The sequence below is a fragment of the Sciurus vulgaris genome (genome assembly GCF_902686455.1).
Source record: "Sciurus vulgaris genome assembly, chromosome: 16".
NCBI lineage: Eukaryota > Metazoa > Chordata > Mammalia > Rodentia > Sciuridae > Sciurus > Sciurus vulgaris.
The window spans coordinates 26,541,017-26,685,195 of NC_136477.1; the positions used below are offsets into that span (position 1 = coordinate 26,541,017).

Below are 144,179 nucleotides of genomic sequence, written 5' to 3' on the forward strand. Positions count from 1 at the left end.
GTCCAGTTTGAGATAGGACTACATAAGAACAAGAGTACCAGGAGATAAGACATCAGGACAACCTTGGAGCCTTAGTACTATGACGCCCTTGCCAATGGGAGAAGTAAACCAGAGGATAAATGCCCTAGTCTCCTGACACTCAAGTATGTTCCACGTAGTTCCTCAGAGGGTCACAGAGAGGCTGATCCACAGTGGGCCATAACAGTAATCACCTCAAGTACCTACTTTATTGCCTTCTCCTCCTCCTCAGACTTCCTTCCCTTGCTTCTTCACTCTCATTCCTGGAATCACCTCCCAAATAGACTGTGGTAAAGTGCTTGTCTAATGCTTTGGGGGGAACTCAAACCAAAATTCAAAGTAGTATCTCAAATAATTTTGCAATGGTATGGAACTGATTGTAAATATAGACAAGGCACTGTACAACTGGAATGTTGACGATTAATTGCATAGAGAGAGCTCAGAAAGGGGCTGCATCATCAAGAAAAGCTTCAAAGGAAGTAGCAGGGATTGAGAGATTGAAGGGTTGGGAAAAACAGAAAAATGCAAGAAGAGAACTCTTTGGTTTTAGCAGTACTCAGAGCAGGCACAGGGCATGTGAAGGGCAGGGGGCAGAAAACAGCATGATGTGGCTGGGGCAGATTGGCCACTGTGTGGACTGCAGAGGGGCTGGAGCAGGCTTGTCCATTCACAAGGCTGTAGGAACAGTTCAAGTGAGAAGTGAGAAGGAGTCATACCAGGGAAAGCTGGCAGGAGATGAAAGATGGGAGCAAGACCCTATAAAGAAGGAGCAGGTATGGTCTCTTTCCCAGGACCAGACCTATAGGACTGAGGAGCCAGGGCTGGGCTTCAGGAAGGAGGAAGTTAACAGTTCTTTTATGCATTCACATTTATGAAATACATGCTAGGTGATGTGCACTGTCCTAAGCTTGGAGGTATAGTGATAAACAAGACTATGGAACTTTAACCTCAATGAGCACATTTTCTAGAAAGATCTATGTAGACTCACCTTTTTTATTTTCTTTGCAGTGCTGGGGACTGAAATCTAGGCCTCCAGCATGCCAGGCAAGTGCCCCTGCTCTAATCTACACCCCTAGTCTTAGAAAGATCCATCTAGAAGTCTCTTTTAGAACCCAAAAGGCAAATCCTTCCTAGGAAAAAAATTCTGTACTTTTTAGAAATGTGTCCACAGAATTAGTCAAAGCCAGTTCTCCTTGGCCTGTTCACTCAGAGTTTCCCCCAAATGCTCTGCTGGTTCTGACCACACATCCCTTTTGCTGTGGCAGTACCCATTGACATCTACTTGTTGATGTGGATGATTTATTGTCAGTGAGATTCCAGCACACATACAGGAAACAGAAGACTCGGTGCTTATGCAAGAATTTTTAAAAAACTTAAGATGGTACCAGTGCCATGTATGTTGTTTCACTCAAAATGTATATAAGGCCAAGGAAAGCATGACTTCAGATTAGTCTTTCCCTCTATACCCTTCCCCAAGCCAATGTCCATTCTTAAAGAGTCACTTGAAACTGTCAACACATGCCCTGAACTTCCAGGCCTGTGTGTCCTTGCTCATGCTTTTCCTGGAAAGTTCATCACTACCTTCTCCACCATTGAGTTCTTACTCATCCTGTAAGCCTCAACTGACATCCCACCTCTTCCTGGGAGCCTTCCCAGAATGAGTTGCTTCCTGTTCCTGCTGCAAAGGCCTCTGCTTGTACTTGCTTGCAACCCCTTGCTGGTCTCTGACTTGTCTTATGGTTCATGTACAAATTTCATTCTCACACAGAGACTGCATGCTCCTCATGGGAACAGGGTTGGTATTTTTCAGGACCTATCTTGGTATTCTGCAAAGGTGGAGATGCAATGTCATCCTTGCCAAAAGAATGGTTAGCAGGCATTGATGCTGTTAAATCTGATGTGTCTTACTGTTGGGAGAAATTCTAGTTCTTGGCTTGCAGCAGTTAATGTCTCAAGTGTGTAAACTTGCAGAGAGGAGCATTCCGCTCTGACCACCTAGGAATGTAAACAACTCCCCCAAGTTGACCTAGTGTTACCAAGGGAACCTGTATAGGAGCCTGGTGGTCTGATCCCCCATGGCATGTTGTGATTGGGCAAAAAGTTTATAAAATGTAATGTTTTTTCCTGCAATAAACAAGTTTGCAGGCTGCTCGCCACAAGCCTGCTTCTACCCAATTCCTGGGGTCTGGGTCCTGACTCCACGGCTCTTACCTGCGCCTAAACTAGCCTGGCACCCCTACATCTTACCTGGGTGCAGATGCTGAAGCTGGCCAGTTTATGAGGTGGCAGGAATGACACTGGCAGAATCTTGCTGCCTGCCAGCACCAAAAGGAGGCAACGTGCTGTGGTAGCTCTGGGGATGTGGATGTGGGATCATCCTGCACATGTCTGATGTTGGTGTCCTCCCACTGTGTAGACTCAGCGCAGGTGTTCTGCTTGATCTGTCAAATGAGTGTTTGCATTTCCCACGAACCAAAGATGTCTGGGGAAGAGTCCTAAATGTAAATCTCCTACTGTTCTGGTGGCCCGTATTTGTGTATTACTCTTTGTCACTTAAGTCCTTACACTTGAAATCATTTGCATCTACCTTGAAGAGCTAAAAGATTCTCTGAGAGCTCAGGAAGACGGAATATAACTTTAATAGCTTAGAAAAATAATATGTGCAAAGGGTTGAAATTAAAAAACGCCAGAGCCTTTTAAGATAATGGATTTAGACACCTCCTGCGTTTTCAAATGCACACGTTTTTATTCATGCAAAAAAGTGCTTCTTAACGCTAAGTACTTCTCCTAGTTTTTTGGTCTTCTCTCATTCTGAGAATTATCCTGAAATCAGACAAGGACTTAGAATTCTGATCCTTACTTTAAAAAGTCAGGCCACATATTCCATGCTAGGTCATGGGCCAATTCCATGTCTGTGGTTTTGGTTCTTCTCCATAGAATTTGGGTGTTAGATTAGGAGAGAAAAGAAACCAGGCATTTTTCCCTCTTAAAAACCAACAAGCACTTTTATCTAGTGTTTGCCAAAGGGTTTTACAAGTATTATCCCATTTTCTCCCTAATTGTTAGAAGTTTTGAAGGAATTGTTCTTTTTTTACATGAAGAAAAGTAAAGCTCAGAGAAATCAAGTGATTTGTCCAATATCACACAACTTTTCAGTGGTGGAGCTGAAATTAGTCTACAAAGCCCCTTTCTGGCAGAACTGAAGTTCACCTGTGATTCCTATCCCACATGCCTTCTGGCACCAACTTCTACCTCCTGCCTCTGGTTAAACACCCTTCCTGTATCTCTGTGTCAATTGGTTGTTAGCTAGTTTCATGAAGATGAGAACAGTTGAAAAAAGTTTATGGTGTGACACTTCCCAGGCAGATTGAAAATTTTGTTCAGTAATTAAAACAACAACAACAACAATGATAACAAACACCCAGCAGCTTACATGGAAGAGTTTGGATATAGTGAACCAATGGTTCAATGCAGAGTTGTTTTGGTGGCCAAAGGGTCTTCTTGGCACCCAAAAGCAAACTTGTAATTTTCCCAGGTCTGGACACCAGCATTGATGGCACAAGGGCAAAGAAAGGAGGAGATGCTGAATGGGTGCCTGGTGAACAATTTCCCATTGGCATGGGCCTCAATAGGTCCTGCAGGGCAAGACTCCAGGCCCACCAGGTTAGGGGGCCTGCAGGATAAGCCAAATGCAGAAGATGCACACCATGGCTTTTCAGATAGAATTTTCTGTATTTCCTCACCCACTTGTATGAAGCCAAAGAAAAAATAACAACCTGTTTCTTTATTAATGATGCTTTCTACAGAGTTAGATTAAGCACTGATTAAAGGCAGAGGCTTCCAAAGTATAAATGTAAGAACCCTCTCAGCCACTTCTCCGGTTACAGGGTTTCCTACATGATTCTTTAGAATCACTTTGGCTCTCTTCCCGTTTGCCTTCCTCTACACTCTCCACCCAGCTTCGGAGCTGCTTCTCCCAGAACCCAAGTCGACTGCCAGGAGCTGAGCTCTGACTCCAGAGAGAGCTTTGCTCTGTGGAAGGCCTGGAGAGGTATCACGGGGGCTGCTGTCTGGAGGTGCCCTACCCAGGTGGCAGGTAAGTCCTCCAGGCTGAGAGCTGAGCTCCTTTTCTGTTCTCTCAAGTGGGGAACCTGCCACTTTGGAACATGGCAAAGAAAAGGCCTTTTGTGACTGTTTCCTACCCAAATCAGAGGCAGAGACCTGGAACCAGGTTCAAGGCTCAGGTAGTGGGATCCAATCAAGTAGTTGTTCTGAGATGGCCTGGAGCACAGGGGAGGCGATGTCTGGCTGCCTGAATAGGTGCTCGTACCATGGAATTTGTGTCAGCAACTGGGTTTTTCTAGAAAAGGTGTCCTCAAATCTTGTCTCCATCTAAGGCTATGGTGCAAATCTTCCAAATATTTCTGATTCCCTGTGGCTAATTAATCAGAAATAGAGGTACATGATTTCTTTACCGGGGAGTTGAAAACGAATTCTGGGGTGGGCTTTGGATTGAGATCAACTGTGTAAAAAGTCTGTTCATGTTCATTTGCTTTCTGATTTTCTTATGAGATCTAGGATGGAGGAAAGAAGTTACTTCTTGGTAATCCACATTAATGAAGATGGTTTTGATGTCACACAAGCTAAGAACTTATTCAGGCCACCACCCAAAGTGGTGAGGAGGCATTCTCCAGGCACATCTGTCATTAGGCTATCTGCTTTGGGTGGAGGGTGGGGGGTGTCACGATGGGGCCAATGGAGTGCCTATTGGATTGACATGTGAATGGGGAGGTCGTGATGAGGCTGATGTCTTGGGAGGCAAGTCACATTCAGTGAAGGTGCCATAGACGCAGCTCGGACTTGCTGGGGCTGTAGGGCTTTCTCCTCCTGATTCCCTTCTGTCTTACTTGGGGTTGTCTTAGGTTTTGTTGTTGTTGTTGTTATTTGTTTAGTTTTGGTACTGGGGATTGAACCCAAGGGCACTCAGCCACTGAGCTGAATCCCCAGCCCTTTTTTGTGTTCTATTTAAAGACAGGATCTCACTGAGTTGCTTAGAGCCTCACTAAGTAGCTAAGGCTGGCTTTGAACTTGCGATCCTCCTGCCTCAGTCTCCCGAGTAGTTGGGATTACAGGCTTGCACCACCGGGCCTTGCTCATGTTTTGGTTTTAAGACTGAAGAATGAGTTCAGAAGGTAGAATTGCAAGGTGGCTCAGAGGGTGAGGGCTGGCAAACAATTACTCAGGCTTGAGATTCTCTGACACTTGTATGATTATAGGCAACTGTCTCAATATCTCTAAACCCTGATGTTTTCTTTTGTAAAATTGGGATGATGTAATAATGCCCATCTTATGTATTTCTTGGGAAATTATGAGCAATAAAATAATACATTTACAGCATATGACATAATATTTAGCTTATAGCTCTTATTAACCTCAATATGAATCTTTGACACTCCAGATCATATGGCCTGGATCCATGCTGAAATGTTCTGAGTGAGCAGTTATAAATCTTCTGTGACTTTCCTAGTGACTTCCCTTTCTGGTTAGGGTAAAGCATAAGTGTCAGGTTATATGGTGACTAGAGAGAAAACAAGGGGAAGTCACTAGTCCAGGAAGGCAGGTACAAGATTAAAACCCCAGATCTTTAAGAGGAGGCCACAACTTAATTCCAGGAGAACATTTCTTTCAGGAGACCCCAAGGATAATATTTGTCTCATGAAATTGTTTCAAGGATTAAATGAGATAATATATATTAATACACTCAAAATTTTACCTGGAACAGGTTAGATGCTACTGAGTGATAGCTATCATTGTGAAAATGTTATATCAGGTTAAATAAGAAGATCACCATCTAAAATTGTATATATGTGAAATGACTGCAGTGTAAAATACATGCACGAGAAGACTACTGAAAAGAAAAACACCAAAATGTTAAAACTTGCATGTTATTGGGTGACTGTGGCTTGTGGGTGATCATTTCCTTTTCGGTTTTCTAAATTGTATTTAATGGATGGCTCTATTAGCTAGAGCCTTGGCAGGAAACAGATGACACATTCAAAGGGAGCATTTTGAGACTATTTTATTAAAGGGACTGTAAAAAGGTGTGGGCAGATCCCAGTGATAGAAGCAGGTGATGATGCCGTCTCAGGTCTGGTGAGTAGGAGACCAGAACACCCCACATCAGGAGAGGCAAGGGGAGGAAGGAGCTGCAGGACTGGGAGAGAGCCCCGTGGTGGCCGCCTCACAGGCGCCGCAGCCCATGGTCACCGTGGGGTAGAGAGGGGAGGAAGAAATTGCCGACCTCACTCTCCTGCGGGTGCCAGCCACTGGCTGAACCCGACCAGAAGCCAGGATGCAAGGGATCCTGATGATGGACTCCGCGTGGGTGAGCCCAGGAGCACTGAGTGAGGCGGAGAAGGAGGGAGAGCGAGCTGCAGGCAACTGAAGACTCTGGCACAAGGAGGTGATGTGACTCCTGTAAGACTCATCAGTAAGAACCCAAAACCCTGGGGCTGGCCTCAGCGCCTGCACGCTGCTTCCGGTTGTCTCAGACACCCTCCTTTCTCCTCCCAGCCAAATGACTTCTGGCTCTTCATAGCCACGCCCTCCCTTGGGCTCCCATAGTGCCCAGTGCTTAGCCCTGGCCCAGCCACAGGCAGCCGGGGATTTTGTCCTCATCATTTCTTACCTGGTTCCTCACAGGACTGTAAGAGTCTTGAGGACTGGGGTGGTGCTTATATCACTCTGCACCCCCAGCTCCCAGCACAGGACTAGATGAACAATGAAGTCTTCTCTAACGCTCATAGATTCAAGGTAAAGCTGAACGCCTGACTCTTAACTGCAAGGGAATATCTCAGGAATGCAGGGTCTCTTCTTAGGGAACTGAAGCCCTGGTCCTCTTTCCTAGGTGAGCGTCTGTTTTCTGTCTATTCTGGGACAATGGGTCTGTGAGCCTGCTGGGCAAGGGGCTGGTCCTCAGAGGAGCTGGAGCAGAGCCCTCTGACAGGCAGCTCCTGGCCTTTCTTAAAGTCTAGCCCTATTACCTGGTGAAGGTCTGGTAGAGCCTCCTCGGGGTTTCTGAGTCCCCGATTTCCCCATGACAAGTCCTAGTTCGTGTTGTTGACCTCCTGGTTAGGACTGCAAATTGAGGTTATTCTTGTTTCCTTTATGATTCAAGGGGATTTAAAATTTGTGATTATATCTGCTACTTGACTCTCTATTTTGAATCAGAAGATATTTTGAGTCCCTGAAGGATTTTTGCAATCCTTTTACAATTCAATAAAAGTAACACATGCTCCTAATTCAAATAGCTGAAAGGGGGAAAATGCTGGGAAGGATATAATATGAAATATTATAATACGAAAAATTAAATGTTTCCACTTTCATCTCTCTACCCAGGCTCACTTTTAACCACTTCAGTTTTTAATTCTTCTGGTCCTTGTCATTCTAACTCTGAATTCATTTTTAGGGCCATTTCTTGATTTATCATGCTTGAATAGAAGTTATAGAAGTGTCCCAGCGGGGAAGAGGGATTCAGCTTACTGAAAGCCATCCCTCTACCTTCCCCTTGTATAAATGCAGTGTACATTTAAGGACATTCAATCATATTTGGTTCTCGAATCAAAATTCTTTCGGTTTTGCTACTTGTATTTTAAATGCAGTTTTGCATTTTATTACCTATATCACTTTAAGGGGTAGATATGTTTGTGTTGCTTGATCGATTGACCTGCCATAGAATACCTTGACTATCCAAGTGTCTGAGATGAGGAAACTGGTAGCCTTGAGCTACTTTTCACCTTAACTCCAGGTTGGAGGAAAACATTCATAACATTTGCATCCTATACTGTAATTACCATTAATTCAACTTTATCTTTGGAATGATTATTAAAATGAAAAATTAATAGATAACCATTATTATTTAACATTTTTCCTGCTAATTTAGGCTCAAAGGCCTAAAGTTTTATTTTGAACCAGAGTAAAGAGGACTCTGATGTCAACTGCTGCATAAAGGAGAAGGTCCTAGACCTCAAGGTTGAATGGACTCTCTTTTTTAATATTATATTCTGTCAGTTGCTCAGATCTTTTATTTGACTTCCTGTGTAACCCATGGTCTTTAGAAAACTTTTAAATGGAATTTCTAATCACCTTTATTTTTTTATACATTGAAAAACCACGTTCCTCATCATAGTCCTTGTTGCACAGAATTTTCTTTAAACGTTAAGGATTTCTCTCAGAGTTCTCTGACTTATGATTCTAACCAGGACGCCTGTTTTTCATTCTGTTGAAATGCATTCGCCTTGGAATGCTTTATTGTGTAGTTTGGTTAAGTATACTGTGTCTTGGATTTCATGCATCTACCTCTTTTGACTTCTTTTCATTATTTGGAAGCACATATTTATTTATTTATTTATTTTATTATTTTTTAAATTTTTAAATTTTATTCGTTCTAATTAGTTGTACATGACAGTAGAATGTCCTTCAACAGATAAATGGATAAAGAAAATGTGGTATTTTATATATATATATATATGATGGAATATTACTCAACTTTAAAAAAGAATGGAAGCACATATTTAACTTACTATTTTGTAAAGAGTCGTTTAGTGTTTGAAAATTTTGTCTTCGTACTTGATTATTAGTAGAACTTGGGAAATCCTTGCACTTAATTAATTTTTTTTAGCAATAGAATCTCTTTTCTGCCCAGGAAAAAAACTTTCAGAATTAAGTATTTTTTGTATAAATTTCACAATAAAGATTCCATTCATTCCAAATTTTACCAATTATAGTATTGCCATATTGATTTTCTATTAATTTATCACTTTAAAGATTTTGTGGGTGCAGCTGTTATTCCCATGTCCTATTTTTTCTATGTCAAGTAGTAAGCAGTACTTGTTTTTTCATCACATTATTTTGATAAGCAAGACAAGTTTGCTGCATTTTATTTTGTCAAATTTATTTGAGTTGACAGTTTTAAAATCTTTTTTTTCCCCTGAGTCAATTTTTGCAGTTTTCCATGTTACCTTTAAGATATAGTTTTTCAGTTGTTTTATTATCTATAACAAATATTAAGTGTGTGGTTTCAGGGGTTACCAGTTTTATTTTGTGATATTTATGTCAAATCTCTTTTCCTTAAGAACATGGGCAAAATATTCCCCAGGGTCACAATGGTAGGGTCAGACTTCCCAGTTTCTTAATAGTCACATGATTATGGCCGTAGCCCTGCAATGGGGACATTGCTATAACTTAGCATAAGATCTTGTTTCTGCCATCCAGGACCTCTTTCTTTCTTTCTTTCTTTCTTTCTTTCTTTCTTTTCTTTTCTCTTTTAAAAAAAAATATTTTTTTTGTACCAGCGATTGAACTAAGGGGCACTCAATCACTGAGCCACACCCCCAGTCCTATTTTGTATTTTATTTAGAGACAGGGTCTCACTGAGTTGCTTAGTGCCTCGCCATTGCCAAGGCTGGCTTTGAACTCACAATCCTCCTGCCTCAGCCTCCTGAGCCACTGGGATTACAGGCATGTGCCACTGCACCTGACTCTTTTTTTTTTTTTTTAATTTTTTTAGTTTTGATGAACTTTTTATTTATTTATCTACTTATTTATAGTGGTGCTGAGAATCGAACCCAATGCCTCACACCTGCTAGGCAAGTGCTCTACCACTGAGCAGCAACTCCAACCCAAGGATCTTTTTCAACCCATGAATTTTATAGGATTAACTAGCACCCATATGCTGTTGATTGTCAAAAACTTAATTTCATCTTAATTATCTTTCGTGAGGTCTAGAGCCAAATGCAGTGGAGTCTCATTATATGTCCACTTCATTTATACAAATTCAATGATATATTTTTCTGAGAGTGGAGGAAGGAGAGAAAAATTGATTTAAGGAGCATGTACAATTCTATCATGCAGACCATAAATAATGAGCTTGACCCTTAATGGGATAGAGCATAGTGAATCTGTAGTCCCACATCTACTTTCAATTGACATATGACTCAAATGGCATCAGCATTACACTGACCTGCCAAATGCATATTTAAAGAGAAACATTGCCTGTAAGCACCATCAACTACCTTATTTGGGGCTTAACTTAGGAGGTGCTAAAAGAAAAGTCAGCTGTACTGACCTTGCTGAGACAGGCATTGGGATGCTTCTTCAGTATTCCTTCCAGAGAAGTTTTAAGAGCATATTTTTTTTTCTCGTATGCTATTTTCAGAGTGTAACATGTATAAACTGTGATTTTCCCTGTATTCAAGTGCTTCTGGTTCTCTCTGCTTTGCAGGTTTCCCAAGCAACTTCAACTCCATGTGTTTTAAACTGAATTTATCCCCCCAAAGCTTCCTGCTTTCCTAGTGCTATCTCAGTGTGGGGCACCAACCCAGGGACCTTGGTAAGGACCATCTCTCAAATTTCTCCCTGGTCAAGGCTGTTCTTAAGGAACTCTTAAATCCATCCATTCCATGATCAAACCCCCTCTGTGGTTTGATCACCTCCTTCAACCTTGTGTCTCAAGCCCTGTTGATTCCCATCAGTTAGAGGGATTTTTAAAAAATCCTCATAGTGTTACTCCTCTATAGTAATCATCATCATCACAATGAAAAAACAAAACCTCTAGCAATTCCCCATTACATACAGGGGGAAGTCCATGATCTTTGCCAAGGATTACAGGTCTGCACGTGCTCTCTCTCTCTCTCTGCTGGTTATAACTTTATCTGGGTTTCAGTCTTAGAGACAGGTCTTCTTCTGCTCATTGGTTCCTGAATTCAGCTATTCCCAGGTCCTCCAGGAATGATGTTCTGTTTCAGTCTTGTGTATACATACCTAAAATTTCAGCTATACCCACAGTGGTGGTCACTTCTGATCTGCCACACAATCAATGAGTCCCCAACCCCCTCAACCTCAACTTTCTTTTTTTTTAATTATGGCTTTATGGTTATACATAGTAGTTGGGTTCATCCCAACAAACTCATACATACTTGGAAATCTATTTCAGTTTATGATTCCCCTTTTCCCTCCCCCGCCCTTTTCCTTCCTGTCCTCTCCCCAACCTCAACTCTTGTAGATCAGCCTTTGAGACTGAAACCCAGGTTGGACTGCATCATTCCTACCTCCTGAGGGCTCCCTGAGGATTTGCAGTTTGTCTCCATTACAAGGGTGAAGATGGAGGACAGGTGCTACCCAGTGATCTTCCCAGATGAGCGGAATTTCCGCCCCTTCACTCCTGACTCTCTGGCTGCCATAGAGAAGCGGATTGCTGTCCAAAAAGAGAAAAAGAAGTCCAAAGACAAGACAGTGGCTGAACCTGAGCTTCGACCTCAACTTGACCTAAAGGCCTCCAGGAAGGTGCCCAAGCTCTATGGCAGCATTCCCCGTGACCTGATAGCAAAGCCCCTGGAAGACTTGGACCCGTACTACAGAAATCACAAGGTATTTCTGCGGGGAGGCTGGGCTGTTCAGGAGTTGCTTCATTCCCAGAGCCCAGGAAGACAGGTTAAGAGGAAATGGGCACAGATTGGTGTCCTTCAATGGGGCCCTTTTGGGCATTCGGGATGGGACAATGCACCATTTAACAGATTTGTCCTGTTTTTGGCATCCCTAGACATATCTACTGAAGTAGAACCCTGTCATTATGACAGATAATCAAAAATACTCACACATTTCTGGATCCTCTATCATATCTCTTTGTGTGAATAGTCCACACTCCAACAATTATCTTAAGACCTAATCCATGTGGGGACATTCACTGACCTCCAGAGTCACAAAGTTGCTGGTCAAAACATACCTCCGTCTTCAGAATAATTCTGCAAAAACAAAAACTGCAGTTCTTGTTAAAAGTCAAACCAGGACTCACTCAGCCTGTGGTTCCCTTGAATTTTCTGTAAATGAACTCATAATAAATATCGCTGTCATTGTATTTAATTCCCACCACGTTTGGTGTTTTGCAGACATTTATGGTGTTGAACAAGAAGAGAACAATCTACCGCTTCAGTGCCAAGCGTGCCTTGTTCATTTTGGGACCTTTCAATCCAATCAGAAGTTTAGCCATTAGAATCCTGGTCCATTCATATCCTTTTGCTAAGTCCAGGTCACACGAAAGGTGCACAAGTTCCAGGGGGTTTACATGTCGAGTGAGTGGAAGCCAACACTCATCTGTTCAGCTAGTACTGTCTGAGTGGTACTACTGCAGCACTGATGGGCATTGTGCTGGGGGTTGGTTGTCAACAGGTGTGTCCCCTGCCCCCTGCTATGGGATCCTTATCTTCAGAAGGAGAACAAATGGCAGACAGTTTAGAGAGAGAGAGATCAGCAGGATGGGAGTGGCAGTGTGGAGAGGAAGGAGCGTTGAAGCGGACGCCCACCCTGGGCTGGCCAACTGGTAACCTATGCACCTTATTGGTTGGACAAATGCATTGTGTTGGACCTACACAGTGTTTAAACATTCTGGGGACATTTTCTAACATGAAAAGGCCAGATTTCCAGCTTCTCTTGCAAAATGGAATCTCTGGCATGTCTAGGCTACATTCCTTCCTGGAAAAAATTGACATTGTGAGAAATCATCGCCTCTTTTAGAGGGGCATACATGCTCTGTTTCACCCCATCTGGACCCCTCCTATGGAGCAAGCAGCATTAGCTGACTTTGCAAATGTATGATGTTCCAGCCTCTTAAGACAGAGTTTGCAGCCTCGGTTTTAAAGGGTAAAGACAGATAGAAATTATTAAGCATTTCTGATGCGTGCAGAGGATAGGGGGGACATTAGACCATTTTGGGCACAGGGAAGTGAAAAAAAAAAAAACATGAATTACTACACATAATAAAATATTGAGGAGAATGGTAATGAAGTTAAGTTGGTTTCCCTAGAAACAGGACCTGAGATGGGGACTGTCATTTAAGTGATTTAGTAGAGGAGTGCTCTCTAAAGAGGGAGAAAGGGAAGCAAGATGGGGCAAAAGAAAGAGCCAAGCAAGACGGTGGTCTCGTCTAAGTCTGCTTGAGCCTGATCCCAGGAGGAGCTCTGGAGCCTGGATGGCACCAGACTAGCATAGCGTTGTCCAACTTTGAAGCAAGGGGCCAGATTTGTGTAAGTCTGTGTCAGCCAGACCCGCAGATGAGGGTGTGTGGCTCTCGGTTTGGCAGGGGGCAGTTCCGCAGAGGGGACAGGCACGAGTTGTTCTCAGCTGAGTCTTACAGTTAGAGGATGGTGGCTCCTGGGGTGCATCGCCCACAGAGTATCTGCCTTAATGGGAGCTGGTCACGTTGTTCAGCATGTTCATTATCTGCACGGTCATTGTCAACTGTGTGCTCATGGCTGCGGTTCAAGTTAAGGAAAGCAATAGTACCGAGACAGACACTACTGAGTGAGTACTTCCCTTCCTTCACCTGTCCTGAAGTGCAAAACAGATCTATTCAAGTTGAGAGAAAGAACAAGTCCCCAGTAAACCCAATCCCCCAATGGAAAGGCTGGCACAGTCAGACTTATTTGTGTACATTTTTTTCTAACAATTGTCTTTAAAGGCCTTTTTTTTTTTTTTTTTTTTTTTTGCGGTGCTGGGGATTCAACCCAAGGCCTTGTGCTTGCAAGGCAAGCACTCTACCCACTGAGCTATATTCCCTGCCCTAAAGGACTTTTTTTTTTTTTTTAAATAATGAATGAAATTTTAATTGAGATACTAATCGTACATATTTCTGGGGCACAGTGTCATTTTATTACATGTGTATAGTATGTAATGATCAACTCAAAATATTTAAAAACAATACACCTTAGCATCTTCCTCTTATCTAGCTGTCTTTGTACCTGCAAGACAATCTCGCCCTCTCCCTCCCTTTCTCTACCCTGGAATAGTGTTAATTTTTGTCATTCATTGGCTACCAAAGAGGAAGCCAATGGTGCCAAAAATATTACATTTGTAATAAACCGAACGTGCCTGATTTGTGTCTAAATCTTAAGCGGTTTTCTTTGGGCTTACATAGGTTTGATAGGAATGCACTTTGATGATTTATTTTCATCAGGTAAATAAACCATGGTTCACTTAACCATTCTGGTATTTAAAAGTGCAAGTGGCATAGTCAGCCTCTTTTTTCAGGAAGCTATTTTAAAATGATCTATTTTTTTTTTCAGAATAGATTCTTAGAAATTGGTTCCCAAGATCAAAATGTACATTATAACACTGCTAAGTAGACAAAATATTTTCCAAAACATTTGTGCCTATTTACCATCGTCGGTATATTCTATTAACTAATCAGTTTTTCTTCTTGCCAGCTTTCAGTTTTTCTTCTTCAACTTATGTTGTTAAAATATTTATATTTCTTTAATTTCCTCATGTGCAAGACTTGCTGATGTTTTAGTTGTGAATTGTATATTCCCATTTTCGCCTATGTATCCTGTTTTATTTGAGTGACTCCATTGTATAATTAAATTTTTTTTTGTCATTTCAATTGACTTTTCAGAAAGTTGCCTTTTTTATTAAATTTTTAATTTTTTAAATTTGTTCCAAGTAGTTATATATGACAGTAGAATGCATTTAGACACACTGACATAAATGTACAACTTCTCCTTCCTCTGGCTGAACATGGTGCAGTCACACGGGTCTGTAATCATATATCTATATAGAATATAAGTTGTTTATTAATTTAGAAATTTCTAAATTTGATAAATATTTTCTTATATGTTGTGCAAGTTTTTTTCTTTAAACTTCTTTCAGTTTTCTTTTCCTCCTTTCCTCCCCAATCTCTGGTCACCTCCATTTGATTCTGTTCTTTGAGAGGACCTATTTAGTTAGTTTCCACAAACAAGTGAGAACCTGTGATATAAGTATTTCTGGGTTTGGTTTCGTTGGCTTAACATAGTGACTTCCACTTCCATGTCATTGCTTGAAATGACAGAATTTCATTCCTTTTAACAGTCCGGTAATATTCCACTGTGTATATACTCCACACTTACATACTCCACACTTTATCCATTCATCAACTGATGACTGTCTAAGTTGATTCAATATTTTAGCTCTATGAACATGCAGCAATAAACATAGAAGTACAAGTACATCTTTTTGGTATATTGATTTCATCTCCTTTGCATGTATACTCAGTAGTGGAATTGCTGAATCATATGGTAGTTCTATTTTTAGATTTTTGAGGAAGCTCTATATTGTTTTCCATAATGGCTGTACTAATCCATATTCCACCAACAGTATATAAGAGTTACTCTTTCTCCTTATTTTTGCTAACATTTGTTATTTTTTATCTTTTTCATGATAGTCACTCTAACGGGTGACATAACACCTCATTGTGATTTTTTAAATTTTCAAATTTTATTTGTTCTAATTAGTTGTACATGACAGTAGAATGTATTTATACATTTTGATAGATCATACATAAATAGAGGGTAATCTCTCATTTTTTCTGATTATACATATTGCAGGATCACCTCAGACATGTAGTCATACGTGTACATGAGGAAATAATGTCTGTTTCACTCTCCTGTCATTCCTTCCCCCATACCCCTTCATTGTGATTTTGACATGCAGTTCCCTGACGAAGTATCTGTTGAACATCTTTTCACATACTTTTTGGCCATTTACATGTCTTCTCTTGAGAAATATCTACACAGATAATGAGCCTACTCTTAATTGGATTATTATTATTTTTTCTATTGAGTTCTTTGAGTTTCTTACATATTCTGAATTTTAATTCCTTTTCCAATGAATAAGCTGCAAGTATTTTCTCCCATTTTTCAGGTGATCTCTTAACTCTGTTGGTTATTTCCTTTGTCTCATTGTTATTGATTTCTAATTTAATTCATTTGTCAGAGAAAAATGTATATAAGATTTTAGTCTTTCGAGATCAAGAGAAATTTGCCTTATAGTCTGACTTGGGAATGTTTCAGGTGCACTTGAGAAGAAGGCTGCAGTTCTTTGGCATGGTGTTCCATAAGTGGTCAGTTAAGGTGGTTGATAGGGCCATTTAGATCTTTTATACCTTTACTGATTTTTCTACTTAGTGCTTTCATAAGTTACTGAAAAAGAGGCTTGAAATTTCCATCTGTGGTTATGGATTTGTCTCTTCTTCCTCTCTTTTTAAGTTTACTTTGTGCATCTTTCAGCACTATTTTGGACACACATACATTTAAGATTATTAAAACTTTCTGATGTATGCATTCTTTTATTATTATGAAATGAATTCTTTCTAGCAATACTCATTTTAGTGTTTATTATTAATATAGCTACTGCCATTTCTTATATTGTTTTCATGTTATATCTTTTTCCATCTTTTTATTTCAATCTTTTTGTATCTGCATTTATAGTATGTCTCTTGTAAAGAGCATTTATATCATTAGTTTTTGCATTTTTTGCGATCTATCAATCTGATATTAGTCTTTTGATGGCATATTTAGTCCATTTACATTTAATATAGTTATGATTATACTTAAATTTAAGTCCACTTTTAATTGGTTTTGCATTTATCTCATTGTTTTTGCTCCTTTGCTATTCTATTGTTCTTTCATTCCTGTCTCCTTCAGTATTAATTAGTTATGTTTTAGTGTTTTATTTTGTCTACTAAATTTTTAGCTTTTTGTCTTTGCATTATTTTCTCAGTGATTGTTCCAGTGATTAACTTATGCATCCTTAATGTATCACAATGTACTGACAGTTAATATTGAATTGCTTCAGGTAAGCACAGGAACCCTGCCACAGTATAATTCCACATCTGTTTGTTATTTGTCATTTATTTAAATTAATATGTGGGACAACACCAGCAATACAGTTTGTGACTTTTGCTTTAAGTGGGTATATGTCTTTTAAAGTCATTCCTGCGTGTAGATATAAATTATCTTCAGGTGTCATTTCTATTCATCCTGAATAACTTCCTTTAATAAATATGTATTCAATTTTTTTATTAATGCAACACAATTGTACATAATAATTGGATTCATTGTTCCACATTCCTATAGCCACATAGTTGTTCAATCTCATTCCCTAGTCCCTTTTTTTTCTCTTCCCTATACCCTCCCTCTTATCTGATTGCTCTATTCTACTGATTTCCCTATTATTATTATTATTATTATTATTGTTATTATTTTACTTAGTCCATTATAATTAAATATGTGAGTGGGATTCATGGTGGCATCCACACATGGACATAGCATAATGTGGTAGAATTTCATTCCCCAGTACTTCCCTTTGTTCATTTCTCTTCCCTTCCTCTCGATCCCGTTATACTCCCTTGGTCTCCCTTCTTTTTTTGTGAAATCACCTTTTAATTCCTTTCCCTCCCTCCCTGCCTCCCTCACTCTCTCTCCCGCATAGGAGAGAAAACATTTGACTCTTGACATCTGAATCTGACTATTTCACTTAACATGATGTTCTTCAGTTCCATCTACTTATCAGCAAAGGATGCAATTTAATTCTCTTTTAATAGTTTCTGTGGTTCAGTTCCATCAGCAGCCCATTCTCTCAGTTTATATTTATCTGGAAATATCTTTATTTTGTATTTTTTGAGAGGTAATTTCATTGGCTATAGAATTCTTGCTTGATGATTTTTATTCTAGCACGGTAAGCATGTTATATCAGTGTTTTCTGGCCTCTGTTCAGCTCCCTCTTGCTTCCAGGATTTTCTCTCTAAATTTTCATCTTCTCTGACAGCTCTGAAACCCATCCTCTGCCACCTTCTATCTTCAGGACTAGAGTCATTTGTCAATGTTGAGGAGGAGTATGGGGTTTGAAAAATACTTTCAGACCAAAATAGTTAAACATTTTCATAATCTCAGGTATTGCAATTAAATTCCTTTAAAAGGGATGTTTCCATGGGTTGGGGGTTTAGCTTAGTGGTAGAGTGTTTGCCTAGCATGTGTGAAGACCTGGACTCTATTTCCAGTACCACAAAATAAATAAATAGGCAATTAAATACATTAAAGGAATTTTCCTTTCAGTTTCTGTCTTTTTTTCCCCAATACTGGGGATAGAACCCAGGGATATGGTTTATTTTGAGATGAGATCTTACTAAGTTGCTGAGACTGGTCTCAAACTTGGGATTCTCCTGCCTCAGTCTCCTGGGTTGCTGGAATTATAGGCGTGTGCTACTACACCTGGACTTTTGTTCAATTTTGAGGACCTTCAAATAATGGTCCTTATATATTTCATCTATTTAATACTCATTATTTGTGGAAGGGTTTTCCAAACCTCCTCATGCCCCCACCACCTTCAGCAGGAGTCAAGTGTCTCTTAATTGTACATGTTTTTCTTTTCATGCAGTAAAATTTAACAAACTTTTCTTTTATTCTTATGGATTTTGACTTCCAGTTAGATTCTCTCTAGCTTTAAGTCATAAATAATTCTCCCATATATATATATATATATATATTTTTTTTTTTTTTTTTAAGGTTTTTTTTTTTTTTGGTACTGGGGACTGAACTCTGGGACATTCGACCACTGAGCCACATCCCCAGCCCTATTTTGTATTTTATTTAGAGACAGAGTCTCACTGAGTTGCTTAACACCTCCCTTTTGCTGAGGCTGGCTTTGAACTCTCCATCCTCCTGCTTCAGCCTCCCAAGCCACTAGGATTGCAGACATGTGCCACTGCACCCAGCAAGAATCCTCCCAGGTTTTCTTAAGGTGCATTTTAAAAAATGGATGCATCCCAAATTATACAGACTGGAGGGTCTCACTGTGGCATATTCACATGTACATAAAAACACAATTTGATCAATTTCACTCCCCAATACCCTCCACTCCCTCACCTCCCTGCCCCTGAACCCCTCCTTTTACCCTAATAGTCACCCTTCCACTTTCATGGGACCCCTATTTTTTCCCCTCTTGTTTCCACAAATAAGGGAAAACATATAGTGCTTTTTTCTCAGAGTCTGACTTATTTTGCTCAAAATAATGGTTTCCACCCATTTTCCTGCAAATGACATAATTTTGTTCTTCTTGTGACTGAATAAAAGTCCATCATGTGTATATAACACATTTTCTTTATCCATTTATCCATTGATGAACACCTGGACTGGTTCTATAGCTTGGCCATTATGAATTTTGCTGTGATAAATATGGGTATGGATATGTCTTTAAAGTATGCTGAATTTAATTATTTTGGATAAATACCAAGGAGTGAGGTAGTTCTATTTTTGGCTTTCTGAGGAACCTCTATTCTGATTTCCTCAGTGGCTGTACTAATTTACTCTCCCACCAACAGTATATGAGTTCCTTTACCCCTGTATCCTCACCAGCATTCATCATTACTGATATTCTTTTTTTAAAAAAATTTTTTATCTTTACAGATTCACTGTACATGCATGGAGTACAACTTTTCATTTCTATGGTTATTCACCATGTAGGGTCACATCATTCGTGTAATCATACATGTACATAGGGTAATAATATCTGTCTTGCCTACTTTCTTTCCTTCCCCCACCCCTCCCACCCCATTTCCCTCTACACAATCCAAAGTCCCTCTATTCTTCTCTTACCCCCACCCCCATTATATATCATCATTCACTTATCAGAGAAAACATTCAGCCTTTGGTTTTTTTGGGCTTGGCCTATTTCACTTAGCATGATATATTCCAACTCCATCCATTTACCTGCAAATGCCAGAATTTTATTCTTCTTTATGGTTGAGTAGTATTCCGTTGTGTATATATATCACAGTTTCTTTATTCATTCATCTATTGAAGGGCATCTAGGTTGGTTCCACAATCTAGCTATTGTCAATTGAGCAATTATTATTTCTGTAGTATGCTGATTTTAAGTCCTTTGGGTATAAACTGAGGAGTGGGATAGCTGGGTCAAATGGTGAATCCATTCCAAGTTTTCTGAGGAATCTCCATACTGCTTTCCAGAGTAGCCGCACCAATTTGCAACTCCACCAGCAATGTATGAGTGTGCATTTTTCCCCACATCCACGCCAACACTTATTGTTGCTTGTGTAGCCATTGTTATTGGTATTCTTGATGATATTGTAACAGGAGTGGGAAGGAATCTCTGTGTAGTTTTTGCTTTGCATTTCACTGGTGGCTAAATATGCTGAGCTTTTTCCCCATATAATTGTTGGCTATTTGTATTTCTTTTGGGAAGTGTCCGGTCAGTTCATTTGCCCATTTATTGATTGGATTATTTGATTTTTTTTAATGTTGAGTTTTTTGAGTGCTTTATATGCTCTGGATATTAATCCTCTGTTGGGAGAAGAGCTGGCAAAGATTTTCTCCTTTTCTGTCAGTTGTCTTTTGACTCTGCTAATTGTTTTCTTTGCTGTGCAGAAGCTTTTTAATTTGATGTCATTCCCTTTATGGATTCTTCTTTCCTGTGCTACTGGCATCCTAGTCAAGAAATCTTTACCTGTACCTATGTGCTGAAGTGTTTCCCCTATTTTTTCTTCTAATGATTGCAAAGTTTCAGATTTTTTTTTTTTTTTTTTTTGCGGAGGGTGGATACTGTGGATTGAACCCAGGAGAGTTTTACCACTGAACCGTCCTTTTTTATTCACAGTCCTTTTTTATTTTATATATTTATATTTAGTTGTAGATGGACACACTACTTTATTTCATTTATTTATTTTTTAATGTTGTGCTGAGGATTGAACCCATTGTGCTAGGCAAGTGCTCTACCACTAAGCAACAACCCCAGCCCCCACAGCCCTTTTTATTTTTTATTTTGAGACAGGGCCTTGCTAAGTACTTACAGCCTCACTAAGTTGCTGAGGCTGGCCTCAAATTTACTATGTTCCTGCTTCAGCCTCCCCAGTCACCGAGGTTACAGGTGTGTCCCACTACACCTGCTACGTTTCAGGTCTCATACTCAGGTCTTTGATCCACTCTGAGTTGACTTTTGTGCAGGGTGAGAGATAGGCCTCTAGTTTCATTCTTCTACATATGGATATCCAGTTTTCCCAGCAACACTTGCTAAAAGATACAATGCAGTCCCCATCAAAAGACAAGTGACAGTCTTCACAGAACTAGAAAAGCAAAATCTTAAAATTAATATGGAAGAACCAAAGAACCAGAATAGCCAAAGCAATCCTGAGGGGAGAAAAAATGCAATGTTGGAGGCACCACAATATCTGATTTCAAATTACGCTAGAGTCATAGTAACAAAAACAGCATAATGTCAACATAAAAAACAGACAGGTAGACCAATGGAACGGAGAAGAATATGTAGAGATACCCACACCAACAACCATCTTATTCTTGACAAAGTTGCCAAAAGCATGCAGTAGAGAAAAGATAGCCTTTTATAGTGCTTCTATAATTTCCTTTTAAAAAATAAACTTAAACATTTGACCAATTTACAATTTATCCAAGTACAGAATGTGATAAACATATCTGATTCCATATTTCATCTCAGATGCTTATTCATTTAGGAGTCTACCTTTTATCTTCTAATTTGAGATATTTCTTCTCCATTTAGAATTGTTTCTAGGCTTCCTCCTCTGCATTGGTCTGCATTTTCTTTTCTTTTTGCAATTCTGGGGACTGAACCCAGGAATGCTCTTCCACTGAGATACATCTATATAAGCTACATCAGCCTTTTTTATTTTTATTTTTGTATTTTGAGGCAGGACCTCCTTAAATTGCTCAGGCTGTCCTCAACCTTGTGATCCTCCTGTCTCAGGCTCCTAAGTGGCTGGTATTATGGCATGCACCACTATATCTGCCTTGGTGTGCATTTCCATATGTCCAAACTATACTTTTTAACTATCAAGTTTGCTCGTTTATGATTTCTAGTGCTACCCGACATCATCCTCATTGCTCCTCCTTTGAGGATTTTTACTGTTTCTGTTGGTTTATTTTCCTACCTAAATTGTATAGTCAACTTGTTTAGTTTTATTAATGGCATTAAAATTTATAAATTAACCTGGAGGAAACTGATGTTTTTATGATGTTAGAACTCACTGAGAACATGTCTTTTCACTTAGTCCTTTATGTCCTTCAGATTTGCTTGAAAGTTTTCTTCACATAGATGTTCCAAATTTCTTGTTAAATGTATGTTTGTGAATTTTATGTCTTTGTCATAATTGTAAATCTGATCTTTCCCCTATTGTATCTTGTAACTAGTTGCTATCATTATATAAAACTACCAATATGTAAAAAATTATACACATGCATGCAAATTCTTGGGAAATCATTGATAAAATGTTATTTAAAAATGTTTTCCTTAATGCATTATAGTCATACATAATAGTGAGGTTCATTTTGACATAATCACACATGCGTGGAATATAATTCACTCCATTTAAGTCCCCAGTACTTCTTCTTTCCCTCTCCTATTCCCTCCTCTGTTCCCCTTTTTCTACTCTACTAGTCTTATTTATATTTATTTATTGTTTTTAAAATTGGTTCTTTACAAATATACATAAAGGTGGAATTCACTGTGGTATATTAATATGTACATTGCCTAATTTGGTCAATTTTGTTCTGCCTTTTCTCCTTTTTCCTGTCACTCCTCCCACTCCCTCAATCTTATGCTACTGTGTTTATCTTCCTTCTATTTTCATGGGACTCCTCTCCTTTGCCCCCTTGTTTTGCTCTCAGTTTCTGCACATGAGAGAACACATTTGACCCTTGACTTTCTGAATCTGGCTTATTTCACTTAGCATGATGTTCCCCAGTTCTATCCATTCACCAGCAAATGGCATATTTTCATTCTTCTTCATGACTGAGTAAAACTCCATTATGTATCTATACCACATTTTCTTAATCCATTCATCTGTGACAGGCACCTGGACTGGTTCCATAACTTGGCTATTGTGAATTGTGCTGCTATAAACACTGATGTGCTTGTATTACTATAGTATGCTGCTTTTAGTTTTTTTTTTTTTGGATAAATACCAAGGAGTGGAATACCCGGGTCATATGTTGTTTTGATTCCTAGTCTTTTGAAAAGTCTTTCCAAACTGCTTTCCAAAGTGGTTGTACTAATTCATCATCCCCTCAAAATTATACAAGTGTATTTTTTCCCCTAACATTCTCTCCAGCATTTTTTAAAATTATTATTTGTGTTCTTAAGATGGTCATTCTAACTGGAGTGAGATGAAATCTTAATGTAGGTTTGATTTGCATTTCTCTGATTGCTGGAGCTGTTGAAAATTTTTTCATATATTTATTGGCAATTACTTCTTTGGAGAAATGTCTGTTTAATTCTTTTGTCCATTTATTGATTAGGGTTTTTGAGGTTTTGGTGTTAAGTTTTTTGAGTTCTTTATGTATTCTGGATACTAATCCCTTGTCAGAGGAGTAGTTGGCAAAGATTTTCCCCCATTCTGTAGGCTGTCTCTTCATGCTTTTGTTACCTTTGTGGTACTGAAACTTTTTAATTTGACACCATTCTACTTATTGATTCTTGGTTTTATTTCTTGAAGTTTAGGAGTCTTATTAATGAAGTCAGTGCCTGTGCCAACATGTTAGGGTGTAGATCTATGTTTTCTTCTAGCAGTTGCAGTGTTTTTGGTCTAATTTCTAGGAATTTCTAGGTCTTTTACCCACTTTGATTTGACTTTTGTGCAGGGTGAGAGATGGGGATCTAATTTCATTCTTCTACATATAGATAGCCAGTTTTCCTAGCAATATTTGTTAAAAAGGCTATCTCCAAGATATGTTTTTGTCACCTTTATCAAGTATCAGATGACTATATCTATGTGGGTTTGTCTCTGTGTCTTCTATGCTATTCTATTGGTCTTCATGTCTGTTTGATGCCAATACCATGCTGTTTTTTGTTACTATAGCTTTGCAGTATAATTTGAGATCAGATATTGTGATGTCTTCAGTATTGTTTTTTTCTTAGACTTGCTTTGGAAATTCTGTGTCTTTTATTCTTTCAAATGAATTTTAGGATTGCTTTTTCTAGTTTTGTGAAGAATATTATTGGTATTTTTATGGAGATTGCATTGAATCTGTGTAACATTTTTGGTGGTATGGCTATTTTGACAATATTAATTCTGCCCATCCAAGAACTTGGAAGATATTCCCATCTTCTAAGATCTTAAATCTATTTCTTCAGTGTTCATAGTTTTTATCATAGAGGCCTTTCCTCTCCTTGATTACATTTATTCCCAAGGGTTTTTTGTTGTTGTTGTTATTGTGAACAGGGTAGTTCTTCTGATTTTTTCCCCCAGCAGATTCATTTTTGGAGCACAAGAAAGCTACTGATTTAGGTATGTTGATCTTGTATATGCTACTTTGCTGAATTTGTTTCCCCACTCTACAAGTCTTCTGGTGTTTGGGGGAGGGGTCTTCTAGATATAGGATTATGACATCAGAAAACAAAGATAACTTGACTTCTTCTTTTGCTACTTGTATTGGTTTGATATTCTTCTGTTGCTTGACTGCTCTGGCTAGAGTTTCAAGAACTATATTGAATCAGAGTAGTGAAAGTAGATATCCTTGTTTTATTTCTGATTTTAGAGGATATGCTTTCAGTTTTTCTCCATTCAATATGATGTTGGCTTTGGTGTTGTTGTATATAACCTTTATAATGTTGAGGTAAATTCCTTCCAACCCTAGTTTTTCCAGAGTTCTTAACATGAATGGGTGTTGGATTTTGTCAAAGGTTTTTATTGCAACTATTGAGATGATCATATGATTCTTGCCCTTAATTGTATTTATGTGGTGAATTACATTTACTGATTTGCATATGTTGAAGTAAACTTGAATCCCATTAATGAAACCCATTTGATCATGGTATATTATCCTCTTAATGTGTTTTTGAATGCAATTTGTCAATTTTTTATTAAGAATTTTTGAGTCTTTATTCATTAGGGATATTGGTCTGAAGTTTATTTTTCTCTTTCTTTTTATTTTTTATTTAAAAAATTTTTCCCTCTTTCTACCTCTCCCCCCATACTTTATTGAGTTAAAATTGAAGAACAATAAAATGCACATATTTGAAGTATGCAAATTGATCAGTTTTAACATGAATGTAACCAATACAATAAATACAAAAAGCATTTCCATTACTTTTTAAAAATTTTAAATCTTGCAGAATGTGTTTCCTGCATGATTGATTACATTAGAAATCAATCACCTTAAGATACATAGAACCCCATTCCCATATGTCAACTATTTCAAAATCAAATGATGCATTTATAAATATCTCAGAGGTCAAGGAAGAAAGCACAAAAAAATGAATAAAAAGTGCTTTGAACTAAATGATAATAAAAGCTTAAAACATTAGTATCTCTGGGATGAAACAGTACTCAGATGAACATTTATAACTTGAAGTACTTGTATCAGAAAGAAGCTAGAATAACAATCAAATTATTTTCAAATTACATAGTAGGGAGGAAAAATAAAAGTGGGAGCAGAAATATTTGAAATAGAGAAGAAATAATACAGATAAAATTTGATAAAAATCAAATGAGTCTAATCAAGGAAAAAGCAAGAAGACAAAAATTAATATCAATGGAAAGGGAGCTATCAAAACAAACCTACAGATGTTAAAAATATATTAAGGTAATTTTACAATTGTATGCCAATATATGTGATAGATTACATAACGTGGTCTATATTAGAGAAGGATACATGTGCTGCTGAGAAAAAAGTATATTCAGTTATTGATGGATGAAATATTCTATATGTCTGTTAAGTCTAAATTATTCATTGTACTTTTGACTTCTATAGCTTCTTTATTTAGTTTTTGTTTGGAGGATCTATCCAGTAGTGACAGAGGTATGTTAAACTCATTATTTTGAAATTCATTAGTTTGTTGTGGTCTATTTGATTTGTGAAATTGAGAAGGGTATATCTGATGTATGTAGATGCTCCATTGTTTTGGGGCATAAATATTTACAATTATTATGTCTTATTGATGTATAATTCCCTTAAGCCATATGAAATGTCCTTCTTTGTCCCTTCTGATTAACTTTGGCTTAAAACCCACTTTATCTGATATGAGGATAGAAACCCCTGCTTGTTTACTCGATCCATGTGAGTGATATGCTTTTTCCCATCCTTTCACCTTCGGTCTGTGGATGTCTCTGCCTATAAGGTAAGTCTTTTAGAGACAGCATATTGTTGGGTCTTTTTTAAAATTCAATCTGCCAGTCTGTGTCTTTTCAAAAAATTTTAAATTTGTTTCAATTAGTTATATATGATAGTAGAATGCACTTTGATACATCATATATAATGGAGTATAACTTCTCATTCTTCTGGTTATACATGATATAGAATCTCACCAGTCATACAGTTATATATGTATATAGGGTAATAATGTCTGATTCATTCTATTATCCTTACTATCCCCTCTCTCTCCCCTTCCCTTCCTATACCCTCTCCCCTCCCTTCAATTCTCTCTACCTAATCTAAAGTAACTCTATTCTTCCCTAGTCAACCTCCCTCCTTGTGAATTAACATCTGCATATCAGAGAAAACATTCAGACTCTGTTTTTTGGGATTGGCTTATTTCCCTTAGCATGATATTCTCCAGTTCCATTCATTTATCAGAAAATGCCATAATTTCATTCTTCTTTAAGGCTGAGTAATATTCTAATATATATATACATATATATATATATGTGACTATATATATGTCACTTTTTTTAATCCATTCATCTGTTGAAAGGCAGCTAGGTTGGTTCCATAGTTTAGCTATTGTGAATTGAGCTGATAGAAACATTGATGTAACTACATTACTGTAATATGCTGATTTTAAGTCCTTTGAATATAAACTGAGAAGTGGGATAGCTGGGTCAAATGGTAGTTCTATTCCAAGTTTTCTGAGGAATCTTCATACTGCTTTACATAATGGTTGCACCAATTTGCAGCCCCACCAGCAATGTATGAATGTACCTTTTCCCCCACATCCTCACCAATGTTTATTGTTGTTTGCATTCTTCATAATTGCCATTATGACTAGGGTGAGATGAAATCTTAGAGAAAAATCTTAGGATTTTCATAGAACTAGAAAAAGTAATCATGAAACTTATTTAGAAAAATAAAAAACCCAGAATAGCCAAAGCATTTCTTAGCAAGAAAAGTGAAGCAGTAGGCATCACAATTCCAGATTAAACTATACTACAGAGCCATAATAACAAAAACAGCATGGTATTGGCACCAAAATGGACACATAGACCAATGGTACAAAATAGAAGACACAGAGACAAACCCACATAAATACAGGTATCTTGTACTAGACAAAGGACCAAAAACATTCACTGGAGAAAAGATAGCCTATTCAATAAATGGTGCTGAGAAATTTGGAAATCCATATGTAACAAAATGAAATTAAACCCCTATCTCTCACCCTGCATGATGCTCAAAGTGGATCAAAGACTTAGGCACTAGAACAGAGATCCTGCATCTAATATAAGAAAAAGTAGGCCCAAATCTTCATCATGTTGTTTAGGATCTGACTTCCTTAACAAGACTCCTAAAGTTCAAGAAGTAAAATTAAGAATCAATAAATGGGATGGATTCAAACTAAAAAGCTTCTTCTCAGCAAAAGAAACAATAATGTGAAGAGAGAGCCTACAGATTAGGAGGAAATCTTTACCACATGCACCTCAGATAAAGCATTAATCTTCAAGTTATATAAATAACTCAAAAAACTTAGCACACACACAAAAAAAACCCAATCAATAAATGGGCTAAGGAACTAAACAGACACTTCACAGAAGAAGAAATACAATCAATCAACAAATATAAGAAAAACTGTGCAACATCTTTAGCAATTAGAGAAATGCAGTCTGTGTCTATTGATTGATGGGTTTAGTCCACTAATGTTCAAGGTTATTGAGATATGATTTGTATTCCTGGTCATTTGAGTTTATTTCTAGTTTTTAGTTTGAATTAGTTTCTCTTTTGATTGATTATTCCTTTAGTGTAATTCCTTCCTTCACTAGTTTTCACTTTTTCTTTCATTTCATCTTGATGGAATATTTTGTTGATAATTTTCTGTAGTGCAGGCTTTCTAGTTGCAAATTCTTTTACCTTTTGAATATCATGGAAGGTTTTTGCTTTATCTTCAAATCTGAAGCTTAATTTTGCTGGATGTAATTTTGGTATTATTTTCTTTCAGAGCCTGGTGCATTTTATTCTAGGACATCCTAGCTTTGAGGGTCTGGGTTGAGAAATCATCTGAGATCCAAATTGGTTTCCCCCTATATGTAATCTGATATTTTTCTCTGACAGTCTTTAAAATTCTATCCTTATTTTATATAGTAGGCATTTTCATTATAATGTGTCTTGGTGTGGGTCTGTTGTAATTTTGTACATTTGGGGTCCTGTAAGCCTCTTGTATTTGATTTTCCATTTCATTCTATAGGTTTGATATTTTCTATTATTTCATTGAAAAGATTGTGCATTCCTTTGGTTTGTATCTCCATGTCTTCATCTATCCAATAACTCTTAAATTTGGAATTTGGTCTTTTCATGTTATCCCATGATTCTTGAAGTTCTGTTCATGGTTTCTTAACATCTTCTCTCTGTGGTCAACTCTGTTTTCAAGATTATATATTTTGTCTTCATTGCCTGAGGGTCTGTCTTCCAAGTGGTCTAGTCTGTTGGTGATGCTTTCTATTGAATTTTTAATTTGGCTTATTGTTTCCTTCATTTTGAGGATTTCTGCTTGTCTTTTTTTTTTTTTTTTTTCAGAATCTCTGCCTCTTTATTGAAGTGGTCTTTCACTTCATTTATTTTATCTGTGATTTCATTTCTTATATTCCCTTTACTTTGCAGATCAGAGACTCCTCCTCTGACTTTTCTTCCACTGTGGTGTCAATGGATTCTGTTATTGGAGTGTTTTGGTTTGTTTGGGGTGATTTGTTCTATTGCTTTTTCATGTTGTTTGTGTGTCTACTCATCTAACAGTATGGATCTGGGGAAGTAGAGTTGATACCCTGTGGACTTATAGAGTCTCTGAAGGTTTCCAGTACCTCACTGTTTAGGGGAAGACAAATAATAACAACAACCAATGCAAACAATATACAACATTAAACCAAATAGCTCCTATTATCATCTCTACAATGTTAATGATCACAATAAACACAAATGATATGATCAAATATTGCTTAAAATAACATTTGCAAAAGGGTTTATAATTTCAAATGGTGGACAGGAATAGAACAGAAGTGATAATAGGATGTGATGATGATGAGGGAGGAAGAGAGAAGAAGTAAAAAATTGAAAGTGGAGTGAAAGAGAGGACAATAGAGATTGGCTGTTAGCAGAAGAAATGAGAGACTCAAGGGACACAGGAAAAATATATGTAAAAAGTAAAAATTTAAAAAAATTAAAAATAAAAGAATACAAAACAGAACAAAAATATATTAACCAAACATCTGAGTTTACACACACAAAAAAACTAATCCATGAAAAATAACTGACTTCAAAAATGCTAGAAATGAGAAAAAAAAATACAAATATGTATAAATGTTCATGTACCATTAAGGTCAAAATTAAACAGAAAAAGAAAAAGATCTTGATGAAAAGTTAAAGAATTCTTTCTGGTGGGCTGAGGATATAGCTCAGTTGGTAGAGTGTTTGCCTTGCAAGCACACGGCCCTGGGTTCAATCCCCAGCAATGCAAAAAAAAAAAAAAAAAAAAGAATTCTTTCTGTTGGCGTTCAAAGTACTCTCAGCTTCTCTTCTCAGAAGTGTTAGGTGGCATCTTCTGCAGGGTGATGCTCCACCCTCTGGATTGCTGGAGTGAGACAGGTAATCCCGCAGGTGGAGTTCCTGGAGGCGGGGTTTAGGCTGAGGTGGGCTCCAGGTTCTTCACTGAATGCCAGTTTGTTTGGAGAATTTTAAATCAGCACACCTCCAGCGCCCAGTACTTGCTGGTTCATGCTGGAAGACTGTATTCCAGGAATCACCCCTGGGTTCCACTCCTGTGGTAAGGGACCCTATACTTAGTCCCTGACACAACCTTCACACCCACTGTTTCCTGGTCTCAGGTTCAGTCTCCAGACAATTTCTTCTGACCCCACTCTGCCAAGTTCCTGGCCAGATATGTCTCTCCCAGCTGGTCCTGCATCAGGCAGGTTGGAGGAGAAGGGGTAGAACTGAGCGGGTTTCCCCTGTGTAAAAACCTCTCTCCATGTTTGATATTTTTCCTGGTCACTTAAGCACACTCGGTGTTGTGCAGTGTGTGTTTACTGGGTCAGTATTTCAAGCCAGACTCACGTTTGCCAGGATCACCTCCCTCAGCTGTTGCAAAATTGTTCCTTCTTTTGTCCTCCACATGCCACCTACAGAGATGGAGTCTCCTTTCGCCACCCATGAATATTGTACAGTGAGTGTTTCAGGTTTGAGGGGCAATGTCTTTGATCTCTGAACTCTCCATACCTGGACACACTTCGGGCCTCCTGGAAAAGCAGATTCCTTTAACTCCCTTGTCTCTCTACTATGCTCATGGAGGGACTGCTCTGGCTGGTGCTCCTGGCCCAGCTGTGGCAGTGGTTTTGCCATTGGGGATTTCTTCTTTTTAAAATTATATCTAACTTCCTGAGTCCCTGATATGCTTTGAATTTCCAGTTTTAAATTCCAGTAAAGTCCCCCTGCTTATTTTTTGTTCACCCACCTTCCTGAGAAACTGCCTGTCCGCTTTCTTGGTTTTACTCCATGGAGCAGCCGGGAAAACGACCTCCTCTCTTCCGCCATCTTGAAAACCTCCCTGAATTTTTCTTTCCTTGATGTGCTTTGTCTGATTTTGGTATCAGGGTGATATTGGCTTCATAGACTGAATTTTAGATGTTTCCTTCCTCTTTATTTCATGGCATAATGTGAGGAAGATTAGCATTAGTTGTTCTTTAATGATCTGGTAGGACTCGGCTGAGAATCCATCTGGTCCTGGGCTTTTCTTGGAATGTTTTTAATTGCTGCTTTGATCTTGTTGCTTGATATTTATTTAGGTTTTTCTATATCCTCATAGTTCAATTTGGGTAGATCATATGTGTCTAAAAATTTGTCAATATCTTCTAGATTTTCCAGTTTCTTAGAGTTTATATTTTCAAAATAGTTTTTAATGATCCTTTGGATTTTGAAAGTGTCTTGGTAATATCCTATTTTTCATTTCTAATTTTGTTGATTTGGGTCTTCTTTCTATTTCTTTTGGTTAGTTTGGCTAAGGGCTTATTAATCTTATTTATCTCTTCAGAGAACCAATGCTTTGTTGTGTTGATGCTTTATATTTTTCCATTCAGCTATAGATTTTCAATTTCAGCTGTGATCCTAATTATTTTCTGCCTTCTGCTGATTTTGTAATTAGTTTGTTCTTCCTTTTTTTTAGGTCCTCAAGGTGTAACATTAGATTGCTGGGATCTTTCTGTTTTTTTGTTAATGTAGGTGCTCAATGCTGGAAACTTTCCTCTTAGAATTACCTTCATACTGTCCCAGAAGTTCAGATATGTCATTTCTCTGTTTTCATTGTTGTCATATTTGCTTTCTTTCTCTTTTTATCACTTGGATGACTTCCCATATTTTCTGTATTTTGGAATGTTTTCTATAGCATGGAAATGAGCCATTCTGGGGTGTCAGGAGAGGGAGAATTATTCAGCAAAATAGCTTATGTTTGCAAATCTCTTTCTGGGGGTGAGATAAGATATAAGGAATTAGTAGAATGGGAAGGGATTAGTTTATTAATAGTCTTTGCATTTTTCCTAGGTAATTGGGCTTTATTTAGCTTTACTTCTGAATATTTTACTATATCCTTTTTCTCATTTATAATTTTGTTCATGGGCATTCTTTTTTGTGTGATTAAATTTACCAGGGGTTTGCCTGTGATTATGTTCTTCTAAGACCAGCTTTTCCACTTGATTTTAAAACACACTTTATCTTTTCTTCTACTTTCTTTGGTTTTTGTCATCATACATTCATTAGGATTTAACGTTTTCTAAAATACGACTTTGAATGTTTAATTCATGCATTTTTTTCCTTCTTTTTGCAAATAAGGAAAATATTTACAGGAGCAATGCCTTTTTGTAAAACTTTGTCTCAGAGTTTTTTTTTTTTTTTGAAAGAGTAAGAATTGTTTATTGCATTGATTTACATACCAAGGTGGTTGCCCCCTAGGCAGAATAGCAAGGAAATCAAGGGATGAACAGTATATATAAGGTTTGGGGGCCAGAAATGAACACATTCATAGCTGGGCACAGTGGTGCATACCTATAACCCCAACAATTTGGGAGGCCGATACAGGAGGATCACAAGTTAGAGGACAGTCTCAGGTGTTACAGAGTGCACAAGATTTACAAACCTCCACGAATATGAACCAAATTGAAAGGGAAAAAGTTTTTTTTTTCTTTTTTTAATAAATAACACTAAACACTATCTATTGACAGATACCAGATTGTATGACAAGAAATTTACTTTTGTTAACTGTCATCTTCAAAATAATCTTTTTTTAAATTTATTTTTATTGTAAACAAGTGGGATACATGTTGTTTCTGTTTGTACATGGAGTAACAGCATGCCATTTGTGTAATCATACATTTACATAATGTAATGATGTTTGAATCATTCTGTTATTTCCCCCCCCACCCTTCCCACCCCTCTTTTCCCACTATACAGTCCTTCCTTCCTCCATTCTTGCACTCCTCCCACCCCCCATTATGTGTCATCATCCGCTTATCATTCATCCTTTGGATGGATGAGATCATTCATCCTTTGGATTTTTGAGATTGGCTTATCTCACTTAGCATGATGTTCTCCAATCTCATCCATTTACCTGCAAATGCCATAATTTTATTATTCTTTATAGCTGAGTAATATTCCATTGTGTGTGTGTGTGTATATATATATATATATATATATATATATATATATATATCACAGTTTCTTTATCCATTCATCAATTGAAGGACATCTAGGTTGGTTCCACAGTCTGGCTATTGTGAATTGAGCAGCTATGAACTGAAGTATGCTGACTTTAAGTCCTTTGGGTATAGGCCGAGGAGTGGGATAGCTGGGTCAAATGGTGGGTCCATTCCAAGCTTTCTAAGGAATCTCCACACTGCTTTCCAGAGTGGCTGCAAATTATTGTATGAGTGTACCTTTTTCCCCACATCCTCTCCAACACCTGTTGTTGCTTGTATTCTCGATAATCGCCATTCTAATTGGGGTGAGATGGAATCTTAGTGTAGTTTTGATTTGCATTTCTCTTATTACTAAAGATGGTGAACATTTTTTCATATGTTTGTTGATTGCTTGTAGATCTTCTTCTGTGAAGCGTCTGTTCATATCCTTAGTCCATTTGTCGATTGGGTTATTTGTATTCTTGGTGTAGAGTTTTTTGAGTTCCTTATAGATTCTGGAAATTAGTGCTCTATCTGAAGTATGGGTGGCAAAGATTTTCTCCCACTCTGTAGGCTCTCTCTTCACATTGCTGATAGCTTCCTTTGCTGAGACAAAGCTTTTTAGTTTGAATCTATCCCAGTTATTGATTCTTGCTTTTATTTCTTGTGCTATGGGAGTCCTCTTAAGGAAGTCTGATCCTAAGTCAACAAGTTAAAGATTTGGACCTACTTTTTCTTCTATAATATGCAGGGTCTCTGGTCTGATTTCAAGGTCCTTGATCCATTGTGAGTTGAGTTTTGTGCAGAATGAGAGATAGGGGTTTAGTTTCATTCTGTTGCATATGGATTCCTAGTTTTCCCAGCACCATTTGTTGAAGAGGCTATCTTTTCTCTATTGCATATTTTTGGCACCTTTGTCTAGTATTAGGAAATTGTATTTATTTGGATTTGTGTCCATGCCCTCTATTCTGTACCATTGATCTACCTTTCTATTTTGGTGCCAATACCATGCCGTTTTTGTTACTATTGGTTTGTAGTATAGTTGAAGGTCTGGTATTGTGATACCCCCTGTTTCATTCTTCCTGCTAAGAATTGCTTTAACTATTCTGGGTTTCTTATTCTTCCAGATGAATTTCATGATTGCTTGCTCTATTTTTGTAAGGTACGTCATTGGGATTTTAATTGGAATTGCATTGAATCTGTATAGCACTTTTGGTAGTATGGCCATTTTGACAATATTAATTCTGCCTATCCAAGAACATGGGAGATCTTTCCATCTTCTAAGGTCTTCCTCAATTTCTTTCTTCAATGTTTTGTAGTTTTCATTGTAGAGATCTTTTACCTCTTTGGTTAGATTGATTCCCAAGTATTTTATTTTTTTTTTTGAGGCTATTGCAAATGGAGTTGTTTTCCTCATTTCCCTTTCAGTGATGTTCCATCACTTGCGAATTAAAAATGCTGTAGATTTATGCATGTTGATTTTATAGCCTGCTAGTTTGCTGAATTCATTGATGAGGTCTAGAGGTTTTCTGGAGGAAGTTTTTGGATCCTCTAAATATAGAATCATGTCATCAGCAAATAGTGACAACTTAAGTTCCTCTTTTCCTATTCATATCCCTTTAATTTCTTTAGTCTGCCTAATTGCTCTGGCTAGAGTTTCGAGGACAATGTTGAATAGAAGTGGTGAAAGAGGACATCCCTGTCTTGTTCCCGTTTTTAAAGGGAGTGGTTTCAGTTTTTCTCCATTAAGAATGATGTTGGCCATGGGTTTAGCATAAATAGCCTTTACAATGTTCAGGTATGTTCCTACTATCCCTATTTTTTCTAGTGTTTTGGGCATGAAGGGGTGTTGTATTTTGTCAAACGCTTTTTCTGCGTCAATTGAAATAACCATATGATTCTTATCCTTAAGTCTATTGACATGATGGATTATGTTTATTGATTTACGGATGTTAAACCATCCTTGCATTCCAGGGATGAACCCCACTTGATTGTGGTGCACAATTTTCTTAAGATGTTTTTGGATACGGTTTGCCAATATTTTGTTAAGGATCTTTGCATCTATATTCATCAAGGATATTTGTCTAAAACTTTCTCTCCTTGATGTGTCTTTGCCTGATTTGAGTATGAGGGTGATATTAGCTTCATAGAATGAGTTTGGGAGGGTACCCTCCTTTTCTATTTCCTGGAATACTTTGAGAAGTATTGGAATGAGTTCTTCTTTGAAGGTCTTGTAGAAGTTGGCTGAGAATCTGTCTGGTCCTGGGCTTTTCTTGGATGGTAGATTTTTTAATGGCTTCTTCTATTTCATTGCTTGATATTGATCTGCTTAAATCGTGTATGTCCTCCTGGTTCAGTTTGGGAGGAGCATATGTCTCTAGAAATTTGTCAGTGTCTTCGGTACTTTCTATTTTGTTGGAATACAGATTTTCAAAGTAACTTCTCATTATGTTCTGTATCTCAGTGGTGTCTGTCGTGATATTTCCTTTTTCATTATGAATTTTAGTAATTTGAGTTTTCTCTCTCCTTCTCTTTGTTAGTGTGGCTAAGGGTTTATCTATTTTGTTTACTTTCTCAAAGAACCAACTTTTTGTTTTGTCAATTTTTTGAATTGTTTCTTTTGTTTCAATTTCATTGATTTCAGCTCTGATTTTAATTATTTCCTGTCTTCTACTACTTTTGTTGTTATTCTGTTCTTCTTTTTCTAGGGCTTTGAGCTGTAATGTTAGGTCATTTAGTTGTTGACTTTTCATTCTTTTCTGGATTGTGCTCCATGCAATGAAGTCTCCTCTTAGTACCGCTTTCATAGTGTCCCAGAGATTTTGATATGTTGTATCATCATTCTCATTGACCTCTAAGAATTTTTTTATCTCCTCCCTGATGTTTTCTGTTATCCATGTTTCATTCAATAGCATATTATTTAGTCTCCAGGTGTTGGAGTAATTTCTGTTTTTTATTTTGTCATTGATTTCTATTCTCAGTCCATTATGATCTGATAGAACACAAGGCAGTATCCCTATTTTTTGCATTTCCTAAGGGCTGCTTTGTGGCATAACATATGGTCTATTTTCGAGAAGGTTCCATGTGCTGCTGAGAAGAAAGTGAATCTGCTCGTTGATGGATGGAATATTCTATATATGTCTATTAAGTCTAGGTTATTGATTGTGTTATTGAGTTCTGTGGTTTCTTTGGTTGGTTTTTGTTTGGAAGATCTATCTAGTGGTGACAGCGGTGCATTAAAATCGCCCAGAATTATTGTGTTGTGGTCTATGTGATTCCTGAAATTGAGAAGGATTTGTTTGATGTACAAGGATGCACCATTGTTTGGGGCATAAATATTTACTATCGTTATGTCTTCCTGATTTATGGTTCCCTTAAGCAGTATGAAATGTTCTTCTTTATTCCTTCTGACTAACTTTGGTTTGAAGTCCACTTTATGTGGTATAAGGATGGAAACTCCCGCTTTTTTACTGAATCCATGTGTGTGGTAGGTTTTTTCCCATCCTTTCACCTTTAGTCTGTGGATGTCTTTTTCTATGAGATGATTCTCTTGCAGGCAGCATATTGTTGGGTCTTTCTTTTTAATCCATTCTGCCAGTCTATGTCTTTTGATTGAGGAGTTTAGGCCATTAATGTTCAGGGTTATTATTGAGATATGATTTGTATTCCCAGTCATTTGGCTTATTTTTGGTTTTTAAGTTGGCGTGGTTCCTCCTTTGAGTGGTTTTTCTCTAAGGTAGTTCCTCCATTTGCTGACCTCCATTGTTGTTTTTCATTTCCTCCTCATGGAATGTTTTGTTGAGAACATTCTGCAGTGCAGGCTTTCTATTTGTAAATTCTTTTAACTTTTGTTTATCATGGAAGGATTTTATTTCATCTTCAAATCTGAAGGTAAGTCTTGCTGGGTATAGGATTCTTGGTTGGCAACCATGTTCTTTCAGAGCTTGAAATATGTTGGTCCAGGCCCTTCTAGCTTTTAGAGTCTGGGTTGAGAAGTCGGCTGCTATCTGTATTGGTCTCCCCCTATATGTAATCTGATGTTTTCTCTCATGGCCTTCAAAATCCTATCTTTATTTTGAATGTTAGGCATTTTCATTATAATGTGCCTTGGTGTGGACCTGTTGTGATTTTGTGCATTTGGTGTTCTGTAAGCCTCTTGTATTTGCTTTTCCATTTCATTCTTCTGGTTTTGGAAATTTTCTGATATTATTTCATTGAATAGGTTGTTCATTCCTTTGGTTTGTATCTCTGTGCCTTCCTCAATCCCAATAATTCTTAAATTTGGTCTTTTCATGATGCCCCATAGTTCTTGGAGATTCTGTTTATGATTTCTTACCATCTTTTCTGTTTGGGCAACTTTATTTTTAAGATTCAATATTTTGTCTTCATTGTCTGAGGTTCTGTCTTCTAAGTGGTCTAGTCTTTTGGTGATGCTTTCCATTGAGTTTTTTATTTAGTTTATTGTTTCCTTCATTTCAAGGATTTCTATTTGGTTTTTTTTTGAGAATCTCTATCTCTTCGTTGAAATGATCTTTTGCTTCCCGCACTTGCTCTTTCAGCTTATTGGTATTATCATTCATTGCCTGCATTTGCTCTCTTATCTCATCCTTTGCTTCACGAATCATCTTAATCATGTATAATCTGAAGTCCTTTTCTGACATTTCTTCTAACATACTGTCATTGGATTCTATTAATATAGAATCTAGATTTGTTTGGATCATTTTCTTCCCTTGTTTTTTCATGTCATTCATGTATCTTCCCCTCTAGCATGCAGATCTGGGGTATTGCAGATTTCCCCCTATAGGCGTATAGTGGCCCTATAGGTTTCCAAAACCCTTTCTTTAAGGGGAGATCAATATTAGCAGTGCCCAATTCAGACACTATGCAATCCTAGACCAAATAGCCCCTATGGGGACAATAACAAAATTGTCATAATTAACAGAATGAGTTCAAATATTATCTTCAGTAAAACAAACAAATTTACAATAAGGTCTGCAGTTTCAAATGGAGGACAAAGAGGATGCAGAGGGATGTAGAATGTGGCTGTTAATGGGATAAGAAAAGAATATACAGAAGTTCTAGATAATAGAAAGTGTGAGAGTGTAATCAAAAGAAATTGGATGTTAGCATACAAAAAAGAAAGAGACTCTGAGGGAACAGGTAAACAAAAGGAAAAGAGAGCAAGAAAAGTAACAAAAGAAAAACTTAAACTTTTTCAATAAGGAGAAAAAAGAAAATCTACAGTATAACAGTCATATAGTAATGAAAACCTCCCAGAGTTCAGTAGCCTGATACATGAGAGGTACCTGACAATGAGCTTCAAGCCTCTAGCAGGCGTCTCAGGATGGGATTTGCCCCACCTAAAGATCGGAGCTATGGCTTCCAGGATTATCCAAGATGGCCGCTCTGGCTTCCAAATGTGTTGGCAAATAGGGAGCTGCAGCTCAGGGTGTGGCCGTGGTCAGCAGGAGGTCCTGGAGGCGGGATGCGGTTGTCAGGCAGGGGTCCTGGAGGTCGGGTGTGTTTGGTGTGGTTGTGGGATCTTGGAGGCCAGTTGCAATCAGTCAGTCTGGGGTCCTGGTGATAGGGTGTAGTCAGTTGTTCTGGGGGTCCTGGTGGCAGGGAGCAGTCAGTTGATGTGAGGGCCCCAGAGGCAGGGAGTGATCAGTTGGGCTGAGGGATCCTGGAGACAGGGCTCAGTCAGTCTGGCCAGGGGTCCTACGGGGCCTGGTTGTTGTCTCAAAATGGTGGCAGCCACGTGTAATCAAACCTGCAGTGAACTTCCAGGCAACAGCAGGCAGCTGGTGCTGCACTGGTGGTCGGCGATCAGTTTGCTGGCTGTTGTTGGACGATCGGGAGGTGAACCTCATGCGTTGGATAGGTGTTAAGGCAGGCGATGGACAGGCGAGAGGCAGGCAAATGGCGGATGATAGGTGCCAAGAAACAGATATCCTCTGCTTGAAACCGGAGTTATGGAGCCACAAGGAACGCAGCCTCCCTCTAGTCCACCATCTTGGATCTCCTCTCTCAGAGTTTAATGTGTGACTTTTTAATAAATTCTAAATGTCTTGTATTTCTGTTTTTCTTTCCTCTTTGATTCAGTTCCTTGAAGATTCCTTTTCAGGGATGTTGATAGTAGTACTCTTGAAGTTGTACTTGGCAGATTTAAGTACTGCTCCACTTCTATCACATTAGATACGTTCCTCTTTCAGATCCTCTAGTAATCAGAGACCCATACAGGTTTAGGCAGATGTAAGAAGCATCTTGTGAATGGAATGCTCATCTAACATTTACAAGATTATCAAGGTAATGACCCATTTACTGTCTCAGGCTCAAGGGACCTGGTTTCGTGCACAGGTAAGAAAGCACCTGTTTTAGAGGTATGATGAGGGAGCTGGCTGGCTCCTGTTAATACCTCATCCAGGAGTAGAACTGAGGACTCCCAGACCTCGAAGGCACTGGTCAGAAGATGCAGCAGCATCAGGAAAGGGTTTATGTGAGTGAGTTTGGATGCTCCTGGGAAAGATGGGTGAATAGCTGCTGGAGACTTTCCCACCAGAATCGGAGTGATGCTCATTCTCACTCAAATGTTTAAAAAGTCCTTTTATTTTCAGATGGTTCCACAGGTTTTTAATCGGAATTTAGGAAGGCAGTGTCCAGTCACTTCCATGTTACCATTTTTCGGGACTACACACGTTCTCCTTTATTTAATTCTAGTGGTTTCTGGGGCTTGAGTCAGACTTTGGACAGTGCCCTCTCTTTGACAAGGTTTGATTTGGTCTCTGTCTCCAGGAAATTCTCCTCCCACTTGCATGGGGTCTTGTATGATCCCTCTCTGCTGCTGAGAGGAACTTGGAATCTGGATAAGACCAATCTGCGTAGGGGCTGTGCCTTGGGGAGCTCATGGATTCCCTGGGAATAGAGACCGTCCTGTTAGCATCACTGGGGAACATGGTCAGATTTGCCATCGTGCTAGGAGCTGACTGAGAGTGTGGGGCTGCAGCTTGCTGCGTACTCAGCTTCCCTGGAGCTGTGGTGGTAAGCGGAGCAGGACCTGTGGAGGAGAGAGAAGCAGAGGAGGCACTGCCTGCCCAGCGGTGGTTTGCCCTGCCCAGCACTTGTGGTGAGGTGCAATGGGTTCTCTTTCTCGGTTATGGGAAGGAGTGGTTCAACTGGAAGCTAATTTGCTCTAAGGTCGTTTTCACTACTGAAAGACCCATGAGGCAAAGACAGGAAAGAGCCCTTGTCTATTGCAGGGAAGCGGCGAGGCAGGGGCAGGGGCAAGAGGAGAGCTGCTGCTTTCCCTGGTAGCACTTGGTCAGGCAGTGACTGCCTGAAAGTGGGGATGGGAGGAGGCCATCAAAAATGTCCCCAGATGAGGAGCCCTGCAGTGTCCTGCTGGTGGGCATGATGTCTCTACTCTGTATCAGATGTCGTCTTGGCTTCCTGGTCAGGCTTCAACTGGAAAAGAGATCAGTGGGGGACAGGATACGGGAGCCTAATGGTCAGGTAGAAGAGGCAGCTTAGGGCTGCTGTCTCATTTGCTTGAGATCTAGATAAGGACTTGCAAAATCCCACAAATCTGCAATTATAACCTTTTTCTCAAAAGTATCTATACCTTTATAAATCACACTTGAGGTTAAAAGCTATTTCAGGGCAGACATTATTTATTCTCATGTGTTAATTTGTCACCAAAAGGTGAGCAGCACAGAATAGGCTGAAAGAGAGAAGAACTCTTGCCCATGGCAGCCTCATAACCACTTCTGCTCTTGGACTTGGACTTGGCTGCTTTGGGCTTTTCAAGTTCAAGACCTGGTCCTTTAGCTTGGAAGACAATGTGTAGCTAGGTATTCTGCCAGGAAAGGCCCACTTCTTTTACTCTGAACTATCAGGTTGTTTGATTGAATTGATTGCTTCAGTTCTCAAAGTGTATCCTCTGTGTGTGTGTGTGTATGTAGGCCCAACATTTAATAAAAACTTTTTTGTAGTTGTAGATGGACAGCATGCCTTTATTTTATTTATTTATTTTTATGTGGTGCTGAGGATCAAATGCAGTGCCTCACACATACTAGGCAAGTGCTCTGCCACTGAGGTATAGCCCCAAGACCCAGCATTTTTGACAGTTTGGGATTATAGCAAAAGAGAGCAGGTGCAATGGCAGAGGTTTGGGAGGCTGAGAACTGTGAGTTCAAAACTAGCCTCAGCAACTTAGTGAGGCCCTTAGCAGCTTAGCAAGACCCTGTCTATAAATAAAATATAAAAAGGGTAGGGGATATGGCTCAGTGGTTAAGCACCCCTGGGTTTAATCTCTGGTACCAAGGCACAGGGAGGTGGGGGGCAGAAGAGAGAGAGAGAGAGAGAGAGAGAGAGAGAGAGAGAGAGAGAGAGAGAAAGAGAGAGACTCTTTTGGGAGTTGGGGGAAGAAAGTTAGAGAGTGAAACATAATGCAGGAATTAGGAAAGAAAATGGAGAGATTCAGTATTTTTTTTTAAATTGTGATAAAATACCTACAATATAAAATGTACCATATTAACCATTTCAAGTATGCCTTTAAGCAGAATTAAGTACATCCATCTGACTGCACAAAATTACTACCATCTATCTCCATAATTCTTTTCTTGTAAAACTGAAACTCTATTCCCATGAAACATCAATTTTCTATTCCACCCTCCCCTCCAGCCCCTGGCAACCAAGTGAATTGTACAGTATCTGTCTTCTTATGACTGGCTTATTTCACTTAACGCAAGACTCAAGTTTCATGCATGTTGTAGTAGGTGACATGCTGTCTCATTTGCTTGAGATCTAAATGGGGACTTGCACCTTTACGTTTGATGAGTGTTCCATTGCATGCCTGCCCCACATTTTGTTCACCCATTCATCTAGAAGGACCTTTGGGTGCGTTCACCTCTGGGATGCTGTGAATAATGCTGCCATGAATGTGAGTATCTCTTTGAGAACTTGATTTCAATTACTTCATATCTACCCAGAAATAGGATTGCTGGGTCCTAGGACAGACAGGTCTATTTTTAATTTTTTAAGGAACTTCTTTACCGTTTTCCATAGGTGTTGCATCATTTTACAATCCTATCAACGGTGCACCAGGGTTCCGATTTCTCCACGTCCTTACCGACACTCATTATTTTCTGTTCTTGTTATTGTGTGTGAGGCAATATTTACTATGGTTTTGACTTGTATTTTTCTAATAATTAGTGGTGTTAAACATCTTTTCATATACTTGTTGGATATTTGTACATCATCTTTGGAGAAACAGCTGTTAAATTCCTTTGTCCATTTTTAATTGGGTTATTTAATTCATTTGTTGTTGAGCTATAAGGGTTATTTGTATATTCTGAATATTAACCCATGGCCTGATATATTATTTGCAAATATTTTCTTCTATGAAATTTTCCAGGTCTTAAATTTAGGTTTTTAATCCACATCAAGTTAATTTTTGTATATAAGATGTAAGATAAGGATCTAATTTCATTCTTTTGCATACAGATGTCAAGTCTTCCCAACACCATTTATTGAAAAGATAATAGTGAATAGTCTTAGCACCGTATTGAAAATCATTTGAACATAGATATTAAGGTTTTATTGTGGACTCTGTGTTCTATTCCACTGGCCTATATGTCTGTCTTTACATCAAAACCACACCATTTTGATTGCTGTAGCTTTGCGATGAATTTTAACATAAGGAAGTATGAGATTTACAACTTTGTTCTGCTTTTTTGAGATTATTTTGGCTGTTAAGCTTCCTTGAAATTCCATGTGAATTTTAGAATAGATTTTTACATTAAAAAATTTTGTTTTAGTTGTAGGTGGACATAATACCTTTGTTTTATTTTTATGTGGTGCTGAGGATTGAACCCAGGGCTTCATGCATGCCAGGTGAGCACTCAACCTCTGAGCCACAACCCCAGCCTGATTTTTACATTTCTGCAAAAAAAAAAAAAAAAAACCTGTCATTGACTTTTTGGTAAGGATTGCATTGAATCTATAGATTGTTTGGGGTAGTATGACATATTAACAATATTAAATCTTCCTTCCAATCCATGAGTACAGGATGTGGGAAGACTCAGTTTTTTGCTTGGTTATATCCTTTCTTCTTTATTTCCTCACAGTTGTCCCCTTCTGCGTACCAAAGTGACAGCTCTAGAATGGCGATGACCATGTGGCCCACGTGGACTAAAACTGTCCTCAAGAATATAGCCATTGAGCCAGACATTGAACAGTAGCTTTAAAACTATCCACAGGCCTGTTTCTCAGAAATTCTAAATACCAGAATGTGCTTCAGGAGCTTGGCTTTCTGAACTCTGATTTGTTGAAGACCAGAATGTTAAATGTCACATTAAAGTGAAATAAAATATCAAGGCCAGATAAGACAGATGGACTCCTTGCTTTTCCCATCACTTACCATGTTCCTTCTTGTTCTGGATGACTTGTTTTATAGATACATCTTCACTACGATTTATATTTTGGAAGCCGTGATAAAAATATTGGCAAGAGGTTTTATCCTGGATGAGTTCTCTTTCCTTCGAGATCCATGGAACTGGCTGGACTCCATTGTCATTGGAACAGCGTAAGATGCTTAAGATTTTTATTGGAGACTTGGGATGGGAAAAAGTCCCTCTGCTTCTCTCAGGGCTGTCTCTCATGGACCACATGAGTGATGGAGGTGGCCTGGTAATGCTTAGAGCCCTGAGTGTGGTGGTGATTGACCCTGAACAGCTTGGTGCAGCCAGTTGGCTAGAGGCCTGGAGGTACAAACCCTCGACCAGTCTCCCTTCTGTCATTCATTCAGTCACTCATGTCATTCACTCCCCAACACTGGCCTCTTAGGGGGCTAAGCTCTGTGCCAGATATGTGGTTATAACAATGAAAAACAATAAAAGCATGACTCTCAACTTCATGAAGCTCATATTCTACAGAGGAAGATAGAAAAGTAGTGCCCATTACAGTATGAGATAGGGGCTCTGCATCTATAGGACTGTTGGAGCACGTAGGAGGAACCAAGGACTCTAAAATTATCCCTGGCTACTGTGAGGTCACAAAGGGTTTTCCCCATGTTTACTTATAGAAGTTTTATACTTTTCATTTTCTGTGTGTGTGTGTGTGTGTGTGTGTGTGTGTGTGTGGTGCTGGGGATTGAACCCAGGGCCTTGTGCATGTGAGGCAGGCACTCTATCAACTGAGCTATATCCCCAGCCCTCATTTTCATGTTTAATTCCATGGTTCACTTGTGTTAATTTCTGTGCACGCATGAGGTGATGGTTGAAGTTCTTCCTGAAGAAGAGGATACTGATGTGGCACTAAATAACAAGATGGAGTCAGTGATATAAAAAAAAAAAAATCAAGAAAAGTAATGTCTCAGTGCCAACAGAACAACAACTTACCTAACATGATGTCTCTGTGCCAGGCATTGTGTTTAGCACTTTGCATTTATTTTCCTATTCATGGTTCACAAAAGCCCTGAGAAGAAGGTGTGATTATTTTCAGAGTTTTGTGTTTGAAGTTCAACATTTACATATTCTTAGTCACTGAAAGATGGTATAATCTAACGGTGGAGTGTGGACTCTGAAGCCAGACTGCCTGGGCTCACATCCAGGTTTGGTCATATAGGGACTCGGAGACCTTAGCAAAGTGCCTGGAATTTGGCAGTCATATGGAGATTTCTGTTATCCATGCATGCACAACTCCATGGACAACTTCAGGAAATCCTCATCTGTGCCTGTGTGTAAAGCTTAGTGAGAAGAGGCTCCTGTGTAGGTCGTGGTCCACAGCAATTAGCAGGGATGTTGCCAGGTCCTGTGATGACAGTGGGGGTGGGAGGTGAGCCTGCAGCTCCGGGCTGTGCTTACTCTGGCGTTGGTGGAGGCAGGTATTGCAGTTGCCTGACTGAGCAAGCCCAGGCTAACCCTGTGTTCTGTCTCATAGGATTGCATCTTATTTTCCAAAAAATAACATCAATCTGTTGTCCCTGCGTACCTTCCGAGTGTTCAGAGCTTTGAAGGCAATTTCAGTAGTTTCAGGTAAGTCACTCTGACTTTCAACACTGGCTCTTAGCTGGAGAGAGTGTTCTTTTATCTTTAAAATTTTCAAAATGTCATCATGTGAACTAGAATCAAACAAACCCTGCTGTACACTTTTATTTGATTGTTTAACCAATAATTATTGGCATATTAGTATGTCTGTCTAGGCACTGTGCTAGATGTTTAGGATCTATCAGTGAGGAAACAAAGACCCCTGCCCTCAGAGAGTTCATGGTCTAGAGTCGGGGTGGGGAGACAGACATGAGGCAATAACTATAACAAATAAGCAAATTATGCAGGATGTCAGAATCTGCTATGTACCATGGAAAATAAAAAGGAAACTTAGACATTACAAGGCTATGGGAAGGCACAGAGGTTAAGGGAAGCAGGTTGTAACTTAGGAGTGGTCATGACAGGTGTCATTAAGAAGGTGAGAAGTGAGTAAAAATTTGAAGGTGATAAGGGGTAACATGAGCAGATGTATAGGAAGGAGTGCTTCCAGGATAGGAACTAGCCAGAGCAAAGACTGAGCAAGGTTGTGGGTGGGACTGGAACCAGGTGACTAAGGGCCAGGTGGAGGTAGAATCACAGGGGTAGAGGGGAGGCTCACAGGCATGGGGAGGACTTGGGTCTTGCTCTGAAGAAATGGGAACTGTGAGAATAGAATGTAGGGAACCACAGAGGCTGGAGGACCAGGGAAAAGGCATGGTGGTTACCATGGAAATATGCGTCTCATCTCCTGCTACAGGGAGCACAATTGACTAAAGTTCCAGCTGTCACCCCTCTGGAGTCACCACTGCATCCATGCTCATGCCAAGATCCTGCTTGCCTTGCTTTATCAGGGGTGCTAGTTCTGGCCTTTTCCTGAAGGACCTGGGACCCTCTCATGGCCCAGGGTGCTTCAGCCTCTGGCTGAGACTCAACATCAGGCTTGAGGCTCTTCCTATCCAATCTCCTTTCTTTTCGTCTCTCCTTTCTTAAATGTCAGGGCTGCATGGAGTCTGAAGGCTGTCCCTGCAGACTGTTGCTCCCTTTCACAGGCATTTCCCTCCACAGATCTCTTGAGCACCTGATCCCAGAGTATCTGCTTTTCAGAACCCAAAGTGGCACAGGTGACCATCATTCAAAGAAAGGGACAGTGGTGCTCCAGGTCAGGTGCTGGGCATGGAGTTGGTGGACAGTGGTCAGAGTCTGTACATTTGAATGTAGAAACAATAGGAGTTCTTGACAGCTCAAGTGTATATGTATTCTGGGCAAAAGAGAGGAGTCAAGGATGATGCTTAAGTTTTGACCTGGGTGGACCTTTGGAGTTGTCATTGACCAAGATAGGGAAGGCTATGAGAGGAGCGGGCCTGGGGTTCAGATTAGGAGAGGTTTTGGACATGTTGTGTTTGAGATGTCTGGGAGACATCCAAGTGGAAGTCTCAAACAGGCAATTAGATACATGAGTCTGGAATTCCAGGGGACAGTCTGAGCTGAAGTTAGGTTTTGGGAATCTTGAGCCTATTGATGGTATTTAGAGCCATGAAATCCACTGACATCACTAAAGGATGATCTCAGATGGAGACCAGGGCCTGAGCCCCAGGGCACTACAACTTTAAAAGGTAGGGAGAAGAGGAGGAACCAGTAAAGGAGATGAACAGGAGCCACTAGTGAAGTGGGAGAGGAACCACAGATGGACCTCTGGAAGCCAGGTGAGGAGGGTACTTTAGCTCTGTGAAGCAGGAGAAAGTCAAGGGTGGGTTACGAATATGAATTGTGGTGTATTAAAAATGAGGTATTATGACACAAGCTTCTCCTTCTCCTCTCTCTTTTTCACCAATACAAACAAAAATTTTATTTTAAAATCTTTCCCCTCTGGAGTTCTGTCCCCTCCCTTCTTCCTTTTCCTTCTGTTCTCTCCTATCAGTGACTTTGGCAAACTATGAACACTATGGAAACTATTGGGTGTGCTAATTACATAGACTTAAACTCCACCACATAACCCCAATACCCAAACCCCAGGCAATTTGGATCCTTTAAAACCAGAGGCAATGGGCTATTTCATGACTTCAGAAAAGCAACTGCATAATGATAAACTGTCAGTCAGAGGACATGTAGAATTCATTCCTCCTCCTTTTCTTCTACTGTTGTGACTAGGACTTTGGTTTTCCAGGTATGCTTAAGTGACTTCTGCAGGATTTGAGCCTTTCATATTTTTATACAGGTAAAACATATACTCAAGCTGTCATTTTGCAATTTGGTCATTCAGCTTCATCTCTAAGATTGTATGTAGGTGCATACAGTCTCCACTTTGGCCCATGAAACACACTGAGATCTCTGGACGCTTTTTGAAAGTAATGGGACCATGTAAAAATTACATCAGGAATCACATCTTTCATCTAAATGTCTTGCTATGGAGAAGACCCAATCCTCCTGTTATGGATTAAAATCTGGTTCAGCTGAACTGTGATAACTGTGGCTGCACTTGGAATTGAACTGAGGCCCCCAAGTGGCCTCCTGGCTCCTCCCCATGTGACTGCACATCTATGAGAAGTTCATCCGGCGGGCTTGGCCTCCTGCTGGATGCTTCCATGTATTCTCACCCCCTCTGTATTTGAGTTTATCATTCATGGTCTCTACTAATCAAATTAAAATTGTGTCACTTAGAGTGATTCCACATATTACAATGAATGTCTGGTAGTTTGTCTCTCCAGCTGTCTTAAGAGCAAAGACTCTTAAAAGGTTTGCTAGAGCAACTCTGCATCCAGGGGCATCATGTTGTCACTTGAAATCTACCAAGAAGGTGAAGGAGAATTGGTGTTTACACCATAAAATTCAGCAAATAAGGAAACATTTAAAAGGTGTGGACCAGGGTTTTCCCTATCCTCTGCTTGGAGAGCCAATTTTAAACATTTATTAGCATAATGCAAAATTATGTTCTTTTTTTTGAAAAAAAAAACAAACTAATCCTTTAATGTAAATTTGACTACTAGGTATTATTTATAATTGTCTTTTATTCCTTCCCACATTTTTTATTTGTTCTTTATAGATACACATGATAGCAGAGTGCATTTTGACATATTATACACTCATGGAGTATAACTTATTCTAATTAGGATTCCATTCTTGAGGTTGTACATGATGTGGAGTTTCACCTGTCATGTCTTCATACAAGAACATAGGAAAGTTATGTCGAATTCATTTTGTTGTCTTTCCTATTCCCAGCCCCCTTCTAGGCACACTGGAAGTGTTCCATGGATATAGATACTTAGTAAATATTTCTTGAATGAATGAATGAAAATAAAAAACGCCCTGTTGCAGCTGGTAATCTGAGTTACTCCCCCTCATAATGACATCCTCATTATTTGGGTCTAGACAACGCTCTTCTTCTGCTGCAGTTTAGCTCTGTCTCATGGCATCTCAAATACCATGTTGGCAGATAGTGGCTACTAAATGTTAAGTCCAGATCTACCTGGCTCCCTGTTGCAGTCTCCCCTGCTGTGGAAGGCTGTCATGATTCATCAAGTTGAGACTATGTGTGTGCGTGCATGTGAGAGAGATGGGGGAGGAGGGGACTGAGAGAGAAGAGAGAGAGAGAGAGAGAGAGAGAGAGAGAGAGAGAGAGAGAGAGAGAGAGAGAGAGAGAGAGAGAGAGAGAGAGAGAGATGCTTCTGCTCAAAGTCTATTCATTTGCTCCTCAGAGCAGCTCTGAGGCAGACAGAGGACAGGGTGAAGATGTAGGGCAGAATGGTTGGTTTACTGCCTCCGTGATACATGGAGTCTACCACAGAGCTGGAACAAGAATCAAGGCATCGGGATCCCAAGCCAGGCCATTTTCCAACTCCAGCACACAAAATGACAGTCTCCAGGGCCTTTGTTGTTTCCTTCTGACTCTGGTCTGGGGTGGGAGGGGCTCAACCCTCACCTGTCCTCCTCCTCAGGTCTGAAGGTTATTGTGGGGGCCTTACTGCGCTCTGTGAAGAAGCTTGTTGATGTGATGGTCCTCACCCTCTTCTGCCTCAGCATCTTTGCCCTGGTAGGTCAGCAGCTCTTCATGGGAAATCTGAACCAGAGATGTATCAGGAAGAACTGTACGCAAGACTTTCACACTAATGGTAAACACCCCACCTTTCACTCCTTGCACCCCTGTATAGTTAAGTTTTATTTACTCTGACTCATGCCACCTGCAAAGTTTGCTCTTAGGAACAAGGGAGAGCTTCATCCATTCAGGGTCTTGCATGAAAATAGTTTTTTTTTTAAAAAATTCATTCTTTTTAGTTATACATAACAGTAGAAGGTATTTTGGCAGATTATACATACATAGAGCATAACTTATTCTATTTAGGATCCCACTTTTGTGGTTGTACATGATGTGAAGTTACCCTGGTCATGTATTCAAATATAAGGCTAGGAAAGTTATGACTTATTCCCCTCCCTGCCCTTTATTTCCCTTTGTCTAATCCAATGGATTTCTATTACTCCCCTCCCCAACCTCCTTTATTCTGGGTTAGTATCCACAAATCAGATACAACATTCAGCCTTTGGTTTTTTTGGGGGATTGGCTTATTTCACTTAGCATGATAGTCTCCAGTTCCATCCACTTATGGGTAAATGCCATGACTTCATTCTTCTTTATGGCTGAGTAATATTACATAAAATGCATTTTCTCTATCCATTCATTTGTTGAAGGACACCTAGGTTGTTTCCATAGCTTGGCTGTTTTGAGTTGAGCTGCTATAAGTAAGGATGTGACTGTTACTGTAGTATGTCATTTTTAAGTCCTTTGGGTATATAGTGAGGAGTGGGATAAATGGGTCAAATGGTGGTTCCATTCCAAGTTTTGTAAGGAAGGAAGATAGGTTTCTTAAAGAATTTCCCCACTTTGGGATTTTTTAGAGAAGGAAATGCCTGAAGTCACACCCACAAGAGCTGTGTCTGTTCCATCCCCTGCCATTTAGATCTGAGCCCACTTCTTCATCATATTTAACAGAAGTGTTCGCAATGCCTGGATTTGGTCAGAAGGAATCAGCAACTTCCAAACCTCCCCCTCAAGTATTTCCAATATTTCTTTCTGTTCCCACCCTCTGCACTCTGAGGTCAACCCTATACCTTCTCCATGTGTCCTGAACCTCAAGTGGTTACACTCTCTCTGCATCTGTCATGGACAGATTCTGTGCCCAGCCACCTGCCACCCCCACCAAGCCTCAACCTGCCCTGGTTTGGTCCCTAGCTCAGTCATTGCTGTGTATATTATGCACCCAGAGGTGAAGCTTAATAATGATGTCATTGCTTCTTTCTCCCTTTTCTCCTTCCTTCTTTCTTTCCTCCTTTTCTCTCACTCCTTCCTGAGTGCTTAGAACTCAGTTCCTCTCTGGGCACCAACTTTGACCATTTTAGAGAATTCAGAATCATCTTTTTTTTTTTTTTTTTTTTTTTTTAATCAGGCATATTTTCTATTCCTTTTCATTTTAGTGCTTCTCTTAAAATCAATTTATCACTCTTCCTTCTCTCAGAATATTGCTTTGAAAAGGAAGATAATTCCAAAGAACCCATATTGTGTGGCAGCTGGCTTGGCAGCAGGTAAGGGGTTTATATTCTCCTCTTATTTCCCCCAAGCAGAGCACCTCTGGACCCATGGAATGATTTGGCAAATAGCCTTCATGTAATGACTGGTAGAAACAGTGAGAAGAGTTCTCAAACAGTGTCAATTAATCCCTGTGTCTAAGCAAGGTTATTTACTTACTTGCTTATTTTCTTGAGACAGGGTCTTGCTAAGTTGCCCAGTCTAGTCTTAAACTCATGATCTTCCTGCCTCAGCTTCCTGAAGAGCTGAGATCACAGGAGTGCAGGACTACGTCCAGCTTACGCAAGTTTAGACTTGCATTATTGAATTAAAAGTTATTTCCAAGGGCTGGGGTTATAGCTCAGTGGAAGAGTGCTTGCCTAGCATGTGTGGGGCACTGGGTTTGATTCTCAGCACTGCATATAAATAAACAAATAAAATAAAGGTCCATCAAAAAATTAAAAAAAATATATTTCCAAGGTTTAAAATAGGTTTTTTCCCAATTATGTTGAATGGGTAACTCATAAGAAATCTACTAAAAACTTAGTGACATTTAACTCGATGGAGTGGATACGCAAGACTTTCAAAGGTGATAAAGATATTATGGTGGAGAACCACGTAGGCCCTTGTTTTGTGCTCACTGGCATTTCCTTGGTGCAAGACTGTCTGAGCATGCTTCCCTTTGCTGCTGAGCACCATTCCTCTAACTGAAAATGCAGCTGCCTGTGCATTCACACACACTCAGCCCCAGAGTTTGGCACCCTCTGGGCCTATGGGAAACCCTTTCTTCCAAGAGCTAGGGTGAGAAGTTCACGTCAATGAAGATTTATTGAGTGTATTTCAAATTAAAATAATATGCAAGGCCCTGTAATAAAATAGATCACATTCATTCCCCTATATCAAACAGACATCAGGACCCACAGTATGTTATGAACAGGGCTGCTCCACCTTCTTGAAATTAGCACCTTCCAGGGAAGAAAGACATAGTAGTAAATACTTTATAATAAATACTACAAAGTGTGATGTGTGTTGCAAGGGTGATGTGCAAATGCTGAGATATGACAGGGGATGGGGCCCTTTCTGGGGAATTAGGGAAGGATCTGTCACACCACTTATAAGATGCAACAGGCTTGAATCCAGTGTAAGGTTTCCCAAGTTTTTTAGAATGGTCCTTGTTAGGACACACTGCCCCCAATGTCCTTATCTTAACCAGGGATCCTTACCTACTGCAGACAATGATTCTTTGACCTCTCACCAGGCAGGACAGGTATGGGTACTATAGGCAAAAGCCAAGGTGGGCTGTGTCAACTTGACCCACAAAAGCTCCAGTCTTGGTTTTCAGCTGATCTTTATGGTGTTCGTGTCTCTATATGTCAGACGCTGCTCTCTTAGTCTAAGCTCAGGAGTTTGACAATAAACCAACTTCTATTCTGCGATATCCTGGGCAGGTCACAGTGCAGTAGATTCTGAGGAGCTGGCACTCTGAGAAGGCAGCTCTCAGGTCATCTTCCCAGGCATGCCTCATATGGCAGGCCCCACTGGTCTCCAGGCTTTGCTCATTGCTGCATTTCTGAGGATGAATTGACTCAGATCCAAAGAGAGAGTAGGAGGTTCCAGTAGGTGAGAAGAGATCACCCACTCCTTGCAGTGGACAGCAGGGTAGAAGGCCTCAGCATGCAAACATATCAGGGAGTGCATGAAGCCCAGCAACTTGAGAGGAGGCAGGAGGGGAAATGGGAGCCAACTGTTCAGGGCCTGGTGGCCCATCAGTGCCAGGGATTTTGACCTTGATCATAAATGAAAAGGGAGATTTAGAAAGGTTTTAATACAGGAGCAACTATCCGTGTTGACTTAAAAAAATCTCCATGGCTTCTGTCAGAGAATGGAAGGAGAGAGTAGATGAGGAAGTCACTTACAAGACTATCTCAGCACAGGTGAGTCATGAAGCTGTACAGTGGAGCTGAAGAGAGATGGATGGGACGGGCAGGAGTGTGGCTGCCTAGCATGTGTGAGGCCCTGACTTCAATTCCCACCATTGAAAAAAAAATTTTTTTTAAATACAAAAGGAAAAGAAATCAGGAAATGAGTTCCAAAGACATATAACAGGACTTGTAGATTGAAAAGGAATGTGGTGTATATATATGACTACGAATGTGTGTGCACATGTAAGAGATGGGGCGGGGGGCGGGGGAGAGCAAAGGAGAGGAAGCTTACACAAGCTTCCATTCCCAGTGTGAGTGGCTGAGATGGGAATGTGGAGAGAGAGGCTCAATCACCTGGGTGAGTTGATAGGAAGGTGCATCCAAAAAGGAGGAGATGAGACTAAATGTTCTAAATGGTGACCAGGAATTGGGGGGAGATCCAGTATGGTGGGACCATCCTCCACAGGCTCCTGGAAGTTAGAGGACATTTCCCAGTGAGGGTATAAAGGATGCCCTCCACCCTAGGTACCCTAAAGCAAAGCCTATCACTGTGAAGTCCCATCAGAACTCCTTATCAGCTGTTAGGGCCGCCATTGGACAGTCCAATCTCACCATGACATCTGAGGAAAGGCTTTGACTGAAAGGAGACCGAGATAAAGAAACAGAACAAGTGACAATGGACGAAACAAGAATTCAAAGAGCTGAAAGGGTCTTTAGAAACTTTAAGTAGGGTCCTTGGTGAAATTTAAAGAGATGTTCTGCATACATAAAACCAAAAATAGCTTGTTAAGAAAAAGGAACAGTTAGAAAACAAGAAATCAATTAGAAACTAAACATGATTACAAAAACATCAACAATGGGATTAAAAGATGTAGTTGAAGAGATAGCTCAGATGGTAGAAACACAAGACAGAAACAGAAAATGTAAGAAGAAATATCAATAAAGTTCTAACTTTGGACGAAGTAGGAATTCCAGAAATAAAGGATGTGAGAGAGAGAGAGAGAGAGAGAGAGAGAGAGAGAGAGAGAATATTAGCCAAAAAAATAAAAATAAAAAATAAATAAAGCAGAGAATTTCCCTGGGATTTAAGGATGCAAGACCTTTGGTGTTCATAAAGTGACCAACACAATGAACAGAAAAGGCCCATGACAAGTGCATTGTTCTGGCATTTCAGGGTATTTTGGGGGGAAAGATCTTAAAGCCAAAGAGGGAAAGAAAGTCACCCATGAAGAAACAAAAGTTGAAACTGGCATCAGAATTCTCAACAGCAGCACAGGACAATAGCTAAGCAATGCCTTCATATTTCTAAGGAAAACCAATTTTTAACAAGGAACTCTATCAATTGATGGTGAAGATGGAATAAAGATTTTGTTCATACAAGTAAAAAGTCTTTTTTTTTTATTTTAAAAATTTGTTTAATTAGTTATATGTGACAGTAGAATGCACTTTCACTCAGTCTTCTAAAGATGTGCGCCAGAAAAATGAGGGAGTAAGACTAGGAAAACACAACATGCCAAAGCCAAGGTAAAAAATGTCTCAGCCCAGGAGAGCCACTGACAGGAGCCACAGCGTTGTCCTGTGTGGAGCGATAGAAGTGATGGAGTGGTGTGGAAGGTTGGAGAGCTGACCCTCACCCACCATGGCGGGATACTGATCAATCGAATGTCAGTGTAAGCAATATATTTACATAAGTCAAAATTGTGGAACTATAGTATGTGGGAATGGCAGTTAAAGAATGATACAGTGGATTTCATTACAAGCTCTTTGGTGCGTGCAGTCTTTTATACCCTGTGACAAAATGCTACATGTACTGAAAATTAAGCAAGTGCATACCCTTATATCCCACAGATGTATTTAATGGTGTGTATTTTGGTAAAATGGGCAGAGACCAATGGGCAAAGATATCCATTGCCCAGCTGTTTGTAAGAGCAAGACTGTTCACCTTTAAGACCTAAATTGTCATCACTAGCAGAGCAGTAAGATAAATCATAAGACTGTAAGATCTGAAAAGAATGACGTGTTCCCCTGTATGCTGATATAGAAAAATCTCCAAGCTATATTGTTGCATGAAAGAAGCCAGATGTAGGAGACTGTTTAAGGCATGCTCCCATTTGTATTGTGTATTATTAAAGGTGTGTGTGTGTGTGTTTGTGTGTATGTGTGTGTTGTTTCTGTATTCAGGGAATACTAAAAGTTTGCAAAAGTACCTGTTAAATGTTGCTTCTAGGAAGTAATACTGAGGGTCAAAGACAGAGACAGTATCGTCAGCACTTTTTTATTGTTACTGTGTCACTGTTAATTTTTTAATGAAAAACTTGTTAATATGAATTTATTGATCAATCTATTGGAAAGAGAAGTCAATGAGTGGCCACAGGAAGATGAAGCCTGGGAGGCTTGGCTGGCAGAGGAATGGGTGGCCATGCTAGAAATACTCCCATCACTCCTCCAGGGCTTTCTGGTGTAAGCCCAAGACCCTCTGAAGAGCCATGTCAGGGGGCTGGGGCTGTAGCTCAGTGGTAGAGCACTTGCCTAGCATGTGTGAGGTACTGGGTTCGATTCTCAGTCACCGCATATAAATAAATGAATAAAATAAAGGTCTATCAACATCTAAAAAAATATTAAAAAAAAAAAGAACCACGTCAGGGTAGAAGGAGCTGGATTGTGGGGAAGTAATTCTTTCTCTGTTTCCTTGTTTCCAACATCTAGATCCTGTCCCAACAATTCTACGTGCAGCCACACCAGTATTAATCCTGACAACAGTTACACGAATTTTGACAACTTTGGCTGGTCTTTTCTTGCCATGTTCCGGCTTATGACTCAAGATTCCTGGGAGAAGCTTTATCGACAGGTTACCTGTTGATAGTCTCTCTTTTTCCTCCCCTACTCCTTCCTTTTTCCCCTGTGTCTATTATTTACATATTTATTTATGTAAAGCCTACCATTCATCTGTATTTTTCTCATGTATTCCTGACATCTTTAAGAGCTATATTATTAAATTTTGCTTTAGAAATTCTGTTAGAAATTTCAAGAAAATTATAAATGTGATATTTGAAAGAAGAGTGCAAAATGAAACAAAACAAAACAAAAAAACTTTCTACATGTAGAAACTCTCCAGAGTTCCTGCTGCCAAAAGATCCACCACTAGCGCCCTCTCTGTCTCTGTCTCTGTCTCTGTCTCTGTCTCTGTCTCTCTCTCTCTCTCTCTCTCTCTCTCTCTTACAAATTCCATTGAGAAGTGAAAAATAGTAAAGTCACTGAGGATGTATGCATAGCATCTCCTCCCTGTAGGAGCGGGTATCCTCAGGAGTCCCTGGGTGGCTGGGAGGCTGCAGAGGATGCTCAGGCAGCTGAGTCATCCAGGTCTGGGGAAAGACCAGTTGTCTGTGGCTGTGTCATTTTTCTTAAGTGATGGTCGCTCTTCTATGGAAAAGGCTTCAGATGCAAGCGTATGCTCTGTTCCTTGCAGACCCTGCGCACCTCTGGGCTCTACTCAGTCTTCTTCTTCGTGGTGGTCATCTTCCTGGGTTCTTTCTACCTGATTAACTTAACCCTGGCTGTTGTCACCATGGCTTATGAGGAGCAGAACCGGAATGTGGCTGCAGAGACAGAGGCCAAGGAAAAGATGTTTCAGGAAGCCCAGCAGTTGTTAAAGGAGGAGAAAGAGGTAGGGACATGCAAGGTCAAAACTGTGGGATCTGCTTAGGGGATCAGAGGGACCCCAGAGGCAGTGTGACCTAAGGTTCAAAGCTGCCTCAAGGTCTGATCTCAGTTCTTTCTCTACCTGTGCTTTTTCAAGAGTTTAAGCCCTCTGCAGGCTGGTTGTGTTGTTCCCTCTCCAGGAAATATGTAACTCCAGGCTCTCCTCTAGGCTTTCTTGTGGAAATTTGGAGATGTTTTTGTTCAGGGGTTTTGCTTGGGGGTGGGAGGGAGCTCTGGAACAACAGGTATGATGACCTCTCCCTTTGCTGAAATCCCTGTTGTGGTTATAGGTTATTCTAATGTTTCTCTGCTATCTTTACATTTTCCAGTTCAATTGCAAGATTTCCAGGCAGGGACTTGTTTTATACTCCTTGTCATTCTCTACAGAGATTTGTCATAGGGAAGGCCACTCCAAGTCCCTAGCATCTGCAACCTCAGGCAGAAGCATTGATTGAGTTCCTAGTGCATGCTGGACATGGGGTAAGGGTTAGTGATAGAGATATGAGAGTCAACCTTGCATCTGACAACTGCAATCTCTGCAAAAACAGGACATGTTTTCCAGGTAAATAAAAACAGAGCTGTCATATTCCAGATAGGCAATGAGCAACCTAATGATGCAGTACTACCATGGGGAGGTGGTGTTTCTGAGGCTGAGGTCATCTGAACTGTTTTATGGGGAGGTATAATGTGTTTGTTAATTGCTTTTTGTTCACTTTCTAAGGCTCTGGTTGCCATGGGAATTGACAGAAGTTCACTTAATTCCCTTCAAGCCTCATCTTTTTCCCCAAAGAAAAGAAAGTTCTTTGGAAATAAGAAAAGGAAGTCCTTCTTTAAGGGAAAGTCTAGGAAAGACAAAGCTTCAGGATCAGATTCTGACGGAGAGTCCCCCCCAAATGTAAGTCTGGTCCAAGGGATTGATAATACTGGGGGAGGGGAACAGGTCAATGGACCTAATTGAAGGAATAGAGTTACTTTATATTAGGTAAAGGGGAGTGAAGGGAGGGGAAGGGGCATGGGGGAAGGAATGATAGTAGAGTGAAGCAGACATTATTACCTCATGTGCATGTATGACTGCATGATCAGTGTGAACCTGCAGTATGAATAATCAGAAAAATGAGAGATTACACTCTATTTATGTATGACATATCAAAATGTATAAATGCATTCTACTGTCATGTACAACTAATTAGAACAAATTTAAAAATTTGAGTATAAAAATAAATTAATTAAACATACATATAAAAAAAGAATCCACTCATTCTTCATTTCCTCACTTATCCATTCATCCATTTTCACATACTTTCATGCATCCATATGTCTATTCAATTATACATTTGTTTATAAACATCTCTTTAAGCTGTTTCTCGTGTTTCCTATTTGCCTGGCACTGTAGTAGGTCCTGGCGATACAGAGTTCCTCCTTGTGTGTCAGTGTGGGTTCCCTTTGAAGCAAACCCAAAGACATTAGGTTGCAAGTAGATTGTTTGGGAAGTCATCCCAGAGAAATGTTTTTGTTCAATCCTCAGGGGAGGACTGGCACATGGGAGGGAAGGAGACCCAGTGAAGGTGCAAGATCAAGCCAGTTATGCCTGAAGGTGGCTGAAGTTTAATCCCTCTGGAGCGAGGGTGTTAGCATACATGTGCACCAACTTCAGTCCGTTCTTGGTTACAGATTGCTGGGGACTGGAGACAGTTTTCCTGTACTTCTAATTTGCTGTGTCATAGGGCAGAGAGGATTTGAGTCCCAGAAGGAAGCCCTCAAGCAAGGCCCAAGGTTATATGGGGCAACCCACTGCCTCTGTTTCAGACAACCAACCCAGTCTTGGTGGGGAGTTGGGGGAGGGAGAATGAAGAGCAGTGGTCAGAAAAGGGCTCCCAGAAAACAGTACCTCAGCTGAATAGGTGGTGAAAGGAGGAAGAAAGCACCCCTGATGGGGAGAGCGACCTGTGCAAGGCCGGGAAGTAAAGGTGAGCCAGAGAACAGGACCCACTGGAACACTCGCATGTATTTGAGTGTTTTAAGTGTATGTGTGTGTGGGCGGGGATTGTGCACTTGTGTGCATGTGTGCATGATGAGGCAGGGTTGATGGCAAGAAGCTGTAGTGGTAAGATGGAACGATACGAAAGGTCTTGAAAACCAAGCCGATGGGTTCGCCCTTTACACTGAGGACAAGGGGTAAGAAGCCCTGAAAGATTTTAAATGAAAAAATGAGATGACCAGATGCACGTATTCCAAATGCGAATGCATTGAAGAGAGCAGACTGGAGGAGGCAAGACTAGAGGCAACGAATGAAGAGGTTGCCATAGTAATGGAAGTAAGAGATGATAGGGGCTTAAACTAGGGTTAGAGCAGTGAGGAGGAAGAAGGATGAACAGATGACATGACCTGAAGAAAAGTATAGATCACATCTGGCAACTGAATTGAATACAGCATGGAAATGATAGATGCCTGACTTAGGTCTTGGATGGATGACTCAATGGAAAATCATTTACTGAGAGGAAAGAAACTTGATTTGGGGGTGGGAAAGATGGCGAGCTGAGTTTTGGATGTGCCAATTTTGAGGTGTCTATTGAGACATCCCGGCAGGGATATTGAGTGGTTACTGATTGTGTTATACAGAAATGAGGAGATGAGGGAATATGTAGTAGAAAAGTCATTCTTATCGTTAAGGTGGACGATCTTAAGAAATGGCTTAATTATGAAAAGGAAAATTGGAAGAGGAAAATATTGAAGATACATCCAAGGAAGGATGGCAAGAGCCACTCTCCTGAGATGAACAGAGGGAGCTGTGGGTAGAAGGGGGATGTGCATGCCTGATGACAGGGTGGGGAAAAGAACCCAGGGGCCTTTGCAGAAGCAACCAGAGGGACTCTATCCACTGCTGGGATGGGTCTCTGCTGCAGAAATGGGGGCAGAGCTCATGATTTACAGATTTCTTCTATTAGATAATGATATAAAGAAAAGACTGAAAATATGTTCTTTAATATTTTTAAAGTTTTTCCTTATTTCACAAAACACTAGACAAAGACCCAGGCATCTTAGATAAACCATCGCTCCCACCTTAACAAGAACTGGGAATAACTATAGAAAAGGCTACATAGATTGAGGCTCTGGTTGGTTAAAACTGTGGGCAAATAAGCCCTTCTGGATACTGAGTTTTCCTGGATAGCTGAAGGGTTACATCCTTTGATCTACAATGACTTTAGAAATGTAGGTAAGATGGGAATCAACAAGCCCTTGTTCATAGCTTGCAAGAGTGCTTGAGATTTGGTATACAGATTTTGTACTATTTAATTGGACTGTTTCTTTGTTGTTGTTGCTGCTGGAGATTGAACCCAGGGTCTCATGCTTGCTAGGCAAGTGCTCCACTACTGAGCTACAATTGCTAGCTCAATTGTTCTTTTTTGTTGTTGTTGGTACTGGGGATAGAATCCATGGGCACTTTACCACTGAGCTACATCAATGGTAGCTCAACCCTTTTTATTTTATTTTTCATACAGGGTCTCACTAAGTCCCCAGATTCTCCTTGAACTTTCCATCCTCCTGCCCCAGTCTTCTGCAACCCTAGGATTTATGGCATACCCCACTGCAACCAGTTTACTGACTATTCTTTTTAGCGAGTGCAGCCATTCAAAGCCCTTCACTATATGGCCCCTGTCCACTTTTGTAAATCTATCCCCCACTTCTGGCCTTTGTGAACATTGTTTCCAAGTTAGACTTTTTATTGCTTTCATTCCAGGATCCATTACTTACTAGCTTTTGTAAAATTTTGCTTGCTCTTTGTGGACATTGAATAAAGCACAAAGTAAAGTTTCTGTAGGTGAAAATGTGCATGCATAAGAAATATGAATGGCTAAACCATGTTTTTCTGATCTGTTAAATGTGCAATAAGAAAAGTGAACATTTGGCATGTTCAAAAGTGAACATTTGCCTTGAGGATGAAGTTAGTAGACCTTAATAGCCTGTCAAGCACCTTCATTGCCTGTAGCATTGAGACAAAGTAGTATGTGAAATTTTAGAGAGAGGGAGCCCCTGCCTGCCTTCAGAAAGTTCACCATGCCTTCTCTTACAGCCACCTCTTCTAGAGAAAACCAAACAACTGTCCCAGAACCTGCCAGTGGACCTGTTTGATGAGCACGGAGATCCCTTCCAAAGACAAAGGGCGCTAAGTGCTGTTAGCATCCTCACCATCACTGTGCATGGTAAGTTCTATCTCCCAGTCTGAGGGAAAGGCTCATTTCTTTCTTCTTCTTATTTTTTATTTTATTTTATTTTTTTATTTTTGGTAGTGCTGGGATTGAACCCAGGACCTTATGCTTGCAAGGGGAAAGACTCATTTCAATGATGTCCTTCCATGCTGTCCTTCCATCATCTTCCCCTCCAGTTCTCCAAAAGCCCTTCACAAAGGAAGCCCACTGTACCATCTTGCAAATTGGAACTTCCTATACCTTTTCAGAACATGTCAGCAAAGTGACTTGAATGAAATGGGCCCTCTCTTAACTAAGTGCCACTCTGAGTGGGCCCTCCGGTAGTGATGGGAACTGGCTAGATGTAGGATGACACTTCAGACCAAGTGCACAGATGGGGCCTCACAAGCAGGCCAGGCAGTTGCAAGAGCGACAATGACAGCTAAAAAGAGAAGACTTAAGACTTCTAGGAGGTGGCAGTTGTCATTAGCCAGGAATCTGTTTGGGCAATAAAAGACCTATATAGACAAGATGGAACTATGGGATGACCCGATTAATAGCAGGTCTTAGGGCCCCAATTAAGGGGCTAGTGTCTTGCAAGGGTCTTGCATGGGTGGGTTCATACGGATTCCTTAGCACTCGTGAGCCTATTGCAGTGCCATCATTTGGCTTGTGGTAGTCCATGCAATGGTGCCCAAGAAGTCAGGGGTGCCGATGCCTCATGGCCTGATCTCAAGCAGCTCATAAGGTGCCTTTTATTGTTCAAGTGCTTATGGATACCCTTCCCCCAAGCCCTGGTTAGTCCCCAGTGCCTGTGTTACAGCCATCACTACAGTGTCTTGAGAGGACATAGCTTGTGCCTGTATCACTCTCATGGGTTCCCAGCCAGTCAACATTGACTTCCACATCTGCATCTCTAATGCCCAGCTCCTGGAGGCTCCGTAAGCGTAGAGACCTAATGTTTTTGACCGTCCCTCATGTGGGTTGTGTGTGGTGAATCATCTGTGATTGGCTGGAAAGCTTTTCTGGCTACACAAGTCAGTGCCCTGTTTGAACATTGATCCTAGGAGATCCGGGAAGGAGGGAGGAAGGAATATACTTGGGCAAAGAGCAGGCGGAGACTTCAGAACTGACTCCTCAGTCGCTCTTTCATTCTTCTCCAGAACAAGAAAAATCACAGGAACCTTGTCTCCCATGTGGGGAAAACCTGGCCTTCAGATACCTCGTGTGGAACTGCAGTCCCCAGTGGCTGTGCATTAAGAAGACCCTGAGATTTGTGATGACAGATCCTTTTACTGAACTGGCCATCACCATCTGCATCATAATCAATACCATCTTCTTGGCCATGGAGCATAACAATATGGACAAGTATTTGAAGACCATACTACAAACAGGGAATTGGGTAAATTTAGGCTTTGTGAAATATAAAGTATATTTCCAATTATGAATTAGGGCTCTTTCAGAGTCTAAATATTTTGTGAGTGGCCTAACCTAAACTAAGTCTTTGGTCTCTGTAAGTGGAGTAGAGGGAAAATATGACTGTCAGGATTTTATTTTTGGTGGTGCTGGGGATTGAATACAGGGTCTTGTGCATGCTAGGCAAGCACTCTACCAACTGAGTTATATCCCCAGCCCAGGATTTTATTTCTACCCAGTTTATCTGAATAATGTTCCAAGGGTCCCATGTTGGCCCTCTAGTAAGTCAAGATACCTCTTTAGTACCTAGTGTTAAGTCAGAAACAAGTAGATACCTTTTTGTTTGTTTGTTTGTACCAGGGATTAAACCCAGGGGCGCTTAACCACTGAGCAACATCCCAAACCCTTTTTATTTTTGAGACAGAGTCTTTGTAAACTGCTTAGGACCTTCCTAAGTTACTGAGGCTGGCCTCAAACTTGCGATCTGCCTGCCTCAGCCTCCTGAGTCGATGGTATTACAAGCATGCACCACCACCTCACCTGGCACAAGTAGACATCTTAAAAGGTGAACGAGTTGGGATAGTCAGGAAAATATCATCACATCCAGAGACCCTTGGTATTGACTACCATGATCCCCAGTGATACTGACAACATTATTTGTCATAAAACAAAGTCATTACTTAGGTGTTGTCCCTGGAAGATGAGTCAGGGCCTGGAAGCTGTGGGGGGTTCACTTTCTTAGGAGATGTAAAGCATTCAGGGCGAGCACCCAGACTTGAGCCTATTTCAGTGTTTCTCATGGAATGGATCTAGACTCAGTTAAACTGGGAACATTAAGACAGGGAAAGAGACTTTTTAAGGCTTGTCCACTTCTGAAAGGCATTTTTCTGGAGGGAAAACTAGTCTCTCAAATATCAGGAACAACACATAATTAGCCATTGGATATTTTACTGTAGTTAGTTAATGGGTTAATTGGCTAAAAAATCTCAACAGAACATCTATTTTTTTTTTCTTCATGAAGTTTTATTTATTTTTCCAATTTTAAAAGCAACACAGGATTTAAAAAAAAATTAAAGGAAAATATAAATATGGGAAATGCAAAGAAGAAACTCAATATCCATGGTCTTATCAGCAAAGATGATCATATTAGCATTGCAGTATGTGTGTGTGTATATACATGCATTTATGTTTGTTTGTTGATTTTATTTTCTTTCTCAAACTTCCCACTGATTAGGGATCCTGAGCATTGAAGTGAAGCTACTTTTTCTAGTTGGAAGCCAGCTGATTGAATGACATTCTTCTTTACTCTTTCCAGAAGCAGAAGGAGTCCCAGGAACATGATTATTTTCCAAGTACACACTCAGCAGCTACACCCCAGCTCTTAAAAATTGACAGGAAACATGTCAAACTGTCCACATAGCTTCTGTTTCCTTTCCGTGTGCCCCAGTCCCTAGACATGCGATACAAAGATAGCAACCAGCTCATCATTGGTTGCACTCACTGTGGTGCTGGTGGGTGGGGGCTTTTGAGTCATGAGTCTCAAGAAACACATTCAAACCTCCCCTTCTTTGATGGATGGACAAGGATTAAGCTAGTCTGTGGAGTTCAGTAGCAATGGACTCTCCATGTTTAGGGATTGTTCAGATCAAGGAATACATTAAGCTCCCAAGACCCCATAAATAGCAACTGGATTAGCTTGACAAAACCAATGGACCCAAAGCATCTAGGGCTTTAGACACCTAAAGCCTAAGGAGGCAAGAGGAGGAGGGAGAGTCACAGGGGGCATAGAGCAGTCCATAACCACCCAGGACAGGTGCTGTTGTACGCTTTCAGATACTGATCATGGCATTGAGAAGTAGTATGCAGCAGAATTTAATGGGATATTAGGAAGACAAGCTTGAGTTTCCTTGGCCCTGTCACTCGACTGGATATATCTTGGCTGATCCCTTTATTTTTAACTTGTGCCATTTTATGTTAGACAAGTTTTTCATAATAATAAATCTTTGCATTGTTTATAAAAACAATCTGCTACTTTTAATAAGATTTAATCATTTATGTTTTTATGGCAAATTGTTTTAATTAAGAACATAAAGCTATACTTGTCAAGACTTTATGTAGCATTTATTTTAAACAATAGTGAATTATCAACCAGCTTTAGACTTTTCTAACCTGAGAGTCAGTTTTAAACTATCTCCCTGTATTTATGGGTTTTCACCCAGAAATGCAGTAGATTCTCTGTATTGCAGTATTACTGGCAATATTTTCAAAGAGTTTAATCCTTTTAATATTACTTTATTATCTTCATACTTTGTTTTTTTCCAATTTCTATTTATTAATGTGTGTGTGTATATATGTGTGTGTGTGTGTGTGTGTGTGTGAGAGAGAGAGAGAGAGAGAGAGAGAGAGAGAGAGAGAGAGAGAGAGAGAGAGCACTATTTGCTATGAAGAAATGGTTTGCTTTACCTTGTGTGCGGATTGGGAGACATATTTAGTTTTAATATGGCTACTACTTAGTAAACATTTTACAAACTTCCTAAGCCTGTATTTATTTAGTTATCAGAGACAAAGACAAAATAATTTATTTTTGATCATGAGAAACACACATAACATTTTTTATGTCCCTTACCCCTTCTTCCTATTCTGATATGTTTTTTTAAATTTTTAATTAATTTTTAATCTGTTCTAATTAGTTGTACATGACAGTAGAATGTATTTATACATTTTGATAGATCATACACAGAGTGTAATTTCTCATTTTTCTGATTATACATATTGTAGGCTCACATCAGTCATGCAGTCCTATATGTACATAAGGTGATAATGTCTCCGCTGTGGAATGATAAAAACTCACTGTGTCCTCAGTGAGTTTTGAAGGTTGTATTCAGATTCACTAATCCTTTCAACTATAACCAGTGGAGGGTTTATGTTGAGCTATTCAAAGACATTTTTGTATTCCAGGTAGTGTTTTCTAATTCTCAGCTCTGGGTCACTCTAAAAAAAAACAAAAACTTTTTTTTTTTTTTTAAATTTAAATCAAGGTGTTGTGATTGAGTGGTTAGGTGAACTCTTCCTGGGCTGGTTTATGGAGGCTATTTATCCTGAGTTTTCAGACCCCATCTTACCTTGCCCTCCCACCCTCAATTTGGGAATTTTAAATTGGTAAGGATAATGCTGAGGAGGAATTGCCTGACATTTTCTTTCACTCAGCTAATAGCCAAAGATCCAGTTTTACCTTATTTTCAACAGAATAGGAAATAATACTCATTTTCCATCCCGACATCTATGAGCTTGATAGCATTGGGCTGGGCACCATGGATAATGATTGAGAGGAGCAAGCTACTGCATAAAGGGTTCCATTGTATGGACTTTAGAGTACATTGTATCAACTACAAGAATACTTTTTATTTCTTTGTAACCTCTGCAATTCCTGTGGAGCATTCTTAAAAGTGTGTCTTTTCTCCTTCTTCCTCTCACTACAGGTTTTCAGTGGCATTTTTATAGCAGAAATGTGCCTAAAAATCATTGCACTTGATCCCTACCACTACTTTCGCCAAGGCTGGAACATTTTTGACAGCATCGTAGCTGTTCTGAGTTTTGCAGAAATCATATATTCAAAGGGGTCCTTCTTGCGTTCCTTCAGAGTGGTAAGGATCTTTCACTGCCTAACATAGTTGTCCATATTGAAGAGTCTTGAGTAAATTCAGTGACTAACTTGGACTAAAATTTAATTCATTTTAACCCTAGAATAACATTTGTACTCCTCCGGACACTCAAAATCGTAATAGCCTTGGGAGTCTCAGGGAGTCTTCTCTCAAATAAAGTCCTATTCTGTCTCCCCACTGAGATGACCTTTAGGTGATTGGATATAAAAATTGTGTTTTCCAGGGTCAAGACTCTGCTCCCTGTTTTTTATATGACCCTGCAAAACTCTCTTCTGCCATTGAACTCTGAGGCAGACACCCTCACATCTGGACTCACCAATGGGGGTGTAGACTGTAGAGCCCATGGATTTGTATTGCCCACAGGTGCTGTCTCAGAACACCTCATCACATTTTCTTTATGCATTTGCTAGTTGATGGTCACTTACACATTTACTTGGTTTTTATGACTAGCCCTGCAGTGAAAATGGGAGTGCAGATGTCACTTCAGTAAACTGATTTCATTTCCTTTGAATGTATACCCAGGAGTGGGATCGCAGGATCAGACAGTAGTTCTATTTTTTTTTTTTTTTTTAGTAACCTCCATACTGTTTTCCATAGTGATTGTATGAATTTATATTCCCACCAATAGTGTGCCAGCGTTCCCTTCTCTCCACATACTCACCAGCACTTCTTGTCTTTTTGATAATGTTACCAAGTTTGACCCCAAAGGCTGGGTATTTTTTCCTCGTGGAATCATAGAATCAATAACAAGAATGAGCACCCACTGAGCAGGGGAGGAGACTTGTATTCTTGGCCAAGCATAGAAGCAAGGAGATGAACTTGCAAACCAACTTCCTGCCCCTTTGGGGTTGGAAGTTTATAAGTATAGGATTTTGAAAAATGAGGGGAAGGGATAGGTGACTAAAGGCAAATTCATGGGAATGGGCAGAGATTTTCAGGAAATTCAGGCACCAACCTCTTTTTGCTCCTTTTATGATTCTTTCTGGTTGTCGTCAGGGTCATTGCCAATTGTCATGGTGCTGGGGGAAGGTGTCATTCAGTATGAAGATGGGTCACTCTGGCCAGCTCTCTTGGATCCTTCTAGTTTCAGCCAGCTCAACTAAAGAACTTCTGTCTTCAATGATAAGCACTAGTAGGGTCAGGTAAAAATCCAGCTAGACCACCTAGGTAGAACAAAATTAGGGCAGAGTAACAGTGCTTGCAGTGCTAACTGGAGTGAGGTGACAGCTCACTGTGGTTTTGATTTGCATTTCCCTGATGATTAGAGATGCTGAGCATTTTTGGTTGGCCATTTGTATGTCTTCTTTTGAAAAATGTCCCTTTTGATCTCCTGCCCATTTTATAATTAGATAATTTGTTTTTTACTGTTGAGTTTATATATTCTGTTAACCTTGTCAGATGTACAGCTTGCAAATATTTTCCCCTATTCTTCAGGTCATCTCTACACTCCATTGATTGTTTTCTTTGCTGTGCAAAAACTTTTTAGTTTGATGTAATCTTTTCTTTCTTTCTTTTTTTTTTTTTTTTTTTTTTTTTTTTTTTTTCCCTTTAGTTTCCTGTGCTTTGGAGGTCTTGTCCAAAAAAACCCTTGCCTAATCCAGTGTCCTAAGTGTTCCCACGTTTGTTTGTTTGTTTTTCTGGTATTTTCATAGTATCAGATCTTACACTTAAGTCTTTAATCCAGTTTGGGTCTTTGGATATGATGAGAGATATTCACCTAGCTTCATTCTTCTGCATGTAGGAATCCACTTTTCCCTATAGCATTTTTTGTAAAGATTGTCCTTCAATGTGTGTTCTTAGCTGATTTGTCAAAAAAACAATTAGCAGTAGATGCACGGATTTACTTCTAGGTTCACTACTCCATTGGTCTGCTTTTATGGCACCGCCATGCTGTTTGGATTGCTAACTCTTCATGGTATATTTTGAAGTCAGGTAGCGTAATGCCTTCTGCTTTGTTCTTTTTGCTCAGGATTGCTTTAACTCTTTTGAGTCTTTTGTGGTTCCATGCAAATTTTAGGATTACTCTTTCTAGTTCTACAAAGAATATCATTGGTATTCTGATAGGGATTGCACGGAATTTGTAGATCATTTTGGGTAGTATAGACATTTTAACAATATCAGTTCTTCCAATCCATGAATGGAAATATGGGATGTGTTTCCATTTTTTTTTTTTTTGTATCCTCTTCAATTCCTTTTATCAACATTTAAAATAATTTATATTGTAGAAATCTTCTACCACCTTGGTTAAATTTATTGCTATGTATTTTATTTATTTTTTATAGCTACTATAAATGGGACTGTTTCTTGAAATTTTTAAAAAGATAATTTTCTATTGACATTTAGAAACTCTACTGATTTGTGTACATTGATTTTGTATCCTGTAACTTCTGTTCACTATTTCAAATAATCTTGTTTGTTTGTGGTGGAGTGTTCTTAGATGTGCTTGTCTGTAGCCTGTCATCTGCAAACAGTGACAATTTAACCCCCTCCTTTCCAAATTGGATGGCCTTTTTTCTTTCCCTTGCCTGACTGCTCTGGCTAGTATTTCCAGTACTACATTGAGAATGGACATCCTTGTCTCAGGTACATGAAACAGATGATGAGCTACAATTGGCCCAGAGACCTGAGTTTAGCGACACCTGGTATATTAGATAGAATTTAAAAACATTGATTTTATACAATAAATATGTATGTTCAATTGCCATTTTAAACCCCAAATCTTTATCTGTAAAGTAAGTTAGAACAAAATATTTCTATTTTTAAATGGCAAAGAGACAGGAAGCTGGTAGTTGACTTGGAACTAAGTTTTTAAGTTATAAGTGCTGTGATTTAGGAATATATCATATGCTTTATAGATGAGCAAATGGAGTTGATTTTTAACAGGATTTTCTTCCATTTTTGTTTGTTGTCTTTTTTTTTTTTACAGCTGAGGGTCTTCAAGTTAGCCAAATCCTGGCCAACTTTAAATACACTAATTAAGATAATCGGCCACTCTGTTGGAGCTCTTGGACACCTGACTGTGGTCCTGGCCATTGTGATCTTTATTTTCTCTGTAGTTGGCATGCAGCTTTTTGGCTCTAAATTTGGTTGCCAAAAGAGTCAACACCTCTGTTCTCCTGGAGACTTGTGTATGCGGCGCTGGCACATGGGGGATTTTTACCACTCCTTCCTGGTGGTATTCCGCATCCTCTGTGGGGAATGGATCGAAAACATGTGGGCGTGTATGCAAGAAGTTGATGGACCTCTGTGCATTATTGTCTTTGTCTTGATCTTAATAATAGGAAAACTCGTGGTGAGTCTCTTAGATTTTTTTTTTTCAAAAAGAGGGGAAAATGTGTCTCTCTCAAATGCTTCTTTCGCAACACTTTGCTAGTGACAATCATAATTCTAAATATAATAACAAATACATCTTTAAAATCTTTCGAATTTGGTTTGAAGAAAGTAGAATAAGCATGAAACGAATCATCTTGACAAAGGGCCTATGGGGTGAAAGACCTTCCAGTACCTCATGTATTTCAAGTGATCATTCTAAGACAGTCATAGTCTCTTTGCCAGTGGTTGGCCGAGGTAAGGGTTTGTGACTTAATTTGATCGGTAAGAAGTAAAGAGATGTTCACAGTGGAAACGTAGGAAGGATTTCTTGTTATTAAAAGTATTTATGAGAGTAGTGGTGGTGGTTTAGTGGTAGAGTGTTTGCCTAGCACGTGTGAGGCACTGGGTTCCATCCCCAGCACCACATAAAACTAAATAAACAGAATAAAAGGATTGGGTCCACCTGCAATTAAAAATATTTTCTTAAAAGTATGTATGAGGGGGAAAAATGGTCCCTTTACTTCTTCTGGGCCTTTTTGTGACCTTAACTCCTAGAGGAGCTGTATACTTCATGAAATTATGAGACCATATGAGAACCTAGAACAAAGGAAGGTAGATCCTAGCACTGCGGAAAGGAGAGTGAAAAGAGAACAAACCCACCTTCATGTCAGAATTGGTCCCTAACCTATTTTCAAACTTCTTGTTATGCTTATTATGTAACCTGGCTCGAGGCCGTTCCTCGCTGCTGGAAGCATTGACATTTATGAAGAGGCTAATAAAACACACATTGGTGCAGGTATGAAGAGACAGAAGACTCACAAAAATCTTTGAGCACAAGCTCTCCAGAATCCAGTTGGAGCTGATATGCACATATGATTATCTCCGTAAGATCTCTTTATCCCAAGAGCCTGATAAATGATGTTCATAGACAGTAACGATCCAGAAGTTCAAAAGAGCAGGATATCACCAATGGGAATGGGGAAAGAACATCAAAAAAGGCTCTGAAGAAATATGGCCCCTGAGAAGTCCACTTAAGAGGCAAGAGGACATAGACAAAGAGAGGAGAATTTGAACTGAAGGGTGGATAAGTATAAGCAAAAGCCAAGTAGGTAGATATCCAGTGATCTAAATTTAAAGTGACATGTGCTTCAAAGGAAGAGTTACAGATTTGATCCAGACCCTGCTGGTGCTGCCCCAATGCCTTACTGAGGTTAGAGGAGCAGGGTCTAAGGAGTCTGTAGAAAATACATCATCTCAACTCATCTCCATTGGGCCAACAGTGGAGGACTGCATAGAGGTCTTGGATATCTGATCCATATCCCAGAGGACAAGTCCAGCAAAAAATCCAAGCTTGTGATCCAGCTGACCCCTAAGTTCCATGTACTCTCTATTTTTGCCACATGAAGATTATCTCATCTCCTTTACCCTGACCAGGGTCTGCACATACTTGTTGCTTACATGTAGATTAGCTGGATTTGGCTATTTGCATCCTTTAACTTCAAGTTCTCTTTTATCTTATAGACTCTATGCCTTCCTCAATCTTTTATTCATTTTATAGATGAACTTTCTTGGGAGAGAGCAAGACACAGAACTCTCATTTGACTCTTGAGTCTTGGGGAAAAGTTGTTCGGGAAACTCATTATACCTTTGCATTTGCTAATTTTTCCATTTTCCTTATCTGCCCTGCCCCTGCCCTAGGTGCTCAACCTCTTCATTGCTTTATTGCTCAATTCCTTCAGCAATGAAGAGAGATATGGAATCTCAGAAGGAGATGCTAGGAAAACTAAAGTGCAGTTAGCCCTTGATCGGTTCCGCCGGGCTTTTTCTTTTGTGATACACACTCTCCAGCATTTCTGTTGCAAGCGATGCAAGAGGCAGAACTTACCAAAGCTAGAAGAGATGACAGCAGACTCTGATGCAGAGAGCAAGGACATTATTCCTCTGACCACAGATATGAAAAGGAAATCAGAAGCCCGGGAGGAATTTGGTGTACTAAACTCTGCACAAAAGGCATTAAGCATTGGGCACGATGGGACTTGGCTGGCCCCACTTGCAGAGGAAGAAGATGATGATGAATATCCAGGTGCAAATAATGTACCATCCATCACACAACCTGAGGCTGAAAGACAGGTATGAAGGTTCATATATTGACTGAGGTGGTACAAAGCTAGAGTTATCCCAAAACTCCTGTTGCCTGCCCTGTTCTGAGCACTGTAAGATTGGATGAGGGCAGCCAAAAAGGAGTCCTACCAAAAGTAACTGAATAAAGCCTTATTGGGATCAAATTTTGGGCGAGATTGGCCAGCCGGCCAGAGGGAAGGGCTGGGAAAGTCGCATGTGGTCCTGATGTGGCAGCGTTTTTGTAGTCCGAGATAGGTGGGGGAAGGCTTGAGGGTTTAGTGTCCCCCTGGGGTTGGCTGAGGATTAAGTTGATTGACTGGGTATTGCCAGACGTCATTGTCTGATTGGTTGTTCTTTGGCGCGTGTGGGCTGCCTGCTGCCCCACCCCCATCCAACTGCCTCTGGCTGCTCTAAGAAGCACCGTGCAGGAATAATAAGAGTATAAAATGTAGTGCTGCCCGTTTAGGTCCCTGTGCATATCTGACGGCAGGTTTCAGTCATAGTCCTCCACATGTGACACAATGGGAGGTGTCAGAAGAGTTCAGAGGGGAGCAAGATCAGAATGAGCTGGGACAACAGCAAGAAAGTGCCTTTGATTGAACCCTGTAAGAATGTAGCACTAGAATTGGCCAATAAGTGAGGGAAGAGCGGGTGGAAAGTAAAGTAAAGTGATCAACAATTCTAAAAGAGACAGGTATGGGAACAAACGTGGACCAGTCTTCCAAAGGACCAGTCTTGTGGAGAAGTGATGGGAGATGAGGGCTGTTGGTGGGTCTTAGTCTATTCAAGCTACTGTAACAAAGTGTCACAGATTGGGTGGCTTCTAAACAATAGACATTCATTTCTCATAGTCCTGGAAGCTGGAAAATCCAACTTTGAGGGGCCAGCAGATTCAGGTCTGGTGAGGGTCAGTTTCCTGATTCATAAGTGGCACCTTTTCACTGTGCCCTCTCTTTGGTGACCCATAGTCACCAGGGTGCAAACAAGTTCCTGTGGACTTTTTAAAAATAAGGGCACTAATCCCAGATTCCATAATTTAGCTATTCATAATAGCCAAGATAAACATGGGTATGAAGGTATCTCAACAGTATGCGGACTTTAATTCCTTCAAATATATACTGCGGAATGGTATAGCTGAATCATATGGTAGTTCCATTTTTAGTTTTTTGGGGGAACTTCAGTAATGATTTCCATAGTAGCTACATTCATTGACATTTTCCACCAATAAAATAGAAGAGTTCTTTTTCCCTGTATCCTCACCATCATTTATTGTTTGTATCCTTCATGAGTGCCATTCTGACTTGGGCGAGATGAAATTTCAATGTAGTTTTGATTTCATTTACCCCATAACCAAAGATGTTAAACATTTTTTTCATATAATAATTAGCCACCTGTACTACTTCTTTTGAGAAGCATCTGTTCATTTCATTTGCCCATTTATTAATTGGATTATTTTGGAGTTTTATTTTTGTTTTTGTTTTTTAACTGGGGATTGAACCCAGGGGTGCTGACCATTAAGCAACATCCTCTTTTTATTTTTTATTTAGATAGAGGGTCTTACTAAGTTACTTAGGGTCTCGCTAGGATGTGAGGCTGGCTTTGTACTTGTGATCCTCCTGCCTCAGCCTCTCAAACTGCTGGGATTATAGGCATGTGCCACTGCACCTGGCATTTTCTTCATGTTAATTCTTTTGAGTTCCTTATATATTCTGAACATTAATCCTCTATTGGAAGAGGAGTTTGCAAAGATTTTACTCCCATTTTGTATGTTGTCTCTTCACTCTGTAAATTATTTCCTTTGTAGTACTAAAGCTTTTTAATTTGATGTCATCCCATTTGTCAGTTCTTGCTATAATTTCCTGAGCTACAGGAGTCCTAGTCTCTATTTATTTTTCTTCTTTTTTCTCTGTGTTCTTTGAATTGCATATCTTCATTGACATCTTTGAGTTCACTGGTTCTTTCTTCTGTTAGTTCAGGTGTACTTTTGGTCTTTCTAATACATTTTTTATTTTAGTTATTGTGCTTTTCAGTTCCAGAATTTGGTTGTTTTTAAAATTTTAATTTATGTGTTTATTTATATTATGTATTTAATTATAATTGTTATCACAGCATCCTTTCTTTATGAATGACTTATTTTAATTCTTTAAACATATTTTTAATGGTTATCTTGCAATGTTTGTTAACTCTGATATTTTTGCCCTTTCATGTGCAACTTCTGTTATCTGCCTTTTTCTTATGTGTGGGTCACATTTTCCTGATTTTTGTATTTTAAAATTTTTGCTTAACATTGGACATTTTCCAACTTCATCCATTTACCAGTTATAGCAACTCCAGAACAGAGTTCCCTTTCTCTTCTCTCTGCTTTACTTATTTGGTGCCTTAGCTAAACTAATTTAGTGAAGGTCATTCCCTTTTTAAACTGTAACCCCCCCCCCCCCACACACACACACAATGTGAAATTTTTGGCCTCGCTCCTCAGAGAGTATAACCCAGAATGTACACATTCAGTCAAAGATGACTCTTGTTCTATTACGGCGCTCATTGACGCTCTGTTTCTATGATCTCTGTTAAGTCACCTGCCTCATCTGGTACCACATCTGGATTTTAAGCTGAACTGATTTCTGCATAAGTGCTCTATTATCTTTGATGATGCTGTCAGGCATGAATTGCTCACATTGTGAACCACTTAAATTCAGGAAGAGATAGCATTTAAGGACAGTTACTGACTTCTTCTTTTTACCCCAAAAGACTCTTCTTTAATGTTTTTTTTCCACAGTTCTCTGTAGTTAACCTGATAACCTAGTTTGTTGCCTTTAATAAAGAAAAACTACCAGTTTCTTATTTACTACCAAAATCTCCACTTCTCCATTGTTTTCAAGATGTCCATAGGCTTGAACTTCCTCATACTTTCTTTCAAATAAAGTCAGGGGTTTTGTTTGTTTGTTTGTTTGTGGAGAGCTTTGGAGCTCTTTTTTCTTATGGATTTCCTTGCACTCCAGGAAAAATCTCTGAGTCACTATTCTAAGTACTCAGCAGGGGCAATAGCCTTTCTTCTTGTCAGTTTTTTTTTTTTCCAGTCGACCCCAAAGCCTCTTCTGTACAGGCAAGCTGGAGTGAGAGTGATCAGTGTTCCGGTTTCCTCAGGTTGCTCCTTCAAGGGTCAAGTCTCTGTCCTATGTGTGGGGGCTGAATACAAAAGGGGAGCTAACTTTTTGACCACAGTCCACAGGAATTTAGACTAGTCAACTGAAAGAGGAGATGAAAAGTACTGTGACCTTACTCCTGATAAGATATTGTATCCCTTGATTGGGAGCTGAGGGTCAGGGAATCATATTCTTGGCTACACCTGCCTCATTTGGGTTGAGAGTGGGAAGGAGAAAGAACCTCTTGGCTCCAATGCTGTAGACTTCTGCCATCCTTACTGAATTTTAGTATATTTTCTTTTTTTTTTTCCTTTTTTAAAGTTATGTTTTATTTTTACAGACTGCATTTTGATTCATTATACACAAACGGGGTACATCTTTTCATTTCTATGATTGTGCACGTTGTAGATTCATACCATTCGTGTAATCATACATGTACATAGGGTAATGATGTCTGTCTCTTAAATGAGTGTGTTGTCCTGTACTATATGCTCTCAGGACAATTTCCAGAGATTTCAAAAATTTTTTAAATTTTCACCACTATTAGTCCCTGCAGAGGAGATCCACAGAGATCCTCACATTGTCATTCAGTGTGAAATTCTATGCATTTTTAAAATAAAATTCTAAACTTACTAATTTTAAAGGCAGTTTTACATTATTATATTGCTTTCATATTTTCTCAAGTACGTTCACTGTCAGTTTTTATTTTGGGGGGAGGCTACTGATGATGTTATATATTTTGGAATGTTAGTTTGAAAGTTCATCTTTAGTGAGAGAATCTGTCACAGTCTTTACTGCTGAAGTTCCATGACTGTCTCCAATAGATCCTTCTGGGGCATCCATTTCAGAATCATCACTTCTATCACCAACCTGAGATTCTTGCCTAATAGTGACAGTAAGCATATTGCAGATCCGGTCACTGAACTGTGGGTACTTTTGAGCAGGTCTTATTTCTTATTTCTTAGGTTGTACTTCCTTCTTTCTCTGAGGTGGACAACTTTGTATTATTGTAACTAGGATTGTTTGGTACAGGTTTTCTTTTTCTTTTCTTTTTCTTTCTTTCTTTTTTTTTTTTTTTTTGCCTTCTTCCTTAATTGCAAGATTGCATGATTGCAAGAACTTCACCCCCAAAACCCCACTGCAGATAGACCCCTCTGGTTCCTTTCCTTACATGGGGCATTTTTAGGCACCATTACCTGTTGCTATGACTTTGCATTTCTGTTGGGTATCTGGTCTGTAGGCGTGTAACCTCCTGTTTTGTGTATATGTATGTATATTTGAGGACATGCATACATGTGTGTATGTGTTTATATGTGTTATCACACGTGGCCAAAGTGGTGAAATTCTTAAATCATCATCATAGTTGCAGGAACCCTTCAATAGAATGAAACTTTTACCTCAGTTGTGATTTTATGCATTATTTTTAGATACACTTTCAGATCATTGAGCCAAATTTATTTTTATGTGGTTATATATTTTTCTTTATGCATGTTTGCTTCCTATTTTCTAAGGAAACCCTCTGTACCCCAAAGGATAAAAAATATTATTTTCCAAATTTTTCTTCTCAATATTCTCATTTATTTTTATATCAAACTATCACATGTTATGGATGTTATTTTTCCTCTATAATGGCAATCAGTATTAGTACCATTTATTAAATAATTTATTATTTGGCCATTAAACTTAAAGTATACCAAATCCTCATGTGCCCTTCACCTCTGAACTATTTGGTGGGTTTTTGTAACAGAATCTTATGATTTTGATTATCTGTTTTATCTAGTAGATTTCCCAGAATTATTTCACATTGAGCTCTTCCAGGGGCAGTTTCTTAAAAGAGAGTAATGTCACAAACTATTCTTATGACACACAGAAAGCCAAGTAGAATTCAAACTTATTTCATCTCGATCAAAATGTCCAGAAAGAATATTAATTCTACTCTGGACTTCTCTGTGTCAGGCCTACGACCTTCACCAAGAGACCAAGAAACCTGCCAGCCCAGGAGATCAAAGTGTGGAAATTGATGTGTTTCCTGAGGATGAGGCTTATTTGTCCATACAGAATCCCAGAAAGGTAATTTTCTTAGGGTTTTGTCAGAAGGAACATGTGACTTATCCACACACCTCCACAATGGCCATCATGGAAAAATATCTAATACAGATAGAATTGCTCAAATTGAGTTTTAAGTAGAACATCTCTCAAGTTTGCTGCTATGACATTTGGGGCAGGACAATTCTTTGCTATGGAATTTTCTGTAAACTGTAGAATATTTAGTTGTATCCTGGGCCTCTATTCACTAGATGCCAATAGCATCCCCCACTTCTGTTGGGATGATTAAAAATGTCGGTAGACATTGTCAAAATGTCTCTTACAGGGCAACATGAACAAGAACCACTGGATTAGGTCTACTATGCCACAAATTGAGATAGCTAAAAGTTACAGTCTCAGCAAAATAGTCTTCTCCTTACCTGGTCTCCAAATGGGATTAGGCAACCTGTCATGGTTATGATTTGTACGAAGGAAAAGGTTGAGGTACTGAGTTTTTATATGCCTCACCATTTTCAAAGCCATGGAGAGTAGTTAGTGAATTCTCTCCTGAAGTCAGGCTGATCAGGGCATTTAGGAAAGGATCTAACCTAACACCCTTCAGATCTAGAAGCCCTCACCTAGTTGATTTTATCTCTAACAAATCATAATGAAGAATTAGGACTACCACGGGGACACAGGGTCTTGTAAATGACTCCCCCTTTTCTTTTTCTGATGTGCAGAAGTCTGATGCTACCAGTATTCAATCAGAATGTAGCACTATAGATCTGCAGGATGTCTTTGGACCTTTAAATAGAATGGTCCCCCTAAAAAAAAAACCAGAGAGATGTTTGCCCAAAGGTAAGTGGCCATATTTTTGCATACAGTTAAAAAAGTATTTGAATGGTATTTCTGGTTTTTGTAACTCTGTGGTTTTGGTGGGTGCCTTTCTTCTACTTAGAGACAAAATCAAAGAGAAGGCATCCAGAGATTCTTGGGGCCCTTATGAGGTCCAGGCAGAGGGGATTTCAGGAAATTCTTGATTTAGATGGGCCCCACTCACATAGCCCTATAAGAAGGACAAACACTCTAGAAAACTTCCCTAGAAGTTACATCTGCCACTTTGTATAGTCCTAGTACATCCGTTGTACTGAATATATTTGAGAATATAGTTGAGTTGAAGACCAAGAGAAGAACTTGGCTATTGTGGTTCTTACCTTCATCTCAGGATCTAGACTGCCTAAGCTCAAATTCTAACTCCTCCAATCACTAGCCAAGTGACTTATTCAATTTAGTTACCCTGTCTATGCCTCATTCATAAAATGAAGATAATAATAGCATCTACTGCAAAGGATTATTGTATTAAATGAGTAAACATAATTATATATTTGTATTATATTTGTATATCTAGTATAGGAAAAAGAATCTGGCCAATAATGAATTTGACAAGTGTGTCAATCAGTCAATAAACAAGTGACAACAAATTGACAAATGAATCTAAAAATTAAAAATTTTTCCATCCATTTGGGATTAAATTGGGACTAGAAGGAACACCAAGAGGGGGTTTCAGATTATATTCTAGGTGGTTTGATAGCTCTCAAACTTCACAGGGGCCAGACTAGGGATTTCCAGGAGACTATAGTTCTCCCAATTTTCATTTGGCCTGATCCTTGAAGAAGGTACAGAGTGGCAACAGTGGAGACAGAGAAGAAAGGGAGAGGCTAGAAGGACAGAGTAGTGGGATAAAAGATAGGAAGAAATAGTCTTTTAGGAAAATTACCCTACTGATGTTCTGAAAGATGGAGGGAAAAAGGGGCAGAGTGAGGAGACCTCATAGTGCCTTGGGAAGATGATGAGGAAAGGAGTGGAATGCTGGCATCACCATGAAGTCAGGATCATCAGAATTTTGGAGGAGAGAAGGGAGAGACTAGGTGAGAAGCACCATGTGATCCATGCTAAAGGTTTTTGTGTGTTGGGACAAATGTTTAGCTCTTTGTAGGCATCTCGATAATATGGATCCAGTTCTCTCATGTACAGCTTGGGTGGTCCACAAAGCCTTTGGTCATCCTTACCTCATTTCTTGAAGTTCTTTGGACACAATCTGTATGAGTGCCAAAAATACTGCTTCATAATAAGCAACCCACAGAACCTCAGAGGCACACAATAATGAACATGTACCTGCATGATTCAGTTGATCTAGGCTGGATATCTCTGCTGATGTTGTATGGCTTTCCATGTGAGTGATACTGTCTGGGAATCAACTAATCTGGTCTGGGCTCAACTGGATCACTGGGCTCTGCTGCACATGTCTATCATCCTCCTGCCAGAACCACTGGGATAGCCTGAACATACCTTCCTCATGGAGATGGTGTAAGAGGGCAAGTGGAAATATACACATCCCAGGCTCAGCACTGGCACACCATGAATCCCACTCCATTCTATTGGCCAGAGCAAGTTACCTGACTGAGTCCATTCAGGTGGTTGGAAGGAGATTCTACCTTTTCAATGGGAGGAACACCAGGCCACAGGACAAGAGATGTCAATACAGGGAGGAGCGAATATTTGGGCCTATTAATGCAGTTTACTACAGATCCTAATGCTAGTGCTTCTTCTGATCCCTTTCAGGTCTGCGTTGCTTCTTTCCCTGCTGTAGCAAGGACAGGAGAAATTCTCCCTGGGTCATTTGGTGGAACCTTCGGAAAACCTGCTACCAAATAGTGAAACACAGCTGGTTTGAGAGCTTTATTATCTTTGTGATTCTGCTGAGCAGTGGGACACTGGTAAACTATCATGGTCTTGTGTTGACATTGTGCATCAGGGCAGCTGGGAGAGCTGCCCTGACTGGGTCCTTCCTAAGTCTGTAAGTGTGGGGAGACCAGGCAGAGGTGGGATCTTTTTTGCTGTGTTTTTAGAGTTATCCTCCGCCTGGGAAATCCTCAAGCCAAAGATGCTTTTATCTGTGGGGAAGAATGAACTCAAACCAGTGTCTTAAAGTGACTTCTTCAGTGACAGGCCCTTGAGCCCAGGCGTGTCCATTCACCCCCCACCACACCACCAGTTTTGGAGGATTTCTACTTTCACTGTATCTACACATTTCCTATGCCAGACAGCAATTCTCCCATCCTTCCTTTTCTTGAAGATTATAGTTCTGCTTTCTGAAAGAAGGGGACCAGGAGACACTGCTTTATGTTCTTGATCCTTTTAGATCAAGAGTGGTATGAGTCCCTGTGGGGCTTGAAAATAATGCTGAGTCCACTTGCCTCCATAGTCATAGAGTTATCAGTTCCTGTCTCTCCTCTCTTCACACCTTCTATCCCTCTCCAAAGGAATATCTCTTATTTCTCCTCTCTCTCTCTCCCCGCCCCTTCTTTCTCCCTCACTTCCTCCCCTTCCATCTTATGTCTTCCCTTTAAATGGCCACCATAAGGAACTAAAAGCTTTTACTATCTGCCATGCTACGTGAACAGTGTCGTGAGTCCCCCTTCTTGATTTAGAATGACAGAGCATTTCACGTTAAGTCTCTAGTAAATAGAAAAGACAAGGAAATGTCTTGTTCCTGCATCCCAGGCCTTCCCACTAATGCTTTATATCCACGTGATCTCTAAGTGAAAAGAGATGATAATATACCAGAGCCAACCAGGGACTGTGACCAACAGATATCCCTGTTTATCTATTTACCGCAATGTAAATTATTTTTCAGAGGAAAAAACTAATGTTTCTAGAACCACCCAGTGAACTCCTTGATTGATTCCTGTTGCTGGTCCATGGTCTAGGATTATTGGTAGTCTGCTGGTGATTTCATTTCCACTGGCTATCTACTCTTATTCAAATGCTGGGGTTTCTTTCATTTCATTCTACGAATAGTACTTGGACTACTCAGTGGGGAAGCAAGTGTCTTGTCAGAAGGCCATAGAGATACACTTGTGCGGCATCCTGAAGAGAAAATGTATAATCAGAGCAGAGCAGAGGGTACACAATCCCAGTCCATTCCTGCCTTCAGGAGACATGTGCAGGCTGAGCAGAGCAATACTGAACATACAATGCAAAGAGTGCCAGGAGACAGACTCAGCCCATTTCATCGTACATATTTGTAAAGAAATGGGAATGAGGAAAACTTAATCCCTTACCAAAGTATGTGGTTTATGAGCCAGCAGCTTCAGCATCACCTGGAAGCTTAGAAATGCTGAGTCTTGGCCCTCCTCTCAACCCACTGAACCAGAACTTACCTTTTAAGGAGTTTCCCAGATAATTTGGGCTTGTTAGGATCTGAAAAGTACTGGTCTGGGCATCTACATAATAACAAGAGCTTCCTGGATGGGAAAATGGCCTAGTTATAACTGAGCTCCAAAGATAAGCTAATTCAGACTTGCTTAGCCAGCCTGTTGCTAAGCTTCCAAAATGAGAGAGAAAATGAACCTATAACGCTAATCAGATTTGTGTGTCCTTAAGAGACAAACAGACAAGTCCCTGACCTCCACAAGCTTGGAGACCAGTAAGGAAGATAGATGGCACCATTATGGGCCATAAACCATATGGACAGCAGCAGTGGGTGAAGCCAGGCAGGTAGGGATGGGTACCTACCCCCAGCCTTTGTGGGAACAGGACAGTTTCCTGTAGGAAATGCCAGCTACATTCAGATTTTAAGGCTGAGGAGGAGTTGGCAGGGCAAGGAGGAGATGCAGGATTTCTCTAGACAAAAACCCATTTGGTAGCTGGAAGTGGGACTGTTTTACCCTATCTCTTTCTGTTTTTCCTGGGGTTGTGGGCTTATCTTGGTGCCCAACAGTAGGGTTAATTCTTGCCTGTCTGCAGAGTTTTTCTGTGTCTTGGGCAGGTTTAGTACCAGGCTCTCTTTCATCCTCATTATGTAAAGGCCAAAAGGACAGGTGATATGCTAATTATATCTACCTTGCAGAATTATACTCATACTTCCAGTGAGGGAAATGTTTGGCTATAGCATGAAAAAGGGTCTCTCTGAAAACCAGTATGTCTCACTTTCATAATCACACTTAGTGAATGTTTACTATTCAAAGTGATTTGCACTGGGAACTCAAGTCCAGAGCTGCTCAGATTTAGTGTGTTGTGGCATATATAAAAAATGGTATTATTTGCAGGGAACACTGGGGTAAATGGATAAGGCTGCTTGTTGTGGGAAATGACAGACTTCAGGTCAGGATCTCAAGTTTGGGCTAAAGCATTTGGACTCAGTGCCACCAGCCATGGAGAGACACTGAATAAAGCCACTGAGATGACTAGGAAGATGAAAAAGATGGTCTATGCCACTGGGTGTTTCTGGAAAAAGTTGAAAAGATACACTTGGCGAGCCCGAAAAGATTAGGAAGTCCAGGAAATAGTGTGGAGATCCACTAGGAAGAGGTTTTATATTCTGGGGACTAATAAAGAGAGATCGTGGGAATACAGGGTAACAGAAGTTTAGGAAAAGGATTTTCCATTTTCATTTGGGAATTGATCCCACTGGAAAAGCTCAGCCTTGATTTCTTTTGAGCAAAGCTGCTTCACCAGGAGATGTGCTAGCCTGTATTCACACAAGAAAGAAAAATGAAAATTAAGCAATGAGTGTTCTGCAAATATTCAGCTTGGCCTATGGTTGGATGTGTTTTATTATTTCAGGTATTCGAAGATGTTCATCTTAATGAGCGGCCCCATATCCAAGAAATTCTAAATTATACTGACCATGCTTTCACGTATATTTTCATCTTGGAGATGTGTTTGAAATGGGTGGCCTTTGGATTTGGGAAGTATTTCACCAGTGCCTGGTGCTGGCTCGATTTCATCATTGTGATTGTAAGTCTTCTCTGTCTGTGTTCAATGAAGGTGGAGGTGGGTTGGGGAAGGGGACTATTTAGGAGCTGCTTTGCCTGTATGCCTCGTAGGGGTGCCTCTCCAAATTATTTTCTTGTTAATTATTTTCTGCCTCCTCACAGTACTTGCAACTAAATGTTTTGTGTCCAATGTGATTTCAACCTTCCTTATGCCCCATCTCTCACCTATACTTCCTATGCTCACCTTCCTGACCTTTAATGCCACTGGCTATTTCTGAGCTGGCAATCATCTACTTCTCTCCATTAGCCCCACTTATGTCTAATATATACCTAAAATCACTTGGAGTAGCCTCTATTTCCCCTCCTGCTTCCAACTTTTCATTTCTTTTCAAGACTTCTCAAAACAGGTCAATAGAATAGGCTGGTCCCTGTCTTGACAGTCAGGCAATATAAGAGAATTGCTCACATACATTCTCTCATTTAATGTGCACATTTGTTCTAAGCAGTATGTTATGATACCTACCACATTGCAGATGAGGAAATCAGAAGCTCAGAAGCTCAGCAATTTGTTTCAGATCATAGAACTGATTAGTGATGAAACTAGGGTCCACACCTCCATCCATATGATACTAATGCTAATTGAAACAACAGTGGACCACAGTTATTGAGTACTTTCTCTGTACCAAATACTCTGCCATTTCTCCTTACTTGTTCTCTTTTTTTTTTTTTTTTTTTTGTTACCACCTCACTCTTTGTGGCATGCACTATTATTTTCCCCATAGTCAGAGAAAGCAAGTGACAGAGAAGCTAAGAAGCAAGTTCAAGATTGCCCAGATAGAAATGGTGAGGTGAGATTCAAACCTAGTTAAGTCTCACTCTGCAGCACTGGATTTTAACATCCTTTCCAATATGAGATAATTAGATTTTTTTAAATAATTTTTTATATGTTCTAATAAGTTATACATGACAGTAGAATGTATTTTGATACATCATACATAAATGGAGTATAACTTTTCATTCTTCTGGTTGTACATGATGTAGAGTTACACCAGTCATGTAATCATATATGTACATAGGATAATAATGTCCAATTCATTCTACTACCCTTCCTATATCCAGACCCCCTCTCCTCCCTTCACTCCCCTCTGTTTAACCCAATACCTCTATTCTTCCATAACACCCCCCACCATTGTGAATTAGCATCCGAGTATCAGAGAACAGATTCAGCCTTTGGTTCTTTGGGATTGGCTTATTTTGCTTAGCAGGGGTAACATATGGAATAGGTTGAATGCCCACTGCACAGGTGGATTTCTTCAGATGTTTTATGAGTACATTCTTTAATTTTACAACCAAGGCCATTCTGCTTTGAATCTTACCTCAAGACTAGAGACAAGGGAAGTGGCTAGCTTCTCCTCTACATTTCTTTTCTTATCACGTTCTTTATTTTTTAATTTTTTTAATTTTTAAAATTTTTACAGACCGCATTTTGATTCATTGCACACAAATGGGGTACAGTTTCTATAGTTGTGCACAATGTAGATTCACACCATTTGTGTAATCATATGCATACATAGAGTCCTTTTTTATCTTGCTGTAAGCTTTCCTAGGCACTGATCAGTGTTTACCCCAAGAGTAACCTTAAGGAGAGCATTTCCTCTTTTATCACTGGTTTTCTTCTGAATAAAAGTGAGGATTATAAGTTGACCAAATACTAAATAGAAGGAAATATAAATCTAGGAATAACCCCTAAAGTCATCCCAAACCACATTTTAAAAAGCAGGCAAATTTTATTAATCTCTCAAGCAGCATTTAATCCCAATCTTATTCAAATTGTTACAAAGAATAGAAGAGGGAAAGTTTGCAAACTTATTTAATGAGTGAGACAAGTGGAATATAGACAATGAATAGAAACAAATAAATAGAACAAAAGAGTCTTATATCTCTTTATAAACCAGAGAAAGCACTGAATAAGTGTGGTTCACTATAACTATTATTAGTCTTGGCATCATATGGACTGACGTATGAATCAAGTTTCTCTACTCATCAACTCTATTTCCTGACACAAGATGGTGATCCTCTGAGCTTCAGGTTTCCTCATCTGTAATGTGGTAGTGTTGTGGGACATTGCTTGGTTTGGGACTTTGTTGAAAAAAATCAAATGAGAGAATTTATATGAACAATCCTACAATGTTGCCTGTCAATTGAGATTACATATAATGATCTTCATAATTTTGGAGTAGAAAAACACAAATAAATCATAAAATATTTAAATTCAATTGTTCTCTGGTTCCATTCTTTTTACCAGAAAATGATATAATTTCATCTTCTTTATGCCTGAATAAAACTTCATTGTGTATATACCACATTTTCTTTATCCATTCATATGTTGATGGGCATCTGGGCTGGTTTCATAACTTGGCTATTGTGAATTGCACTGCTATCCACATTGATGTTCCTGTATCACTATGATATGCTGCTTTTGATTCTTTTGGATAAATACCATGGAGTGGGATAGCTGGGTTATATGGTGACTCCATTCCCAGTTTTATGAGGAATCTCCTTTCGAGATTGTACTAATTTGCAGTCCTACCAACAATGTATTAGTGTACCTTTTCCATCCATGGTACTGGGGATTCAACCCAAGAATGTTCTACCACTAAGCTACATTCCCAGCCCCAACCCCAACCTTTTTTTTTTTTTTTTGAGACAGGCCTCACTAAATTGCCAAGATTGACCTCAAACTTGCAATCTTTTTGGTTCAGCCGCCTGAGTTTCTGGTATTACGGGAATGTGCCACTGTGCCTGGCATGTTATCTGTATGCTTGGTTATTGCCATACTAATTGAAGTGAGATGAAATCTCAACGTTGTTTTGATTTGAATTACCCTGATTGCTAAGGATATTGAACATTTTTTTCCTATATTTGTTGACCATTTGTATTTCTTCTTTTGAGAAATATCCTTTAGATTATTTACCCATTTGCTGATTGGGTCTCCTTTTTTTAGTGATAAAGTTTTTGAGTTCTTCGTATATTCTGGATATTAATCCCCTATTGGAAAAGTAGCTGGCAGAAATTTTCTCCTATTCTGTTCTCTCTTCGTGCTCTTGTTTCCTTTGCTATACAGAAGCTTTTTAATTTACAGCTATCCTACTTATTGATTCTTGATTTTATTTCTTGAGCTTTATGGGTCTTATTAAGGAAGTCAGTGCCTGTGCTGACATGTTGGAGTGTTGACTCTATTTTCTTCCAGCAGTTGTAGTGTTTCTGGTCTAATTCCTAGGTCTTTGAGTTGATTTGTGTAAGAGATAGGGATCTAGTTTCATTCTTCAACATAAGGATATGTAGAAGATATCCAGTTTTCCCAGCAACATTTGTTAAAAAGGCTGTCTTTTCTTCAACATGTTTTTGGCATCTTCATCAAGGATCACATGACTATGTGGATTTGTCTCTGTGTCTTCTATTATATTCCATTGGTCTCCATGTTTGTTTTTATGCTCATACCATGCTGAGTTTGTTGCTACAGATCCGTAGTATAATTTGAGATTGGGTATTGTGATACCTCTAGCATTGCTCTTGTTACTCAGGATTGCTTTGACTATTCTGGGGCTTTTATTCTTCCATGTGAATTTTAAGACTTTTTTATAGTTCTGTGAAGAATGTCATTGGTATTTTAATGGGGATTGCATTGAATCTGTAGATCATTCTTGGTAACATGGGCATTTTGACAATATTAGTTTTGTCTATCCAAGAACATGGGAAGTTTTTCCATATTCTAAAGTCTTAATTTTTATTTTCTTTAATAGTCTATTATTTTCACTTAGAGTTCTTTCACCCACCTCCTTGGTTAGGTTTCTTTGTTCTCCAAAGTTTTTTTTTTTTTTTTTTTTTTTTGAGGCTGTTGTGAATTGAATTACTTTCCACATTTATTTCTCAGCAAATTATCGGGATATGAAAAATCTATTGATATTTTATGTTGACCTTGTATCCTACTACTTTCCTGAATTTGTTTATCAGCTCTACAAGTCTCTGGTAGAGTTTTCTGGGTCTTCTAGATGTAGAATCTTGTCACCAGCAAACAGGAATCATTTGACTTCTTTTCCTGTTTGTATCCCTTTAATTTCCTTCTTTTGCCTTATTACTCTGGCTAGAGTTTCAAGAACTATACTGAACAGAAGTAGTGAGAATATACATGCTTTTTTCACTCACCACAGTGACAAACAATTTTTAAAGTTAGATGTTATCTCCTATTGAGAAAGATATGGAATCTCTAATCATTGCTTATGATTTAACTGATACAGCCATTATGAGGAAAATCTTGCACTATTAAATAAAACTACAAATGAGTCCAATTTACAATCTAGAAATATCATTTTCTATTCTAGATCCAGGGAGAACTCTCACATATGTACCCAGAAAAAAAAACACACATATCTGTTAGTTTATTGCTGTTCATAATAGCAAAGAAATGGAAATAAACTTGATATTCACCAAGGGAGAATGAACCCACGAAACATGACTATTTGAATGCTGTAATATTCCACAACAATTAAAAGGAGCAACTAAGCATGATGAATTTCAAAGAACACTGGAGTGTGATAAATGCAAGTTTAAAAGATAAGATAACACTATCAGAAGACATCCCACTTGAAAAATACAGTAGATTGGGAAAGACTGGATGTTTTTATGGGTCTCATCGATGTCTCCAAGTTTGATGGAACAGAAATGGGGGTGAGGTTTATGTGTCCCTGTTGAAACACCTTTTCCCAGCAAAGAGGACAGTGGTTTGGTAAAGAAAGATGAACAGCTTAGCTCTACCATCCTTTTCCCTCTGGCTGGGGGCAGGGTGGGGGTGTGTAGGAGAGGTGCTTAATACTCCTTCAACAAGCAATGCTATTATAAGCAAAAAGCCCATTTGCAAAAAAAATTGTACATAGAAACATTTGAGGTTGATGACAAATTTTATAATCTTGTCATTCTGTCATATTCACTCAATTTCTCTTACTTTGCAAATATACTCCTACTGCAGTGTAGTTGGCAGGATTTGTGCAGAATGTTTTGGGTTAATAGCAAACGTTAACATTGGCTTAGTCAGGAGCATCATAACTCCTTGGTCAGCTGAGCAACTCCTTATCCTAGACGAACCTCTGAAGACTCTTCATAACTAATAATAATGACTGAAGATCTGCAAGGAGCAGCCTTCAGCTTAAGATCAGCCGATCACTAGGTTTTTATTTTGTGTCCTTACAGAGCTTTCCAACCCTAAGTCCTACCCATTACGGAAAAGTACTGGGGAGAGAAAAATGCTTTTTATTTCTCAAAAAAAGGAGCTACTTGAGTAAGGAGAAACATTAGCAAACGAATTGGTTTTTCTTTGTAACTTTTTATTTTGATCTCAAACTTGCTGAAAAGGTGTAAGAAATAGTATAAAGAACTCTTCATACTCTGTCCCCAGCATCACCATTTACCAACAGGTTGCCCCTCTGCTTGCTTCTCTCATTCTCTCTCTCCCTTTTTTTTTCTAAACCGCTTACGATAAGTTGCAAGCATGATGTCTCTTTACCTCTAAACATCTCAGCATGCATTTCCTAACAAGGACATTGTCTCATAATCACAGTACAATGCTCAAAGTTAGAAAATTTAACATCAACTCCATACTGCCAGTCGTCAAACCAAGATTCTTTATGATGAATTCTTTCTACTCACACACCCTCTACCCCTGCCCTAATCCCATACTATAATATCACTGTTGTTGTCTCCTTTTTTTTGAATTTTTAATGCAAATTAACTTTATTAGTTATAACACTTTTTGTTGGGGTATCTAAGATTTTCTGTATTGAAGATAATTACATCGGCAAACATACACAACTTTTCTTCCTCCTTTGAAAGTTGGAAGCCTTTTTAATTCTATCTATTCTGTTCTAGATTTTGGGGGTAGAAATGTACTGTGTTAAATAAAAATGGTGAAATGGTGAAAATGGGCATCCTTATCTTCTTCCTGCTCATGGTGGAAAAACTTTCAACTTTTCATTTTACATTTTATAGAACCAACCTTACCCTAATATCAAAGAAAGACAAATATAAAAAAGAAACTAAAGTTATAGACCAATGTCACAATAAAGTTAATACAGTAATAGTAAAGTTATAGACCAATGATAAGTATATATTAGTAAGCCAAATTCAGTAGCATATTAAATGGATCCATACCAATCAGATGGGATTTATCCCAGGCTGCAAGAGTATTTGAAAACACACAAATCAGTAAATGTGGTGTAAACCATTCACAGAGTGAAGAACAAAGACTCTTATGCTCATCTTAATAGTCACCAAAAAAGTGTTTGACAAAATTCAGCATGAGTTCATGTCACGTCTCTTTGGTTTCCTATAATTCATAACAGTTTCTCAACTTTTTTCATCTTTCATTAAGCAAATAATGCAAATGCATTGTTCCAGCTTTTGTGAACTGTAGCTTTGCCAGACAAGGAAAAAAGTGGACTCTCCCTCAGCTCTCCTCTTCCAGCACAGTCTGACTTGTTACTGCTCTCAGCCTCTCAGAAAGGGGGCTTTTTTTAAAAAAATATTTTTAAAAATTTGTTCTAATAAGTCATACATGACAGTAGAATGCATTTTGACCCATCATACATAAATGGAGTCTAACTTCTCATTCTTCTGGTTGCACACAATGTCGAGTTACACTGGTGGTGTAATCATATATGCACATAAGGTAATAAAGTCCAATTCATTCTCCTGCCCTTCCTACCCCCATTCCCCTCCCCTCCCTTCACTCCCCTCTGTCCAATCCACAGTACCTCTATTCTTCCCTAACACCTCCCCACCATCGTGAATTGACATCCAAATATCAGAGAAAATATTCGGCCTTTGGTCCTTTGGCTTAAGAAAGGGGGCTCTTGAGCCCTGAGCTGACCCCTAGGCACCCAGTCAGGCGCACTCACCAGTGAGGTTCTCCTCCCACCAGGTCTCCGTGGTCAGTCTCTTCACCTTAAAGATGTGGAAGCCCCTCCGGACTCTGCGAGCACTGAGGCCTCTTCGAGCGCTGTCTCAGTTTGAAGGAATGAAGGTACGTTCTCCAGGTGGATGCGTGGAGATTCAGCTAACAGGGAGAGGCCGAGAAGCCCTCTGCTCTCCTGGACCTGGGCTTTCTTTAGGTTGCTAAGCATTCCTGGGATTCTTTCCACCCAGCCCAGGGCTTAGAGTTTGAGAGATGGAGAAGAGTCAGAGAGAGTCCCTAGAGAGCTTCTGCGTCAGCCGAGATGGCTTCCCTTCAGAATCCTAGGGCAGCTCTCCTCTAAGCTTCTACACCATCCTCAAGCTATTCGCAGTGGAAACAGGGAGTTGAGCTTGTCAGACAGAGCTTTAAAGAGATCCAGCCACGCCCATCGGGCCATCCCAAGGTGATCTAGAGCCGGGGGAGGCCTCCGCATCTGTTCTATTATTCTTCTGTTTTATTTTCTTGAAGGTGGTGGTCAATGCTCTTATAGGGGCCATTCCTGCCATTCTCAATGTTTTGCTTGTTTGCCTAATTTTCTGGCTCATATTTTGTATCCTGGGAGTAAACTTCTTTTCTGGACATTTTGGAAGATGCATTAGTGGAAAAGATAAAAACAAATATCTAAATTTTATATATAACAAAAGCCAGTGTAATGAGACTTACCACTGGGTCAACCTGGAAGTCAACTTTGACAACGTGGGGATCGCTTACCTTGCTCTCCTGCAAGTGGTAAGTGCTGTTGGTGTGTTTTGAACTTAGAAAAAACTCATAAGAACCATAAGACATTTCTCATAAAAATCTAGTGACTCCATTTAAGATAATAGAATCAGCTGTGTCCGTGGATGACATGTCTGCAGTTGTATTCATGTTTCTTTGCTTCTGTTGCAGGCAACATATAAAGGCTGGCTGGACATCATGAATGCAGCTGTTGATTCGAAAGGGGTAAGTTCATGTTCCACTATGTTCTAGAATGTTAGGGTCAAATCGTGGATAGTCCCAAACTTCCTGCCTTATATTTTCAACAGTCTGAGTTCTCTGCCTTGTTTTCTTTGGAACAAAATTACAAAATACCAGTCTGATAAAATGGGGTTCTAATACATTGTCCTATTAGTATCCGAAACCCCAGTATTCTCTAAAATCCAGTCTTTTTTCTCCATGGTAAATAAGGGAAAACTGTTCATGTGAGAGATGGAGCCAGAAGCAAAGCAATCATGGGATGTCTTGATCTTCCTCTAATTTCTTCTGCAAATGAATGGAGAAGAAACCAAATGTCAAAGACCAGACTGTGAGAAAAACTTTAAGACTGGGCTACATCTGAGTAAGACAGGCCCTCCCAAGACTCTAGGTTCCCGGGAGACTAGAGAGGATTCTGGTGATTGCCAACTGTTGAATTCCAGTAAAAAAAAAAAAAAAAAAAAAAAAAAAAAAAGAGTTGCCCAAAGCCACAGAGTAAGCAGATGGTTGAGTCAAGAATGAAATTAATGGGGAAAATGATTCTCATTATAAATTCACAGACTGTCATTATGAGTTCATAGGTAGAAAATGCATAGCAACAAATCTGAGTTTGTTTTATTCTGAGTATAGTAATAAAATGCAGTTTCTGGAAAGGAAAAACTAGTAGTAGATACTTAACTGTTTATAATAATTATTCCATTATATTACATATATATACAATTTATACTACAACATTTAAATATAACATAATTAGGTAATTATATATATTATATTATACTTACACTATGTAACAAAGGAAAATTTTTAAAATATTAATGTATTCATTTCTTTTTTCTTCTTGAATACATATACTTGAACTTTACCTTACTTTGCTTTGGGCATCCATCTGCCCTGAGGTGAAAAGGTGGGGTGTGAAGGAAGTTTTTGCAGATGTATGGCAGAAGAGGTGTGTGGCTTACATATGCTCCCTGGATGAATTGGGGCTGGGTGGAAGTGTGTGGAAGGGTTTCTATTATGGTGCTGGTCTTGGTGTTCACTAGCTGTTGCATACTAACTTCTAGCATTATGGCTCTTGTCTGCAAAGTCACAGGACATCCTATTGGTATCAAAATATTGCAGCTTCACCTGTAAATTCATGGACCACTTTCCCCATCAACTCATATGGCCTCACGCAGACTCTCAGCCATATCCTTTGCATGGTCCCTGGCCTAGAAGTCTATGCCTGTCCCTTGCTGCAAGGTCTACCATGGCAGGTCCATGACTATCAATTCCATATCTAAGCCACATGGGACTGAGAGATTCAAGAAACCTCTCTCTGCCTGATTATGCTGCCCCAGGCCCTTAGGTCAGCCTGCCTACCCAATATATCCCTGGTCTTCCAAGAAGTAGTTTCCTCCCAGAAAAATACAGAATTCAAGCAAGAGCATCTTCTTCGTCTTCCACATTCTAGTCAATTTATTGAACTCCAACTCCCCTCTCCAGACCATAGAGAAAGAATCAGAACACACATCTTGAAGCTCTGATTATTTCTGTCCTTTCCTCCTCTTGTCTCAACCACTCTCACATAAAACTTGTCAATTCTAAGACCTTGAAATGACAAAGAGGGACCTGAAGGAATGGAGATATTCTTATTTCTCAAGTCAATAACAACTTGCAAGACTACTAGCCCATGGCATAATCTTATTTTAAATGTCAAATGCTAAATCTTAACTCTTTCTTCCCATTATTTTATTTCTGTACTGCCTGTTCTTTGTTGAAATAATTGGAAGCCTCAAGCCAACTGGGACTAAGGTCAAGTCTTTCAGGCATATGAGAAAAATATTTTTAATAATTGTCTCCATTACCCAAGATTATATGAGGAGTATTGAATAACAAATATAAATATATTTCAATGGCAATGGAGCTGTCAATAGTGGTAGCTATATCTTTGAATATGATCAGGAAAAAGTAAGAGAAATCCTCTTGTCATCTACCCAACATGTCTGCATGAATATAATGGCAATATGTGCAAACTATTCATCCAACAAGGGATTAATATCCAAAATATATAAGGAACTAATCCAAATTTTAAATGGGAAAATGACTTGGATAGACATTTCTCAGAAGAGAATATGGAAATGACCAACAAGTATATGAAGAAATGCTCAACATTACCAATCATCAGAGGAATGCAAATCAAAATCACAATGAGGTATCATCTCAATCCAGTTAGAATAGCCATTGTTGAGACAAAAAAATTAACAAATGCTGCTAAGGATGCAGAGAAAAGAGAGCTTTCATACAACAATTGTAGGAAAGTAAAATAGTAACAACATGGAAAACAGCATCAAGGTTCCTAAAAAAAAATAGAAATAAAACTTATATATGACTCAGCAATCCCACTACAGGGTATGTATCCAAAGGGATTGAAATCAGTACATCAAAGAGGCAGGTACACTCCTGTTTACTGCAGCACCATTCATAATAGCCAAGATATGGAATCAAATTAGGTGTCCACCAATGGATGAATGGATAGAGAAAGCATGGTGTGTATACACAATGGAATATTATTCACCACAAGAGTGAACGAAATGCTGTCATTTGCAACATCAATGAAACTGATAGATGTTATCTTAAATGAAATGGCAGGCACAAAAAGACAAGTATTGCATATTCTCACTTATATCTGGAAACTAAAATGTTGATCTCACAGAAGTAAAGAATCAATAGTGGTTACCAGAGTTTGAGAAGGGCATAAGGCTGGTGGAGAGAGGGTGGTAAATGGCTACAGGGGTGCCACTGGGTAGGAGGAATAATTGACATTCTATAGCCTGGTTGGATAACTGAGGCTGAGAGCAAATAGTTGAATATTTTACAATAACTAGAAGAGAGGATTTTGAATGCTCTCAACACAAAAAAATGATAAATGTCTGAGGTTATAGATATGCCAGTGACCCTGATCTAATCATTGCCTATTGTATATATGTATTGAAATGTCATGCTGTACTCCCATAAATAGGTACAATTACCATACCAATTTAAAATACATACATTTATATAATATTTAATATTTATTTAATTATATATATGTGTGTGTATATATATATAAGTGTGTGTGTATATGTGTGTATATATATATACACATATACATATGTATATATATATATATACGTGTATACATATATATACTATATATATATATATATACTATACGTGTATATATATGTATACACGTATATATATATATACATATACGTGCATATATATGTTTTGAAAGTAATGTGAGGAACTTGGAAGCAAAGAATCTAAGGCTTTTGGCTCTTTCTTGACCTGGGAGAGCTGTAATCAATTTTTGTCCCTTCTGGAGCCTGATGGTTCATTCATTCATCCATGTGTGTGAGAACCTACATATCAGGAGGTGTGCGAGGCACTAGGAATTCAGGAGTGAAGGAATGGAACCACACGGAACGGAGGACTGTGAGTAGAGTACTGGTCTCTGTATGACAGGTATAGTAGTTCAGTAATGTTTGGTAGGTTAGTCATCTCTGCCTAAGGTGTATGAGCCCCTTCTCTGTTGGCCTCACCTCGAGTTTGGGTCTCTCCGAATACAAGTCTATATAGACACTCAGAAAGACTTTCTTTTAAAAAAATGATTTAAAAAACTATATCTTTCATATCAATAAATCTAAATAGGCTAAATTCCTACACAAAAGAGTTCTAGGTTAGCTCATAAACTAAATGTAAACACATAAAATGCATAATTCAGAGAAGTTAAATATAAAAGAATTGATAAATATACACTAGGCAAATATAAGCCCAAAGAAAGTTTGTGATCTTAATATTAAATGAAATTTAGAGACCTTATCATAAAATTGGACAGTGAAACACACTTTGTAAAGTTCAGCATATAAAGCACAATGAGAATGCATAGACCACATGGCAGAAGCTCATTTCAAGCCAAAATGAAGGAGAGAATAAGTAGAAACTCTCTACCAGTGGAAAACTTGAAATATACTCTCAATGTCCAAGGTAAATCAAGTTGTTAAAAAATGAGGAAGATCTTTGAATCTTGAATTCATTCAAGTCTTCACTGAAGACTCAAGTTTCCATTCATTCCTTCATATTCAAGTTCTATTCTCTTTCATCTTACTCTGGTGCCCCAAGAAGCTGAATTCTTTTTTTAAATTTATTTTTTATTAGTTCATTTTGACAGAATCATATAAGCATGGAATATAATTTGCGATGCTCAGAAGACCTTCAAAAGACAAATGGGATCATTCCACGCCTCTCTCAGAATCCTAATGATTCTCCATTGCTTAGAAGAAAAGCCTGAGCCTGTCCCCCCCACCCCATACCTGTGCACTATTCAAGCTAAGTGAGGGACAGCATAAAAGGACTTTCCAGAGGGACAGTGGCCATCAGGAGGAGGTTAAGTGTGTAATGTTGCTGGTAAAAAAATGCTTTTGTCTTGTAGATAAAACAGGATTGTTTAATTTTTCTTCAATAATTGTTTTTTTCTCTCATTAAAAAAAAAAAATCCCTAACAGGTAAACAAACAGCCAGCTTTTGAGGCAAATCCATATATGTACCTTTACTTCGTAGTTTTTATCATCTTTGGGTCATTCTTCACTCTGAATCTCTTTATTGGTGTTATTATTGACAACTTCAACCAACAGCAGAAAAAGATAAGTATGCCGGTTGCCCTGACTTGGTAAATCCCCCTCGGTTCTGCAAAAGGCTTTGATGGAACGTGAGTCTGAAGTAGACTGTTGTCTGTGATCTGCTTGAGATCAAAAAACCTCTGCCTGGAGAACATCCTCCAAGATAAGGCCAAAGGGAATGGAAATATCTGGGTGTTATTAAGTTATTGTTTTGATACTTGTTTTCTCTTCTTAATGGACATTGTTTTCGTTGAGATTAAACCTGATAATAATTGGACCCTAATAGAATATCAATCACCAGGATAAGTATTTATGTCCTATAGTCATATTTTAATAACATTACAAGTTTTTTTTTTTTAAATCCACAATAAAAAGTATGAACTTTCCTCTTTCAACAAACTTTTGTCCTGGTTCCCAACACTAGTCTTAGCAGATCTATTGAAACTACTTGGAAAGATCACTGGGGAAGAGGAAGGGCTAGGGAGGTCTTTGCCCATGCATTATAATGGACAGATACTTATTTTTCTGATTCCAAAATCCACAGGAGCTTCATACTAAAAGTGATAAAGTCAGGAATGTAAAAAGAAAATATATATCATCCTCCAACAATCATCAAACGGTAACCACACAAGACAGTGCCTATTATCATTTTAGTATAGTTCTCTCCAGTAATTTCTAACTAAACATATAATTCCTTTTACTTGGTTGGAATTCCTTATATTTTTAATTTTGTAGTTTTTGAGCTCATAATAAATTTGTTGCTCTTTTAAAGCAATCATAAACATTCCCCTGGATGTCTGATTATTTCCTCAAGATAAATTCCTAGAATTAGAATATTTAAGGCATTAAAGGTATTGTCAAATTACCTCCCGGAAAGGCTGTGGTAGCTAGCCTTTTCCTGCGGGCTATGAGAATGACTGGTTATGCACCATTCTAATGGTTATAATTTATAATCTTCTCTAGATTTATGAGGAAAGTGTTATCTTCCTGTTTTATATTTGTGTGTTTGATCATTAGTGAGGTGACACACTTGTTCACAGGTTGGTGGCCCTAAGTACTTTCAAAGAATTCTTTGTTTTATCTTTTGTCTATATTTAAGATGACATCTTTTTCTTACACATTTTAAAATAGTAAGTACACTTTGTGGCTCACTTCTTATATTTTGTTATGACATTTTGACTTATAGATATGTTAATGGAGTCAGATTGTCCTTTTGGGTTCCTTTTCTCACATTTATGCATATATATATATAAATTTATTTATTTATTTTTTTCTGTACTGGGAATTGAACCCAGGGCCTCGTGCTGTGAGGCAAGCACTCTACCAACTGAGCTATATCCCCAGCTCTTTTCTCACATTTAAGAACGAAAGACGTTTTCTGAAATCAAGTAGCTAAATATTCACCTATGGTATTTCTATCTTTTTTTAAGCCTCTTTTTAAAATTTTACTGTTGAAATCTTATAATTCATCCAAAATGTACCTTGGTACCAATTAGCCTTCTTAGCTTAGTTATTCGCTATTGTTACACCAACTGTATTTCTTCTCCTACTCAGGAGGGTGTGAGCAATGTAGTCACCTCTGTTATAGGCATCTTGATTGCAATCAATACCTGCAATTTAGATGTCAGCCCTTGTGATTTTAGATTTAAGCTCACATTAGAAATTATTGTTTTGATCATTCCATAACATCCTTTTGTTTTGTCTTGTAGAAAGTTTCAAACATGCACAAGAGTATACTAGCACAACATTTATTGACTTAAGAACATCTACACCCTTACTCAGCCCTGCTACTGGATTTGTTTTATGGAGTAAATGACAAGACATCACATCATTTCATTCATAAATATTTTTCAGCATATCTCTTTTTTTACATGTCTATTTTTATTAAAATTATTAACACATATTAATTGCACAGATTAATGGATTCTCCATGATTTTCCATACATCCCTATGATGTGCATTCACATAACCACAATTCCATTATCACACCTAAAACAATGTATTCTTTGAATTCATCAAATTACTCCATCTATGTTCAAATTGCCATGTCTTTAATATTCTTAAATGATTTATTTATTTTTTCCTTTTATTTATTTATTCACTTCTATTGAAGTTTTGCTTTCAAATCAGGGTTCAAATGAGGTTCTCCCATTTGACAGTATTTTTGTTCTGTGAAGTGACAAGATATTCCAGGCTTAGGTTGTAGCCTTTCTGTCCTTATCTGAAATCAGCCATTTCTCTAAGAAGTGCTAGTTTGTTGTTGTTTGTTTTGCTTTTTTTTTTTTGAAAATGGTGTCTCAAGTCTACAATCCAGACTGTTCATTATCATCATTTCTAGGTCTTTCCAGTGGATAGAGCTACTTACTTTAAATTCAGGAATTAAAGGAAATATAAGTGTAGAACTATGCATATAGATAATTCATATAACCCCTTCTCTGATACATCTTGTGCCTCCTTTTCCACACCAAAAAACCTGATTCTCAAGAGCATAGGATATGATGATAAATTTAAAATAACCACAATGACTCGTTTTCTTTATCCCACAACACACATATGATTACCAAAAGATTTATTTCTGCCCAGCATCCCTAAGCAACCTGATTACCTTCTAGGTTAACGTCTAGGGCTATTTGTCTTTGGTCTACACTGGAAGAGTAAATTCCAATCTCACATGCTTATCAAGATGAGTCTGGAGTCACAGAGTATCAGAGAAGACAGGGTTTTACTCCTGGTCCAGACCGAGCTTCCTGGTGTCTTTCATTGCTAAGAGGCTGTCTTCTTCTTTATCCTGTCATTGGAAGCCCTTGGAGAGTCCCAGAGGCTTGCCGGGTCCTGTGTGCCTCCCTCTGTTCACATTAGCCCACGGTCTTTTTTTTTTTTTTTTTTTTTGCCACAACCAGCTTACAGTCAAGAAAATCCAAGACTCTAGTTCATAGAAATTAGCAAATGCTGTTAGGCCAACCCTGGCTTTAGAACTCTTTACCACTCTAATTTCTTTCTTTCTCAATTTTCAGAACCTGGAGATTTTCCTTACTTCTGTTATAGTTTATGCAGCATTTCTAGATAGTTTGCCTCCAAAATTTCCAGAAATTAAAACTCTAGCCCATTTTTCTGTCTTTTTTTCTTGGTCAGTGGTGAAAATAGCTTTAAAGCTCTGTGATTTTTTTTTTTTTCTAAGAGCGGCTCTAAGGTGTTTATTGGTTGGGAGAATTGTAGTTGCCACTTTGCAGGGTTTTTAATGTAAATTTTTGTTGTTAATTCCTGTAATTGTTACAGTGTAGTTGAATTTATGCAATCTGAAATATATGCAGTTTTTATAGAGATTCTGGGAGACATTTGCTATTTGTAATCCATGTTATAAAAAGTGAAATATGATTGATAAAAGTTACTTCATTTCTCCCTTAAACAGTTTCTTTCCACCTCTCCCCTAGGGTCCAACTTCTTTTGCTTCCCATTGAAATTTTAAGAACTATTGATAGAGATGCAATGAAACTTTAAAATTGTGTCTAAAAATTCAGAATTTGATTTAAAAAACCTGTTAAGGGTAAATAACTCTCATCTTCTCCTTATACCTAGGTGGACAAGACATTTTTATGACAGAAGAACAGAAGAAATACTACAGTGCAATGAAAAAATTAGGAACCAAAAAACCTCAAAAACCCATTCCAAGGCCTCTGGTGAGAGCAATCGAATGATTCTAAATACATAGCTCAGATAAGAGATGGTGAGAAACTCAGGTTTCTGCAAAGCCATACTGTAAATCTTTTAAATTTACATATTTATCTAAGAATTCAACAAAATCCCAGATACATGCAAATCCTAAGGAAATTAGGCAGTCGTGTGCATTAGAAAGAGCTTGGGCAAGAAGTTCAATGTAATTTTTAGTGAACGCACCATAGGTGCATTGCATTGACGCAAAGTTGGCAACTCGTTTGACTTTAACCAATTTAAAATGTACTTATAATGTCCTTTACCAGTATATGTGAGGTTGCTTGTGTGACGCTGAGGTCATGCATACTCACTTCCACTTTATAATAAATACTTTGCAGCAGGGATTCAGCAACTTTTTCTGCAAAGGGCTAAATAGGCTTTGATGGGCCTGCAGTCTCCAGCACTCCTACTGCGCTCTGCCATTGTGGTGATAAAGCAATCACAGACAGTAAAGAACGAATGAATGTGGCTATTATCCATTGGACATAAAAACAAATACAAAAACAAAAAATCAGGCTCGCTGACTTTCACCCATGGACCACAATTTGCTAACCCTGCTCTCTCTGAATCCTGCTTGGTCAGGTACCATGGGGCAAGATGGCAGTAGCAGCTGAATACTGCTTTGAGTACTGGCTCCGTGCGTTGGATTAGAAAGTACAGGTTGAACATCCCTAATCCAAAACCTGAAATCAGAAAATGCTTCAAAATACAACACTTTTTGATTAGTGATGATGTCAACAAGTGAAAAATTCCACATCTGACCTGATGGGTCACTGTCAAAATGTGAATGCACTGAAAATATTGTATAAAATTACTTTCAGGTTATGTGTAGAAGGCAAATATGAAGCACAGATTTTTTTTGGTACTGAAGATTGAACCCAGAGGTGCTTTATACCTCCAGCTACATCTCCAGCCTTCTTATTTATTTATTTATTTATTTTTAATTTTGAGACTGGGTCTCAGTAAGTTGCTGAGGGCCTTGCTTTGCTGAGGTTGTCCTCGAACTTGCAATCTGCTTGCCTCAGCCTCCCCAGTCACTGGAATTACAGGCATGGGCCAGCATAAATGAATTTTGTGTTTAGACTTGGGTCTCATCCCTAAGATATTTCATTATGTATATGCAAATACTCACAAATCCAAAGACATCCAAAATTCAAAACATTTCTCATCCCAAGCATTTTGGAGAAGGGATACTTGATCTTCAAAATAGTGAGCACATTTGGTAGCTCTGAGTAGTGAGTTTGAAGGCTTCCTTGGCAGGGAGGGTCAGTGGGGTCTGAGAAGTAGAGAAAGCAGAATGGAAGGCAGGCTTGCTATCTGAAGCGTGTGGAGAATTTAGAGATTTTCATTTGAACATGAAACCTGAAGTGGTCAAAGGTATGTTCTATTTACTGCTATTCCTGGGACTCAAAACAATCTGGCATAAAGTGTGCTCTCGTTAATTATTTGTTGAATGAAAGACTGTGTTTTAGGACATAAACAGACTTCCACTAGGATTAAATATTTGTATCACATTAAAAGTGTCGGTGAATTTCAGGGTCAAGTATTTAGAATGTATCCGTTGTACAGTGAGGGAATTTTTGGCCACAGGTTAATGATACAATTGTATTTGGAGAGGTTTCATTTGTTAACAGTGTGTGAAACATCTGTTAACAGTGTGTGCTAAATCAAATCTAGCTTTAATAATCTTCAATATTAGACTTGGTTTGATGGTTTGTACAACTTTTAAGCTAAATACAAATGAAGATTTATCTAAAATAAACTTAAGATATAAATTTAAAAAAAAAATACCAGCTCACTTTTTAGTACTCCTTTCAGTTTGAAGTTCTTATTTGGACTTGAGTCAACAAAATAAGACCTAGGGACTGTGTTTACTTGTGCTTATTAAGCAACCCCTAGCTTAATACCACTTGGTCCTGGGATTAGAATTAACTAATTCAAAGACTCACAAGACACTACATGTTCCCACATACTTACCAGTTTGCTTCAAGCAATGCAGCACACAGCCAAACAGAACTTAGGGTACAGATGCAACTTCTTGACCCCTCATTGTGCAGAGCAAGGTAGGCACAAGACAGGACCTACAGTGGGTATGGAGGACTTTCCTGCAGGAAAGCTGCTACCTCCTTTCCTTAACCATCTTCTATAGCATGTTTACCAAAGGATCACCTGGAAGCAGGTGCCAAGTCCCAACACTCCCTGTATAACCACAACGCACCAACCAAACCTTCGATGAATGACTTTGATACAATCTCTCCAGTTAAGACTGCATATATATCTTAATATGTTAATATATCTTAACTTCTATATTCCAGAGATCAGTGGGGCATGATGTAAATCCAACATCATGTTCTCAGATGTCCCTGAGTCTGAACTAAGATTCCCAGTCAACTCTTAACCTGTCACCCACAACTTCACCTTCACAGAGATTTTTTTTTTTTTAAATCTCTAAACTCTGAATGTTATATTTTGACTTTGAGAACAAATGTGTAGCAATGACCCAGGGAGGAAAATCCAATTGGTTTAGTCTGAGTATTGATGTATTTTGTTTCTAGCAATAGAGGAAGGGATTTGGACTCACTTCTGGCTTCTCTCGAAGCATCCCCACAAAGTGACTTCATTACTTGATTTAAAAATCAGTACTGGGTGCCGTGGTTTACACCTGTAATCCCAGAGGCTTGGGGTCTTGAGGCAAGAGGATCACAAATTTGAGATCAGCCTCAGTAATTTAGTGAGTTCCTCAGCAAATTATTGAGACCCTTTGTCAAAATAAAAAATAAAAGAGCAGAGGGTGCTGGAGATGTGGCTCAGTGTTAAAGTGCCCCTGGGTTCAATCACTGGTACCAAAAGAAATAATAATAAAATAATAAAAAATATTGAGGTTTAAGAGTCTCTGTATATTCTGAAGAGTTATGGAATGCTTTTTGGTCATCTAACACTTAAGTTATTTATACCTCTAATCTCTATTTGTCTAAATGTTAGAATCATCTCTAAAGTCAGTACTTACGTCTCTTCTTGCCTCTTGTTCTGTTTCCCAGAAAACCACCCGTAAACACATCTTTTCTCCATGTCCTTGCTGACGTTCCAGATGCATTCTTACCTAGGAAATGTGCTTGGATTTCTGGTGTATCCTCAGAACTCCTTGATAAAAGCCTAGGACTTCCAACACATGGCTTGAAAATTTCCTACTTAAACATAGCATCCCTCCCCTTGATCTGTTCCCTTCTTCTCATTGCCCTGAATGGTATCAGTCACTTTGATGGTTTTGATTCATATCAGTGTTGATGCTATGGGATGCCATATCTGCCTTCCAGATTCTGCACTTGAGCTCAGAATACAACTTCTATCTACTCCTGGCCCTTATATGCTCCACTGACACCTCTAACTCAACATGCTCAGGACAGATCTCATCACTTTCCCTCAAAAATGCCCTTGTTCTCTGTTCTCTGGATGTTTAAATGGATCGACCAACCGGAAACAATGTCAGCTGTCTCTGTCCCATAGTCCCCTTGATTCTAACACTCTATTTCTGCTTCAACCTCCACGTCAGCTTTTAAACGTGCATGCTATGTCTTTGTTTACTGGTACCACCAAAAACCAACATCGTCTTTTGTCATTTTACCCTAACAGATCCCTGGGAGTTCTAATGATTCACTTTTAGCCATCCATGAGTTTGCTAAATAGAATAGTATGTGCATTTTTTGATTCAATGATAATATGAAACAATCAAATATATACATGTATTGTAAAACAACCAATGTATAGTCAAGCATGTCACTCAATTTCAGGTCTGAGTTTGTGTTTCAGAACAGTTTTGCACTCAGTAAAGCACCAGGCAGGTGAGTTAAAGAAAATAATGAAATATTTGAGATTTTTACTGCACATGATAGACGAGGCATGCAAACTAGGGTTAGAACTTAGACCAGAGCTGTCATCGGTTTATAGTCACATGAAGGGCAGTAGCTCATCCAAAAAGAACCCAAAATGCAAGTTGATCCTCAATAATAATAGGAAATAATCAGATAATTTTTTCATTTTTAATAGTTATTGGATTAAACACTATTTATCTAACTTATTGTAATAGGAATTAGAAAATTAGCATGCAAGAATCCCCTGAATGCAGAGTTCTGGTTAAGTTATAAAAGTTCTGATTATTCCGAACTGATAAATAGAAGTTTGGAGATGTTCAGTCCATTTTGCCCAAGATACTTATGTAAGCAAATGTTCTCTGCTTTAATATTATTGAAGTAAAAATATAGAAACAGATGAAATATTAGAGCTCAAGGTTCATCCTTTTATTATTAAATCCAACAGGAGCTGTTTTGCTTCAGGAAAACAACATCATCCATCACCTCAAAGTTATGTTGCTCCCAAGAATTTTTCGTCTACTGTTTTTGTTTTAAAGTAGAATTAAAATTATAAGCTTATGCACTTAAAACCAGTTATGTAATTAAATTTAAATGAATATAAGGTGACACTGTGGATCTAAAAAACAAAAAAAAGAATGCCGTGCCCTCCAAAAAGGTCTGTTTTTATTTCAAGGAGCTGCCTACTTTAAGAAAGAACAAGTTCTGTTGTATTTACGTGGTTTTTAAATGTACACTATTTTGTTCTAATGATTCCAAATGATCAATGATTTCTTCTTTTGTTTTTCTCCTCAGAACAAATGTCAAGGTCTTGTGTTTGACCTGGTCACAAGCCAGGTCTTTGACATCTTCATCATGAGTCTCATTATCCTAAACATGGTTAGCATGATGGCTGAATCATATGAACAATCCAAAGAGGCAACATTTATCCTTGAGAATCTCAACATAGCCTTTGTGGTCATCTTTACGATAGAATGTCTCATCAAAATCTTTGCTTTGAGGCAATACTACTTCACCAATGGCTGGAACTTATTTGATTGTGTGGTCGTGGTTCTTTCTATTATCAGTAAGTAAAATCAGCGGCCAGAGAGGCTTTTAACTGAGATCTAGAAGTAAACCTGTAAATATTATAATTTGGAAGTATGGCCAAACTATCCACAAAGCAACAAATTAGGCTTAATGTGGTATCTGAAAAAAACAGACAGGCATACTAATGCCATCTCTAAGGGAAGTTGCTAGGAGATAGAGAGTAATTTCCATTCCTTTGATTGTCAGCACCAATGAAATAGATTTTTTCAATGGTGATGAACAAAATTAAGATGATTTAGAAGTTCTTGCAGTGGTACCTGATTTATACAGATAATTGGGTCAAAATCTACCTTTACTGTGCAACTATGAACTCTAATGAGCCCTCTGTGATTTCAAGGATTTGGCACTTAGCACCTATGTTTTTCCTTTGTTCAAAATACATGCAGATGCTAGATCACAATGATTGGATCCTCCTGCATTCTGGGTCCTTCCCTCACCTTCTATATAGGCCTATGGTCAACTCTAGACTGGACTTCCAGGCCCCTGGCCTACTCTAGACTGTGTCTGATAGAGACAAGCAGTACTCTCTCTTTGTTCTGAATCCCACATTCACTTCAACCACAGTGTGAACTATGCTTCTCTCAACTGTTCTGACCCTGCTCACCAACCAGTCCCAGGCTGTACGTCTAATTTTCCTAACCTTAGGGAAGAAGAATGAAGGTTATAACCTTTTTTTCTTTCTTTTTTGGTGCTGGGGATCATGTGCACTACTACTGAGTTATATCCCAGCCTTTGCCAGACATCTTTTCATAAAACACACACAACTTGGAAATTAAATTCTTCATAGCTAGCCCATTGGCATTTACTCGTGGATTTTGAAGTCTGGTTTCAACTAAACTATGGGTCTGACTTTTTATAATTATGCAAAACTGCCCAGGGACCCTTCTCATAGTTCAACAAGCAACAAAGACAAGGAAAACTGATTTCACAAGTGGATGTTTTTGTGCAATCTCAGAAGTGATGCACTAGACAGATAGGATGGATCAAAATATTTTGGTTCCTGTTGCTACTGCAGCAACACAGGCATGCCAGAGAGCAAAAACGTGCTTCAGTCCCTAGTCTGCCCTGGTTCCTAAGCCATGAAGTTTATGTAGATAAAGTTGAGTGGTACATTCTTCCAAGTGTTTATAGTTCAATGGAACTTTAATCTTTATTAGTCAATTTCAATCACAAGTTCTGGTGAAATTGGAAGCAGGAATAAAAACTAGAAGAAAATGGTGTTAGGACAGGTCTGGGGCAGCCCTCTGGAAGCTGGGAGAACCCTTCCTCTGATGTGCAAAGAGGTTCGTTTACTCCACAGCTGCTTCTGGCTCTTGCCTGGTATTATACAGTTCCTGGAAATATCTCTGACATCTGTCCTTTGGACAGCTGCTAGACAATTGCAATTACATGTGCCAAACAGCATTTTGTTCCAGTGGATGAGAAAATTCACCCCTGAAGCCAAATCCTACTTACCAGTGTGGGTGGAACTTAATGTGCTTTTGCCACTTCATCTGCTATCCAACACTTAGCCTCAACACATTCCCAAACTCCTTCCTAAGCTTTTACAGTAAAACAAAATGAGTATGAGCCGAGTAAGTCTCTCTCTAGGAGTTAGCAATCCAAGTGAGGAATTAAAGCTTACTCATCTTAAACTCTCAGAAAAAACTAGGCACCAATCACATGCTACACAGAAGAACTAAGCTCAGAGAAAGGACAGATGACCGTGGACCTGATTAATCAAAGGTGTATCTATGCAGAAGACAGGCCTTTTTAAAGGATGAATGTTGCTGAATTGGCACTTAATAAATTTCACTGTTGCCAGGGTTGACAGCCCAATGAACATATGAATTAAACTTCTTTGGCACACGTGGGCAGTTAGGGAAGGATATCATCGACTATTTCTCTTTAGTCATTAGGTGAAAGGAGAACCATTTTCACTGTCCATGACCCCTAATGACTTTAGAGGATCCTCAAAACAACAACAAGGTCATGCCTACACAAGGCAAGCATGTTCCAGTCATTCTAGAATATTTGGGCCAAAATGTGACTGTTTTAACTCCTTGTATCACTTGCCTGGAGAGCAGGTAATGAGAGAACAGGGTGACATTTTAGGCCAAATATTCACCTGTTTGCACAAAGCTCTGCTTGAAGTGCCCTTTCTGGAGTGTCCACAACAACAGAGAAAGTATCTCCCAATTTCAAGCCTCAAGTTTTGTGAGCTCGGCCCTCAGGAATCCTTAGAGGAGCTTATTGACAAATGTGAGTGATCTATGGGAAGCCTCAGCCCAGGATGAGCGTCCCAATGCCACTGTCTCCCTCTAGCCCGGTACATGCCTGACCCTTTCATCAGACTGTTCTTGCCTGTAGCAAGGCTGTATTTGAACTCCTCTAAATAAATAAGAACCTGTCCCTTTTAAGGAACTTGGGGATTATTAGAGATTCCACAATATTCACAGCTAGCTCAGACTCCAGCCAACCTTTGGAAGTAGAAATTTCTCCTTGACTCTAAAAGACTCCAAGTATAGTTTTTCCATTTTCCATTTTATATATTCATAAGTGTGGAAAATGATTTTGTTTGCTGCTCTAAGAGTGACTTTAAAAATCCAACGTAGATAATGTACTTCAATTATAAGGGATAATCCCCAAAGTAGCCTTTCATAAACTAGATTCCTTTCCTTGGTTGTCCTTGATATATTATACGACTTACCCCATCAAAAGTCCCATCTAAAACTGTATGGCCCTTGGAAATGATTCCTCTTGTGAAAGAACAGGTGGACAGTTTACCTGATACTGAAAAAGAAAATTCTTAGTTTTAGGCATAAATTACAAAGCATGGCTTCAAAGTTCACACCCCTATGTTTCTGAGACAAAAGACATAGTTTGAAACCAGAATTCCTGCTGGATATTCACTGACCCTTCTTCTCCAGGTACAATGGTCTCTGCCTTGGAAAATCAGAAGCACATTCCTTTCCCTCCAACGCTCTTCAGAATCGTCCGCCTGGCTCGGATTGGGCGCATCCTGAGACTTGTTCGGGCAGCAAGAGGAATTAGGACGCTCCTTTTTGCTCTGATGATGTCCCTTCCCTCTCTGTTCAACATCGGCCTTCTGCTCTTTTTGGTTATGTTTATCTATGCCATTTTAGGCATGAAATGTTTTTCTGAAGTGAAGAAAGAGTCTGGAATCGATGACATATTCAACTTCGAAACTTTTGAGGGCAGCATGCTCTGTCTCTTCCAGATAACCACGTCGGCAGGCTGGGACTCTCTCCTCAACCCCATGCTGAATTCAGGAGACTCACACAACTCCTCAGCCAACAGTCACCTCCCCACCGTAGCCACAGCCTACTTTGTCAGTTACATCATCATCTCCTTCCTCATCGTCGTCAACATGTATATTGCTGTGATCTTAGAGAACTTCAATACAGCCACTGAAGAGAGTGAAGAACCTCTGGGTGAAGATGATTTTGAAATATTCTATGAAGTCTGGGAAAAGTTCGACCCCAAAGCAACACAGTTTATTGAATACTCTGCCCTTTCCGACTTTGCCGATGCCCTGCCTGAGCCTCTGCGTGTGGCAAAGCCAAATAAATTCCAGTTCCTAGTAATGGACTTGCCCATGGTGAGTGGGGATCGCCTGCACTGTATGGATATTCTCTTTGCCTTCACCACGAGGGTACTTGGTGACTCTAGTGGCCTGGATACCATGAAAGCAATGATGGAGGAAAAGTTCATGGAAGCCAATCCCTTCAAGAAGTTATATGAACCCATAGTCACCACCACCAAGAGAAAGGAAGAGGAAAGAGGTGCTGCTGTTATTCAGAAGGCCTTTCGAAGGTACATAAGGAGGATGACGTGTGCCTTGGAAGACAGGCCTCCTTCGCCATTCCAGACACTTTGCAATGGAGACTTGTCTAGCTCGGAGGGGGCCAAGGGCAAAGTGCACTATGACTGAGCCCCTCACCTCCACCCCTACCTCACGGCCTCACAGTCCTGCCTCCAGCCCCAGCTCAGAGGTCTGCAGCTCCGTGTAGGAGCAAGCGGCGGACTCACTGAATTAGCCATATAGTTTTGTTTTTCTGACAGAAAGAAGTGGTAGTTCAGTATTTATTGAAAATGATTCTTGCAGAGATATAAGATCAGGCTGCCTTACTGTTAACCTCTGGTACTATTTTAGTGAGGAACAAGATGCTAGGAAGGGCTGCAGAGGGTATCCACCCGAAGGTTAGGATTGGAATACTGTTGAAATGATATAAAAACAAAAGGATAAAGAAGAAAAATCATGTTAAAATTTTAAATTGTGACCCCACGTTTCTAGGTACATTACCCAGTACCTTTGTTTAATGATTTTTCAATGTATGCAGTTTAACCACCTGGAGATCTTTTATGTGCTAAGTGAAAAATCAAAACCTGCCAATAAATGAGTAGCTTATTGCAGATTGTTTTTTTTTTTTTGCCAATATTAAGTATTTGTGCCTCAAACCTGAAAGCACAATCTTGACTTGTTAGTTACCAAGCTGTCTTTTGCAAACTGCAATCTCTGTTATATATACTGAGCAAGTAAATAAATACATGAGACTTTCCATTTGTGCTTCATTGAGATGGTACACTAATATTTTACTCTTGTTTGGTGGCTGCATAAGTGGTGGTTTAATGTGGTTCTTTGCTTGGAATTAAAGCTAGTGCCAGCAGTCTGTCTGATAAGTGTTTAACAATGAGCTCTTCAGGAGAAAAAAATTGCATTTTAGCATTCACTGATTTCTGTGGTGTGAATACTCCCATCATGGCTGATTTCAAACTAACGGCATGTTGGAAAAAGATGCTCAAAATAAATTCTTGAGAGGTGGCCTGAGCTGGCTCCAGTATACCGTGAGCTAGAACTAATAAGGAAATCCTGGTTATAACATCTGCAGTGAGTGCCTTGGACAGAGGGAACACATTTTCTCAATACTTTGGACACAGGATGTGGGACCATAAGACATAGTGGTTAGCCAGCAGTCTTAGACATCAGATGAGCCCCACACTCAATTCTGGCTGAATGTCAGTCACCATGCAATGTAACTCAGAACAAAACCCAAGCCTATCAGAAGAACTTGACAGCCCAGGACTTCCACAAATACTAGAGATGCCCAGAGATCAAAACCCTGGAATCTGTACTCAGGTGGGAAGAGTTGATGTGTCTGCCAGAGGCTTGAGGTCCAAGCCTTTGACCTGGCCGCCACTGTCCAGTAGATGGAAACACAGCACTGGATCCTGTGATGGACTGAGGCAGTGATTATTTTCAATGCGTGTAAGATCCAAACTTGATGCAATGTATTTTTAGCTAGGATTCGAGTGTTGTAGGCAGCCTCATGTTCTGGAGCGTTGATTAAATGCATTCTACTGTCATGTACAACTAATTAGAACAAATAAAAAAATTAATAAAATGGTAATACTATCATTAGAAATATTTATTGAATGGTTGCTCTGCATCAGGCACTGGCTAAGCATTTGCCATGACTAATCATAACAGCGCAATGAATAAGGAGTACCCCATTTAAATATGAGAAAACTCAGGTTCAGAGAGGTTGGGTGACTTGCACACTGTCACTCAGCTGGTGAAGCCTGAGCCTTTGTGCCCTGCTGGGGCAGAGGGGATAAATGGCTCCAGGGCCAGACACCTTTGAGATGGGCCACAGGGGCTCCCATGTGGAAGTGCAAGAGCCTCATGGGAATCACCAGTTCTAAAGTCAAGGTCGAGTTCTTCTTCAGGCTATGAGAATAACCTCTGGCTCTTCTAAATGACGCCTCTGACTATGCACTCTGGGTATTTTGCAGAACCCTATCAAGTTTTCTGAAAAAGATGGTTGGTCATCATTCCAGTAGGGGTGCCTCTTTGCTGGAGCTGGAGAAGGAGAGGGAAGGATGTGATCTTGCCCATTTCAGTCTACCATTCAGGGACTGGGATATAATCTGCTCTCTGCAAAGCTTCAGCCATACTCACATACACCTGTCTACCATTTGGCTGAGACTGGACTCCAGGAGCCACCTCCCAGGGAGCGCTCAGGCTGTGCCTGGCTTACCAAGAGGTTGAACTACGCTTCTTTCACTAGATGGCAGCAAATGACCAACACGTTCTTAGAGCTGCACAGCAATCTGTGTGTGAGCCCAGTACTTAAGAGAGCCAGAGGGTTGAGGGACAGGAGCCAAGGCAGGAAGCAGTGAATTATCCCATCCTTGGATGAGTTCCAGAAAGCTCAGCCTCCCCAGAGATACCTCTCACTGTGAGAACACCAAGGTTCCCCCAAGGGGCAGACATATTGATCTGAGATCTGCTCCCCAGTGACCACACTGAATGTCCATGGTAAACAGCTCTATAGGCGCGTAGGCCTTGAGTCTTCTCCAGGTCAATGAGGCCCTCTCAGTTCAATGGAGAAACATGTTCCTGAGGACCAGTGTAGTACACCTTGTACAATGGCTGCTGACCAGTGACCCTTAACCTCAAAGCATGTGCTAATGAGGAAAAAATCCGATAATGATAATCATCAGGTGATGATAATGCCATACACTATGACAAGTCAGAAACCAAGGACCACCGGTGCCCTGAGGATGTGAATAGAGGAAGAGGAGAGTCGAACCGTCAGACATCTGAGATTAGCTTGAGAGATGTGTAGGATTTTGACAGGTGGAGGTGGTTTAGGAGGGTGTCTGAAGTGGAGGAGGCAGTGCAGACAGCACCATGGAGTTAGAATGTGTAAGGGAGTCTGAGTTACCCAATTGACTGGACAAAGCTAGAGTAAGGAGCTATATTAAGGTACTAGGGAGGCGTTGAAGGTGTTTGAGGAGGAAGGAAAGATAAGTGGACAGGGTGAGCAGGGTAGAACAGAGAAGGAGACCGTCACTGGTCCTGGTGTGAAGGGGGCACTGAGTCAGGAAGTGGGCACTCAGTGGGACTCTGAGATGTTTACACTGACTGACTAGTTGTGGAGGAGGAGTTTGGGAGAACCTGGGAATTTTTGATCAGGGAACAAGATACATGACAGTACAGATTACAAAGTTAATGAGTATAGGAAGAGCAAGTCTGTTTCTTTTTATTTGTTTTTATGGCTAAGGAAAAAGAAAATCCCCAAATGAATTCAAATTTTAAGTTCTTTGAAGGTTTAAGATGACAGGTTGAGGTGACAATTTCTAGCCAGGCTTAGAGAGTGAGGTCAAGGTGTGGTCAGGAGTCTTTAATGCAAAGGCGACATCTGAACCCTCAGGAACGGATGAAATCATGGGGGAGAGAGCATGCTCAGGTCTCAGGGGAGAGGACTTGCCCTGATTGACATGGAGTGAGGCAGTTCAGAGACGGATGTGGGGAGGGGGTGAAAATGAATACCAAGTCATGAAGTACAGACCCAGAGCAGGTTTCGATGGACAAATTCACAGTCGACAAGATGAGATACGTGGTTCCAAGTTTTCAGCCCTCCCACCTAGAAGCATGCAGGAGCCAGGCCATGCCATGGTTTTCTTACAGAGTCCCACCCACTACTTCTCCACCTTTTTATAGGGCAAGAAAGAGAGCATGCCTTACAAGTCATCAGGCCTAGGAGCCAGCTGTGCCTTGCAGCAGTCCTGGAATGTCAGCTACTAGCACCCAAAGCCCTTGGGGAGGTTGAAAGCCTGCGTAGCTCCCCCTGGTCCCAGATAGGTTGTTGCCTGGCAACCCAGATAGAACCTCCTGGGTCATTTAATGGACAATCCCATCCCTCAATACACAAGGTGTAATCAAAGAGGCAGCAAGAAAACGAGAGCTAATATTTATTGAGCACGTATTATGGACCTGGTAGTCAATTCACCAGCATTACCTCCTCAAATCACCACTAATACTGTCTTAGACAGAAACTATTTTTAACCCTCATCAGACTGAGGCATAAAAAGGAAGTAAAAGGCTGTTCAAGGCCACACAGCCAATACATGGCCCTGTCAGGATTTGAACCCCAGCACCTGGCTCCAGATCTCCAGCTCTCAACCACTGCACTGCACTGCCCCACAGACAAAAACGGATCATGTAGCTGAAATTGAAGGGAGGGTGCAATTTCCTGGTGGTCCCTGTGAACACTTCACCACATTTCCTCTCCTCTAAAGAAGATGCATGCTTTCAAAGTTCTCACAGTGTGGAAACCTGCACCCAGGAGATGATCTGCTCCCTTTTCAAATGTGACATACTCAGCTCTGTTGGCATATTTGGTTTCCTAATATTTTGACGGAGTTGCTATCCTTTTACCATTCCCTTTTCCCTTCTCCAGGCAAACTCTGGTTAATCGACCGCCTATCAAATCAGGTGCCCAGGAGCAGTGAAAATATCCCCCCTCCTTGGACAGCATACTTCTATAATGTAGACTCAAATGTGCTGGCCAGAGAGTGGTGGTACCCAGAGGTACCCTGGCAATACTAACTTCACTTCTCCTTAATTTCTATCAATCCCCCAACTAAAGACACCCTGAATTAACACACAGGTGATCTAAAAATATTATGATTGCTGTGCCAATGTAGCAACAGGTCCCTTGTTACTCCCTTGCCACACTCTCAGCTCCTCCTATGCTTTAAAATCATTTATGAAGCCAGCTCACACTGGAAGCTCATATTCTACTTATTCATACTTATTCATTCTACTGAGCTCTAGTCAGAATTCCAGACAGCTTTTACTAAAAAATTAATCATTGAAAGAGAAATACTTGAAAAACAATTTTCTGGATATAAATGGAGGTCTCAGGAAGGTTTCAACAAAGTTTGAAAGGAGGGGTTTTGCTATTCCTCAGAAGAGCAGCAGAGCCTCAGGTGATGGTCCACTCATTTAGGGAGACTTACCAGCAAAGGAAACACCTTGCCTGAAGTTAGGAGTGACTACTCCAGGATGGGGTAGAAATAGAGAAGAGTCTAGAAAACTTGAATAAAACAATCAACCAACTCAGTATACTTGCTTTTTATAGAATTTTATAGGAACACCATATACATTATTTTCAGGTATATATAGAAATGTTTCCCAAGATAAGTCCATAAAGAATTTGAATACATTTTAAAATATTCAAAATCATAAAAACATACTGTTATGATCACAGTGGAATTGCATTAGAAATCAACAACAAGATCTTTGGGGAAAAAAATCTCTTAAAATATGGAAACAAAAAACAACATATTCCTAAATAACTCATAGGTCTAAGAAGAAATCAAAAGGGAAATTAAAAGTACTTTGAACTAAAGAAAAACAAAAACAAAACCACAACATTTGAAAATGTGTGGGATACTGCTAAATTAGTAGCTAGAGGAAAATGTGCAGTACTGATTGTTAAGTTAGAAGAAAAGGAAGTAAAAGAAAGGAGAAGAAAGTTCCCCAAATCAACAACTTTACTCCCATCCTAAGTGGGAAAATAGAGCAATGGAGAGAAACCAAAGTAAACAGAAGAAATGAAATAATAGAGAAATTAAGGAAATGTAAAGCACAAAAATAATAAAGAAAATCAATGAAACTTTCTTTGGAAAGATCAACAAAATCAATAAATTTTTAGATAAACTGATGAAAAAAAGGGACACGTGATAAATATCAGGAACAAGAGAGGTAGAAATAATCACAGATTCCAGGATATTATGAGGTTATTACAAACAGTTTTATTCTGATTAGCTCAACAACTTACTAAACAAATTCCTTAAAAGACACCAATCTCAGCTGAGAAGAAATAAATATCTCAGATAGTGATATGTCTATTTTAAAAATTGAATGTGCAGTTAAAACACTTTCTACAAAGAAAACACCAGGCCCGGATGGTTTCACATGGTGCACTATATCACACATTGAAGGAAAAAAAAATTCCAGTTTTACACAAACTTCCAGAAAATTGAAGAGATGGAAATATTTCCAATTTATTCTATGAGGCCAGTATCACCTTGATACAAAAAGCAAAGACATTTCAAGGAAAGAAAACAACAAACCAATATTCTTCATGAACAAGGTTCAAAAAAAATTTTTTTTACAAAATTTAGCAAACCAAATCCAGAAATAAATTCTTAAAAGTACATCACAACCAATTGAAATTTATTCCAGAAATACATGATTGGTCTAAATCATGGCTGAAAAATCAAACAGTTTACTGCATTGTATTGATGAAATCCAAAAGAAAAACCATGTGATTATCTCAAAGGATGAAAAAAAAAGTCATTTATCAAAATCTAACATCCATTCTGATTAAAATAAAAAAGCTCTAAGCTGTCATCAAATTAGGCATGAAAGGCGCTTCTTCAATGGGATGAAAAGCATCAAACAAATGAGTTAACCATGTGAGGATATACTTTCCTCTCAAGGTCAGGAGCAAAGCAAGGAAGTCTGGTCATATCACTTCTTCTCAACATTATACAGGAAATTTTGACCAGAGCAATTAGGCAAGAAAAAGTAAAAAGTATCTGGAGAGGTTGGAAAAGAAGTGACACTACTTTTATTTACAAATGACATGACCTAGTACATAGCAAATCCTGTGGATCTACCAAACAACAACAATGATAACAACAACAAAAACAAACAGTAAGGTTAGCAAGGCCGTAAGATACAAGATAGAATTTTAAGATCAATTGTATACACTAGCAATGAACAACTGAAGTTAAAAGTCAAAATAGTATTTAAAGCCAAATTATGGAACTAACTTAGGTGTCCATCAACAGATTCGTGGATAAAGAAAGTGTGGTGTATGTACACAGTGGAGTTTTACTCAGCCATAAAGAAAGAAATCATGCCTTTGGGAGGAAAATGGATGGAACTGGGAAACATTATGTTAAACAAGAGAAGCCAGACCGAGAAAGTCTAGTGGCAAATTTTTTTTTCTTATATGCAGAAGCTAGAAAGAAAAAAAGATAAAAGGGACCTTTTGAAGATAGAAGTGAGATGAGTAGAGGAAAGAAAGAGGATAGAGGAGGGAGGACGGGAGGAAAAAGGGAGGTACAGGGCAATTAAATAGATCACTTTATACTGTGAACTTGTATGAATAGATCACAATGAATTCCACTGTTATGTATAATTATAATCCATCAATAAAAATTTTAAAAACCCTATGAAATACTTATAGGTAGATATGACTCCAAAGGTGCAAGACCTGTGTACTGAAAAGTACAAAGCATTGCTGAGAGAAGCAGATCTAAATAATTAAAGAAGATTATGGATCAGAATTCTCAATATTCTTATCAATTTTCCCTGATAGCAATTCCAACCAAAGTTCTTTGTTAATAGAAATTAACAAAGTGATTCTAAAATTTATATGGAAAGGTAAAGGACTTAGAATGGAGAACACAAATTTGAAAAAGAAGTAAGTTAGAGAGGCTAACTTTACCTGATTTCAAGAATTATTATACAACTATTGTAATCAAGACAGTATTACTGGCATAAACAAAGACAAATAGCTCGATGAAGCAGAAATAGACCCACAGATATGTGTTCATTTGATATTGTGTTAGCCAGCTTTCTGTTACTGTGACAAAATACCCAAGGGAAACAACTTAAAGGAGGGAAGATTTTTTTGTGGCTCACAGTTTCAGAGGTTTCATTCCACTGTCAGTTGATATCATAGAAGTGCTGGGCAGAGAGCAAACCTCCTCACCTCATGGTGGCCAAAAGCAGAGAGGGAAAAAGAGAGCAAGAGGAAGGGGCAAAGAACAAAATATATCCTTCCAGGACATGCCTTCAGTGACCTACTTCTTCAACTAGGCCTCACATCCTGAAGCTTCCACTACCTCCCAATAGTCCATTCAATTATAAGTCCACCAATGGATGGGCTTATAACAAGAATGTCAAGGCAATTCAATAGGAGGAAAAAATGTTCTGGAATAATTGGATATCAAATTGCAAAAAGTAAAATAAATAGAAAACCGCTGACCCCTGCCTCACACTGTATACAAAACTAACTCTTAATGTATCATAAGCCTAAGTATGAACTAAACTATAAATTTCTATAAAAATATAGGAGAAAATCTTAATGATCTTAAGTTGGAAGAGATTTCTTAAATACAACAGATAAGGGTTAATTTTTAAAGGAAAAGTAGCAATAAATTGAACTTCATCCAAATAACAAAAGGAAAAGAAAAAAGAAAAAAACAACAACAACAAAAAAACGACCCTACCAAGTTTTGGTGAGGATGTTGAGCAAGTGGAACTTCCGTACATTGCTGGTAGGTGAAATGATGTAGCCACTTTGAAAAATATTTTCCTCATTCTTGTGAAGTTAAATGTATACTACCAATCACAAAACCCAGTCATTTTGCTCCTGGGTATTTACCCAATAGAAATAAAAACATATGCTCACACAAAAACTTGTACATGAATGCTAATAGCAACTTTATTTTTAATAGCCAAAACCTGCAAAAAATTCCAAATGTCCATCAACAGGTAAATTCATAAATAAGTTGTGGTATATCCATAAAATACTGTCCTACTGTGTTACTGTGTAAGTCTATCCATTCAATACTGTCCTACTGTGTGGGTCTATTGCTGTATTCTATTCTGCAAACACAAAGGAATGAACTATTGATACAGAATGACATATGACATGAATGATCCCCAATATAATTGCACTAAGTGAAAGCTACTGAGAAAAATCAAAAGTATAAAGGATTTCATTTACATAAAGTTTAAGAAAATGTAAACTAATAAGTCAGTGGTAATGAGGCAGGGTTGATAAGGAAAAATAAAATTTTTAAGGATAATGATTATGTTCACTATCTTGATTATGGTGATAGTTTCACAATTAAATAATATATGCCCAAAATTTTCAGATTATGCTCTTTAAATATGCAGTTCACAGTATGTCAACTGCATAAACCTAGACACTTCTCAAAAGAAGAAATACAAATGGTCAACAAATATATGAAAAAACAATGTTCAAAATCTCCAGCAGTTAGGGAAATGCAAATCAAAACTACATTGAAATTTCATTTCACTCCAGTCAGAATGGCAATTATCAAGAATACAAATAATAATAAATGCTGATGAGGATGGGGGTGAAAATATACTCTCATGCATTGTTGATGGAACTGCAAATTAGTGCAACCACTCTGGAAAGCAGTATGGAGATTCCTCAAAAATCTAGAAATGGTACCACCATATGACCCACTAGTCCACTCCTCAGTATATATCCAAAAGATTTAAAATCATGATACTACAGTGATACAACCACTATTGTAGCACAATTCCCAATAGCCAAGAAGCAACTTAGGTGCCCTTCAACAGATGAATGGATAAAGAAGATGTGGTACATATACACAACGGAGTATTACTCAGCCACAAAGAAGAATGAAATCATGGCATTTACTGGTAAGTGGACGAAACTGAAGACTATCATGCTAAGTGATTGAGCCAGTACCAAAAATTCAAAGGTGAAATGTTTTCTCTGATATGCAGAAGCTAATCAGAAATTGGTGCAGTGGGGAGAGAGCGAGTGAAAAAGAAAGAGAGATAAGAGAGGGAGAAGGGGAAAGGGAATTCCATCAAAATAGAAGACAGATCAGTAGAGTAGACAAAGGGGATTGAGGGAAAGGAAGGAGGGATTGAATAGGGGAAGAAAAATGGAATGAATATAATTGAATTTTGTTTGCACACACATGAATATACCACAGTGAATATCAACAACAAGTATATCCTCAAGACACTAATTTTAAAAAAACTACAAATAAATTGCAGAAAGATCAGTAGAGGGAGGAGAACAGAGGAAGGAAGGAGGGGGAGGCGGAGTGCCAGGGAGAGAATTAGAGCAAATTCTATAACCCATGCTTTTGTGATTATGTCAAAATGTATCCTAATGTTACATATAACTAAAAACATTGAGGTCTGGGTCTAAGTAGGAGTCTCACTAAGCCAGTGGACCCCTCATTTTAGAACTGACGTCTGAAGGAGAAACCACCGCTGTTCCAGAGATGATGGCTAAGACTGGTCACCTGCCCCGCTGCCTTCCCCACGGCAAACCAAGATGATTCCTCCAGAGTGGAACGTGGCTATCCCCACACCTGGAAAGAAGCCCCAAGTGTAAGAACTGTAAGTCCCTCTTTAGGGAATGAATGTGCTCAGAAAACTTGGCTTCATCAGCTCCAGGTCCTCATGGCACAGATACAAAAACTGATACCCAGACTGATAGTGGTTTAAACACGGTGCTGATCGATGGACGCACAGATGGGAGGACAACTGCTGAGCAAATGGGTTGGGGAAAGGACAAGGGTGTGTCCTATGAGCAGTGACGACCGTCTTTCCTCCCTGGGCCTGCAGTAAGTCTCTCACTGCACAACACAGCTGCTTGGGTGGGTGATCTTGGCCCCATCCCAGCCCACCCAGAATTGGTGAGGAGCAGTTGGCCGCCACTGCATCTGGGCCTTTACCCTCTCCTGGGGCCTCGCCCCTCTTCTCCCTCCCAGGAGAGAGCTCCATCAGTCAGGAAGATGGGCTTTCTGCACCCCAGACGCTGCCCCAGGAGGCAGGAAACACCAGGCACTTTCCCTCTCCCTGCAGACCATGTGAGCTCATTCTGGTAAAAGTTTAATGCCTAAAAGTCAATTACACTTAAGAATGCTCTGAGGCGCCCAACAGCAGCTTTTGCTCAAAGCCACTGGGGCCTACAGCTACTATTCTACGTCCCCCCCCGCCATGCTGAGAAAACCTCCCTTCCCTCCCACACAGCGTGGTGGTCATGGTGGTGGTGGTGGTGGAGGGAAGCTGAGCCCTACTGTCCCCTCAACTTGCTTCATGACCTTGAGCAAAATCTTTCCTCTCTCTGAGCCTAATTTGGACCTTAATGAAATGGAAGGGCTGTTTGTGCTGCTCCTGGAGGCGTGTGCTCCGTCTGTTCATCCTCACCAGCCCTCATCTTTGGGTAGCAGAGAAAGAGCAGGGACACACACACACCTGGTGGAAGGTCTGTAAGGAAACGGTCAAGGGCAGAAATGCCAACAGCCAGAGGTGTGGGAAAACAGGGAGAAATTCTGGACAGGTTGCTGCTCACGTAGAGAATAAACACATTAGTATTGAGATGCAAAGAAGTGCCGTCCAGGTCATGGTGCCTTGGTCACCTTTTCTGTATGGCATCCATCATAGACCTTTCATTAGCCAGCCCAGAGGTGCCATGGCAGGTCTCAAACATGGGCTAAATAGCTCAAGTAGGCCCCAAGAAGAGCGGGAATAAGGGCACCAGAGCCATGCGGGTAATTTCACCTCCAAACCACCCATTCCTTACTTTCCATTCAGGATCCACCAGCCCCCAGGCTGTTCTTGGAATAATCCCAGCAGATCCTGCCCTCCTCACACCAATTCCCTCACTGAAATGCCCTCCCTTTCTCACTTCCTTCCCAAGGCAGCCCTGGACTCAGTCTCTGGTAGCTTCTCTGCTTTACTTCCTTCCAAGCTGACTGAGAAGACACCTCTTACCCCTCTAATTCTGCATAGCCTAGTGCCATGCAAGGAAGAGTGTAGACATGGGTGTGGAGAAGGTTCCATTTGAGAATGTGGGTTTTCTCTATCCTGCCCCTCATCCTGCCACTGGGACCCTACGAAGTATGCCAGGTCACAGGCAAAATGCTGGTGATCCCAAAAGATTCAACCCAATCCAAAATGGCAGCTCTTCTGAGCCTGAGGAGTCCTCTGTCATGGGATATAAGAGCTCGTTTCTGACCTGGGTGGAGCCTGCTTTGGAAATGGAGACCAGTGGATCAAACATGGGTTCTCCCCTTCCTAAACCAAACTCCTCATCCAACTCTCCTTCAGTTGTCTCTCTCTGCTTTGGCTCAAATTATTTTCCTTGTTGCTGTGCTGCTCAGAGGTGATATTCAAAATACTCAACCTCTGGTAAGGCTTGGATGCTGGCCCAACAGAATGGATGCCCCTGAGAGCTGGATGGGTCCCTGAGACAGGTTAAAAGGGGGGTAGTGACAAGGTGGGTCAGAAGTGTGGTTGGGTGTGACTCTAGTTGTTGAATCCCAGGATATATTGGGGGTAGAAGTATTGGGAAAGGAGCCATGGGCAGCTGAGGGGCCCAGAGAACATTTAGGAGTGCTGCTTAGAATTCATTCACTGTATGCCCATCTCAGATCCATTTTCTGCCTTTCTCTTCCTTGATCTGTGTCCAGGGAGACAGATCCTTCCAGGCTTTGTCAACTGGGCTCTCTTGTTGCTAGACTGCCAGTGGGGTTCAGTGACTGGGAAAGACCAGCAAGAGACTGATTCGTTGGGGGCATTTCTTCCCTGTTTCCTCCTTGCTCAAGACGGTGTTGCTAGCAGTGGCTGCATTACTCCAGGGCTGCTGCAGCTCCTGACAGTTGTTCTAGCTCTCCCTGGGCTCCAGCAACACTGTATTCCCTGTGTCCCTTCCAGTCCAAGGGTGGAAAAGGCTTCCTGCTCTGCTAGACTCTGAGTGCCTCAACACCTTTAGTTTTTGGGGTAGCAGCCTTAAAGATGGTCCCTAGTGGTCTTTGTCTGCTGATATTTGTGCCTGTGAGTGGTCCCTTTCCACACTGTACCCGGTTCATTTTGTGTGACCAATAGCTTACAACAGAAGTGACAGTATGTCAACTTCTGAGATTAAGTTCCAAAAGATTACAACGTCTGTCTTGATTACCCTCTGGCTTGCTTTCTTGCACTCACTAGGAGGGAAGCTGGCCACCAGGATGTGGGTAGCTCCCTGGGGAGGCTCACACAGAACACTACTGAAATTTCCTAACTAAATAGGAAGTAGCTTGCCAAAGGTTTTCTCAATGATCTTAGAAACACACTCTGCGTCCTCAGACAAGTTTCTAGGTGACTTGGGTGACTGTCATCTCTCTACGGTCAGTCTGTCTATAGCCTCAAGAGAGACTCTGAGCCAGAATCATCTGACTAAGTCACTTCTGTATTCTCATTCCTCAGAAATAGTGGGATAGTGTTTATTGTTTTGAAGCTGTAAAGTATGGGAGTGATTTGTTACACAGCAGTAGCTAACTGATACTACTCCATCCATACCTGTGCAAATAGTCATTTCATTGGTTTCCTGCACCATCTGAGGTGGGTTCTTCTTTTTGACTAATAGAGTAGCTCAGTGTAGCATCCGGGAATGGGAGAGGTTTGCTGTCTTAACAATGCTCTGGTTATACTGGTATGTCCTGTCTGAACATCCTGTCACTCATTGCTTGGAGATCTGGGAAGTCTGGATGGGGTGGAGTCCTGTTGAAAAAGGACTAGGACAAGAGGGTGGAAAAAGGAAATGGGAGAAGGGAAGTACAGGGGGGGCAGGCAGAGATCTAGATGGCACAATAAAAGTCTCCATCCTGAAATCAGGAGCGACATCTTTGAGAACACCATCTGCTCTGCAAGGAGCCCCACCTAACTCAATTAGGGAATAGAGGCGAGGGTCAGAGTGAATCAGTACAGGTAAGAGTCCAGTGGCTGCCCGTTCTGTGCTGTTAATTTAGCATTACTTCTAGATGAGTTTTCCACAAGGCACCAAACCCAGACTCTGCCTGGTTCCCAGCCTCAGGCATTGCTCTGGCCCTACCAGCCAGCGTGCCAGAAGCCTCAAGGCCCCAGAGAGCCCCTACCCAGAGAAGATGGCAAGAGCCCCCCTCGTGGGCGGGGCACTTTCCTCCCTGCAGTTGGCAGGGACCAGCAGCCAGGCATTACTGCACAGGGGGCCCCTTTGTATGGCAGAGTGGCCTCAGGGTGCCCTCTGTGAGTCATTTCCTGTTATTCTCCTCCAAGAAGTCCTGCCATTCTTTAGAGCAAAATTTGACATTTTTGCAGGACTAACTTCTGGGGCCTTTTGGTCAAGAGAAAAAAAAAAAAAAGCAGGGATCCTTTCTTTTATATTTACAAAGCCATTAATTGGCTTCTTTATAAAATTAGACTCCATTATAAGCTCAATTGGAGTGGGAGCGTAGCTTTATTTAGTCCAAAACATCAAACTGTTTTAAAGGATTCTTTTTAACAACCAAGTATTCAGTGGCAAGAAGATTGGCGAGGGGCTCTGCTTCCTTCTGCTGCTGAGAAAGCAGGTGGCATCCACTCCACTGTGCACCCCCTCAAGCGTGCCCTCTTACCCCGGGAGAGAAGGAGCACGTGGAGACATGGCCCAAGATTGTCCCCAGGCACTGCTTCTGTCTCCAGGTACCCATCCAGTTATAGGGAAGAGTCAGGGGGTCCCTACCCCAAACCTGATCCCTGCTCCAGACCTGGTCTAGGCTTCTGGGTTTTTTATTTGTTCTTTTTAGATATACATGACAGTGGAGTGTATTTTAACATATTCTACATACAAGGAGTATAACTTATTCTAATTAGGATCCCATGCTTGTGGTTGTACCTGATGTGGAGTTGCACTGGTCGTGTGTTCATATATGAACCTAGGAAAGTTATGTCCTATTCATTCTGCTGTCTTTCCTATCCCCAGCCCCACTTCCCTTCATTCCCCTTTGCTAATCCAATGGACTTCTATTCCCCTGTGCCCCACCCCGCCCCACCCCCACCACTTGTTAGCACCCACATATGGGAGAGAACATTTGGCCTTTGGTTTTTTGGGACTGACTTGTTTTGCTTAGCATGAGAGTCTCCAATTCCATCCATTTACCAGCAAATTCCATAATTTCATTCTTTTTTTTGGCTAAGTAATATTTCATTGTGTATATGTACCACATTTTCTTTATTCATTCATCTGTTGAAGGGCACCTAGGTTGATTCCATAGCTTGGCTATTGTGAATTGAACTGCTATAAATATTGATGTGGCATCAAGGTAATATGCTGATTTTAAGTCCTATATACCAAGAAAAATGTAGTCCCAACTCTCCATCACATTGACTTAGGAACTAACTCCCTCAACAAGACTCCTAAAGCACAAGAAGTAAAATCAAGAATCAATAAATGGGATGGTATCAAACTAAAAAGCTTCTTCACAGTAAAGGAAACAATCGAGAATGTGAAGAGAAAATCTTCTACAGAATGGGAGAAAATCTTTGCCACCTGCACCTCAGCTAGAGCATTAATCACCAGGATATATAAAAACTCAAAAAACTTCACACCATAAATCCGCACAAATAACCCAATCAATAAATGAACAAAGAAACAGAACAAGCACTTCACAGAAGGAATACGAATGGTCAACAAATATATGAAAAAGTGTTCAACATCCCTAGTAATTAGAGAAATGCAAATTAAAACTATGCTGAGGACTGGGGCTGTGGCTTGGTGGCGGAGCACTTGCCTGGCATGTGTGAGGCACTGGATTCAATCTTCAGCAGCACATATAAATAAATGAATGAAATAGAGGTGTTATGTCCATCTACAACTAAAAATATTTTTTAAAAAACTATAGTGATGAAAAACTGCACCCCCTTTGTGTACAACAAACCAAATGCATTCTACTATCATGTGTAACTAAATAGAATAAACAATAAAAAAGAAAAAAAAAACTATACTGAGATTTCATCTCACTCCAGTCAGAATGGCAAATGTCAAGAATACATGTAACAATAAATGTTGGCGAGAATGTGGGGAAAGAGGTCACTCATACACTGCTGGTGGGAATGCACATTGGTGCAAACCCTCTGGAAAGCAGGATGGAGATTCCTCAGAAAACTTGGAATGGACCCACCATTTGACCCAGTTGTGCCACTGCCTGGCCCAGGCTTCTACAGCACCTACCACGGGGCTCACTCTACTCACTGTTCCCCGACCTGGGGTCTGCTGGTTACTGTGCCTTCAAAGGGCATTGTTCTCCATCCAAAGTGACTTGTGGAGTTACAGGAATCAGTCATCTCCATCGTCCACCTCATAGACGGGAGCCTGGTACCAGCTGTGTATGTTCGGGGCTTCTCAGACTTTAATGTGCATCACCAGAAGCCTGCTCCCATGCAGACTCTCATTCAGTCCCCTTGGGATGGGCCTGAGCTTCTGCATTTCTGACAAGGTGATGCTGATGCTGCAGGTTCACGACCACACTTCATGGAGCAGGAGTGTGGTGCACACTCCTCCCACTGCCGAGGGAAGACCAAAGCCAGGACGGACAATTTTCCTGACATGTAAATCAGGCTAGAGGAAGTGTCTCAGGCAGGCTCAGCTTCCTCTTGTCACCGGACCTCACTGGCTCAGTAGTGGGCTCATGGCTCACCAGCGCCTCTCAGGTGTGCTCACTTATCCTGGACAGGAATAAGGGGAGCATCTGGAGGCACTCACAGGCCATAGGGAAGTGTTTCTCCAACTATAAGAGGCCCACAAATTTCCCAGGATCTGTTAAAAATGTGTATTCTGATTCCATAGCTCTGTGGTGGTCTGAGGATCTTCATTTCTAACGGCATCGAGAGATGCCAGTTGTCCTGGGGTTGTGGCTCAGTGGTAGAGCACTTGCCTGGCATGTGTGAGGCCCTGGGTTCGATCCTCAGCACCACATAAATTAAAGAAATAAAAAAAATATTGTGGTCTTCTTTAAAAAACAAAAACAAAAACAAAAAAAAACCCAGAGATGCCAGTTCTGTGAGTCATAGGAACCCATTTGGGTAGTAAGGTCCTGAACAGTGGTAGTGCTTTGCCTTGATGGTTGCTCTCCTCCAAAACTCATGTTGAAACTTAACTGGCATTATAACAGTATTAAGAGGTGGGACCTTTGGAAGGTGGCGAGGTCTTCCGGATTCTGCCTTCAGAGGTGAGATTAATATCCTTATAATAGTGTGAGTTCAGTCCCCTTGGTCCCCCGGCTACAGGATGATGCAGCAAGAAGGCCATTATCAGATGCCAGCCTCTAATCTTGACTTCCCAGCCTCTACAACATGGAAACACATTTCTACTCTTTACAGATCGCCCAGTCTTGGGTATTCTGTTACAGCAGCACAAAATGAACTTAGAGAGGCAGCAACAACCTTGATGCTATTGGGAAGAGGCATCAGAGTTCATGATGGGCTGTCATGTGCACTGGCTCTCCTAAGGCTCACTGCTAAGCTGGGGACAGCCAGGCCGAAGTTACCTATTTTCTTCCTTGTGAGGTGTTTTCCCACTGAGGTCAGCCCAGAGAGGGACCGTGTGGCGAGGCTGCTGCGGGAATGAGTCCACTGCAGGGGCAAACTGCCTTCAAGGCTTCAGAGGGTGGGGGTCGCGAGGAGTTTCATGTCTGTGAAAATGCTCTCCAGAGTTATCCTTGACTACAGAGACGAAGGCCAGGTCAGGGCCAAGTAAAACTCTACCCGTGGTGGTGGACACCTGATACAATATCTATCCCCTTCCTTTTCTTAGGGAAAGAAATATGACTTTATTGGAGGCATCAAAGTGATCAGGTTTTTTAAAAATACAATTTCTGAAAGTTACACTCATACATTGCTCGTGGGACTGCAGATTGGTGCAACCACTCTGGAAAGCAGAGTGGAGATTCCTCAGAAAACATAGAATGGAACCACCATTTGATCCAGTTATCCCACTCCTCAGTATACCCAAGGACTTAAAATCAGCACACTACAGTGATGCAGCCACATCTATGTTTATGGCAGCTCAATTCACAATAGCTTGATTGTAGAATGAACCTAGATGCCCTTCAGTAGATGAATGGATAAAGAAACTGTGGAATATATACACAATGGAATATTATTCAGACATAAAGAAGAATAAAATTATGGCATTTGCAGGGAAATGGATGGAGTTGGAGAAGATCATACTAAGTGAAATAAACCAATCCCAAAAAACCAAAGGCTGAATGTTTTCCCTGATAAGCGGATGCTGATACATAACGGGGTTGCGGGGCAGGGGAGTAAGAGAAAAATGGAGGAACTTTAGATTGTGTAGAGGGAAATAAGGTGGGGAGGGGGCAGGAGAAGGAAAGATGGTGGAATGAGACAGACAGTATTACCCTGTGTACATGTATGATTACACAAATGGTGTGAATCTACATTGTGTACAATCATAGAAATGACAAGTTGTACCCCATTTGTGTACAATGAATCAAAATGGAGTCTGTAAAAATAAAATTTAAATAAATAAATACATAAAACCCAATTTCAATAGGTCTGTTATGGGCCTGATAATTTACATTCCTGGTGATGCAACCGCTACTGCTGCTGGTCCAGTAACCACCTCTGAGAACCTGCTTTAGGACAATCTGTAGACTGTTATAGAAAGAACCTTCTGTGCCTACCACTTCCTTGAGTGGCGTTGCTGTATAACAGGTTTAATTATAGCCACACTTCCATTTTTTCCAAACTCCAAGTAATCATCTCCCTCGTCACAGTCTCTCTGACAGCTTCACTCTATTCTGCTATTGGTCTGTTTTTCCAGGTTGCAGAGAACTACATGATACCCTTCACCATCCAATCTCTTGGATTCTTCCAATCTCTAATTTCCTGCTCTAACTTACACATTGGAAAGACGGGACCAAACGAACCTATTTAACCTATGTTTTTGGACCAGAAGAACCTCTTTTTTTTTCAGAGTCCAGAACTCCTGAATTTAAGAGAACATTTAAAGTTGATTTTCATCTTATGTGGAAACATCTAAGAATTTTTGGTTGAGAACAGAGTTTGGGGCTTGAATCACAGATTTACAAAATAATATATTTATATTCACAACTATGATCAAATTTAACCAACAGAGAGTGTTTTTTAAATAAAGAATTCTTTTCCCAACCACAAAAAGAGAGAGAGAGAGAGAGAGAGAGAGAGAGAGAGAGAGAGAAGTACAATTTTCATCCTCTCTTGAAGCTAGATTTTTATGGACTGCTTACTAGTCAATGAATTATAAGTGGACATTGTTGGAGGAGACGTCCAGAAAAGATCCTTAAAATAAGAGGCTTATTCCATTGGTTGGAATTCAGATGTGAGAGTAGGGCTTCAGGAGCTGTCTTGTGTCTGTGAGAAACTGAAAAATGAAAGCTATGTCCTAAAGGATGGCAGAGTCAAAAGGCGAAGAAGGTGAGACCCGGCGGAATCCTGGATTTGCTGCATTACTCTGGACCTACTTCTGCGTATCACCTTATGTTGGAGAAAAGCGGCCTATGTGCTCTTGAAGCCGTTCTTTTGTGAGTCTCTGTTTTAAGCAGTTGTGGGGACCTTCTAACTGTTACAGCGATTCTGTCATCAACCCCGAAGGGCAATGCAACATGTCCTTATGTATTAGTCCATTCCCAGAATGAAATAATGGAACTGAAATTGGATTTAAAATGACCATAAATGCACAAATTTGGGTGGGGTGAGTTAGAGAGGGTGCCGCTGGGTCTGTGAGTGGACGTGTGCAGGCTGCTTCAGGACCTAACCTAACCTTAGTGCAAGGACTCTTGCTCTCTCCGGAGGGAAAATGGCTGGATGGGGAGGCTGCTTGGGGGTCCCATCCTTGGTCCCAAATAGCAGTGGGGTGACCTTGGCCCCACTCCTCCACCTTCTGAAGCTCTAAACATCTAAAAAGTGGAGACAAAAATGACCATACTTCATGAGAGAGCTGAGATCCTTGAATTAGAGAGCTCAATTGGCAGCGACTACTATCACTATGTATTAAATGTTTGTTGTACTTGATTTATTTTTGCTAGCATTTGAAAAGTCTGGAAGGAGGTACAAAGAAAACCAAGGAGCAGTCCTATTCCCTCAGTGAATTCCCAGTCCCATTCCTGGGAGGTGTTAGATGCCTTTTTCAGGGTATCATTCAGATGCTGCCAGAGAAAGGAGCCCACAGGTGAGCCTGGAGCCCAGGACCCAGGATGTCCTACCAGGAGCAGGTACCCAAAGGCCCCTGGGGGCTACATGGGTGAGTTCTAACTGGCTTTCTCCAGGCACTTGACAGCTCTGAGGTCTCCAAGGAACTGGCTGCTTCAGCATCTTTCTGGAACTTTGTCTGGCAAAAGTATGTACTAACTCGTTTTCCTTCAATCAAGATGAGAAAGATAAAACTCGTCACATCCAGAGCTGCTGTGCGGATTCAGGGTTGGCTTGTGGGTGAAGAGGCAGGACATTTGCCTGTCCCCAACCTCTGTCCACTTGCCCTCTCTAGGGTCCTGTACGCCTGTGTGCCAGGGTCCACCTGCCAGCCTTGCCGGCTGCTTTCCAAAGGGTTGCTCACACCAGAACGGGAGCATCCTCCTGGTGCTGGGCCTGGAGTTGTGGAAGGAGGGGGAGCCCCGTGAATAATTATGGCAAACCACCACTTATCCAAATAAATGAGTCAGTGCTCTGCAGGCACTGAGCCCGGCAGCCGCCCCCAGGGCTGCCTGTCTGAGGCCTGTCTGGGCTCAGCCCAGGACTGACTTTCCATACAAAGAATGGCCAGAGAGAGCCTGTTTTCCCCTGTCTTCTAAGAGCTAACTTCTTCCGCCCTCATCACTGTGGCCCTCTCCTGGCACCAGCCTGGGATAAGAATGTGGGGAGGGGAAATGTGGTTGTGGGGCCAGACTCAGACAGGGAAGAGGTCCTGAGAGCAGCCTCTTTCCCTCACCTCCTTCTACCCTCTCTTTGGAGTTGTGGCCAGCAGGACACAAACATACACACAGACACACACACACACAGACACACACACACACACACACACACACACACACACTGGCTTTGATAAACCAGGGTGGCTCCCAGCTGACAGCAGAAGAGTTCATAGGCAAGTTCAGGGGTAGCACTCCCTTAGACTATTCTATCAGAGGAACCTGGGAGCTGTTCTTGTTCTTCCCTCTCCTGTGTCATAGACCCACCAGTGTGCCCTGCCAGTCGCAGCCCCCAAATGTCACACATGGAGACCCCTCTCCACACCTCCAGCTCCACCATCCTTGTCCACACTTCCTTCTGGGAATTAAATGAGCTAATCCTTATCAGGTTCTTTGCACACAATACACCAACAAGTGTCGCCTAGGGTAGTGCTTCTCCCTTGCTCTCACCATCCCTTTTGGCCTCATCTTCCTCCATAGGCCAGAACGGTTGTCTGCAGAAGGTCATTACTGCCTAAGGAACCCTGGTCCTCTGCCCTCTTTGCCTGGACTGCAGCATACCTGGGTCAAGATACGTGGCTTCCATGTCTCAAAGAAATGCACTGTGCACCTCTGCACTTGCCTGAAGGCCTGGTAGATTCTCCATGGAGCATAGCGGGTCTGGTTCTGTGAATGAAATATTCCATCTCCCTCTGCTCCAGGCCAGCAGCATTGCCTCTGTGCTCACATTCCTGTTCCAAGCCTGGAAGTGAGGTCGGGATGCAGCGGTCCACTCTGTTCAGGTGGACAGGATGCTCAGAAATAGATGTGTGAATGCTGCTTCCCCAGCTGCTTGCTGGAGCTCCAAGACAGGTGTTTTTCTCCATATCCTGGAAGAACATGCCCCATGGGCTAATAGTGTTTCCCTAGGACTTCTCAGATGAATCCCATGGTGATCTTAGGTTTTGCAAAACCAAATGTTGAGGTTTGCAAAATCAAGTAAAATTACAGGATTTAGTTAGAGCGGAGGAATCTAGCTCACACCAAATGAGAATGAGAGGAACAGAGCCAGAGTGGGAATCAGGGGTCTTAGGAGTCATTCCTGCCCTGGACACTGGAAGAATGTGGACCTTGGGCAAGTCCTCTTCCCTCTCTAGGCCTCCGATTGCTAACTGTGAAACCAGGAGGTTGATGAGATGAGCTTTAGGTTCTCTCCTCGCATTGTTGTTCTATGATCCACTCACTCCCGAGGAGAAACTCTGCATCCTCTTGGCTCTGTTATGTCTCAGTTATAAAACATGTTCTTGTCTCTTTTCAGCCTTACAGGACCAAGGGATGCCACATCCTGCACCCAGAGTCCCAGAGATCTGGTAGAGGCAGATCACTAACCTTTGCAGGACAGTAGTCCTCAAACTTCAGCAGATCACCCACCTTTATCCTGTTCTTTCCCAAACCCCATCTCCAATAGCATCATGCTATGAAAGATTCCTCTCTTTTCTTTCCCTCAATGAGTTATTCATGTGTGCATGCTTTCCACGAGAGAGGGTCATAACCTATCTGTAATTTTTCTCTTCTGGATTCCTCTCGAACAGTACTTGATCCAGGTGCCAGTTCTCGCTCATGGCCCACATGGGCGAGAGAAAGGGTTTCTGGTGGAGGGATGGGCTGGCTGTGAAATAAAAGTTATGAAATTTATCAGAAATAAAGACAGAACACAAAATTATCTTAAGGGCAGGAGTATGACTGGTTGAGTCGTCCAGAAGGGTCTGGCTATAACAAAAGAAAGGAGCCTGCACTTGCTTCGTTTTTATCGGTACAAATCAAAATGGATCAGTAGAAGCTTCTTCATGAAAAACAGGATGGGGGCGTGGAGGCAAGTGAGCCATTTGGCTCTAGCAGATTCACTCCTACATCCAATGCTTGTATTTGAACTTGAGCGGTGAGTTAATGCAGGATAACCATGTGACTTGGGTGGTCTCAGACAGTCAACCCACTGTGAGTTCCTGAGACCAGATATTCCTGGTTAATGGCTCAAACTAGGCTCAGTTCTCATACAAGCCATGGACGGCTTCCTGCAGAGGCAGATCACTAACCTTTGCAGGGCAGCAGTTCTCAAACTTCAGCAGATCACCAACCTTCATCCTGTTCTTTCTCAAACCCCATCTCCAAGGAGGGACTGCACTGTCCTGTCACAGGCCTACTGGATACCAGATTATGTGGGACCCATCCAGAGCAGAAGGGCACAGAGCAGGGTTGGATCAACCATTCAGGTCCGAGGATGAAATGGATATTCTGTGGAACTAGCAAAGGGACTTTCCTTAGTGGCAGAGACCTCAATACTTCATGTGTTCTCAAATTGGCAGGGGAGACATTTTGAGATAAGAGTAATAGGAGTACTGGGGAGATGAGGGTACCAGAACAAAATAACATCATAAAAGGTGGAATCCTGCCCCAGGTATCCCAGTCCTGGAAGGAGATATCTTCCCATCAGGACACCAAGCAGTAGTCTACCACCTCTAAGAGATCATGCAGGTTTGGACCATGAGCATGGCCCCCATGACCAGTGTGGGTCCAAGGCCACAGTTCCTTTCCCTATGTTCTGGACTTCGTAAGGAAGGCCTGGACAGCTTCACTTGCCCCCAGGAGATTGGAGAGAGATGAAAAGTTCTCAGGGATGACTGAGATGAAGTTCTTATCCCCTGGAGCGACAGGGGCTCAGAGAGCCATTCACTTTAGTTTTAAAAAAAAAACTAAAGCCATGTAGCATTACTTGCCCCACAAAATTGTAGTGGAGTAAAATCTTCACTTCTTACACTCAGGTTTTCAGATCATCTGAATAGGGAGGCAGTATTGACGCCCAGTCATCTCCTGGCACAGAATCCTTCACCTGGGTCTTTGACCTTTTCTCTGGACATCCTCCGCTATTCTTGGCCAGGTGTGATGGTCCCACTTTCCTTAGAAGGGACAGGTTGAAGACTGAATCGTGTTCCCTAAAATCCATAGATTGAAACTCTAACCCCACTGTGACTACATTTGAAGATGAAACCTTCTGGAGATAACTAAGGTTAAATGAGCCCATAAGGACTGGTCCTTAATTGAATAGGATTGGTAACCTTATAAGAAAAGGACCAGCGAGACATCTCTTCCATGCAGCCTGGCCTATTTAGTTAGGGCTGCCCAAGCTGTCTAATACAGTATAAAAACTATAATGCTTGATCCTCTGTATCAGGCTCACTGAGAGCATTTGTGAAAAATGTAAATTCTTGGAACCAACTCCAAATCTACCTCAAAACAGAAGAAAAATCTCTAGAAATGGGGCTCTAGAATGAGACTCTGCATTTTAGGACCACCTCAGGTGATTACTGAAGATTGACAGTCACAGCTGGACAGGACTCTCCTGCCAATGACATGGCTATCCCCCTGCCACTCCCATTGCCGGTCTTCCTACCCCACCTCTCCAGGCTCCCTATCCCAAGGAGCCCAGATACAGCCCTGCCTTTCTAGGAAAGCCACAGTTCCACCTCGACCCCACCACCCAAGTGAAATCCTTACATGCATTTTCTGCTCTGATTGCCAAGAAGAACAATGAGAGACATGCAAAATGGTTTGCTGTGTCCCACCAGTCGTTTCTGACTGGCAAGAGGGATGGGGTTAGGTGCACACTTCTCCTTTGTAACCACAGTGGTTTCTCAGTAGACGCATTTCCCTCCATCTGCCAGCTATCCTTCAGCTCCCAAGCTTGCTGTTTTTATGGGCACAAGCACGTACAGGTTGTTCTGGAGTTACATGTGCTAAGTGCATGAGCCTTCAAACCACACCATGAGCTCTTTGAGGGAGAGGCCATCTGGAATCCAGCTCCACCACAACTTCTGATACAGAGAAACCCAGTCCTGGTTGGTCACTGCCCCAGCCCTGTGACCAGCATCTGCCTTCCCACACCATCTCGTGGTTGGTTTATGGGTGGGCAGGGCACCGTCCCTAGCTTGGAGAATGGATACCTCAGAAAATTCTCCCCCAAGGGAACAGACTCCTGACCAGCTCCCCCAACCTGTTTTTAATCTTATTCCAACAATCAAGTGGTATCTTTTCACAGCAGAAAACCTAGAAAGCACAGGAGATTAATTGCATTATTAAAGTACATTTTTGCAACCCTTCTCTGCCGATTTCCATTCCATCCATTCATTCATTCAATCACTCATTTGGTGAATATTTGAGCAAACAGTTCTCTCCTCAGATAAGTGTTCGGGTAAAAATAAATTGCACAAAGAAATTCTCCCTCTGCACGGAATTGCTAACATCATTTTTGATTTAAGATATGTAGTTCATTTCAATTAAATATATATTATATTGAAATGCTCCTTGGACTCATATTTCATCTTGAATTGAAATATCCATTAACATCCATTCTGTATTTCCTTTGTCCATTTAGATGAAGCTGTATTCCGACTCCTGACTCTCCCGGGCCTGGCACAGGTCTTAGAGCACACCCTGCCTCCTTCTGCCCGTCTCTGAGTTTTCTTCCTGCCCAGGGCTAAGAGGGTCAAGATCCCAAATGTTTTCTCTTCTTATGAAAACCTCTTCATCCAGCTTGCACTGAATCCGCAGCATGTGAGGCATTTTTCTTTGAACAGGCCTTTGTGCAATGAAATGCTATTGTCTGAGAATGGTGTCTTTGGTGTACACCACCGTTGCTGATTTGGGTGTCTTTTTTCCTACCTATCTTTTTCTCTGACTTTGCAATTATGAAAACAGGGATCAATTATGACTCTAAAACAATTGTCATTTAAATGAATATGAATCTATTTCAAAGATAATGTGAGCAGTAGGACATCTCTCTCCCCACCTCCACCCAGGCCTATTGTAATGAGGAGCTTGCATAGAAAACAAAACACATCTCTTTTAGTATTCAAATTAACAAGACTCAAGCTCAGTTCTGTTCACTATGAAGGGTTTTTTTCATCCCAAGTGCCACCTGCTCATGCAAAGGTCAAGAATTCCAATGGTTCATTGAACTTGACCCACCCATGTCCTGGTAATTTGGAACCCCAGGGGATAAAAACAAAGCCATTTCATCTCAGATGACCTCTATGCAGAGTGTCCCCCTTTTATCCCGCAACTTCCCTGTCCTAGCAGTCTAGAATGGGAAGTGGGTCAATGAATCTCATGCCTACAGAACCCCAGGCCTCCCCCCAAAATATCCATTATACCTTTTTACAGAACAATGGCCATTTCAGGTCCTGAAGAATCTTACATGAGTCCCCAATTACAACGGTACCTCACCTCATCCCCTTGGGCCTCAAATAAACTCCAGGACTCATGAGCCTTTGTGAGCTCTAGGTTTGTTATCTGTAAACTTTCACACACACACACACACACACCACCACCACCACCACCACCACCACCACCACCACTACCACCACACACACACAAGTATTCCTAGCGGCACCCACTTTCAATCATGTCTCCTAGAGAAGAAGGACCCCACTCACTGAGTGACCAACTCACTGAGTAAGCAGAGACCCTCCTTAGGGAGAGGGGCCCTGCTTGGGAAGCTTATCCCAGAGCCTTAGAAAGCTGAGAGGCCAGGGCAGGAAGGACCGTCACATTGATGCTTGCCACAGCATGGTGGATTGGGACCTACAGCATGAATGTCAGCGTGACCTGTAGCTTTCTTAGGAAGGGAGAAACCATCCCAATCCAGACCTCTGGGCTCAGAATCCCTGGGGGGGGGGGGGGTCCAGGATTCTGCTATAATAAGCTCTCCAGGTGATTCTAGTAAACACTGATGTTTGAGATCCACAATCTTGCTCACTTCATCTCATCCCACCCTCCATTTTTCACCAAGGAACTCTGAGACATAGACAGGCAAGAACAGGTTTCCTGAGTCCCTGGTTCAGTGTCGTTTAGTCTGACCTTTTAAAACCCCTTCAAGATGCCCTGTGACATTCACCAAGCCAGCTTACCTAAAATATCCTTTTCCAGCATACCAAATTCCTCTCTAGAGTCAGTTCAGGAGGTCTCCTTGTCATGGCTCCCAGAATAACCAGCCCCAACAGCCCTGCTGCTCTGGATGACTTCCTTTCCTTTTCACTGCCACTGAGGAAACTATCCTTTGTCCTTCTGTAATCCTGGTCCCTCTGATCCAGACCCTCTTCAATGCCCTTAATGCCATGGTTGTGCAGACTGGTCTGGATTCATCCCTGCCTCATAACAGCTACATGACTCAGTCAAGTCTCTTCCTGCATTTTGAACTCAACTTTCTCTTCTATGAAATGGAGGTGACAGCACCTGCCTCCCAGGGCTATGGTGAGGGGATATGAGGTCGTGACATTGCAGGCGATCATGTTGCTAAGGAACCAGCAGTCAGGAGGTGGAAAGGAAGAGACAGGATCAACCTCTCAGATGGTATTTACAAGGGAAAGGGATGTAGACCCTGGAGGGAGATGAGCGCAAGTAACAGACCCTAAAGAGAGCAGCAGGATGAGGTTTTCCTGAGTTCCTTGTTGCTGGGACACAGCATTTTCCAGCTATGAGAGCTGTCAAGGGTCCCACAGCAAGTAGGGCAAAGTTGGTAGATGCAGAGTTCATGGTATGAATAGTGAGCAGATCCCTTCCAATGGAAGACCCTCTGGCCAGCTCTGGGAGCCCTGGAGGTAGACTCCAGTTGTCAGCCTTTCATGACTCTCATCTACAGACAGCTGCCTCCCTGGGGTCATGTCCTTCTAGGGATGGCCCACATTCAATGACCATTCCCAGTCATCTCACATAACACAGGCCAACTCTGACAGGCATCTCAGCTCCACAGCTGCCTGAGGTTGGCGAGGCCTGCCTTGCCCTGCACTGCTACTGTCCCTCCTTTCCACAGTTGTTGGCCTGAGGGGACTCCCTAATAATCCTCCTCCAGGGTGACCTCCCTCTCTGAGCATCTTCCCAAGAACTCACCTTAGTAGGTTAATGAGGCATCTGTCAACAGACAGCCAGCTCTCCCTCAGTTCTAGTTCCAACTGTTTCCAACAAAGGTATAGCACCAATGCCATGGCCACACCCCACATGGACAGAGGCCCCTGATGCTAAGAGGGATTAGTTACCAGCCTCAGCGTACTTGCCAGGATTTCTGAAGGCCCCTCACTGTCCTCCCCATCTCATCTCTGCTGCTTGAATGGGTCCTCTCACAGCATCCACAGAGAACTCTCTAAACCATTACCCTTCTCTAAGTCACACTGCTTCCTTCCCACATAGGGTGACTTCCCTTTTCTTATGGGATACCACCCCAACTCTGCAAATTTTGCTCAGTTTTCAGGTCCTACCCATTCCCCAGATGCATGACCTCTTTCCTCCCTTTCTGTTCCACCCCCAAATCTGTGATTTCACAGAGTGTGTTCCTCCACCCTGCATTTCTGCAGGATCCACTCCCTCTGCCAGGAATATTCCCCTCCACCTCTGAAACTTTCCCAGAGTTTATGGATCCTCCTGCTTCTTGCTTTGAGCCCCACCATTGCTAAGCCATGCTGGTTTGAAATCATCAGCCCCGTGGCTTGTCTTCCTCATCCCTTCTAAAGGGTGATGACTGCTTCGGTCATCTTGAGGTCTCTGGGCCCTGTAGAAGGAATGCCCTATGCAAGAAAGAGCTTCTCAGTCCCAAGTTTTTAAATCCTCCTTTGGTTGGGGTTGGAGAGGCAGGGAGACTATGGGGCTGGGTGCCTGAAACTCAGTCTTGTCTTCAAAGGCTCTGAGACCAGGAGGAGTTGCCTGAATTACAGGGCAGTTTTGATTTGGGCATCTGACCACAGGCAATGTGTGCCCACAGCCGTCCCCATGGGAACCGTGTCAGGCAAAGCTCCAACTCAGAGTGAGCAAGCTGCCTCTGGCTTGAACTTCCTCCCGCCTGCTGTGGCCCTAGAACCCAGCGGGGGCTGATGTGGGCACGGGGCTGGCTTGGGGCACCCACAGCCCCCACCACAGGGACCTGTGAGTGGCTGCAGCTGCAGGAACTGGGTGGGCAGGTTGCCATGGAAACCAAGCTGCTCGCCTTTCCCCCGGTGTTCAGAGTACTGACAGGCAAACCAGACTCCACCAGCACATCCCCATCCCTGAGCTTGTCCCCACACTCTCAGCTTGTGTCCAGGGCACATCATGAGCACAAAACTGGATGCAGGAGCTCAGAGGAGCAGAGAAAGCAGAAGGACCAAGAAACTGGCCATGATTCTCTCCCCTCCACCTCATCTGATCACTGCCACAGTTCCCAGGGCCAGGTACTAACTGAAAAGAGTTGACTTACCCAGAGAGCAATAACCAAAGAAGGCAAGAAGCACATCTGGGAAATTTTTGGTGCCAGCAGCCTTGGAGCAGGAAATCTAAAGTTCTTGTTTTTGTTCTGATGCTTGACAGCTGGGCATCACTGGTGAAGTCTCTCAATTTCTCTAAGCCCAGTTTGCCCACATACAAAGTATCTGAGTATTTCCCAGATACTCACTAGGTATCATTAGTCTCAGGCAAAGTATAAACTATAAAGCCCTTGTATGTATAAGATATTTTTACTACAGCAGGTTCAAAATATAATCTGTGTTCAAAAGAATTAGGTAATTACGTAAAGGGCAAATGCTAAGGGATCATGAAGAAACAAGTCATGCTCTGGAGGAACTCCCAGCCTCCTGGGACTGTTCCACAGTGACCTACTGTGTGCCCAGCACCGTGAAGCATTCCTAAATGAACACAGTCATGCTGTTCTCAAGGAGCACAAATACAAGTTCCTTGGGAGATGAACATAAAAGAGGTACCTTCAAAACACAGAAGGAAGGTCATAATTTGGAGAAGACATTAATGTATATCTTTAATAGGGACAGGAGACTTCCCAATACAACAGAAAGAAAAAGGGGCCTCAAGGAGGCTAACCACTGGCTTGCATAATAACATTTCCTGCTGTTCTAAAGAAAATAAATCTTTGCAAAATATGTTGCTTTCTAGAAAACAATTCTTGTCCTTTAAAGTGCATTTGAAAATTCCTTTCACTGCTTCTTTTCTATCTCCCTTCCTAGCACACAAACTCCTCAAGAGCAGAACTTCTTGTTTTCATTCTGTATCCTCAGCATTCAGCATAGATACATAGCAGGTTTTCATTAAGCACCAAACAAGTAAATCACAGGGAAGCTAGGGACTTAACGAGTGACTTGAAGAAGTGCTTTATATCCACAGTGAGATAAGCACTTAATTTTCTTTATTTTCTTCCAAAACTCTTACGTCAATTGGTAGTGAAGTTCTGCCTTGATGTCTTAAGTAGAGTCCAAAAATTCAGTCATGGAGAATATGTGCTGAATTACCACAAGACTCACAGAGTGACCAGAGTGAGCCAGCTTCTAAGGATGAGGGCCAATCACTGATTGGTGTCTGTCCAAATTTGCTTTATTATGAGAAATATCATCACAAGGCATTAATGGTTGGTCACCTTTAGAATTATTTGTTCAATATGTCTCCCCACTAGGCTATAAGCTTCTGGCACATAGATGGTGCTCAATAAATATTTATTGCGTGAATAAATGAATTCATATGAGGGTATAACACAAGCATCCACCTTGTTTTCAAGGGAAGGGAATGTATTCTCAAGGGGGCGGGAGACATTGAGTCGGAGGGGTGAAGGGTGATGAGAAATTAGTAAGTGCAGTGGAGGAGAATGAATGAAATATGAGAACACAAGGAAGAACCACCTAAGCAAAGACTCTGAATTGGAAGAGCATGGTGCGTTCAAACATCAGAAGTAGCCCAGTATCATAAAGTGGGGGTGGGGTGGGGCACCAGGGACTGAAGTCAAGAGATTACAAAGAGCTCATAAACCATTCCTAGAATTTGGAACTTCATTGTAACAGCCATGAGCAGACTTTTAGGGGTTCTCAGCACAAGTGTTTTCTGACCAGATATCTATTTTCATAAAGAACATTCCAGCTACTTTGTGGAGAATGCATTGGAGTCTGGTGCTGTGGCAATGAGGACAACTGCTGGGAGGTCCCTGAAGTCACCTGGGAGAAAGAAGATGGTGCTCTCATCATAAGGATGTCCACAGAGGTGAAAAGAAGCTGATGGAATCAGGTGGCTTCTAGGAGTTAGAGTTGAAGGACTTGGAAGATGAGGGATGTGGGGGTGGGAGAGAGGAGAGAGTCCTGATTTCATCTCGAGATTTCTGGCTTGAGTGTCCTGGTGAATAGTGACACTATTGGATAGGAAATTCTGGATGAGAACCATTTCGAGTGGGGCACAGGGACCATTTTAAAATTAGCTTGGTTTTAAACATGGTTTATTCTGGGATGCTTGTGAGGTATCCATGAATGGAGACTCCACTATTAGTGGATATTTGAGTCTGGAATGCAGGAGAAAGATTTATGTTGGAGATAAAGGTTTAGGTGCCTTCTCAAGTAGGAGATGATTGAAGCCATCAGAAAGAAGGAAATCATCAGAAAGAGGCCTGGGACAGAATCTTAAATAATACCATGATTACTAGTCAGAGAATGGGGAGACAGCAACGGAGGCTCCTCCGGCAACAGAAGCCCAGGGAGGATAATGCTTCTGCAAAGAGAATGTGGCCAGTCATGCTGAACACCAAAAATGAGAGAAGAGAGAAAATTCTTGTGTCCATAGGGGGAAAAAATGGAAATCTTTTGTGATTTGGCAGCGGTGGGGGACCTCAGGACTGAGTCCGCCATCAAAGCCACTTCCTTACTTGGATATATCCATTCCCATCCTTTCCAGTTTGCTCTCTCTGGACAAGAAGTCAAGATCCAGCCCATTTCTCCCTTTAGTTAGAGTGGAGGCTAGTGAGAGGAGCAAGCAGCTCCTCTGGAGATCCTCTGGAATAATCTTTGTCACATGTATAGTCAGTGTCATCACCCTGCTGGAGACACATGATCTCAACAGTGGGAGCCTAGACGTTCCAGAACTGGGCCTCCTCCAGCCTCCAACAGGCTCACTGGTGCCCCCCAAATACCTCCCAACCCAGATATCATTAGTGCACTGAATGTTCACCTCCTTTGCTCTTTTCTCCCTTAAACAAATTGCTTCTGTATAGTTGAACAAGACTGACCATTTAAGATTTGGCTTCTCAGTTGGGCAAAGTGGTACAGGCTGTAATCCCAGCAGCTCAGAAGGCTGAGGCAGGAGGATCTCGAGTTCAAAGCCAGCCTCAGCAATTTAGCAAGGACATAAGCAACTTAGCAAGACCCTGTCTAAATTAAAAATATAAAAAGGGGTGGGATGGATGTGACTCAGTGGTTAAGTGCCGTGCCGTTGGGTTCAATCTGGGTGCAAAAAAAAAAAAGAAGGTTTGGCCTCTCAACCAGCAGAGAATCATTGGGAATGAAGTTCTGATCAGGGCTACCAATGACAGTTTACAAACCACAGAGCCTTGGGACAGAGCCCTAAGGGCCAACATGAATAACTGGTACTGAAAGCAATTAGGTCATTTGGTCCATGAATGCAGGATTTGCCTCCTTTCCCTTTGTTCCACTACTCTTCCTCTTGTTATCAGATTTGCCCTAGTACTTTTTTCTTTTCTTTTCTTTTGTACCAGAGATTGAATTCACTGAGCCACATCCCCAGCTCTTTTATGTTTTATTTTGAGACTGAATTGCTTAGGGCCTCACTAAATTACTGAGGCTGGCTTTGTACTTGAGATCCTCCTGCCTCAGCTGCCTCAGCTGCTGGAATTAAAGGCATGAGCCACTACACCTGGCCCTACCACTTTTATTTGGGGGGGGGGGGGTGCTGCTGTGAATTGAATCTGCAGGGCCTTGTGCCTGTGAGGTAAGCACTCTACCAACTGAGCTATATCCCCAGCCCCAAGTCCCACCACTTTTTAAATATGTGATTTTTAAAAAAGTTTTTGAAATAATTTAAAATTTACAAAAGGACCACCATTGCCTCCTGCTCCTCTGCCACATCTGAGAGCCAGCCTGAGCAGCCCAGCCCTGGCCATGGACCTCCCACAGCACTATAGCAGGTCCCAGGATCTGTCCAAGGCCTTGAAGGAGGCTGCCAAGGCATTGTACACCCAGATAGAGAATGCCAAGTTCATGAGGAACTTCCAGAAGGATAGGGTGACCCGGAAGGGCTTTAAGTTGGTGATGGCTTCCCTGTACGACCTCTATGTGGCTCTGGAGAGATGATCTAGTGCAAAAAGGACACCCTGCCTATGCCCTCCTCTACTTCCCAGAGGAGCTGCACTGCAGGGCCATCCTAGAGCAGGACATGGCCTCCTGGGACAGGCCCCACTGGCAGGAGGCCATTCCCTGCACGTCAGCCACACAGTGCTACATGGGGCAACTCCAGGGGTGAGGTGCACACAGCCTGAGCTGCTGGTGGTTTGTGCCTAAACTCGTTACCTGGGCGACCTGTCCAAGGATCAGATCCTAGAGAAGATTGCTCAGAAGGCCCTGCACCTGCCCAGCTCCAGTGAAGGCCTGACTTTCTTCATCTTCCCCCACATCACCAGTGCCACCAAGTTCAAGCAGCTCTACTGCTCCCACATGAACCCTCAGGAAAAAAACTCCTGAAGTCAGGCAGAGGGTCATCAAAGAGGCCAAAACCATGTTCCTGCTCCACATTCAGCTGTTTGAGGAATTGCAGGAGCTGCTGATCCAGGACCCTGAGAACCAGAGCCCCTTGCAGGCCCTGGGACTTCACCGCCATGCCAGCAGCTGGGTACACAGCTCCACGTCTGCAGGGACTCCTGGAGGGAAGCCCCTGATCAACAGGTTCTCCCAGGCTCTTCTCATCTGATGGGTCTTTACTGTTCAGCTTTCTGGTGGTCTGGGTTGCCAGGGGTATTATGCCCTGTGAATGCAGGCATGCTGGCCACCAGAGCAGTGAGCTCTGTCCACTGGGGTCTTCTTTCTGGAGAGGGAGAACCTCTTGGTTGGCTTCCTTTTCTTGGGCATCGGAAGCTTTCTGGACTCCAGTCTTTCACTGTGTCCCTTTTTCCCTGGAGGCCTCTTCCCCAACAGGAAGCACACCCAGTCAGTGGCCTGACCTTCCAGCTTGGCATCCCCAGGTCCTGAGCAGAGGCCAGGAACCTGGCCAGAAGTGGCAGCCATCTTAGCCCTCCCAGTAGTGTTGGTTTGCGAGGTCCTTGTTGACATGGCCACAGTGGCTTTCCTGTGAGCCGTGGCAGTTTTTATATCAATATGTGTAGATGTTGTGTCTTGTGTTTGTTTTATTTTTGTTAGAGACTCTATTCGTTCATGTTTCAGCTCGAATTGTGGTATTTTGTTCCGTGATTTTTATAACAGGGTTGGGGTGTCTTTTGAGGGAAGGGAGAGGTGTTTAGCAGTACTGTGGCTTGGTTTCTAACTCTGTGTGTAATCATGAATGATGTTGTCAGATTAAAAACACACTCATACACAAAAGGTTGCAAAAAAGTTTCCTTGTATCCATCAACGATGTTATCTTCCATCATCAGGCTAAACTGTCAAAAACCAGGAAATTCCCGGGCTGGGGAGATAGCTCAGTCAGTAGAGTGCTTGCCTTGCAAGCACTAGGGCCCTGGGTTCGATCCCCAGCACCAAAAAAAAAAAAAACCGGGAAATTGATATTGGTACAAAACTGCTAACTTAAGTGCAAGCCGTTTGGGGAGCATACTCGCTTTTACATGCCTCTTCCTCTTCTTCTTTTCCATCTTCTACTTTTGGTATCTATAACATTTTTAGTTCTATAACATTTTTAACAGGACTAAATGTGTTTTTAAAATTAAGAGACAGTTCGAGTTGCATAGAAATTCCCCCTTTTGAGGTATACACTTCGATGTTTTATAAACACAGTCACAAAGTGGTGTGCCGTTGCCACTGTCTCCTTCTAGAAGTTCTTCCTCTGAAAAGAAAGCTCATGTCCATTAGCAGCCACTCCCCGCCCTACCCCTCCCCTGGCAACCGCCAATCTATTTTCCGTCCTTATGAATTTACCTATTCTGAACATTTCATATAAATGGAATTGAACAACATGTGCTGCTTGTGTTTCCCCACATGCCTTCACTCTCTGTGCCCTCTGTGCCACTCTGCCTCAAATAGTGAAGGCATTTGGCAGAGATCTGGCACACCAAAGAGCAAAAGTGCCTCCAACCTAATGGAACCACTGTAAAAACAGCCATATTAAAAAATTGGCAGCTTCTCCTGAAACATCAATCTGCGAGTATATTGAAATGAGCCCTGGATGTGGTAATTAGTTAGAGGAGGGAAAAGATCACACCATCCCAATCATGTGGTGAGCCTTGGAACATCTGCAAGGAAAGAGGTGGCTAAATGATTTGTATGGCATTTTTAGGTTCATACAGAACTAGAGAATAAGAAGGCAGCCGAGAGCTCCCCTCACCTGACTGGTTCAGGTCACAGAGAGAGAAAATGATACCCGGAGAAATGAGGTGGCAATTTCCAATTTGTCCAAAACACAAAACGGACAGTGGCCAAGCAGACTCTTGGTGACATCATCTCCAGGGTTATTTTCCCTAACAACGCTTCTCAGAGGGCCTAGGTATGGAAAAGGGAACAGGCATGAAGAGGGGCTTCTAAAAGCAAAGAGCAGCCTTTCTCTAGCTGTGCAGATTTGTTTGGGTGATGACGACAGATGCTCCAATAGCGCCCCATGGTGAAAGGATTCCCTTCTCCCAGTAACACCTGCTCTCTGCAGCCTCCCCCTCTGACCAGACCAAGAGATCTGAGAGATGAAACCCTCACATCCTCTGTAAACACTATCTTCAATTGCAATATTCGTCAGAGAAAAAAATTATATGGAGGGAAATTTAAAAGGGAAGGAAATTTGGAGTACCCATAATTCTACCAGATACATACAAACTACTCAAATTTAGGGGGGGGGGGCTTTCCTTCCAGGAAACATTTTGTTAGAGAACATTTCAAACATAGTCCAAAGTAGAAAAAATCATATAATAAATCTTTACCTCCAATCCCACAATTTTCTACTCGGAATCAATCTTGTTTCCATTTCACCCCACTTGCCTTTAGATTATTTTGCAGCAAATCCCAGATATCACACTTTGTACTCATAAATATTTTAGAGCCATCCTCTTCTCAGGTACCCCAGAAACCATTGCCTGGATGGACCACCAACGCAAGCACCCTAAAAAGGCTGCCAGAGGGGGAGGCAGGATCACCCTCCTCTTCCTCCCCTGTCCCCCCGGAACTGTTCTGGTGCCTACGGCCTTCACACCTCCATCCTTTCTGCTGAGTGGTACCTTGGAATGGGGGTGTTTGTGTCTCCTTGGCCTGTCCCTTCACAAGTGTTGGCTTCTGCAGGGAGAAGCCCAGGATTCATCAGAGCAGAAGTCTGACCCAAAGAAGCTGCTTTGGGTTGATTTGGAGAGTTTGCATAAATGGAGTTATAATGTAATAAAGCACATAGTCTGTTTCCTGCACTATCAAGTGACATTGAGGGACAACTTCTATTCCAACCAAAAGTGAATCAAGCTGCAGCACAGGAGTCAGCTTGGGCTGGGATCACCTCTCCCCTCCTTTTGATCTCATGGCACTGTGGACAAGTTATTTTCTCTTGCTCTTTTTGAAAAGAGGGTTTGAGTGTTCTTTTTTATCATTTATAATTTCATTTCAAACCACTACTTTATAAGACCTGTTTTATGACTGAGTATGCAAGAATATAAAAATTACTCCCAATAATTTTTTCAATTAATTTTTTCCAAGGCACAAAAAATTAAATTTTAGGTTTCTATTGAATAAAGGAAGCATAAACATTTCTATAAAGGTGACGGTTTATTCTGGAACAGGGACCTAGCAACAAGGAAGGCCCTGTGCTACTGGGTGCAGCTCTGCTCTGGGGTCAACGGTGGGAAGCAGCCTGCCCTATTATCGAGGCAGTCTTACCCAGGCTGGGAGTCCATCCTGGATGCTGGAGGCATCGTTATCTAAGTGCAGCCTCTTTGCTTCCTTAGGTTTCAGCATGTCCCATGAGATCATTTAAAATCACATTTGCTACTTTACCATCTAATCACACATAAGCCTCTCCCCACACTCCCCCGCCCTGCTTCCCTCCAAAGAGAGCACTTTCTGGAGGACCAGCAACCAGGGTGGAACTCGTGACGGGAAATGGTAATGGCACCCAAGAAGGCATGCTTCCTTGTAGGTTCCTGAGTGACAGCAAGTTGCCATCAGACAAGGCCAACTACCTTCCTTGAGGAGGACGAACAAGTGTAAGTCTTTGCAAAGCCGGGGGGTCTCAGACTTTTTGCCCTGCCAGAGCCACCCCCTGGCTTTTGGGCTGGAGAACAGATGTCAGATGGAGTTTCTTCATGTTAAGCTGAACGTATGTTGCAGGAGCTCATGGCTTCTAGAGGAGGCAGTCTGGGATAGAAGAAAGGAAGGAACACTTATCTAGAAGAAAACACGACTGAGCAGCAAAGGTTTGGCTGTGGGACTCAGGGGCCAGGTGATGGTTGACAGTGTAAATATATATGCTTGGGATATTGCGGGGAGAATTATAGATCATGTTCTTTAACCAAAAATAAAGCATGTTTTGTAGGTTTTTAAGATTGATGGCCTTCACAAAACATCCATGGTTCTTTAAAAAAATGTTTAAAGATTAATCTATTTGTACAGAAGACTCCCAGTGCTTCCTTTCCTCTGAAGGATAAGGGGAAATTTAAAGCTAAATCTCAAAACTTTTCATATCTACTTGTCCTATCTATGTCAAGAGTATACTTTTCATAAAGTCACACTGAAATAGAAAACTGTTTTATTAGTAGGTGTAGTTTCAGAAATTTTTACTAAAACTGTGATAACAGAGGCCAAATATCCTGGGAGTATTGATGAGGTTGTGAAAAACTAAATAAAAATAGACATAGACAGCAGACTCCTGGGCTTTGGTAGATGATTTTTGTCTCAAACTCAAGGAAAAAAAATACTCTTGATAGAAGGTTCTGGGTAAGGGTTTAAGTAGTGGTTTCTGCTCTTGGTCTAATTTATTCTGGAGAACATTTTAGCAACACCTGGACACCACA

The 144,179-nt window shown here is 40.6% G+C and overlaps 1 protein-coding gene and 1 pseudogene across 2 annotated transcripts; both read left to right on the forward strand.

The window, feature by feature from the left end:
• Positions 1–11,178: 11,178 nt before the first annotated feature.
• Positions 11,179–106,778, forward strand: SCN11A (sodium voltage-gated channel alpha subunit 11; the record flags this gene model as incomplete). Its single annotated transcript, XM_079116159.1, has 26 exons — positions 11,179–11,445; positions 11,964–12,074; positions 13,265–13,374; positions 43,188–43,316; positions 44,672–44,766; positions 48,690–48,863; positions 50,262–50,328; positions 54,940–55,081; positions 55,700–55,897; positions 56,654–56,827; positions 60,005–60,134; positions 61,283–61,521; positions 65,015–65,179; positions 68,124–68,489; positions 70,208–70,639; positions 75,730–75,843; positions 76,539–76,656; positions 78,421–78,575; positions 81,427–81,600; positions 88,552–88,653; positions 89,053–89,313; positions 89,473–89,526; positions 94,065–94,206; positions 97,755–97,855; positions 102,551–102,821; positions 105,754–106,778. 26 exons carry the CDS (start codon positions 11,179–11,181, stop codon positions 106,776–106,778), a joined length of 5,316 nt encoding a protein of 1,771 aa, XP_078972285.1.
• Positions 106,779–139,137: 32,359 nt separating this feature from the next.
• LOC306647143 (heme oxygenase 1-like) lies at positions 139,138–139,942 on the forward strand (annotated as a pseudogene). The gene has a single exon. The product of its transcript is annotated as a heme oxygenase 1-like (transcript).
• The last annotated feature ends 4,237 nt before the right edge of the window (positions 139,943–144,179 follow it).